The 125733-nt window shown below is 39.9% G+C and overlaps 3 protein-coding genes and 1 pseudogene across 3 annotated transcripts in view; 2 read left to right on the top strand and 2 right to left on the bottom strand.

Moving 5' to 3' along the window:
* The window catches only part of ZYG11A (zyg-11 family member A, cell cycle regulator), an 83918-nt gene extending 82066 nt beyond the window's left edge, over window positions 1-1852 (bottom strand). The window contains exon 1 of the mRNA XM_059374761.1: window positions 1763-1852. Within this exon, the coding sequence (XP_059230744.1) occupies window positions 1763-1852 (90 nt within the window). The remainder of the gene's footprint in view (window positions 1-1762) is intronic.
* Window positions 1853-15065: 13213 nt separating this feature from the next.
* On the bottom strand, window positions 15066-105617 carry ZYG11B (zyg-11 family member B, cell cycle regulator). Its single transcript, XM_059374760.1, has 14 exons — window positions 105378-105617; window positions 79238-79403; window positions 71053-71807; window positions 60317-60457; window positions 57798-57974; window positions 56400-56464; window positions 52444-52543; window positions 52133-52183; window positions 49588-49749; window positions 49434-49481; window positions 44347-44544; window positions 44169-44221; window positions 42713-42810; window positions 15066-19986 (listed from the first exon to the last, which is right to left on the bottom strand). Exons 1-14 carry the CDS (start codon window positions 105378-105380, stop codon window positions 19796-19798), a joined length of 2208 nt encoding a protein of 735 aa, XP_059230743.1. The 5' UTR covers window positions 105381-105617; the 3' UTR covers window positions 15066-19795.
* On the top strand, window positions 76020-76641 carry LOC132001765 (dnaJ homolog subfamily A member 1-like; annotated as a pseudogene).
* On the top strand, window positions 76752-77413 carry LOC132001764 (dnaJ homolog subfamily A member 1-like). The gene has a single exon (XM_059376616.1). The coding sequence runs from the start codon at window positions 76754-76756 to the stop codon at window positions 77300-77302; it is 549 nt and encodes a 182-aa protein (XP_059232599.1). The 5' UTR covers window positions 76752-76753; the 3' UTR covers window positions 77303-77413.
* Window positions 105618-125733: the final 20116 nt, after the last annotated feature.

The following is a 125733-nucleotide window of genomic DNA, read 5'->3' as shown; positions in this document are numbered from 1 at the left end:
GGGGCTCCTGGGTGGCTCAGTGGGTTAAACCTCTGCCTTCAGCTCAGGTTATGATCTCGGGTCCTGGAATCGAGCCACGCATCGGGCTCTCTGCTCAGCAGGGAGCCTGCTTCCCCCCTCCCCTCTCTCTGCCTCTCTGCCTGCTTGTGATCTCTCCCTCTGTCAAATAAGTAAATAAAATAAAAAACAAACAAACAAACAAAAAACTACAACGTGTAAAGGCAACATACACAAACGGAGAAATAGATATCATAAGCAAAAATGTATTCGTGCATTGTATTAATTTTTAAATTAATTAAAAATAAAATATTATAAAGCGAACGTATACAGTACACTATGTAACCAGACAGAAAATGGGTTGATCACTTTTCTAAGGAAATCTGTTTTAATCCCAGTCAGCGGCAACAAAAAATGTGCTTAAGATACTGTTAACGCATACTTAAAAACCCAGTTTTCCATCAGCTATAAACAAATTTACAAATCATACAACAGCATTTAAAAGTGAGTCCAGGGGCGCCTGGGTGGCTCAGTCGTTAAGCGTCTGCCTCAACTTGGGTCAAGATCCGGGAGTCCTGGGATCCCAGCCCCACACTGGGCTCCCTGCTCGGCGGGAAGCCTGGTTCTCCCTCTCCCACTCCCCCTGCTTGTGTTCCCTCTCTCGCTGTGTCTCTCTCTGTCAAATACATAAATAAAATCTTTTAAAAAGTAATTAGTTAATTAATTAATTAATTAATTTTAAAAAGTGAGTCCAAAGGAGTACAGGAGCACAGACCAGATCTTTGCAGGGCACAAAAGCCTTCCGACAAGGCGTTGTATGCAAAATACCATCTCAGTGAATACTTCCTTCCCTCCGAATTTTAGGTTCACTAGAGCCTTCACCAGATTTTGAATTCTAAGTGGGTGGCCCTTGAGGCCTTGTAGAATGTGGAATCTGACTTCAGAACACCTCACGTCAGGTTCAGGTTTTTGAGTAAATAAACTAACTTTCAGAGTTCTCAACTTCCCTACACACCAGTAAAACGGAGACTATCGATGCTTACAAAAGACGGGAGATAACCAAACTACTCGGTAAGCAGCAAACACACTCTTTTGGTCTGCATTTTGACAAGTTTGGTTTAATAGGAATTCTGCTGGGGTGGGGGGAGAACACATGAAATGAAGGCATTTCAGTCTTGGGGTTTCACTGCCCCCCTCGCCGGGCTCAGGAGGGACGTCCAGTTCGAGTTGCCAGTTCCAAGACCTGGTGTAGTAGGGACTGCTGGGTCACACCCTCTGTGGGGCACCACGTCCACAACGCACGTGGCAGTACGGTCGAGATTTGGGGCATTTGGCTCCATTTTGACAGTAATGAGCGCCACCGTCTACTGTCGGCCAAGCCTAGTGCCATGACCGGAGCTTCCGTCCAAACTCATCCTACCTTGCAAAATACCGGTTACCGTAAACACCGGCATGAGTCGGAAGCTCGAGGAGAGGACTCCCTCCTTCCCAAAGTGACCCAGGGGGCGGCACTTGCCCCGCCCGCGCCTCCGGGCTGCGGCGCGAGGTCAGTGCGCTCCGCCCTGAGGCTGAGACGCCCCGGGGAGAAAACTCCCTTCCAGCAAGCACTTCCCCAGCGACGACCGGAGCCCAGCCGAGGCTCAACCCTTTCGGCTCTACCCCCGCGTCGGCCGAACAAACAAGCAAGTGCCTCCGCACAGCCCCCGACGACTCCCTGACGAGCGTGGCGTCCCGCCGAGGTCCGCGTCCGCGCCCTCGTGCTCACCTGCACCACGCAGCAACCCAGCGCATCCTTCTGAGCGTCAGGCGGGACGAGAGTCCGGGGGGAGAGGCCCGGGTGCAAGAAGTGAACCATGGCGACCCCCGTCGGTGGGACGTCAGGAGAGAGCGGGTGTCGAGCCGGGACCCGGATCCCGCGAGAGGACGAGGCGTCTCCAATCGGGAGGCCGCTTGTGCAGCGCCGGCTCCCAGGCAGCGCACGCAGCCCTCACGCCGCTCCGTCCCCGCCGCAAAAGTTTTGAAACGCCCGGCGAGGCGGCGCGCACGCGCCCGCCGCAGCCTCGTCCCCTCCCGCGGAGGCCGGACCGCCGCAGACCCCGCCCCCAGGATGGGCTCTCCCCTCTCCTATACGCCCCCACCAACCCCCCGCCCCCCGCCACAATCGACCACTACCCCACCCTATCAGGGCCCAACCGTCTCCTTTGGGGCACCGCTTCGCCTCCGAAAGCAGCCTTATTCTTCTGTGCAACTCACCCCATTCCTACTCACCCCTCAGAGACCAAATTCCCTCAAACCCACACCTTAAAGATTGATACCGCATTCCCGTCACCCCTCTAAATCCTGCCCAGCGACCACTTCAGTGAAGTTGGGAAAGAGGTTATATTTTTATTTTTGCTTTAGTAATCTCTACACCCATGGTGGAGCTTGAACTCATGACCCAAGATCAAGAGTCGCATGCAGGGGCGCCTGGGTGGCTCAGTGGGTTAAGCCGCTGCCTTCGGCTCAGGTCATGATCCCAGGGTCCTGGGATCGAGTCCCGCATCGGGCTCTCTGCTCAACAGGGAGCCTGCTTCCTCTCCTCTCTCTCTGCCTACTTGTGATCTCTCTCTGTCAAATAAATAAATAAAAACTTTATAAAAAAAAAAAAAAAAAAAAAAAAAAAAGAGTCGCATGCAGTACCCACTGAGCCAGCCAAGCTCCTGTAGAATATATGTTATACATTAAAAACATATATATTTTGGGGCGCCTGGGTGGCTCAGTGGGTTAAAGCCTCTGCCTTCAGCTCAGGTCATGATCCCAGGGTTCTGGGATCGAGCCCCGCATCGAGCCCCGCATCGGGCTCTCTGCTCAGAGGGGTGCCTGCTTCCTCCTCTCTCTCTGCCTGCCTCTCTGCCTACTTGTGATCTCTGTCTGTCAAATAAATAAATAAAATCTTTAAAAAAATAAAATAAATAAAAACATATATATTTTAAAGACCTTTCTCCTAAAACTCCGGCACAGGCACCTCTATTATATCTACCTTCTCTGTTTCAACTCCTACTGACATTGGATGATCAAATACCAAAACCACTTCTGACCTTTTAAGTCCACAAAATGAACTAGTCCACTTCCGTCTAACCTACAAGGTCCAAGAAAGCAACCCTCAAAGAGCAGTGAATTAGTACACTTCAGCTAATTTAGAATAAAATATGTCTTGAAAACGGTACTTCTAAAAGCGTATAAGTCTTGAATTTGAATCTTGGAATGTTTGCTCAGTCCTACCTACAAAGTTGTAAACCTGGGGCAAGATTCTTTATTTCTTTAAAACTCAACATCCCCATCAGTAAAATAGGGTAAGAAAGAATGTGTTAGCACACAGAATTGATGTAAAGATTAAACAAGATAATGTACATTAAAAACAAAATGCTTGACACATAGCAAGTCTTTGATAAGTGGATTCAAAAGTTAAAGTAATTTTTCAAGTACAAATACTTTGCAAAATGCTTTCCTTTCACATTTATTCTTTTTTTTTTTTTTTAAAGATTTTTTATTTATTTACTTGAGAGAGAGACAGTGAGAGAGAGCATGAATTAGGAGAAGGTCAGAGAGAGAAGCAGACTCCCCATGGAGCTGGGAGTCCGATGCGGGACTCCAGGATCATGACCTGAGCTGAAGGCAGTCGTCCAACCAACTGAGCCACCCAGGCGTCCCGATTCTTTTTTTTTTTTTTAAGATTTTATTTATTTATTTGACAGACAGAGATCACAAGTAGGCAGAGAGGCAGGCAGAGAGAGAGGGGAGGAAGCAGGCTCCCTGCAGAGCAGAGAGCCGGATGCGGGGCTCCATCCCAGGACCCTGGAATCATGACCTGAGCAGAAGGCAGAAGCTTTAACCCACTGAGCCACCCAGGCGCCCCTCACATTTATTTTTTTATTTAATCCTCATGGAGGGGGGGAGTCCTTTTCAGTAGGTATCTCCATTTTACCCACAGAGAAACTGAGCACCTGAGAGGTTGAATAGACAAGTTAAATTGTTGCATCTGATGAGTGGAAAACCTGATGATCAAAATCTAGTTTTCTAACTCCCAGTCCAGCCAGTGTTTTGTTTTTTTTTTCCAGTGGACTATTTCATAACTTCTCCACTATCCTCAAACTTCCAAAACTTCCTCTCCCAATGATATTCTCAGCTGCCTGTTTTACTGAAAAAAAGAAAATCAATTAAAAAAAAAAAAAAACATCCCAAGCTCCCACCATCACCACCACATCTACCCACCTATCTGTACTATCACCTATTTTGTTCTTACCTAAACCCAACTCTGGCACTTGGACTTGTCCGCTAGATTTAATTCTGTCTTGCTTACTCGAAGATATCATCCCACAATGTCCTTTCTCCTGCATTATCATTTTTCCCCTCTCTTGGATTGTTGCCACTAGTGTACAAACAAGCTGAGGGGTACTTAGGGCTCAGTCAGTGCAGCGTGGGACTCTTGATCTTGGTTGTAAGTTCCAGCCCCACGCTGGGTGGAGAGATTGCTTAAAAATAAAATCCTTGAAGGGGCACCTGGGTAGCTCAGTGGGTTGGGGCCTCTGCCTTCCACTGGGGTCATGGTCCCTGGATCCTGGAATCTAGCCCCACATCGCATCAGGCTCTCTGCTCAGCGGGGAGCCTGCTTGCCTTTCTCTCTCGGCCTGCCTCTCTGCCTACTTGTGATCTCTGTCAAATAAATAAATAAAATCTTAAAAAAAAAATAAGTAAAATCCTTTAAAAAATAAAAAATTGGGGGCTCCTGGGTGACTCAGTCATTAAGCGTTAAGCGTCTGCCTTCAACTCAGGTCATGATCCCAGAGTTCTGGGATGAAGAGGGCATTGGACTCCCTGCTCAGTGTAGAGTGTACTTCTTCTCCCTCTCCTCCTTCTTCCCCACACCCCAACTGTGCGCTCCTCTCTCTCTCTCTCAAGTGTATAAATAAATAAATATCTTTCAAAAATAAATAATAAGTCAATCTAATACTTTTCCCATAATGAAAAACAAAAATACTACTTTTGACCTAATTTCTCCATTCAGGTTGTTAAAATAAAAAACAAATGGATATCAGCTTGGAAATTCCTTGAACAAAAAAAAGAAAAGAAAAAAGTTTAATTTAGCTTATTTTCCAAAGCTAACTTAACTGGGTCATGTCTTGCTTAAGCCTCTGAAAATTATATGCAAAACTTAAACTTGGGGTGCCTGTGTGGGCCCTTCCCACTGCTCATGCTCTCTCAAATAAATAAATAAAATCTTTTTAAAATTAAAAAAAAAAAAGAATAAAAGAGGAGTTAAAAATTATTTCCAAGATTTTATAAGCAACTGAAATGAAGAAGTAGGTCTATACTGAAATAGGAAGGACTGACAAGAGAAGCTAGTTAGGGAAGGATATCACTTCTTTACTTTTGGACACAGTGAGGCTGCTTACATAACCAGGTGGATATGTTGAATGGACAGCTGGATATGAGCCTGAAGTCTAAAAGTGAACCATAGGGTAGACATCTTAAAATAGGGATACATCGGCATACAGATTGCTTTTAAAACTATAAAACTAGATAAAATCCCCATGAGAGTGGAGTACACAAGTACTAAGTCCTGGCATACCCAAGGATGGAGACTCTGGGAGCACCTGGGTGGCTCAGTGTGTTAAGCCTCTGCCTTTGGCTCAGGTCATGATCCCAGGGTCCTGGGATCAAGCCCGGATAGGGCTCCCTGCTCAGCAGGAAACCTGCTTCTCCCTCTTCCACTTCCCCTGCTTCTGTTCCCTCTCTCGCTGTCTCTCTCTCTGTCAAATAAATAAGTAAAATCTTAAAAGGAAAAAAAAAAGGAGAATTCTGGAATCAAGAGGATGAGAAGGAGCAATCAATGAGGTAGGCGGAAGAGAAGAAAGAAGAGAGAGGTAGGGATGGGGGAGGAAGAAGAGATGTGTTCTGGAAGCCAAATAAAAGTATTTTGGAGAAGACATCACTTGAGTCAAATGCTGCTGAATAGTCAAGACAAAGAATGAAAAGTGACCACTGAATTTAGCAACCTGAAAGTTGACAAGAACTGTTTAATGGAGTGGCCATGGTGAAAGAAAATGGTAGGAGACCAAGAATATAGATCATACTATGGGGAAGCTTTGCTGTAAAGCATAGAAGAGATATGGGGGTAATACCTTGTCAAAAGTTCAGAAATATTTGAAGTTAAACCAATGAATCACCAAAGTAGTGATTAGTAAGAGTTTATTGTGCACACCAAAACTCTGTAAAACAAGAGCTCTCAAAACCAAAATAGGGATTATGATTCAGGGGTATAAAGCAGCTTATATAGTGAGAAAGCAATGACTGTTTATTCTTCACAGTGATTGATTATAATACTAGAGTTTTTTTAATGAAAAGGAATAAGTCAGTGGTTACCACATAGGAACTTTGGGAAACAGTTTAAGTTTTGTTTGTTTGTTTTTTAAAGAACTTATTTATTTGTTTGACAGAGAGACAGAGCATGCTCATGGGAGCACACAAGCAGGGGGAGTAGCAGAGGGAGAAGGAGAAGCAGACTTCCCACTGAGCAGGGAGCCTGATGTGGGGCTCGATCCTAGGACTCTGGGATCATGACCTGAGCCGAAGGCAGACGCTTAACGGACTGAGCCACCCAAGTACCCCCTCTTTTTTTTTTTTAAGCATGCACTACACCCAACATGGGGCTTGAACTCATGACCCCAAGATTGAGAGTCCCATCTTCTCCCAAATGAGCCAGCCAGGTGTCACCTCCTCTTTTATTCTTATATCCCTTATCCTCTCTGTTAAGAAATTCTGTTGGTTCAAGGGGCGCCTGGGTGGTTCAGTGGGTTAAGCGTCTGCTTTAGGCTCAGGTCATGATCTCAGGGTCCTGGGATCAAGTCCCACATTGGGCTTTCTGCTCAGCAGGGAGCCTGCTCCCCAACCCCCCCCCCACCTGCCTCATTGCCTACTTGTGATCTCTCTCTGTATCAAATAAATAAATAAAATCTTTTAAAAAAATAAAAGAAATTCTGATGGTTATATCTTCAAAATATATCTAGAGACTGTCTATGTCTTAACTCTTCCCTGGATCAAGTGCCTGTCATTGCCCACTTGAATTTTTACAATATCCTCCTATCTGGTTTCCCAGCTTCCACCCTTACTCCATTGAACTCTATTCTCAACATAGCAGCAAAAGTGATTATTTATTTATTTTTTTATGAAGGAGAGAGAAAGAGCAGGTATGTACATGGGTACACGAGGGTGGGGCAGGGGCAGAGGGAAAGAACAGAATTTTGAGCAGACTCTGCGTTGAGCTCAGAGCGTGACCGGGGCTCAGTCTCAAGATCCTGAGATCATGACCTGTGTTGAAACCAAGAATCAGATTCTTTTTTTTTTTTTTTTAATATGTTATTTATTTATTTGACAGAGAAAGAGAGCGATCACAAGTAGGCAGAGAGGCAGGCAGAGAGAGAGAGCAGGAAGCAGGCTCCCCTCTGAGCAGAGAGCTTGATGTGGGGCTCGATCCCAGGACCCTGAGATCATGACCTGAGCCTAAGGCAGAGGCTTAAACCTCTGAGCCACCCAGGCACCCCCAAGAATCAGATTTTTAACCCAGTGAGCCACCCAGACACCCCTAGAGTGATCATATTAAATGGTCATGTCACCCTTCTGCACAAAACTCTCTGGTAACTTTCTATATCAGGAAAAATTTAAAAAATTATGAAGGGCGGTGTTCTGTAAGATTCTACAGAGTCTGTTCTCTTCAAGTCCTTCTCTCCCTTTACCTTCTGCAATTCTCCCCTGTGCTTATTCCACCCCAGCACTGTTGGACTCCTGCTATTCTCATGGATGGCTCTCTTATCTTCTGTAACTTTTGGCTCAAATACTGAGCCTTATCAATAAGGACTTCCCTGGCTGTGATACATTAAATAGCAGTCCTCACAAGCATCACCACACCATCCTCAAACGGCTTGTTCCTTTTGCTCTGCTTTCATGCTTAACAATATTTGTCATGGGGGCGCCTGGGTGGCTCAGTGGGTTAAGCCGCTGCCTTCGGCTCAGGTCATGATCTCAGGGTCCTGGGATCGAGTCCCGCATCGGGCTCTCTGCTCAGTAGGGAGCCTGCTTCCTTCTCTCTCTCTCTGCCTGCCTCTCAGTGTACTTGTAATTTCTCTCTGTCAAATAAATAAATAAAATCTTTTAAAAAAAAAACAATATTTGTCATGATATTTATTTTATTTCTTTTAATTTTCTGACTGCTCCTCTCTAAGAAAAAAAAAAAGTAAGCTAGTGAGGACAAAGACTTTGTTTTGTTGTATCCCTGGGCCTAGAACAGTGCCTAACTTTTTAGAAGGTGGTCAGTATGGGGTGCCTGGGTGGCTCAGTGGGTTAAAGCCTCTGCCTTTGGCTTAGGTCATGATCCCAGGGTCCTGTGATCAAGCCCCACATCATGCGCTCTGCTCTGCAGGGAACCTGTTTCCTCCTCTTCTCTCTCTCTGCCTGCTTCTCTGCCTGCTTGTGATCTCTGTCAAATAAATAAATAAAAACTAACTAACTAAATAAATAAATAATAAATAGAAGGTGGTCAGTAGTATTTGTTGAAAAAAATACAAGGCTCCCTGGAAAAAATGAATTGTAGCGCTAGAGGAAAGTTTTATTCTGAAATCACAAACAAGGTTGCATCTATTTAGGGAGGGATGAATTTTGTGATAACCTGTTCCCCTATCCCTTTTTCTCCTAATCTCCTCGGTGCCCTTCTGCACCTATTTGTCAGTTGTCAGCTTTTCAATTCAGTTTAACCATTTTTGAAGATTCAGTCCATGGTACTAATTGATCTGTTGCCAGACTCATCCCTTCTAATTCTTCACCCACTTTTAGTGAGTACTCTACCCAAAACACAAATCTGATCACCCTTCTTCCCAGTTTAAAACACTTCCATGTTCCCATTGTTGTCAGAATGAAACCCTAACTTCTTAGGATGGTTTTCAGTGGCCCTTCATGATCTGGCTCTAGGTTACCACTCTAGTTTAAACCACGAGTACTCTCATTATAACCTTTCCTTTGGCCATAGTGTACTGAAATTGTTTCAATTCCAGAAATGTACTTTTGCACACTCGTTGTTGTCCACTCTACCACTCCCTACTAATTCCTACAGATCCTTTAGATCTCACTTAGATGTCACCTTCTCTAGAAAGTCTTACTGATATATCCCACCAGCTCTGAAGAAAAGGTAGGGGAGGTATAGTGCAGATGCAGACAAATGAAGTGTAAAGAAATTAAACTTCTGAAATGAAATTAGAAAACCCTAGTTAAGATCTCTTTAAATTATGGTAGAATTTCTTTAAGAATTTTATAAAATCTCTGGGGTGCCTGGGTGGCTCAGTCATTAAGTGCCTCAGGTCATGATGTCATGGTCCTGGGATCAAGCCCTGCATTGGACTCCCTGCTCGGTGGGAGGCCTGCTTCTCCCTCTCCCAGTCCCCCTGCTTGTGTTCTCTCTCTCACTGTCTCTCTATCAAATAAATAAATAAAATCTAACAACAACAACAAACAAAAACCACAAAAGAATGTTCTAAAATCTCTTAAGTTTTGCTGTCCTCAAGTATAGGGGTAAGATCACAAGCTTTGATATCAATAAAGCTTGAATCAAATTCCACTTCACCTCTCCTTTGGGCAGTTACTTAACCTATGAGCTTCAGTTAGTTTCCTTTTCTGGAAAATAAATTAATAATAACACCAAACTCGCAGAATTTCAAAAACTATTAGACTATCTACCCCATGTGTTATTTTTGGTTTCTCAAAGAAAAAGGATGCTTTCTAAGGGAAAGTGTCATGTGATGTTCTGTAACTTTGAGCAAGTCTTTGTTTCTTTCTGGGCATCAAAGAAAGACAAAAATGAGCTATTAACATTTGTGGTTTACCCATATCTATGTCTGTAAGCTTTGGTTTATTTCTCCCATTATAGTGATCAGCAATAAAACTTTTATTATGGAAAAAGCATGCCTAGGAAATGAAGGAACTAGAATCACAGAGGGGTACAAAGTGTCAGCAACCCTAAACAGGAAAGGTTTAAATTGGGTTTGAGATTGTCCTTAAAGGTTAAATTGGATTTTCCCTCTTTATAGCACAGTGATTAAGAGCATAGATTTTTTTTTTTTTTTTAAAGATTTTATTTATTTATTTGAGAGAGAGACAGTGAGAGAGAACATGAGCGAGGAGAAGGTCAGAGGGAGAAGCAGACTCCCCATGGAGCTGGGAGCCCGATGTGGGACTCGATCCCGGGACTCCAGGATCATGACCTGAGCCGAAGGCAGTCGTCTAACCAACTGAGCCACCCAGGCGCCCCAAGAGCATAGATTTCAGAGCCTGACAGACCTGAGTCTTACTGTGATTCTTATGCCTAATAGCTTGTGATCTTGGCAAAATTATTTAATACCTCACGATTTCTGCATCCATAAAATGGAATGATTATCATCTTGACAAGGTTGTTGCAAGGCTTAGCTGAGAATATAGACATAAAAAGGCTTAGCATAGTGCTTGCCTTGATATACTTTCTGGTTATATTGGAATTTCAAGTCAACCATTGGAATCTATCAAGTAACTAGTAGTATTTGAAATTATAGATCCCCTACAATTGCACTTGCCACATAGTGCTAATTGATTGCCCCAAATCCTAGACTATTGTTGGTTTATACTCATAGGTCTTTAAAGGGGAAAAGTCTTTAAAACCATTGCTAATAGCCACAAACAATGTGATTTTATTTCATGAACCGTTTCAGAGGGCTTTTGATTATAATTATACCTTTGCCTTCACATTGAAAAACATCAGTACTACTAATACTTTACAAAGTAGCCAACGTTCTACCAATAGTGGGGACACTAGTATCAAAACAGTATTTAGGGTTTTTTTAATATTTTAATTTTTTAAATAAATATATAATGTATTATTAGCCCCAGGAGTACAGGTCTGTGAATTGCCAGGTTTACACACTTCACAGCACTCACCATAGCACATACCCTCCCTAATGTCCCTAACCCCATCACCCCCTCCCTACTCCCCTCCCCTCACCCCCCCTCAGTTTGTTTAGTGAGATTAAGAGTCTTATGGTTTCTGGCGCCTGGGTGGTTCAGTGGGTTAAGCCGCTGCCTTCGGCTCGGGTCCTGATCTCCGGGTCCTGGGATCGAGTTCCGCGTTGGGCTCTCTGCTCAGCAGGGAGCCTGCTTCCTCCTCTCTCTCTCTCTGCCTGCCTCTCTGCCTACTTGTGATGTCTCTCTGTCAAATAAATAAATAAGCTTAAAAAAAAAAAAGAGTCTTATGGTTTGTCTCCAAAACTGTATCTAGGTTTAATCTACAAGTTCCTCTATGTTTGACCTCTTTAGGCTTCCTTTCATCTGTAAGATTGGGGATAATTACCTTCTCTTGCAAAATCTTAGAGGGTTAAACGCAGCACTTGGCTCATTATTATAATATCCGCAGTTTTGAAGTTTTTTTTTTTTTAATTTATGTGAGAGAGAGCATGAGCAAGGAGAAAGTCAGAGGGAGAAGCAGACTCCCTGTGGAGCTGGGAGCCCGATGCGGGACTCGATCCAAGGACTCCGGGATCATGACCTGAGCCAAAGGCAGTCGTCCAACCAACTGAGCCACCCAGGGGGTCCCTGAAGTGTTTTGTTTAAGGCTGAACTGATGAGACAGAGAATTAGGTAGAAAATACGTTTGGTAACTCCTTAATACCCATATTCAAATATGACAATCACAATGCATATGTAACTGAAAATGGTTCCTTTTATAATGTATATTACTGGGAAGTGACAGGAGATCTAATTTTTTTGTTTGTTTGTTTGCTTTAAGTGATTTCTGTGCCCAACGTGTGGGCTCAAACTTTATTTATTTATTTATTTATTAAGATTTTATTTATTTATTTGACAGAGAGAGGTCACAAGTAGGCAGAGAGGCAGGCAGAGAGAGAGGAAGGGAAGCAGGCCCCCTGCTGAGCAGAGAGCCAGATGCGGGACTCCATCCCAGGACCCTGAGATCATGACCTGAGCGGAAGGCAGCGGCTTAACCCACTGAGCCACCCAGGTGCTCTCAAACTTTTGATCAAGAGTTGCTTGCTCCACTCTTGGGGCACCTGGGTGGCTCAGTCTGTTGAGCGTCTGCCTTCGGCGCTGGTCATGATTTCAGGGTCCTGGGATGGAGCCCCACATTGGGCTCTCTGCTCAGCAGGGAGCCTGCTTCTCTCTGCGTCTCTGCTACTTATGATTCTGTCTCTCTCTGTCAAATAAATAAATAAAATATTTAAAAAGAAAAAAGTTGCTTGCTCCACTCTCTGAGCCAGCCAGGCACCTGCACAAAGGTTTTTTTTTTTTATTTTTGGGTCTTACATTCACATCCCAGTCTAGGAAGGATACTCAGGAGAGATGGTCTTTGACTGAGATGACTCAGTCTTTGACTGAGATGACTGACAAGATGATTTTAAACAGGTGTCCTGCTGAATGCATGGGAGTAAGCCATTTTATTTGCAGCATCTGGCTACTAGTGTCATTTTTCCAAACCTGTTGCAAAGGCTTAGAGCTCCCTGTGGGTAGTCCTACCCTACGATTTACTCTTTCATAGGCAGGAGCCTGTGTAAAGGCTGAATTCTGAGATTGCATTAGAATCTAAAATTATGATTAATGTGAATGCTCAGTTTCTAGCATTCATCCCCTCCTCCCAATTCCAGGAGTTATGCAGTTAGTCAGATCAGTTCACTGGACTCCTGAAATGCAGAAATGCAGATTAAGAATAGAGAATAGGAGATGGAAGGGTAATGGGGAGGAAAGAAGAATTTAGTCAAGAGAGATTGGGTTAATCTACATAATAAAAACTGTGCCAATGGGTGAGGGAGGGGGAAGAGTGAAGGACTTTTAAATGTTTCCTTTTTGGAATGTTGGCTCTATAGGGCTCATCCACTTATCTGGTTAAGTATTAGCCAGAAGTATTTTTCCGCAGTATGAATGGCCCATAGTAATGCCATATCGCTATTGAGTGAATTATTGGACAGATAACAAGTTAAAACTAGTAATTATTAGGGCGCTTTGGTGGCTCAGTGGGTTAAGTCTCTGTCTTCGGCTCAGGTCATGATCTCAGGGTTTTGGGATTGAGTCCCACATTGGGCTCTCTGCTCAGTGGGGAACCTGCTTCTCCCCCCCACCCCACACCTGCTGCTCTGCCTACTTATGATCTCTCTGTGTCAAATAAATAAAATATTTAAAATATCCTAATTATTATAAAAATTGTAGTAAAACTTAAAAACAAACAAACCCTGTCACCCTAACACAGCTAACCTTATGTTTGTGTATTAGTGAAGCAATACTATTTGTAGTGGCCATTCATTAACAATTCTATAGCAGGGGCGCCTGGGTGGCTCAGTGGGTTAAACCTCTGCCTTCAGCTCGGGTCATGATCTCAGGGTACTGGGATGAGCCACATTGGGCTCTCTGCTCAGCGGGGAGCCTGCTTCCCCCTCTCTCTGCCTGCCTCTCTGCCTACTTGTGATCTGTCAAATAAATAAATAAAATCTTAAAACAAAACAAACAAAAAAACAATTCTATAGCATTTAAACACTAATGCTTAGAACACCTCCTCAGGGACAATCTCTATTTCTCTCACCATTTGGTGCACATTATTTTCTGTACCATTCATTTGATGCTTAATCACATAATGCTAAGAAATCTCATACTATTATGTAACAATATGGTAGGGAAGAGAGGCCCACTGGATTGGAAGTTGGAAATAAGAACTATAAGGCAGAGGTGCCTGGGTGGCTCAGTGGGTTAAAGCCTCTGCCTTGGGCTTAGGTCATGATCCCAGGGTCCTGGGATCTAGCCCCACATAGGGCTTTCTGCTCAGCAGGGGGCCTGCTTCCTCTTCTCTCTGCCTCTCTGCCTACTTGTGATCTCGGTCTGTCAAACAAATAAATAAAAATCTAAAACAACAACAAAAAAACTATAGGGCAGAGTCTGTCACTGACTTGCTGTGTGACCAGCAAGCTCATTTTATCTAAGACTACATTTCCTCAACTACAAAATGAGTTTCTGAAACTAAAATAACTAAGGATTCTTCCTGGCTATAGGGTTCTTATACTTTGTTTTTGGTAATCTCCCTCATTAAATGTACTTAATATACATAAAATCAGTTAATTATCTCAATAGTTGTGTGAATGGATGTCAAACCAGATATTATGCTCTCTAGGAAGTCTTTTTTTTTTTTTTTTAAGATTTTATTTATTCATTTGAAAGGCAGAGATTACAAGTAGGCAGAGAGGCAGGCAGAGAGAGAGAGGAGGAAGCAGGCTCCCCGCTGAGCAGAGAGCCCGATGCGGGGCTCGATGCGGGGCTCGATCTCAGGACTCTGAGACCATGACCTGAGCCGAAGGCAGAGGCTTTAACCCACTGAGCCACCCAGGCGCCCCGTCTCTAGGAAGTCTTGTTGGGCTGTGTAATTGGTCCCCACTTTGGATTAAGTGGAATCTCCATGCCTCTATAATGAGCACTTTGGACTGGTCTGTGATACAATGTTAAGTAATATTTATTTATTTATTTATTTATTTATTTTAAAGATTTTACTTATTTGTCAGAGAGAGAGAGGGGGAGAGAGAGCAAGCACAGGCAGACAGAATGGCAGACAGAGGCAGAGGGAGAAGCAGGCTCCCTGCCGAGCAAGGAGCCTGATGTGGGACTCGATCCCAGGATGCTGAGCTGAAGGCAGCTGCTTAACCAACTGAGCCACACAGGCGTCCCAATAATATTTATATGTTTAATATTTCTTCTCCACAAAACTATAAGTTCCCTGAGCGACTTATATAAATTCCAAAACTTTAATAGTATCTACCGTATGTATTTAATGAAATGAATAGAGTTCCAATACTAGAAACTTCTGCAGTACAACCACTGGTAAGCAACTATTACAAGTCAATAACCAAAGAATCTAAATCTTTTTTTTTTTAATTTATTTTCATTTATTTATTTTTTTCAGGAATCTAAATCTTGTATTAGATTTAAAGGAAATGTCTAGGAATAAAGTAGACAAGACACACTTTACATAAAATTTATAACATTTATTTAGGCAAAAAAAAAAAAAAATTCCCCAACAAAACTCTGTACACACACATTAATACCTAAGTGATGTCCTGATTTAAAATATAGCATGATTCATGTATAGAACACTCCCACTCATCTGGCCACAGTGAGAACAGTGCCTTCAGTTCAGATAACTGAGAGCCCTTAAAATGAACACATTACACTTCCCAATGAATTTTTCATATCCTTTGAAAGGAGTTCAACTCTTCCATCAGAATTCAAACAAAAGATAGCTTTTCTCTCACAAGTCCATGGGAATTTGACAGTGGGAAATCTACAAAAGTCAAGGATTTTAAAATTTTATTCTTACAGATTATCTGAGTATAAATCTTGACATTAACATCATCCCATTTTTAAAGAAAAAAATGCTCCCAAGAATTTCTTGCTTTTATGAAAGTATGTCTCAGCTTTCATTAGCTAAGTAGCTTCTTGCTTCTAAGCTGATTAAAATAATCTTAAAAGAACCCATTTGAACAGTTTTCTCAAAATTAAGTTCAAAATTAAGCACATACTATTAATGAACTAGATTTATGACTTCACAGAATAATTTTGATCAATGTGGATTTTCTAAGTATTCTTAATAGCCATTCTATCTTGCTCTAAAGTTTGGTTGTGCCATCCAAACAAACTTAAATTCATCCAGAGAAATGAGAAGTAGCACTGTTTTTCCCATAATTTACCCCCAAAAACTGGTGATGGGAGAAATAGGCAGAGAAAGCTCTTTCTCAGGCTACCAATCAGTTAACATACAATGTCTTAGATTAAGATCTGAAAACTAATGAATGCATAATTAGGAGTGTACCGTGTCATGCAAAGTCTATGAGATACTTAAAAAAAGCAATTACTCATTAAAAGCACATTCAGCAAATTCCTATTATACTGTTATTCTCATCACTGGATGAAGGCTGGATTTGCATTATTTCTAAAATAGTGTATGAGTTGACACTAAAAATGAAAAATGTGTCAATACAAAGCAAATGGTAAAGATTAAACATCCAACATCCACACAGTCACTTGAAACTGCTACAATGGATTTGAGAGGGAAACTAAGTTTTGCAAACTGCTCTGTAAGCTGTCCTGGTATACACTACTCTGAAGCCCTACCCATATAAGGTTCCTAAACAAGTTACATACAGATAAAAAAGTGCCCACATCAGCTGGTATTATGATACTGCCTTTTACTTAGACTTTTAATAATACTGTTTATTCTGTAATAAAAGTTGCACAATGACCAAATAGTGTAAACACACCAGTAGAGGGCAGAAGAGGGGTAGGTTTTGACACACACGAAACTAAGTTTGTTTTCCCTGCTACTCATGACCTCTTTTCAACCTTGGGGCCGGTGGCTGCACGCTGTTCTATGGGCAGTGATGCACTTTGAAAACACTAAGCCAAAACCATCGTTCATTAATCTAATCTATCATATCATAATTTAGCACATAAAATATGTTTTCATAAAAATGTGCTCCAAAGGGGTGCCTGGGTGGCTCAGTCGTTAAGTGTCTGCCTTCAGCTCAGGTCATGATCCCAGGGTCCTGGGATGGAGTCCCGCATCAGGCTGCCTACTCACTGAGGCACCTGCTTCTCCCTCTCCCACTCTCCGCGCTTGTGTTTCCTCTCTCTCTCTGTCAAATAAATAAATAAAATCTTAAAAAAAAAAAAAAAATGTGCTCCAAAGAGCTAGAAGATGGTCCAATGCTCTCTTGACACATAGCATAATTAAACATACAGCTAAATGAAAGTGACAAGGGGGAAAAAGGGCCAACTTAAAAGGTTTCAGTAGTAAGAACAACTTTCTAGGCTGGAGAGACTGATGTTTATAAACATGAATCTTTGATTCTTTGGAAGTCTGCAAACAAAAGAAATCATGAAATTAAATCCCTGTAGCACCCTTTTATTGTGATTCACTTCCACTTTGGGTAATTAAGTTGACTATTGCTATCAACTGGCATTTCTGTCCAGGGCTAAAGAGCAGCAATATTTAAGGTCAATTCCTGGAACTGTGGGTCTGACAATTTAAAAAAGCCTCAACTAAGACCAGTAGCCACTGAGTCCTTGGCCAGAGGGTAAATTAACCCCTTATTATTACTTGACTTATGTTTTTTTTTCAACTGCCAACAGGAAAAATGGTTTTTTAGAATTTAAAGATCACAAGCAAAACATACTTGATGGAAAGAACGAGATACCTTATTTTTGCTTTAATTTCAAACCATTTTTGTTTTACTCAGTGATACCAACATGAATCATTATACTCTAAAAAGTCTAATTCCATTTTCTTTGGTAGATCTAAACCTTGCTGCTGCTTGTGGACTGATGGTGCGACATTTTATAATATCTGAGTACACCAGTGATTTCAGTAATGAGTGGTTCAACCCTAGTCTAAGTTGAAACAGCACCTCTAAGCCACTGAAGAGGTAACCCTTGAAGGCACCAAGTACTGTTAACATTCCAGTATACACATGTAAAAGGGAGGCCTAACAGATTCTAACTGTAGACACAGGCCAGATATGCCTCATAATTTCAATATATACAACTATTACATTTTAGCCAGATTCAAGACCTTAGAAACAATTCTGTGCCTTAGATACACAATTTTAAGAACAATCCCAACCACAAAGGCACTGCAATTTTTATATATGGGACGTGACCAATTATTTTGCTTTTAAGTCTAAGAAATATCTGACCATTACCAATGCTCAAAGTAGTAAGTTTAGAATTAACTTTAAGTATTTTTGAGTCTTCATCTATAAAGTTATTCTGAATAATGGAGTTGTTGTTTTCTGTACATTTTTAGCTATTTCTGAAAACAATTTATAAAGATAAAAACCTAAGATTAGCATATAAGGAACATGCACTTTTGTCTTGAACAAGATGTAAGAGAAACTTGAAGCCAAACTTCTCAAACAGGCTTTCCCTTAACTATCCAAGCTAAGAGACCTGGAGATAGTAGTCAACATAGCCAGCAACTTCCAAGCTAGTATAGGCCATCCTATTTTCTACATTTTGCCTTAGACATTAAAATCTGGGAAAAAGGGGGAAAGTTAAAAGAATTTTCCACTTCCTCTGAAATAGACAATCTGTGAAAGTTTATCTTGAGCCTATAAAAATTCCTTAAACCAATTAAGTCAGAAGTAACCCAGAATATGATATGGTTTTTAATACCTAAATACCTATTTTCTTTCAGTTTAAGTTTTCATCCCTGCAAAGGAGTACGAAATAATTCAAGTATGACTTTTGTGACAGTGGTTTGAAATACATATGTCAAAAATGTTATCACCATACTACTAAGCCAGCTCCTTTCTAAATAAAAATGCATCTATATAATCACCATAATTTAAATATACCACTTAAATCTCTACTAAAAACATTCTGGCCATCTATGAAGAAAACACAGTTATCTCAAATTGTCATTAACCTTATTCACAAACTAAAACTGAAAACAGAAATTAAGTTTTGTGGAGACTTCCTACCTCCCAGCTTTCATTATTGACATAATGATAACTGATTCTTTACTATGCTGTAACAGGTATCATAAAGGAAAGGCAATTGTCTAAAAAATAACCCATCAAAAAATATTTCCTTTTTATGCACCGCAACTAGAATCATTACACTTAATAATAGCCTAGTGCTTCTCATTCATTTTTGGCAGTGAGATGTGGACATCTTTCTCCAACATGAGAACATTAAGATACATGTATTTTGAAAGAAAAGAAAATTTAACTTCTTGTGACAAAATTTACTGTTGTTAACTGTCCTTTAACTGAGCCGGTAATACCATGTGTCGTCTCTATTTCACTGAACAAAATGACTTTGAAATAGAGGGAAAAGAACGGTCAGTTTTAACAAGAGACAATTTTATAAAAATTCACATTTCACAACAGTATGACATATAGAGATCCAGACAGTTCTTCTTTAACACAGAATGCTGTAATATTTTACATTATGATGCCTGGGCAAGTATTTCTACAGAGTACCCAGCAGTCTGTGTAGGAAGCAGCAGCCCATGCTCCCAGGAATAAATATGCTCACTGCCTCAGGAGAGGGTTCCAGAAGGATAGCTTGTTCTAGTTTAAAAACTATACTGTAAGGGCAGACCTTTCTCCAGTTCCTAATCTCGTTTCTCTCTTACTAGTTTTCTAATTTATTTTTTTTTTTGCCAACCACCCAGGCTCCAGTCAGTGAGTAGCTTTCCAAGAGGACTCGACTTTCTGTTCTTTCACACTAAGAAGGACATCTTATAAAAGGTACACATACAGAGAATAAAGGCATTTTATACAGAAGCAGTATAAAACTTATAACTGAAGCAGTGCTGGAAATCAGGTTAACAGCTCATCCGAAGCTGCAAATTGATTGGAAGAGACTTTAAGATCAGAAAAGTCTGGCCTAAGGGTTCGTGCAAACTTGATCATAAAACCGTAGAATTTCAAGCACAGGTAACTTCAAACACAGAAAGATGTGGAAAATTTCCTAAAAGGCAATGATGAAGGAAGAGACCCTTCATGCCTCAGAAGTTAAAAATCACAAGACAAATTAGAGACTGTTCACATGGGCAGTACTGTACACCATCAAACCCAAACTGATCTTATGACTCTTGTCATAGAAACCCCTAAAACAGCACAGAGGATAAGATATTCCAAATGAACCTATCATGAAAAGGATTCCTGTGATTCAGTTATCCAACTACCTATGGCTATCAATTTAGTCTAGCCTGGGGCTGCTTTTTACAGGGAGGTGGTCTGCCATGGCGCACAATGTGTTTTTCTAAGCTGTCCAGAATGGCCACAGCGATCTGTTGAACATGGGGATCAGTCTGTTCATGTTCTTTGATGTTGTATAAATGCTGCAATCCTCCTTCCTCAATCAGCATGCTGCAATACCTTGAGGCTGAAAAAGAAAGAGCTTTTCTTACAACACTTAAAAATTATCCCACACACAAAAAAGTTCTTTTTTCACTTAAATCTTAACTGTTTTGTTATAGACCACTAACATATGCTATAGCTTGATAAATACCTCTGTAGTGATGTTATGTCTACACTGCAAGTCCCCACACAATGATTCTCTCATATATATATATAATATATAGATATATCTATATAGAATGGTCTCATATATAGATTATATATATTTCTTAAGAAAATCTTATAAAATCTTTATTTTATTTATTTTTATTTTTATTTTTTTTTTTTTTAAAGATTTTATTTATTTATCAGAAAGAGAGAGGGGGAGAGAGCAAGCACAGGCAGACAGAATGGCAAGCAGAGGCAGAGGGAGAAGCAGGCTCCCCGCTGAGCAAGGAGCCTGATGTGGGACTCGATCCCAGGACACTGGGATCATGACCTGAGCTAAAGGCAGCTGCTTAACCAACTGAGCCACCCAGGCGTCCCAAAATCTTTATTTTTTTAAAAGATTTTATTTATTTATTGGACAGACAAAGATCACAACTAAGCAAAGAGGCATGCAGAGAGAAAGGGAGGGAAGCAGGCTCCCTGATGAGCAGAGAGCCCAATGCAGGGCTTGATCCCAGGACCCTGAGCCGAAGGCAGAGGCTTTAATCCACTGAGTCACCCAGGCACCCCAGATCGTATAAAATCTTAAAAACATTTTTTATCAAATAATAAAACCTTTTTTTTTTTTTTTGTAAAGATTTTATTTATTTATTTGACAGAGAGAGATCACAAGTAGGCAGAGAGGCAGGCAGAGAGAGAGGAGGAAGCAGGCTCCCTGCTGAGCAGAGAGCCCGGCGCGAGACTCGATCCCAGGACCCTGAGATCATGACCCGAGCCGAACGCAGCGGCTTAACCCACTGAGCCACCCAGGCGCCCCAATAAAATCTTTTTTTAAAAAAAGATTTTATTTATTTGACAGACAGAGATCACAAGTAGGCAGGAAACAGGCAGAGAGAGAGGAGGAAGCTGGCTCCCTGCTGAGCAGCGAGCCAGATGAAGGGCTTGATCCCAGGACCCTGGGATCATGACCTGAACAGAAGGCAAAGGCTTTAACCCACTGAGCCACCCAGGCGCCCCTCAAATAATAAAATCTTAAAAAACATTTTTTAGGGGTGCCTGGGTAGCTCAATCATTGGGCATCTGCTTTTGGCTCAGGTCATGACTTCCAGGGTCCTGGGACCAAGTGTTAGATCAGGCTCCCTGCTAGGCCAGGAGCCTGGTTCTCCCTCTCTTGCTCCCCCTGCTTGTGTTCCCTCTCTCTGTCAAATAAACAAATAAAATCTTTAAAAAAAAGTTTTTTTAGTTTTAGTCATATTTATTAAAGTATAATTTATACACAAAAAATATACCCAAATTTAATTTATAATTTGATGGGTTTTGGCAAATGTATACACTTGTGTAACCACCATAATTAGAATATGAAATATTTTTTAAAAAAGTCTCCTTGTGCACCACTGTAGTCATTCTCCTCTGTATCCTAACCCAGGCAAACACTCTTCTAATTTCTTTTTTTTTTTTTTTAAGATTTTATTTATATGACAGAGAGAGATATAGGGAGAGAGGGAATATAATCGGGGGAGTGGGAGAAGGAGAAGCAGGCTGCCTTTGACCAGGGAGCCCGATGCAGGGCTCGATCCCAGAATCCTGGGACCATGGCCTGAGCCAAAGGCAGACACTTAATGACTGAGCCAAGAGCTGCCCCACTTTTCTAATTTCATGATATAGACTACCTCTGGCTGCTCTAAAACTTCATGTAAATAAAATCATACAGTAGGTATTCTTTTGAGTCTGTCTACTTTTGCTGAATATGATGTTTCTGAGAGGGCATCCATATTGTTACACACATATGTATGTAGCAGTTTTAGGGTTTTTTAAAAAGTATTTCTAAGGGCACCTGGGTGGCTCAGTAGGTTAAGCCTCTGCCTCCGGCTCGGGTCATGATCTCAGGGTCCTGTGATGGAGCCCAGTGTTGGGCTCTCTGCTTAACCCTCTCTCTCTGCCTCCCTCTCTGCCTACTTGTGATCTCTGTCTGTTAAATAAATAAATGAAATCTTTAAGAAAAAAAAATAGTATTTTTAAAAATTTCAGTATTAAGTACAAGTATTTTAAGTTAGCATTCCATTGCATTGAATATACTACATATTTTTAATGTTATTGTATTAATGGGCATCTGTTGGATTTTTTTCTCCCAGTGTTTTGTTACAATGACTAAAAATACTATAATCATTCCGGCAAAAGTTTTGAGGAAATACTTAGAAAGCTGGACAAATGCTAAATGTATGCTTAACTTTGTAAGAAATCACCAAACTGTTTCCAGAACTGGTTGTATAATTTTTCAGTCCCATCAGTAATGAATGAGAAAGCTGTTTCACATCCTTGCCAACACTTGTCATCATCCAAATTTTTGTTTATAGGCAGCCTTCTTAGTAGGTGTGAAGTAGTGTCTCATTGTGGTTTTAATTTCTATTTCTCCATGACTAATGATGTTGAGCTTCTTTTCATTTGCTTTTTGGCCATTCATATGCAGTCTTTGTAGAAAGACTATTTAGATCCTTTGCCTACCTTTAAACTGGGTTCTTTTTATTGAGCTGTAAGAGCTCTTTATTTATATGTTCTGAAAACATGCCCCTCATCAGATATATAATTTGCAAATCTACCCAACCATTCTGTAACTTGTCTTTTCACTTTCTTGGTGGTATCCTTTGAAGCACAGAAGTTTTAAAATGTTTTATTAAACCCAATTAAATTAGTCACTTATGCTTTTGGTGTCCTAGGAAGCTATTGCTTAATCTAAGGTTATGGTGATTTATGTCTATGTTCCCTCCTAAAAATTTTATATGCTTATATATAGGTAGATGTGGTTCTTACATTTAGGTCTAGGCCTCATTTGGAGTTAATTTTATTTTGAGGTTTTTTTTTTTTTTTTTAAAGATTTTATTTATTTATTTGACAGAGAGAGATCACAAGTAGGCAGAGAGGCAGGCAGAGAGAGAGAGAGGAGGAAGCAGGCTCCCTGCCGAGCAGAGAGCCCGATGCGGGACTTGATCCCAGGACCCTGAGATCATGACCTGAGCCGAAGGCAGCGGCTTAACCCACTGAGCCACCCAGGCGCCTCTTGAGTTATTTTTATATATGGTATGTGGTAAGCAATCAAGTTCTCTCACATGTGCCTATTCAGTTTTCCCAGCATCATTTGTTGAAAAAACGATTCCTTCCCCATTGAATTGTCTTGGCATCCTTGTGAAAAATCAATTGACCATAAATACATGGATTTATTTCTGGACTTTCAATTCTAGTGCACTGATAAGTTTATCCTAATGCTGTTCAATACCTTTTATGGGTTATTTGCCTTCCATTAATCTTCTTTGGTAAAGGGTCTGTTCAACTCTTTTGCCCATTTTCTTTTTACTTGTTTTGTTTTCTTATTATTAAGTTTTGAGAGTTCTTTTTTTATTTTTTTAAGATTTTATTTATTTATTTGACAGACAGAGATCACAAGCAGGCAGAGAGGCAGAGAGAGAGGGAGGAGGAAGGAGGCTCCCTGCTGAGCAGAGAGCCAGACTCGGGGCCCAATCCCAGGACCCTGGGACCACGACCTGAGCTGAAGGCAGAGGCTTTAACCCACTGAGCCACCTGGGCGCCCCTGTTTTTTAAAAGATTTTATTTATTTGAGAGAGAGAGAGAGAAAGAGAGAGCACACAAGTGGGGGTAGTGGCAGGCAGAGGGAGAAGGAGAAGCAAGCTTCCCGCAGAGCAAAGAGCCCAATGTGGGGCTCAATCCCAGGACCCTGAGCCCAAGTCAGATCCTGACCCCAGGAGCATGACCTGAGCCGAAGTCAGATGCTTAACTGACTGAGCCACCAGGCACCCCTAAGTTTTGAGAGTAATTTTTCTTTCTTTTTTTCTTTAAGGATTTTTTTTTTAAAAGATTTTATTTATTTATTTGACAGGCAGAGATCACAAGTAGGCAGAGAGGCAGGCAGAGAGAGAGGAGGAAGCAGGCTCCCTGCTGAGCAGAGAGCCCGATGCGGGACTCAATCCCAGGACCCTGAGATCATGACCTGAGCTGAAGGCAGCAGCACCCAGGTGCCCTAAGGATTTTTTTTTTTTTTGACAGAGAGAGAGAGAGCACAAGTAGGCAAAGAGGCAGGCAGGGAGAGAGGGGGAAGCAAGCTCCCTGCTGAGCAGAGAGCCCAATGCGGGGCTCCATCCCAGGACCCTGAGATCATGACCTGAGCCGAGGGCAGAGGCTTAACCCACTGAGCCACCCAGGCATCCTTAAGGATATTTATTTATTTATTTCTTTGACAGAGAGAGGGAGAGAGAGCACAAGCAGGGGGAGTGGAAGAGGAAGAAGCAAGCTCCCCATCTGCTTTGGATCCCAGGGCCCTGGGATCATAGCCTGAGCTGAAGGCAGATGCTTCACTGACTGGACTACTCAGGCTCCCTGAAAGTTCTTGGTTTCTTTTTGAGATTTTACTTATTTATTTTGTTTTATTTTATTTATTTATTTATTTTTAAAGATTTTATTTATTTGACAGAAATCACAAGTAGGCAGAGAGGCAAGCAGAGAGCCCGATACGGGACTCGATCTCAGAACCCTGAGATCATGACCTGAGCTGAAGGCAGAGGCTTAACCCACTGAGCCACCCAGGTGCCCCCAAGAGTTGGTCTTTGGACTGAGCCACCAGGCACCTTGTACTTTTTTTTTGCATATAGAGATACAAATGTTGTGGCACCATTTGTTCAAAGATTATCATTTCTTTATTGCATTTGTTTTGAACTTATGTCAAAAATTAATCAGCCATGGGGCGCAAGGGTGGCTCAGTGGGTTAAAGCCTCTGCCTTCGGCTCAGGTCATGGTGCCAGGGTCCTGGGATCAAGCCCGGCATCGTGCTCTCTGCTCAGTGGGAAGCCTTCTTCCCCCTCTCTCTGCCTGCCTCTCTGTGTACTTGTGATCTCTGTCAAATAAATAAACAAAATCTTTTTTTTTTTTTAAGATTTATTTATTTATTTGACAGAGAGAGAGAGATATCACAAATAGGCAGAGAGACAGACAGAGAGAGAGAGATGAGGAGAAGCAGGCTCCCTGCTGAGCAGAGAGCCCAATGCGGGACTCGATCCCAGGCCCCTGGGATCATGACCTGAGCGGAAGGCAGAGGCTTAACCCACTGAGCCACCCAGGCGCCCCAATAAACAAAATCTTTAAAAAAAAAATTAATCAGCCATATATGTACAGGTCTATTTTTGTATTTTCTATCCTGGTCTATTGAACCACATTTGTCTATTTCTATGCCTGGATTTGTAACTGAAGTCTAAAGTGACAGTAGTCTTGAGGGACTGGCCCTTAACCTAGGGGATCTCCAGGTAAATAATGTCAGAATTGAATTCAATTTGTAGAACACTCAATCAGTGTCTGCTAAGAACTGGTGTGTGAAAAAACAGATTAGAATTGGTGTTGGAAGTGGAATTTGTTATAATGGTCCCTGCTCATAAAAACATGTAGTTTTGGGGTGGCTCAGTGGGTTAAGCCTCTGCCTTTGGCTCAGGTCAAGGATCTCAGGGTCCTGGGATTGAGCCCCGCATGGGGCTCTCTGCTCAGTGGGGAGCCTTCTCTCACCCCAGGTCTGCCTCTCTATCTACTTGTGATCTCTCTCTCTCCCTGTCAAATAAATAAAAATCTTTGAGAAAACAAAAAAGCGTGTGTAGTTTGGGAAGAGAAAAGATGAAAGATGGGATGAAAACCCTCTGATTCCCGGGTGGCCAGGTATTCACTACGGTATGGAGTAGTAGCTGTGTTGTAATAGGTTACTAAAGGTAACAGTTGCAAAGGGAATTTAGAAATGGATCTAAACCTGACCAGCACTTGCTTGTGGCAGTGGTTAAGCCAAATTATCAAGATAAAGGTTGACAAAAGGGCCAGGGTTCCTTGGCATGACCCACCAGTGGGAACGCAAGTCTTTTAGATAATAAAGCCAGGTATATTGTTACAAAACCTACAGGTGAAGCCCTATAATTAGATTGAGAGAAAATAAAAATGTAAGGGTTGGCGGAATTATGAAAGTTGGAATGTTTAAACAGGTTTTATGTAAAGAAGTTGTGTTTCCTTTACCTGAATGTTTTATGGGAATGAGTCTGGCTGGGGCACACTTTACCTACCTAGGTATAAAATCAAAATTTGTGGATGAAGTCCTAATGGAGGTTACGGTTAAGAACAGAGGCATTAAAAAAGGGGGGGGGGTAAAACATTGATGGAATTAAACTAAAAGTCTGTAGGAGAACTGGAATGATTAAATAGGCTTTATGTAAAGTTGTTGCATTTCTTTTACCTGATTGTATTATAAGGATGGACAGTTTATTTGAATAGGGAATGTTTCTCCTACCTAACGCTGTAAGACAGAAAGCACCCAAATCTACCCTCAGGCAATGTTAATTAGACATGTTACATGGGTACCAGAAGATTAAGAAAAGCCCATACACAGTGTAGAATACAAGGTGAAGTGCTGGTGGGGACAATTTCTCTGTGCCCTACATGAAGGACAGACTGGGGGTTCTAGCAAAAGCCTTTAAGTGCCTCCCAGAGATGACTATTGGGACCCTGGACTAGAGAACTTCCATTTGAGGGGCAATTACTACTGTTCTATTTGATATTATCTGAAACTACCCTTATGACTGAAAAACAAAAAATGATCTTAAGACCTGAAATATGGCTGGTGTTCTGGGCAATGTCAGAGAAACACTCTAATGGGGATGGCAGTGCTGGGAGAGTTCTACAGTAATATGGAAATGGTTTATATAGGATCATGCTACTTAGGGGGAAGGCAGTGAGGATATGATCATGAGCAGGGAGCCTCTTTCTCCCCAGGACCAACTTTGAAAGTGCACAAAGAGTTGCTAGATTCTTTTTTTTTCTTTTAAACTGATTTTTTTTTTTTTTTTAGATTTTATTTATTTATTTGACAGAGATCACAAGTAGGCAGAGAGGCAGGTAGAGAGAGAGAAAGGGAAGCAGGCTCCCTGCCTCCCGATGTGGGGCTCGATCCCAGGACCCTGGGACCATGACCTGAGCTGAAGGCAGAGGCTTTAACCCACTGAGCCACCCAGGCGCCCGAGAGCTGCTAGATTCTATCATCATTTGGATAGTGCCCTATAGACAGCTTTCTCCTAATCAACAAAGAGCTACTCAGCTTGTGGACAGTAGTTTCAAGGTGAACAGACAATAATATCCTGCTTGAAAGGCCAGCACTGACTGAAAAAGGTAAAAACAAATCAGCTCTGTGGGCTGAACTGCATGGTGCTTTCCCAACAGTGATTAAAAAACTGAAAAAAGTGGGGGGTGCTTGGGTGGCTCGGTCAGTTAAGTGGCTGCCTTCAACTCAGGTCATGGTCCCAGGATCTTGGAATCGAGCCCCGCATCAGGCTCCCTGCTCAGCAGAGAGCCTGCTTCTCCCTCTCCTTGCTGCTCTGCCTACTTGTGCTATTTCTCTGTCAAACAAATAAATAAAATATTTTTTAAAAAGAAATAAAATAAAAAATTGAAAAATGATAAAAAGCCTGTTTGGGTTTTAACTGACTCAAGGGCAGTGGCCAATAGCCTGGCCATATGGTTGGGCACAAGGGCAACAGACACAGGACCATTAAAGGGATGCTCATATGGGACATGGCTATATGGAAATCACTGTGGGAATCTAAGAAGTATATTAAAATAGGACATTTCTATGCCCATCAGAAGAACTCTCTTCCAGGTTCAGAAGATAATTGAGATAGACAAGCAGATATTCCTGTGAACTTGTTCGGGGTGGCCATGTGGGTCCATGAAGTAAGTAGGTATGGTGGTACGACAGCAATGCAGTTATGGGCTGAATCTAGAAATATTCCCCTTGCAATCTTGAGGTACACATTGCCAGTGAGAACTGTTCTATCTGGGGCGCCTGGGTGGCTCAGTGGGTTAAGCCGCTGCCTTCGGCTCAGGTCATGATCTCCGGGTCCTGGGATCGAGTCCCACATTGGGCTCTCTGCTCAGTAAGGAGCCTGCTTCCTCCTCTCTCTCTCTCTGCCTACTTGTGATTTCTCTCTGTCAAATAAATAAATAAAATCTTTAAAAAAAAAAAAAAAAAAAAAAAAGAACTGTTCTATCTGCCAGCAAAATAGAGCCTGCAGTTGGCTACGTGGTAAAGCGGGGAGAAGGCCCTGATCATAGCTGGCAAGTCAGAACAATGCTCATAGCCCTGGGGAGGCAGGGAGCTATAAATGGATCTTGACAGAAACTGACGTTGACCCTGGACGGGGCTTTGCTCAGTCAGTGATAGACGTTAACACTTAGAATGCTATAGAGGAACCAAAACACAAGATATTTCTCCAATATGGACAGCCAACTGCCATTCTTCAGATCAAGGAACATACTTTACAGTGTATAATGCTGATGGAGTTAGGACACACTGCCCCAAAATACATGCTCTAGGTATATTGACTACCTTAAGCTAAAATAGTTTGAGAAAACAGCAGAAGCAGGACGGTCAGTCTGACTTCCCCCCCATCATCCTTCTTCCCTGAAACAGATCATAAAACTCCCATGTGAGAAGTACCCTCCCTAGGTGCCTGAGTGGTGCATTTGGTTGAGTGCATTTGGTTTCAGCTCAAGTTGTGATCTCAGGGTTGTGGGATTGAGCCCCAAGTTGTGCACTGCATGGAGTTTGCTTGTGATTCTTTCTCCCTCTCCCTCTGCCCCCTGCTTGTGCTCTCTAGCTTTCTCTAAAATAAATAAATAAATAAATCTTAAAACAAGAAAAAGAAAAAGTATCCTTTCTGTACTAGGAAGAAGGAAGATATTCTTATCTTCAGAGACTATGAATCTGGGAGCTGGGGAATCTGTATAAACCTTGTTTAACTAACCCTTCTTCTTTTTTTTTTTTTAAAGATTTTATTTATTTATTTGACAGAGAGAGAGATCACAAGTAGGCAGAGAGGAAGGCAGAGAGAGAGAGAGAGAGAGAAGCAGGCTCCCCGCTGAGCAAAGAGCCCGATGGGGGGCTCGATCCCAGGACACTGAGATCATGACCTGAGCTGAAGGCAGCGGCTTAATCCACTGAGCCACCCAGACGCCCCTAACTAACCCTTCTTCTAGTCACTCTTCACCATTCACTACCACTAGCCCAAACATCTATGTCCTGTCAATTTTTCAAAAATTTCTTTCTTTATCTAAAAGGTATAAAATCTTCCTGTTCTGGTCACTTAAGGGCTTCATTCTTTTTTGAAGATTCCCACATATAATTAAAGTTTTAATGAAGTTGGGGTGCCTGGGTAGCTCAGTCAGTTAAGCATCTGAGGTCGTGATCCGAGGGTCGTGAGATCAAGCCCTGTGTGGGACTCCCTCCTCAGTGGGGAATCTGCTTCTCCCTCTGCCCCTTCCCCTCATGTGCTCTCTGTCTCTTTCTCCCAAATAAATAAATAAAATCTAAAATAATAATAATAATAAAGTTTTAATAAACTGTGTATGCTAGGGGCACCTGGGTGGCTCAGTGGGTTAAGCTTCTGCCTTCAGCTCAGGTCATGGTCTCAGGGTCCTGCGGTTGAGCCCCACATTGGGCTCTCTGCTTAGCAGGGAGCCTGCTTTCCCCTCTCTCTCTGCCTACTTGTGATCTCAATCTCTCTGTTAAATAAATAAATAAAATATTAAAAAAAAATTATATTCTGGGGCACCTGGGTGGCTCAGTCAGTTGAGCACCCCACTCTTTTTTTTTTAAAAAAAGATTTTATTTATTTATTTGACAGACAGAGATCACAAGCAGGTAGAGAGGCAGGCAGAGAGAGAGAGAGGAGGAAGCAGGCTCCCTGCTGAGCAGAGAGCCTGATGCGGGACTCGATCCCAGGACCCTGAGATCATGACCCGAGCCGAAGGCAGAGGCTTAACCCTCTGAGCCACCCAGGCACCCCGAGCACCTCACTCTTGATTTCAGCTCAGGTCATGGTCTCAGGGATCTAGCCCCACCTGGGTGCTGCAGTCAGTGGGGAGTCTGCTTAAGCTTCTCTCTCTCCCTCTGCCCCTCCTCCTGACGCACTCTCTAAAATAAGTAATCTTAAAACATTTTTTAAATGTGTATGGTTTTCTTTGTAAATCTGTTTTTGTCAGTTTAATTTTCAGACCCATGTGATCCCTTGAGGTAGCCACCTGGGTCCACAGAATGCGTGGATCTGGGGTACTGCAGCATTGCAGAGACAGGCTGAATCTAGAGAGATTCTTTTTGTAACTCTGAGGCACAAATTGCCAGAGAGTTGAGTAAACTTTTTCCTCCCTTCCAAGGTCCAGCAATTGGCAGAGAGACAGATCTTCCTCAGGGTAACAGTTTCAGTTTCAAAGGATTAGATTGGGCAATTCATATATTGGTTATTTTAAAAAGTAGGGTAGAGGTGAGATACAGGCCTGAGGCGCTGGATTTCATGCCCCCCCGCCTTTTTAAAGAGTTTATGTATTTATTTGACAGACAGAGATCATAAGTAGGCAGAGAGGCAGGCAGAGAGAGAGAGGGGGAAGCAGACTCCCTGCTGAGCAGAGAGCCCAATGCGGGGCTCAATCCCAGGACCCCAAGACCATGACCCGAGCCAAAGACAGAGGCTCTAAACCGCTGAGCCACCTAGGCACCCCGGATTTCATGTCTTTGTGAGAGTATGTTCATGTCCAAAATGAGTGGGGCTAAAGGAGTATCCCCAGGAGATATTCTTCTGTTTTTCTCATAGAGCTAGAGAAGAGGCAGTAGGAAAGGATGCTGTGATGACTATGTAATTCTTGCCAAGGGAGGATACTGTTAAAATGACTATATACATTTCTCCTTCTCCTTCTTCCCATACTACTTAAACTTTAAAAAAATTCCCAACCTGACACAGTGGTCACAGGACCAGGGCTGCAATTCCAAATGGTGAAAGCAGGAATGATTTTTTTTTTTTTAAGATTTTATTTATTTGAGGGGTGCCTGGGCGGCTCAGTGGGTTAAAGCCTCTGCCTTCGGGTCAGGTCATGGTCCCAGGGTCCTGGGATCGAGCCACGCATCGGCCTCTCTGCTCCGTTGAGAGCCTGCTTCCTCCTCTCTCTCTCTGTCTGCCTCTCCGCCTACTTGTGATCTCTGTCTGTTAAATAAATAAAATCTTAAAAAAAATTAAAAAGATTTTATTTATTTGAGAGAGAGAGAGAGAGTGAGAGAGCATGAGAGGGGAGGTCGGAGGTAGAAGCAGACTCCCCATGGAGTTGGGAGCCCGATATGGGACTCTATCCCAAGACTCCGGGATCATGACCTGAGCTGAAGGCAGTCGCTTAACCAACTGAGCCACCCAGGCACCCAGCAGGGATAATTCTTAAGCAAGAAATTGTAACTATGTTGTAAAGAGAATTCCCCAGGGCGTAATGGGGATGGGCTGTGCCTTCATTCCACATGATAGAACTGGGATTAAGTGAATGCAGTTATATTGCCTGGAGGTAAAACAGCCCACAAGTTCTGTGACTTACCTACCCTTACCTCTCTGAATGAGAGCTGACTGAGTGGGAGGGTTACTGCCTGCAAGCTAGACCAACACAGAAGTCAGAACTTACAATCTTCTGAAGGTGGAAAAGTTTGGGTATAAATGAAAAGAAAGAGAAATAGTAGCTAAGGACTGAAATGAACAAATGGGTCATGTCATGAGAGAAATCCAATACAACACTACACTTTGAAAGCAGCTCAGAGCCAACAGATAACTCTTGGCTAAATTTTACCAGCTTCCTGATAACAAATATATGCTTTCACCTTAAGATCACTTCTGCCTTTGGAGTATCTAATATCTAATGGAAGCATGCAAAGCTCAATGGCCTTGCCCTGGCAGAAATTTTCATATGATGTATTAATGACTGAATGGGACTCTCATAATGTACTAGTATCTGTTAACTGTTATGATCCTTTTGTTGTAAAGAATCTGTAAAGAATCAGACTGGGGGGGCGCCTGGGTGGCTCAGTGGGTTAAGCCGCTGCCTTCGGCTCAGGTCATGATCTCAGGGTCCTGGGATCGAGTCCTGCATTGGGCTCTCTGCTCAGCGGGGAGCCTGCTTCCCTCTATCTCCCTCTCTGCCTGCCTCTCCATCTGCTTGTGATCTCTCTCTGTCAAATAAATAAATAAAATCTTAAAAAAAAAAAAAAAGAATCAGACTGGGGTGGCCTGTGGTAGAATAAGAAATATATTCGGTCTTTGTCTCAGGTTCATGGCAGAGCTCCTCAAACCGTTGGAATTTCCCAATAGGAGTATCTTGTCATTACTAGGAGTCCCTTTTGACTACATGCTAATAAGGTGACAGAGTGGAGTCCCTAGCCAGCTTCAGAATGGAGCTGGTCACCAGAAAGACCAAATGATTAGAAGGTTGGACCTTTCAGCCCCACTCTTGGATCCTAGTAAAGGTAAGTGGGGAGGGCACAGGTTAAGCTCTATAAAAACTTTTTAAAGATTTTATTTATTTATTTGACACAGAGAGAGATCACAAATAGCCCAAGAGGCAGGCAGAGAGAGAGGGGTAAGGAGGCTCCCTGCTGAGCAGAGAGCCTGATGTGGGGCTTGATCCCAGGACCCTAAGATCATGACCTGAGCCAAAGGCAAGGCACAGGCTTAACCCCCTGTGTCACCCAGGCACCCCCTATAAAAACTCTTGAACAAGAAGATATGATGAACTTTCATGTTGGTGAATACATCCACATGCCTGGAGGATGGTATACCCCAGTTCTCTAGGGACAGAAGCTCCTGTACTCAGGACACATCTGGAACCCACCCTATGTACCTCTTAATCTGGCTATCCATCTATATCCTTTATAATATCCTTTACGATAAACTGTTAAGTAAATGTTTCTCTGCATTGTGAACTGCTCTAGCAAATTAATCAAACAGAGGAGGGGGTTGTGCAAACCTCCAATTTGGTCCTGGTGTCTGAAGTGGGGATAGCAGCCCTGTGGGACTGTGAGATCTGATGCCATCTCCAGGTAAATATTGTCAGAAATGAATTAAATATGTAAGTCACCTTTTCAGACTTGCTGATAATTAGAGAACTGCTTGGTAAGGTGTGGAAAACACACATCTTAGAGCCACAAAACACTGTCTTGGTTACTGTAGTTTACAGTATACCTTGAAGTCAGGCAGTGTAAGTCCTCCAATTTTGTTCATTTTCCTAAGTTTTTGTTTTGTTTTGCTTTGCGAGAGCAAGTAAGTGAGCAGGGGAAGGGTGGGGAGAAAGAGAATCTTTTTTTTTTTTTTTTTTAAACAGATAAAGGAGGCTAAATTTTATTTCCAGTTTGCAAGAAAAAGAAGTTGCATACATAACCTGCAGTACAAAGGATTTGGCTTCAACATAATGAAGGTCTCTTCCTCTCTCTTTTTCTTTCTTTCTTGACATACAGGAATAATACTGGTTTAACGAGATGAGAAAATATTTTCATGAGAGAGAGAATCTTTTTTTTTAAAGATTGTATTTATTTATTTGACAGAGAGAGAGTAGTCAGAGAGGCAGGAGGAGAGAGATGGGGAAGCAGGCTCCCTTCTGAGCAGAGAGCCCGATATGGGCTCCATCCCAGGACCTGAGCCGAAGGCAGAGGCTTTAACCCACTGAGCCAACCAGGCAACCCTCTTTCTTCTTCTTTTTTTTTTTTTTAAATAAAGATTTTATTTTTTTATTTGACAGAGAGAGAGATCACAAGTAGGCAAAGAGGCAGGGGTAGGGGGGAGCAGGCTCCCTGCTGAGCAAAGAGCCTGATGTTGGGCTCCATCCCAGGACCCTGAGATCATGGCTTGAGCTGAAGGCAGAGGCTTAACCCATGAGCTTCCCAGGTGCCCCACTTCTGGGTCTATTTCAATCGTCCATTTTTTTCCCTCATTATGGGTAATTTTTTCCCCTACTTCTCCCCTCATCTAGTTGTAAAGGCCTATTTAGCCAGAGCGGCCCCACCCTGGTTGAACAGCAATTTTGTGGTTATGCAGTAAAGCTTAAATTGACCCTGCCCGCCCAGGGGAACTTACTTAAAAGCAAGTCCGGGAAGCCAGTCCCAGGTAACAAAGCCCAAATACAAGGGTGGGTCAGGTCAGGTGGAGATAACGCCCAAATGCAGGGATGAGTCGGGTCAGGGAGAGACATCCAATCAGTGAAGCGCACACACTGTATCCCTAGCTACCAAGAGTGTGGGCCCTGCCTTTTGGGTGCCAATTCTGACTAAGGTGATAGGCTAGTTCAAATAGCTACTATGGGGTGAACTGTAATTCAATTGGCCACCCGTGTGTGATCTAGCATGACTGTGCAGCTTTCTCTGTGTGTTACAATCTCATTCGCCACCTGTGTGTGGCCAGGCCCAACCACATGGCCTTTCCTCTATTAAAGTTGGTCTGTGAGGCAGGGAGGGGTCACCCTCTCTGTAAGGGGCAGCCCCGACGGGTCTGTTTGACTGTCGGTTTGATTCTTTTTTTTTTTTTTTTTAAAAGATTTTATTTATTTATTTGACAGAGATCACAAGTAGGCAGAGAGGCAGGCAGAGAGAGTGAGAGGGAAGCAGGCTGCCTGCTGAGCAGAGAGCCCGATGCGGGACTCAATCCCAGGACCCTGAGATCATGACCTGAGCCGAAGGCAGCGGCTTAACCCACTGAGCCACCCAGGTGCTCCGTCAGTTTGATTCTTGATGCTTGGCGCGAAATAAAGCTTTGCTTGACCTTCACTTTGTATCAGTCTTGCTCCTTTGACCATGGACCCATTACTGGGGGACCTAACACTAGCAACTTTTAAAAAAAGATTCTTTATTTGAGAGAGAGAGACAGAGAGAGTATGTGTGCACATGAGCAGGGGAAGGGCAGAGGAAGAGGGAGAGAAAATCTCAGATCTATGTCCCGCTGAGCATGGAGCCTAACATGGGACTTGACACCCAAGCACCCCCTCATCTAGCTCTTTTTATCAGATACCAAATATGTTGTTGAGTGTCTACAGATTTTGTTGTCTTTTTAAAAAAGAGTACTTAGTTTTTCTCTAGCAGAAAGTTAGTTCCCCACAACTAAATGATCAACTAAATTTCGACAAAGCAGGAAAGAATACCCAAGGGAAAAAAGACAGTCTCTTCAACAAATGGTGTTGAGGGAACAGAAGCAAGCTGAGGACAAAGCAAAACTGACACCCCACTACCCTCCACCCCTATGGGATATATGTGACATTCCTCATGCACTCAGGGCAGCCCTAAAGCTAAGGAAAGGAAAAACAAAGTTAACTAATAGAGATCACCTCCTAAGTCTCCCTCAGTTTACAAATGTCTTAGCAATTTACAAGAACAAAGCATTTCTATCAATGGTCTCACTTCCAGAAGGAAATTCAATATAATTAAATGTCCTTATAATCTGCAGCCCATTGAGAGATACTTGAAGCAGACAAAGTGTAATGTTCCTCAAGGAAGCTCCCAACTATTTTACTGTTAATGACTTACTAGAGGGGTAAACAACCTTAACCTGACAATGGCAAGTCCTCCAGTATCCTATGAGTCTTCTTTAACATATGAAAGTTCTTTCTTGAAACCTCTTTTCCTTACCTCCCCCAACCCCATAGTATATAATCAGCCACTCCTCAGAACCCTGGGGCAGCAGCTCTTTCTGCCCACAGGTCCAGTCCCATGCTTTAATAAACCACCATTCTGCACCAAAGACAGCTCTAGCTTCTTTCTTGGTCACTGGCTCTGGACCTCATGCCACCAAACCTCACCTATATTCTAAAACCACATCAATGTTGGGAAAACTGGACTATTCCTTATACCATACAGAAAAATAAATTCAAAATGGATGAAAGACCTAACTGTGAAGCAGGAAACTATCAGAATCCTAGAGAAGAATACAAGCAACAACCTCTTTGACCTTGGCTGTAGCAACTTCTTACTGGATGTCACTGGAGGCAAGGGCAACAAAAGCAAAAATGAACTGGTGGGACTTAATCAAGGTAAAAGTTTCTGCAAAGTGAAGGAAAAAATCAAGAAAACTAAAAGGCAGCCTATGGACTGGGAAAAGATACTTGCAAATGGCATATCTGATAAAGAGTTAGTATCCAGGGGTGCCTGGGTGACTAGGTCATTTAGAGTCTACCTCTGGCTTGGGTCATGATCTCAGGGTCCTGGGATGGAGCCCTGCTCCGGGCTCCCTGCTCTGGGAGAAGCCTGCTTCTCCCTCTCCTACTCACCCTGCTTGTGTTCCCTCTCTCGTGGTGTCTCTGTCTGTCCAGTAAATCAATAAAAATTTTTTAAAAGATTTTTATTGATTTATTTGACAGAGAGTGAGAGAGGGAACACAAGCAGAGGAAATGGGAGAGGGAGAAGCAGGCTTCCCGCCAAGCAGGGAGCCCGATGGAGGGCTCCATCCCAGGACCCTGGGATCATGACCCGAGCCAAAGGCAGGCGCTTAATGACTGAGCCACCCAGGTGCCCCAATAAGTAAAATCTTAAAAAAAAAAGAAAAAAGAAAAAAGAGTTAGTATCCAAAATCTATAAAGAACTTATCAAACTCAATACCCAAAAAACAAATAATCCAGTTAAGAAATAGGCAGAAGACATGAATAGGCATTAGGGAAATACAAATCAAAACCACGATGAGGTACCACCTCACATCCATCAGAATGGCTAAAATTAAAAACACAGGAATTAAGAGATGTTGGCGAAAATATAGAGAAAGAGGAGCCCTCTTATGCTTTTGATGGGAACGTAAATTGGTGCAGCTACTCTTGAAAACAGTATTGAGGTTCCTCAGAAAGTTAAAAATAGAACTACCCTATGACCAGAAATTGCACTATACTAGGTATTTACCCAAAGGATACAAAAATACATTTTAAGTGGGTTTACATATATCCGGACACGTTTGTAGCAGCATTATTAACAGTAGCCAAACTATGGAAAGAGCCCAGGTGTCCACTGACTAATGAATGGATAAAGAAGATGTGATATATACATACAATGGACTATCACTCAGCCATCAAAAGAATGAAATCTTGCCATTTGCTATGATGGGGATGGAGCTAGAATGTGTTACGCTAGGCAAACTAAGTCAGAGAAATACAAGTACTACCGGATTTCACTCATAAGTGGAATTTAGGAAACAAAACAGATGAATGCATGAAAGGGGGGAAAAAAAGGAAGAGAGAAAAGCACCCCATAAGAGATTCTTAAGGATAGAGAACAGGGGCTCCTGGATGGCTCAGTGGGTTAAGCCGCTGCCTTTGGCTCAGGTCATGATCTCAGGGTCCTGGGATCGAGTCCCGCATCGGGCTCTCTGCTCAGCAGGGAGCCTGCTTCCCTCTCTCTCTCTGCCTGCCTCTCCATCTACTTGTGATTTCTGTCGAATAAATACATAAAATCTTAAAAAAAAAAAAAAAAAGATAGAGAACATATTGAGGGTTGATGGAGGGAGGTTAAGTGGGGGTAGGTTGGGTTAAATGGGTAATGGGTATTAAGGAGGGTACTTGTGATGAGCATTGGGTTTATACATGAGTGATGAATCACTAAATTCTACTCCTAAAACCAGTATTACACTATATGTTAACAAACAAGAATTTAAATAAAAAATTGGGGAAAAATAAGTTAATTTATATTCAGAGCAAATAACTTAACCATTTCAAGACTTGTTTTTAAGCTTTGTTAGGATTGCCCTAGAGAAGTCTTTATTTTAGGGCTCATTTAATCTTTTCTAGCACCTGTACTGAATGCCCCAGGTATTAAGTTCTTTCTACTGTTTGGAACTCTAGTATTTCCAAACCCTGTGTGAGGTCCAAGTGTTATTCAGTTAATAGATCCTTGGTATTCTTTCTCAAGCCCAAAGGAGTCTCACCCTAGGCATTTACCACTCACTAATTAGCAAAAGACTCAAGATATCCGTAGAAAGATTTCTGAAGTCCCTTCTAGATGTAGCAGTCACCTCTGCATTATTCTGCCTCATAAATCCCATAAATTTTGTCTCATATCTCAATCTCTTTTTTTTAAAGATTTCACTATTTGACAGAGAGAGAGAGAAAGCACAAGTTGGGTGGGGGGCAGCAGAGGGAGAGGGAAGAGTAGGCTCCCCCTGAGTAAAGAACCTGATGTAAGGCTCCATCCAGGACTCTAGGATCATGACCTAAACCGAAGGCAGCCACTTAACCAACTGAGGCCCCCGGGTATCCCTCCAATACCTCAATTTTACCAAACTCTTGAATTTTGTCTCCTCAGTTCAATAAAATTGCTGTGCTGTACTTGGTTCTCTCTCAGGGATGGGGATCTTTGCTGCCTTCTGCCTAATGTCTATAAAGATTTGTTTCAAATCTTCCCCACCCTGCATTTTCTATTATTAATGGCTAGAGGGCTAGTCTGGTATAAGTTATTATGTCATGGCCCCCAGAGTATGTTTCTGCTTATATAATTTTCTATCACGTCTTCACTTACAATAACATGCAAATATACTTTTTTTTTTTGGGTATTTCAACATTATTTAATGTTTGTCTATTGCTGGACCTCTAGGTTAGAGTTATTTGCTATTATAAATAATGGTATGATTAATATCTCGCTCAAACAAGTGTTTGTAATTTTAAAATTAAAAAGTAGGGGCACCTGGGTGGCTCAATGGGGTAAGATAAGCCTCTGCCTTTGGCTCAGGTCACGGTCTCGGGGTCCTGGGATCGAGCCCCGCGTTGGGCTGTCTGCTCAGGGGGGAGCCTGCTTCCCCCTCTCTCTGCCTGCCTCTCTGCCTACTTGTGATTTCTCTGTCAAATAAATAAATAAAATCTTAAAAAAATTAAAAGGTACTTAAACATTCATCAATAGGAAAGTGACTATATAAATTACTGCTAAGTTCATTTATTATTAAGTATAGAGGCATATGTTAAGGGTTAAGCTATGACCCCCCAAAAGATAGGTTAAAGTCCTAATCCTCAGTACTTCAGAATGTGATCTTATTTGGGAACAAAGTTGTTCGTAATGTAGTTAAGATGAACTTACTAGGGTGGACCTTAATCCAGTATGACTGGTATTCTCTGATGAAAAGGAGAGATGTGGACACAGAAATGGATACACACAGAAAATAATGTGAAGACACATAAGGAGAAGATGATCATCTGACAGGAGTGATGCATGTATAAGCCAATGACTGCCACGGATTGGCAGCACATACCTGTAGCAAGAAGCAAGGCCAGTTCTCCCCTAGAACTGTCAAAGAAAAGACAGCCCCAATGACACCTTAATTTTAGACTTCTAGTCTCCAGAATTGAAAGAAAAACATTCCTGGGGCACCTGGGTGGCTCAGTGGGTTAAGCTTCTGCCTTCAGCTCAGGTCATGATCTCAGGCTCCTGGGATCAAGCCCCGCACCGGGCTCTCTGCTCAGCAGGGAACCTGCTTCCCCTCCCTCTCTGACTGCCTCTCTGCCTACTTGTGATCTCTCTGTCTGTCAAATAAATAAATAAAATCTTAAAAAAAAAAAAAAAAAGAAAGAAAAACATTCCTGTTTTTTTTTAAAAAAAGATTTTATTTATTTTATTTGAGAGAGAGCAAGAAAGAGCACACACAAGAAGAGGGAGTGGGAGAAGGAGAAGCAGACTCCCTGTTGAGCAGGGAGCCTGATGTGGGGCTCGATCCCAAGACCCTGCCTGGGATCAGGACCTGAGCCGAGGGCAGACAGTTAACCAACTGAACCACCCAGGCGCCCCAAACCTTCCTGTTGTTTTAAGACACCCACATATGGAACTTTGTTATTAGTCCTAGGAAACTAACATGTCATATGATAAAGGTTATGCGATTATTAAAAATCATGTTGTTAAACTTTCTAAAATATGGGAAAATGCTCATTATAATATGTGAAATAGATAACATTATTATTCCCATTTAACAAACATGGAAACTGAGATCCTAGGCTTAATAAATTGCTCAAGCTGGCATACACAGTAAGTGCTATAACATAATTTGAATCTAGGTAGATTCCTGTGTGCCCTTAACTTCCAAGCCATACTATCTCTTAATTATTAAAAGCTGTAAGCAGCATTAGAACTTTTAATGCAAACTGAGAAGCAAATTCCATTTAAATAAAGTAAGCCTGGGAAGCAAGAATGCAGAAATCTGAATTACCCAAGTTGGAGATAAAATACTTTAACATTCCCCAATTATAGTGCATTTTATTTATTGTCTTTTTTTTTTTTTTTAAGTCATCTTTATACCCATTATGGGGCTCTCAATCCCCAGATCAAGAGTCTCATGCTCTACTGATTGAGCCAGCCGGGTGTCCCTCCAGTCCATTTTATTTCATTTTTTATTTTATTCTAGATTTTATTTTTAAGTAATCTCTATACCCAGTGTGGGGCTTGACCTTACAACCCCAAGATTAAGAGTTGCGTGTTCTACTGACTAAGACAGCCAGGCATCCCCCCTACAGTGGATTTTACAATAAAATTTTCAGGGTGGTTACTCCACAGAATAAACCTAAATGAACACCTACACCTAAAAGTAATCATTAAAAAAGAAAAAAACACATATGAATATATACTATTCCTTGTTATGTTTTGTTTTCTCTTACAAAACTGTGAAAAGCCCATTCCTTGAGTAATGAAGAAAGAAACCTAGAGATTAGAAGCTAGATATAACATGGGGGTAGGCTGTTAAGAAACTAGGGAGTTCTCAGAACCTGTAGGGATAATAAAAGGAGGAAATTTTTAGATCAGAGTTAGATTGTTTGTTTGTTTTTTTAATTTTTTAAATTTTTTAAAAAAGATTTTTAGTTATTTATTTGTCAGACAGAGATAACAAGCAGGCAGAGAGGCAGGCAGAGGGAGAGGGGGAAGCAGGCTCCCTGCTGAGCAGAGAGCCCGATGCGATGCGAGGCTCGATCCCAGGACCCTGGGATCATGAACTGAGCTGAAGGCAGAGGCTTTAACCACCTGAGCCACCCAGGCGAGAGGCAGATTATGTTTATGAATAAACTGGGAATTTGGTAGGAAAGGTCAGAAAAGCTTCCAGGTAGAAGTTTAGTTGGATACAAAGCAGTTTTGTCTGTCACATCCCATTCCCTAAACCCTCCTCCTCTGTCTATCCAACATAAGAGTTTTTACTAAGTCACCTTTTTGCAGTATGCACTGAATTTTCATCAAAGAATAAGAAAGTATCTAATAAAATGTTATTGCTATTTCCTACAAGACGCTCATGTTTCTTATATGAGGCCATTTATAATATCACCCCTATTGAGATCCTATAAAAGAAATTTAATTTATAGTTAATTGCTCGGAAAAGCTTTAGATTCCCATGAGGATATGGAATAGTTTTTCCTCCTTACACAGAAAGAGAATCCTGTAGCTGATTTGCAGCCCAGTCACAAAAAGAACCTGAATCATTATGGATGGTCTACATATTTACATTCTATTATTTTTCCTATAGTTTTTAATTTCTTTTCAAAATTATTTTTCCTTGATCCTGATTTTTTTTTTTTAAGATTTTATTTATTTATTTGACAGAGAGAAATCACAAGTAGTCGGAGAGGCAGGCAGAGAGAGAGAGAGGGAAGCAGGCTCCCTGCTGAGCAGAGAGCCCGATGCGGGACTCGATCCCAGGACCCTGAGATCATGACCTGAGCCGAAGGCAGCGGCTTAACCCACTGAGCCACCCAGGCACCCCTTGATCCTGATTTTTAACTTCAAATATTTTATACCCAAAGTGTTTCTACTATTAAAGTGTTTCTTATGTAATGTTTCAATTCATTTATGGAATGAGTTTTTATTAATAAATAAATAATGAAGAGTTATTATCACAACCCTCAAAAAAGTGTAATACAAAATCTGATCTAAATTCTTGCTTCTCCAGAGACCATGGGTGGTGAGAGCAATATCTTACTAAACAATGGCATTTTGTGAGGATAAGGAGTGGAAATTGGAATGAACCATAAACACTGCTTGCCTTAAAGCTTTTGCTTTTGCATATGGACTCACTGTAGGCGCCTAATCTTCATACTCCATGAGGTCAGAACAGTGCCTCATCTACCACTGTCATTTAGTATCTAGTATTATGAAGCTAATTCTGAAAGAATATATTTAGTTTATAACCTAAGATATTCTCTCTCTCTGTTTATTTATTTATTTATTTATTTATTTGGCAGTCAGAGACCACAAGTAGGCAGAGAGGCAGAGAGAAAAAGGGGGAAGCAGGCTCCCTGCTGAACAGAGAGCCTGATGTAGAGCTCGATTCTAGGACCCTGGGATCATGACCTGAGCTGAAGGCGGACACTTAACTGACTGAGCCATCCAGGCACCCCTCTTTTTTTTTTAAATGATTTTATTTATTGAGAGAGAAAGAGTATAAGCAGGGGGAGGGGCAAAGAGAGGGAGAAGCAGACTCCCTGCTAAGCAGGGACCCCAGTGCAGGACTCGGGCCCTGAGGGAAAGGCAGACACTTAACAGACTGAGCCACCCAACGTCCCTCTCTCTCTCTCTGTTTAAAGACAATGTGGGGCTTGAACTCACGATCCTGACATCAAGAGTCATATGCTTTACCAACTGAGCCAGCCAGGTACCTCTAAAGATTCTCTTATACTGTATCTTTTAAAATCTGTGTTCTTAAAAAAATTCAACTCAATTTACCATGTAGAAATGGTATTCCTGTCTAAAGAGAATTTCACTGAAAAAAGAAAAACATGGGTTTTTTTATACATACGATTCTTGCTGCAGACATGTTGCATGGCCCAAACTGCCCACAGCTGGACTCCTGGTGTGGTAAAACAGCCAAGTAATGGGAAAAATGGATTAAAGGACCTAAAATTTCAAAAGAAAAAAGTTACATACTATACTTAGTATCATTTTCTCCCCCCATACTTAGTGTCATTTTCTAAAGCAATAATTCCTGAGCTTCCATTCTAAAAATTTCATCTACTATTTTCAAACTAATATAAGTGAACTATAATATATTTTTTCTTTGTGTTAGCCATTTGAGAAAGGATAGTATTCAGATAAGTTTTGGTATAAAAGATGGAAGGTGATCAGAATAAGGTACTAACGGAGAGAAATGTTTTTTTCAAAAGTACTCTTTTGGTCTTGAAAATAAACATTTGGAGAATAGCAGACTTTGATTTGGAAACTTAGAAAAGGAGGAGTCAGTTGATAACTAACTCGTAGAATATCATGAGGGTCTAGAATTAGCCTTTCTGTTTCTCAAGGTCTTCTGCCCCAACACAGGCAGAACATTAAGTTGGGGGAATCAAAAATGTTGCCAGTACCAGCATTTATGAAGTAGAGAATAAAAGTAAGATGCAATAGTATTACTTATGTAGCAATATGGAGTATATCTGGTAATCAGTAACTTAACTATCAAGACACCTAATTGTCATAAACAGTTAGGCATCCAGTATGCAATTTAAGAAATTATTACAGTTTCACAAACTAACCTGGTGCTACTTCTTTTAATGTGTCATCTTGTCTTGGACCTCTCTGCATTAATACATTATTTCTTCTTCCTAAAATCTTCTGCCCATACTTAGTTTTCTCTCAAAACTCAGCTCATACTCTATTTCCTCTGGAAGCATTTTACCACTTCCCAGTGCATTTAAGTACTCTCATCTTTAATTTCATAGAACCCTATCCATATAACTAGCTTAAGAGTGAACTATATTTGATTCACATTTTGTTTTTCCTCAGTAGACTCTAAGGTTCTTTTTTTTCCTTTCTTTTTCTATGATTTATTTATTTTTGAGACAGAGAGAGCACGAATAGGAGGAGCAGGGGGAGAGGGAGAGAATCTCAAGCAGACTCCATGCTGGCTCTGCGCAGCTCAGACTCACAACCCTGAGCTAAACCCAACCCAACCAACTGTGCCACTCGGGCACCCCAGCTGTAAGGTTCTTGTATGTGGGCAGAATGTCTTACTCATCTTTGAATTTCAAGCACACAGAAGCACACAGAAAAAGTCCTTGGCACTTGTCTTCAATAAATGTGGAATGAAGGAAGCACTACTGAATGACATGTAGCAGAAAAAAGTAAAAACACTTTGATCTTTTAAAAAACCAGTAAAAAGATAGATGCCTGAGGGAAAATACATTATACACCTAGTAGGAATGATCTCTAAGCAAGCAAAATGACTAGGTTACTAGCTTAATACTAATTATCTTGCTAATTACCTGTATGCCACCATCTCACACTCTGGAGTTGGCCATTTCAAAATAGCTGAATGCTGCAAGACACACAAGAAAGAGCACAATATTTATTTAGCACTGCATTACTGTAATATGAGCCTCTGAAAGTTTAACTACTATGAATGTTGTTTGTATGCTTCTAAAAAATACCAAACGACCCTACCAGATCATCCAGAAGAGAATTCCTCTGGCTACGGCTCAATGTCCAAGCTTGTTCACCTCTAGATATTAAATGGGCAATGATTCCAGCTGCGAAGTAACTGACTTCCACTTCAACACTATGTAAGAGGCTACTGATGTGGTCTATAAAATCCTTCCACATTAATTCAGAATGCAATTCTTGTACTTCAGCTATATTATTCTGGAAAAAAAGAGGATATAAAAATTAAAGTATTATGAACAATAAATGGCTAACTGGCCCTTTGCATTCCAAGAAGGAACTCACTGGGCTTAATAACAGTCTTCATCTTTTGTACATATGCCAATACATGTTTAAATCATTACACTTTCTGTCCCTTTTTTATTTTTTTATTTTTATTTTTTTTTAAAAGATTTTATTTATTTATTCGACAGAGAGAGATCACAAGTAGGCAGAGAGGCAGGCAGAGAGAGAGAGAGGAGGAAGCAGGCTCCCTGCTGAGCAGAGAGCCCGACGTGGGACTCGATCCCAGGACCCTGAGATCATGACCTGAGCCGAAGGCAGCGGCTAAACCACTGAGCCACCCAGGCGCCCCAAGCTTAACTTTAAAATGTGTACAGTCTATTTTTCACCAGCATGAATAATTAATCATCACTCCTCTCTAATCTCACACATTCAAATAAGAAAAGACATTTCAGGTGGCTCAGTTGTTAAGTGTTTGCTTTCAGGTCAAGTCATGATCCTGGGGTCCTGGGATTAGGCCCTGAGTCAGTCAGGGACCCTGCTTCTTCCTCTCCCTCTGCCCCTCACCATTGCTCATGCTTTCTCTGTCTCAATGAATAAACAAAAATTTTTAAAAAGTAAAGGCATTTTACTTTTTTTTTTTTGGCATTTTACTTTTGTTTTTCATATTCTTCCCTATTTGCATTTTTTACATAGCATTTTTATAGTGACAAAAGTAAGAAAAGAAAGAAAAAAAAGAAAGAAACAAAGACCCTCTGAGGACACACTTTGAACTTAAAGCCCCAGAGAAGATGATAAATCACAGTGCTAAATTACAATGGACAATGAAAACAATCCATAATAAGAATAACAGCAGTAGATAGCTCTGAACCTCATACTGTGAGACAGTAACTGATAAAAAAAGTAAAACAAACAAACAAATGCCAACCCCCCAACAAAGACACCACTACTAAAACAAAAAACAAAGGAAAGAGCAAAACAGAACATCAAAAGAACGATGGCCATTCTTGGGACACCTGTCTGCCTCAACAGTAGAGCATGCAACTCTTGATGTTGGGGTTGTAAGTTCAAATTCCATGTTGGGGGTAGAGATTACTTAAAACAAAAATAAAGTTCTTAAAAAAAAAAAAAAAGAATTATGGCCATTCTTTCCTGCCATAAAGAAGTTATTAGAAAACCAGACAAACTAGAGAACTGTTTTTTGATAGTGGACAACAGGTATACAAGAATGTCTATACCTGAGAGAAAGTATTCAAATGGGGCAGTTTCCAGGATTGCTGTGCAGGTATGGGGAGCCTAAAGAGAATCCAGCAGTTTTTGCTGAATTGAGGAGACAGAGATCGGTGATCAAGATGGCCAAGGAAGCAAAAATGTGCAGAACAGAGTACTAGAAAAAATAAAGCTCCAGAGAGGAAGAGAGAAAGATACCTGCAGAAGAATCCCCTTAAATGCTTGGCTGAGTATGATGCAAAGTGAAGCTCCATGAGGCTAGGAAAAGAACTACCAGAAAGCAATACATGAACACATCCCCATATCACAGAGGCTTAGGACAAGTACACGTTCCCACCAGGCAGAGTGAAGACATCACATAATAGAGTATTGCATAGGAGTGGAGCTAAATTATGTATCAGTCCTTGGATAAAGTCTAATCTGAAGCCACTATAACAAAGCAAATAAATAAGCTTTGAAAGGAACAACTTGATCTGTGAGTAGCTCAACTATAAAAACAAAATCTAAAACTCTTTAAAGAAAAACAATAATATCCAGCAAAAATCAATGTAAATTCCACAATGACTGGCATCTCGCCAAAAATTATCTGGCATACAAAGACTCATGAAAATATGATCTAAAACCAAGAGAAAAACTCTGTTACTAAAATGGACTCAGAAATGACAGGGATAATAGAACTAGCATACAAAGACTTAAAATAGCTACTATGAATGTTATAAATATGACTCAGGATGAAAGGAAAACATAAACCTGAAGAGAGAAAATGAAGCTATACAAAGATTTAAATGTAACTTCTAGAAATAAAAAGTATTTATATATACATATACACACACACATATATATCTCTGAAATGAACAATATACCAGGTGAAATTAGCAGCAGATGAGATGTTGGAGGGAAAAAACCCCTTGTGAACTAAAAAACAGAGCTAGAGGAAACATCTAAGCAAAAGCAGATAAAGAAAAAACAACAACAAATTTTGGGAGAAAAGCCAATAGATTACTTTGTGACCTATGAGATAATAGTAAGCAATCTCACATACTTATAACTGGAATCCCAGAAAGAGAGAGGAGAGAAGGTACCAAAAAAAAAAAAAAGTGTGTGCGTATATATGCGTGTGTGTGTGTATTTAAAGATACAAGGTAAAGATATAAAGGCCAAAATTTTTCCAAATTTGATGAAAATTATAAACCCAAAAATCGAACAGAAAAAATATCCATTTTAACTCAATAATCAGCAGAAATTTAAATTTTTTTTAAGAAATGTAACTTTTGAAAGTAAAAGCAAGATTCTTTTTCATACAAACAAAACCTGAGTGAAAATTCATTGCTACCATACCTACACTAAAAGATATGTAAAGAGTAGTATAAATAAAAGACACATTTCTCATTTTTAATTCTATTTGATGGAAGATTGATGAGGACACATACTTCTGGACAAAATGAAGTAAAAAGGTGTCAGAGTTACTCTCCTATCTGAAATAACTGAAACTGTTTAAGGGCAGGAAATGATAAAAAAAAAAATTTTTTTTTAAAGGTTTTATTTATTTATTTGACAGACAGAGAGAGATCACAAGTAGTCAGAGAAGCACACAGAGAGAGAGGGGGAAGCAGGCTCCCTGCTGAGCAGAGAGCCCCATGCAGGGTTCGATCCCAGGACGCTGAGATCATGACTTGAGCTGAAGGCAGAGGCTTAACCTACTGAGATACCCAGGCACCCAAAGAAAGTAATTTTATAATGAGAAGGGGTCAAATGGAAGGCATAACAATTTTAACAGCTTATGAACCTAATAACAGAGCTCCAAAATACATGAAGCAAAAATTGATATAACTGTGAGAAGAAATAGATAAATCAACAATTATAGTTGAAGATTTCAAAACTCCTATCAGCTGGAACAAGCAGTCAGAAAATCAGTAAGAATACTTGAACAATAACAACCAATTAGACTGACTGACATTTATAGGACATTATACCAAGAACAGCAAAATACATATTCTTCTCAAGTGTACATGAAACATTTACCAAAATAGAACATATTGTGGGCCATACACAGGTCTCAATAAATTCCAAAGGACTTAAATCAAGGTATGTTCTCTGCCCACAAAAAAATTGCTAGAAAAGCATTTTAAAGCTCTACAAGCTTTCTAAGTATTTAAAATAAGTTCTACTTTTCTTCTTATGGTGATGTGAACCAACTTCTGTATCTAATAATCCTATGAACCCTGAATAGAACAATCAAAAACTATGATCTGCTTAATACTTCCCTATTTCTGGGCTTTTGGGTCCTTTTACATTTTCTACTTCATAAAAAACTAAAACTATAGTAAACAGATAGGTCTTCTTTAAATGTCACCTTTCCCAATAATCCATATCTCATTTATTATCTCATACTCATGCATCTGTAAAACAAACACTAATCTATAACTTTTTTAACTCACTCATCTATGCCTCCTATTATCTAATTTCTTAAGAGCAGAGGTCTGCTCTAAAATAGCTTTCACCATATAGGCACTTCTCCTGTTGCAGTGATTAAACATAATAAACATTTGCTCCTTCAACATTGCCTCAAAATCTTAGGGGGCTCACTTTAATCTATATCTAATAAATTTAGGGAATGTCTAATTTGTTAAGCAGTCTTTTAAGTACTGATTATTAATTACCAAACATAGCATGTAAGGACACTTACAGGTTAGTGACATTTCAAAAAAGATTTATTTATTTATTTAGATGGTGTGTGAGTGGGATAAGGGCCAGAAGGAAAGGGAGAGAGAGAATCCCAAGCAGACTCCTTGCCAAGTGTAGAGCCAGACACGGAGCTTGATCCCAAAACCCTGAGATCATGACCTGAGCCAAAATCAAGAATCTGATGCCTAACCACCTGAGGTATTCAGGTGCCCCAGTTAGTGATATTTTTTCATGAGACTTTTTTTCTGATTATAAAAGTAAAATTGCTCACAGTGAAGCGCTATACTAGACCAAATCATATATAATAAAGTATGTAACTTATATTTTTCCTTTTAATGTAAAAATCCTTTTATTTTTAAAGATTTTATTTATTTATTTGACAGAGAAAGACAGAGTGAAAAAGGGAACACAAGCAGGGAGAGTGGAGAGGGAGAAGCTCTTCCTGCTCAGCAGGAAGCCCTATGCAGGGCTCAACCTGAGCCCAAGGCAGACGTGTAACAACTGAACCACCCAGGTGCCCCTAATGTGGTGAAAATCTAGTATGTATATGTTGTTTATAGCCTGCTTTTCTCATTTTATTATATTGTATATATTTTCTAATGTCATTAGGTGTTTACAAATAGAGAAAAATTCCCCCCCCCCTTTTTTGAGATTTATTTATTTGAGAGAGAGAGTGTGCCAGGGCAGGATGGTAGAGAACACAAGGGGCAAAGGGAGAGGGAGAAAAGAAACCTAAGCAGACTCTGTGCTGAGCATGGAAATCCACGTGAGGTTCAATCTTGCAACCCTGAGATCATAACCTGAGTGGAAACCAAGAAATCAAGAGTCAGTCACTTAACCAGCCGTGCCACCCACACACCCTGAGAAGCATTTTTCAATGTACTACCTCAGAAGGAAAATAACTGATTACAGCTTGGAATTTAGCAGGAAATGTTTATATGTTTTTATCTTACCAAAAGTCCTAGGACTTTCTGTTGAATGGATGACTCAGTTGGGAAAGACTGTAAAAAGAAAGAGAAACCTATAACTACCTAAATAACCAAATATAATAAATGAATACTTAAAATCAATCAATGTCAAAACTATAGGCTAAATTCCCATTCTAACCTCTAGAACCCGCATGAAGAGTTCTAACCCTTGGTTTTCAATAAAATGTCTGCAAGTGGTTGGAGATTCATCTGTGAGGTTCCAAAGTGCACTCAAAGTAAACTTCAAAGTAGTGTCCACTGAATTTTGATTGGTTTTCTGCTTCACTATTTGAAGAAGTTGCTGAAAGAAATAGAATGAATTTCTCATCACAAACTGTTATTATAATTAGTCGTGGTAATCACAAGTCATGAAGATTGGTCTCATGGCTTAAAACATTTCCTATAAAAGTTTTTAAAAGTACAACAAACATCTTCTTTGGTCAGGCTTTTTCCTTCAACAAAAAAAAGTATAGGATCTTCAAAAATACTTTATTATTCTGATGATACCTATAATCTAGTACCCTGTAAATAAAATAAAAAGCAAACCATTTAGAGCTGAGGAAAACTATCTTACCCAATTAGTCACAACATATATTCATTTAGATCCTGGACAAAAAAAGTAGAGGTGGAGAAAGGGAAAGGAATCTACATTTATTAAGTATCAGCAAATTATATCCTATATTATAGTACTGTTACGTTCATTTTTCAGCAGAGGAAATGTAGACTGAGAAATATTAAGTAATTTGATCATAGTCAACTTAGTAAGAGAAAATAAGAATTGGAAGACCTAATTCTATTGAATTCCAAGTCTTCCTTAAGGAAAAAAAAAGAACAAATTACATACAATAGTAAGAGAATCAAAGTCTATATTGGAATTGAATAAGATAATAGCTTTGAAATTCCATTTGTAAATTATTTCTGTCATAGCCATAACCCAAGAAATTTAAGTCTGAAAGATAAATATTTTGAAACCTAGATAAGGCATCCATAATTCCATTTTTTGATTATAGTTTTGGGGGTAAAGTTACACGCAGATCAGGAAAAAAATTTTTTAGAAATAAAAACACCTCAGGGGAATTAATAATCATTAAGTGGCTAAGAACGTGGCACTAAAATCTGCATCTGTGTAACCTTGTTTGGCAATTTATTCCTTTGTTTCCTCATCTGTAAACTGTGGGTGATAATCAAGAGATTAAATAAAGGCTAGCGATAATCACTACTACTACTACTACTGCTACTAATTCCTGCTAAACTAAGTTTCATTTTCCCCTAAAGCATATAAGTGAATTACTTCCTTAAAATCTTTGAATATATCTCCAACCAAAACTACTGAAACACATGTATAACAATGAAAAGCCATATTTAAAACTAAAGTGTCATCCCTGAAAATAGTAAAAAATAAATAAAATCAGCATCCCTTCTTATCTAACATGTATTTATTTTGTGCAAAGCACTTAGCATATATTACTTCAAATAAATTTTTTTTTTTTCAAAGTAAGCTCCATGCCCAATGTGGGGCTTGAACTCATGACCTGAGATCAAGCGTTGCATGCTCTACCAACTGAGCCAGCCAGGTGCTTCCCCTTCAATTAATCTTATTTTCCTTTTCATTTAATCTTCATAGTAACTGTACAAAGTAGCTCATAACCTCTAAGTAAATTTATGTGATGGCCCAAGCTAGTTAACTGCCAGAACTGGGAATAAACCCAGATGTGTTAGTTCCAGAATTCCTACTCTATTATACCATCACAGCTTTCTCCTTTCTTTATATTACTCTTTTCATTCCTATTGCTATTATTATATGTATTAGACTGTATTACAACCACATCCACATAGCTATTTTCTCTAGTACTTCTTATGGACAGAAATTATAGATATAATTCAATGTGAATCCCTAACATCTAGCAAGGAGCTAGCTACATATATTTATCAAAGGAATGACTTTCTCATTACATACATAATACGTAAATCACAGAAAAAGGGAGTCTTTTGGGGTACCTGGCTGGCTCAGTCGGTGGCAAGTGTGACTTTTGATCTCAGGGTTGTGGGTTGTGGGTTCGAGCCCCATGCTGGGTGTAGAGATTACTTAAAAATAAAATCTTAAAAAGAAAAAAAAAGGAGAGTCTTTCATTTGACTTTTCCATCTACCATTATTGTTTAAACACCTCAAGCCAGGATTGTAGCAAGAAAAGGAAAAAGAGTAGACTTTTCCTCCAGTCCTCCCTAGGACACTGTTTATATTTACTCTCTTTAAAGATTTTTAACTTTTTGCTGTTCATTGTATCATCTCCTTAACTGAGAAATCAAAATCATTTGTCTGTTATTTAAATTATCTTTTCCCCCAAAGCATCTAGCACAATTTCATGCCTACAACGGTCTCTACATTTTCTTCATAAATAACAAAATAACAGAATTTTAGGTCTAGATACTATCTTAAGGTTTATTTAGGCTCCAATGATTCACAAAATTTGTCTAAGTTCACAAACTGAGTTTACAGTTAGATCCTAGGTCATCTGACTCCTAGTTCAGGGCTCTTTCCATATCTGTTGAGGAATAAAGCTGCTTCTATAAAAATAAATGAATATATCCTGGTAGAAGTAACAAAAATAATGTTTTGAAATACACAACACTGCCTGAAAATGAAGACTATCTAGTGGTTTGCACAGAGGAGATAATAGACTTACCCTGACAATGAAGAGCTCAGCACCAAGCTGCGCAGTTTGTTCTGTTGAAAGCTGCAAACAAGCAGAAGACAAAGTAATTAAGTCCCAAAACTCACTAGTGTGAGTTTAATATAACTCACGGCAACAGGCTCCAAAGGTCAGACTAAAATCTCTGATCAACATGGAATTCTGCAATACTGAATGTAGCCTGAAAAAACAGGCTCGCAAAGAGGCTTACTAACTTTTCTGGCACATAGGTTTTGGAGAAAATAGTAACTGCAACGGGAGACAGCTTCCTACAGAAAACTGTTCAATTATGGGAGTTCAGATACCTTGGCAGCCAGGATGGAAATGATAGCAACAGCCATTCTTTGCATGTTTTGATCCTCATGGTTGCACAGCCACTGCATGACAAGCTTGGCTGCTTCAAACCTGAAAACACACAAAGGGTTTTCCATGAATGAATCTTGGAGATGGAGGCAGTTTCAGAGTTCTAGCTGGGAAATGATGCTACAATTTAGGTAGGTGAGAAAGAATGGGAAAATTCCTCTTAACTGATAACAGAATAATTATACTTGAGTGTTTTGGAAATGGTGCCTAGCTGTTAATTCTTTTTTTTTTTTTTTTTAATTTTTTTCTAGCTGTTAATTCTAACAACACTTTGTAAAGAAACAAGAGTTTGGGAAATATGACCAAAACCATCTGATATTTATCTTCTAGAATTATAACATATATCTAACCTATAGTAATTTCTACACTGTACTATTTTCTGGGTCCTTACAGCATCTAGCACAACAGAAATATTCATTTATTCATTCACAAACATTTACTGAGCCCCTGGTTTGTGCCAGATACTGTTCCTGGTGCTGGAGACAGAGTAGTAAACAAAATAGAAAAATATTTCTACTCTCATAGTGCTTACACTGTAGTGTGGAAGATAGATGATAAATAGGTAAGTAAAATATGTGACATGTGCTGTAGAGGAAAAAAAATTAAGCAGGTAAAGAGAGGATATGAAATGTTGAATTTAGGTAAGGCTATTAGGAAAGGCCTCACTGAAAACTTTTGAGGAAGTAAGAAAGCTGGCTGTGTGGTTATCTAGGGGAAAAGCATCCTAGGCAGAGGGAAGGAGACACGACGACCTTGCATTGGGAATATGCCTGGAGGTTTTGAGAAATACCATGGAAGCCAGTGAGAGCTAGAGCAGTGAGAACAAGAGTAGTACTGAGACAAGAGGTCAGAGGTAACAGGAGTGCCATATCATAAGGTCTTTGTAAAGAATTAGCTTTTACTCCAGAGTGAGACAGGAAGCCACAGAAAGATTCTAAGGAGAGATATGACATGAACTGACTTATGTTTTTAAATAGGATTATTCTATTAGCTGACTTTAAAATAAACTTCAACAGGCAAATAAAGAAGCAAAGAGCAGTTCAGAGGCTACCATAATAATTTTGGAGAGAAATCACTTTTAGTCTAGTCCAAGAGATAGAAATGAAAGTGATGAGAAATGGCTGAATTCATGATATATTTGGAAAATAGCTGGATTTGTCAAAGGACTTGAATGTGGGGTGTGACATAAGGAGAGAAATCAGGATGACACTAAGGAATATACCTATAATTTCTCCTTTCAAGACCTGGCTCAAATGTCACTTGTGCTGAGAAGTTTTCCTTGACACGTTTATCACTGCTTTATCACTGCTCCTTAGCATCTGTTTGTAATTCTATCAGAGTTGTAACAAACAACCATTTGTTTATAACTCTGTCAGAGTGATTATCTGCAGCTTCACATGAATCCTCCATTGGCCCATTATTAGTTCCTTGAGGTAAAGGACTGTAAACTATTCAGCCCTTTATACCAAGAACCCAATACAGAGCTTCACACATGGATGTTTAATAATGTTGTCTGAATTATATAGATAAAATTACTCCTCTGCGAATTCCTTCAAATTTACTATTACCTCCTTTCTATTCCCAAGGCCATCTTGGATTCTTTTACAGTAGATTTCTAATGGGCCATTATACCTCCACTGTTTTCCCTTCAATTTGTGCCTTAATATTGGTAATACATAAATCTGTCAGAGAACTTAGGTATGATGTAATTCCTGTACTCACAATATTTCTGGACTCTAACAATGGGCCCGAACTTTCAAATCTTTTTTCCTGCCTACCCAATGCTTATTGCAAAATGGACTGCTCATTAGTCCTTCAACATGCCCAGAATTATGATTAAGATAGCCTTATAGTTAAGAGCACAGATTCTGATGCTTCTTGTATTTTGGGGTTTAAATTCTAGTTCTGCCTAATGTTACTGATAATAATAAAATATATTATTTTATCACATGAAGCAATGCAGGAAAGTTGTTAAGAAAATCACACATTCTGGAGTCAGCCCGGTTTCAAATATTACTTCTACCACTTACTAACTTTGGGAACCTGGGGCAATTTCCTTAATCTTTCTGAACTTCAATTTTCTCATCTGTAAAATAATAAGATCTATTCAATAGGATTGTTGTGAGGATTAAATAAGATTACACATAAAACTTAAGACTTAGTACAGAACTTAGCACACACCAAGCTTTTGATAAAGGTTATTTTTTCTAATATTATTACTAACTTCCTCTGTACCTGTATTTGTGCAGTTCCCATGACATAAAACAATCAATCCAACCATCTCTCATCTTCAAAGCAATATAGCATGGATGTAAAAAGTAGAGGTTCTGGAGTCATTCTGGATTTAAATCTAAATTCTGCTACTTGCTATCTTATCACCTTGAGAAAATTACTAAACCTCTCTGTCGCTCTGTTTCTTCATCTATAAAATGAAAATTATAAGAATAACAATTTCACAGGACTTTTTTATGGGCTGAATAAGCATATGTAAAACACTCAGCACAGTGCTTGGCAACAGAAGTGATTTATACAGGTTAGTCATTATCTTTTTATCTCAAATGCCATCAATTATCTTTATTATCTCAAATGCCATCACTAACATGAAATCTTTAATGATCACCAATCAGATGAAATCTTTCCCTCCTCGTTGGGGGGCCCAATGCATTCTGTCATCTTCTTCTATGAAAAATTCTGTCTTCTGTCATACTCATTTTTCATTCATTCATCCATCAAACATCCACTTAAGCACTAGAGACAAAGAGATTAACCAATCACAGTCTCTGACCATAAAGAAGCTCAAATCTAGCAGTGTATTGGCTAGATGAGAGGTAAGTAAACGATAGCCTACATATAGTGATTTTATAGCCGTGGGTCCAGCTGGTTATTTTATTGGAACATAGTAAAACCATTTGTTTATGTATCATCTTCAACTGCTTTAGGAAGTACAATGGCAGAGTTAAGTAGCTGCAACAGAGACCCTATGGCTAATGAGCCCAAAATATTATTGGCTAGCCCTTTAAAAGAGGTTTCTCAACCCCAGGGTTAGTTGACAATTTTCTTTAGGAAAGTGATTATGTTTTTAAGAAAAAAAAAAGGAAAGTGACTATGTCTTTCCTACATATGACTTCATGTAATCAGTACAGATGCTCAGTATTTATAAAATAAAAATTAGTAACCTACATGAGATATATGTAGTTATAGGTTTGTCCAAACGATTTGAAATAGTAAATGGAACATCTCATTCCTCAGCTGTGCCAGTACTTTATACAAATAAATCACAGTAAAATTGCTGCTTGAGAAATATACTTCTCATTAAATCATAAGTATATTTTCTTTTTCAATACCATCTTTAAAAATTGTATTTAAAATAGATGACAAAAAATCCTTTTTAGCTCTCAAATCTCATCTTAGAAAACAAGGGAAAACACTTTTTAAGTTACTTGAATCCAGCTATATAACCTCCCTTAACCTCTATTTAAAAAGTTTCTTCTTTAATTCAGTATCAAATAATAATAAGAGGTATGATACAGAGAAAAGATCATGACCTAAAACTAGAAGACTTGAGTCTTTCTAGCCTTGCAGTTACTAGACACAAAATCATGGGCAAGACACTGAGTCCATATGCCTCAGTTTCTTCAGCCTAAAATATTGTATGAATATTCTAAAAACCATAATATAAATTTTTAAGCAAAGGACTATGAAAACAGAGGCCAATCTGCTAACAGGAATGTCAAAGTACCAAATCAGAGAAAGTAGAGTTAGCATTCTATAGGATAATGCAGAATCCCATTCACTTATTAACTATACACGAAGGATATGCCAACTGGCAAGAAATGGCCCAAGACAGAGTTCTAAAATTCCGTTTTGGCCCATTTTAAGTTCTAGGGCTAACACTTGCCTGTTGAATGGAACATCTTGAAGGATCCGGTCACTGCAAAGTGAAAGGAGGCAATTCTTCTGTAACTAAAGAACCAAAGGGAGAAAGAAATTCCTGAATAAAATATTGCTTTCTTATTTTTTAACTAGGTGTAGCCTCTATAAAAAAAGGAAGATCACTGATGAAACACCAATGATTTCTTACAACTTTTGTTCTGCCTCCCTGCTTTTCAAAGACTGACTTCCAAAGAACCCATGTGAGTTTACTTGTGCATATTCTTTGTCTTTCCCATGAGACGAGGTAGGATAATAAATAGAATTAATATCAGCTAATCCCCCTTCCTTCTGGTGGACTTTGGGTGGATTCTGCTTTGTCCTCTAACTACCTGGCTTCCAGAAGCCATAAAAACCAAAGCCTAGGGGTGCCTGGGTGGCCCAGTTGGTTAAGTGGCCAGCTCTTGATTTCAGCTCAGGTCAAAATCTCAGGGTCCAGGGACTGAGCCCCACAATGGGCTTGTCAGTGGGGAGTCTGCTTGAGGATTCTCTCCTTCTCCCTCTGTTCCTCCCCATGTTTGCACGCATGTGTGCTCATTCTCTAAAATAAATAAATAAATCTGGAAAAAAACAAAAACCAAAAAACCAGAGCTTAAAGCTTATCCAATTTGGTAACTGCCCTCAATGAGGCTTTACTGATCCAATCACCTATCTGGATTGCCATTTTTTTAAAGATTTTATTTATTTGAAAGAGAGAGAGAAAGCATAAGCAGGGGGAGGGACAGAGGGAGAAGAGGCTCCCGGCTGAGCAGGGAGCCCGATGCAGGGCTGATCCCTGGACTCCAGGATCATGACCTGAGCTGAAAGCACATAGATGCTCAACTGACTGAGCCATCCCGGCACCCCTGGATTGACATTTTTACTTGATTTTTGGATTATGAGTATTTTTTACTAAGTTGCCAACTAGCTGCTACATTTTAAGAATGAAAAATATAATTTTTATATTTTCAGTTTTCATCCTGACAATAGGATAGGTTATATACATACCATATGGCTCGAAGTAGAAAACCCATGTCTTACTCATTTCTGTATGCGAGTACTTGATAGTGCCTGGCCCAGAATAGATGTGTTATGGGATATTTGCTGAAATTATCCAAAGTCAGGATTGAGGTGGAAGATGAGTTTTTTATGGTTTGTACTATTTCCCTCAATATTTGGATTTAAATACTTTCAGGCAGGGAATCTACTCTTTAGTTTTCTACTTCTCTGCTTTCCTATACTCAGTCATACCATAAATTTATTACTTTGCAGGCTGCAAAGGCATTTGAATTTCCAGATCTGGTCTACTAAATTGAACTCTATGGAGGTAGGAGATGGGTGGGGAACACTAAAAGGACTATTTGAATAGGAATTCCCACACGCTTACCTGCTGGTGATTGGGAAAATGTTCCATGGCTTTGAGCAGCAAATGAGTCACATCAGCCAGGAGTCGAACAGGCATTCCTGCAGCAAGATCCTGCTTAGTTAAGTTAAACACACAGGCGCTTGCTGCAAGTTGTACTGGCAAATTCATAGGGTGGTTTCTCATCCCAGTAACCACAAGCTAGAAAAAAAATTAGTTCTCTTTATTCACGCTATTAATATAAGCCCTCTTAACATAGCAACATTACTTTGTTGATCTCTAACAATTTCTAAGCAGGCTTAAATTATCTTTTTTATCCTCATGTGCAAAGAGCCTAGGGCATAGCAATCACTTATCAACACATAGTTCTCACCTACCTGGTCCAGGAAGGTATCAAGTTGTTCATGTCCAGGAATTTTTCCGTAGGGCTAATGAATCTTTTCTATTCACGTAACTCATCCAGACCTAGTACAGTGACTCTTATATTCTAAGCACTAAATAAATTCTTACTGAGTTTAGAGTAAACCAGAGGCAAACTTTTCACTTTCAAATTCCGACATTCAGTTTCTTACGAACACTGCTAAAGTCATAGTACAATAAAATCCATTTGCTTCCCTCTGGCCTACGTAACTATTTCTCATCTTTTCCTCTCTCCTCAATCCCCAACAAATCCTCCCAATCCTCACTATCAGATAAAGAACCTTGCTTCCAATTATACGGAGAAAAAGGAAACATTCAGAAAAGAATTTCAGACTCTCACTACCACGTGTATCCCCCTTGCCAGTACATAAACATGCACATGCTGTTTTCCTATTACCATAAATGATCTTTTTGGGTTCTTCTCTGAAGGTAATCCCTCCACTTACATGTTACATCTTTTGCTTTTTGTCTACTCAAGGACTTTGCTTCAGCTGTTCTATTTCCTATATCAAGTTTTTATTCTGTACTGGATCATTCATTTCAGCATATAAAAAGCTGGTTTTTTTCTCCCATCTTAAAAAAGAAAAAAAAAAAAAAAAGTTCCTGGGGCGCCCAAGTGGCTCAGTGGGTTAAAGCCTCTGCTCTCAGCTCAGGTCATGATCCTGGAATCCTGGGATCAAGCCCCACATCGGGCTCTCTGCTTGGCAGGAAGCCTGCTTCCTCCTCCCTCCTCTGCCTGCCTCTCCACCTACTTGTGATCTCTGTCCGTCAAAAATAAATAAATAAATAAATAAATAAATAAAAATTAAAAAAATAGTTCCTCAGCCAACTACCATCTTTTTCCTTTGCTCTCCTTTAGAACTGAATCCCTTAAAAGAATTTTCTATATTCATTTCTCTCTGTACCATTCTCTGAATGAATGAATGAGTAAATATTTCAGATCAGGACTAGAGGTTCTTTGCTGCTCAGGTTCACAGTAACCAAAACCAAAACGGGTAATTCATATACCAAGTGCCAATATCCTCTGGTATATATGGAGGGGTGGCTGTGTTGGGGGTAACATCTCAGGGACTGAAATGTTATTGGTTCCTATCCAAGCGTACCCTATTCTGAAAATTTAAGATAATGGGGTGGTTAGGTCATTTCTCTCTGCTACTAACTTACTGTTACTTAACCTCATAGATCTGTAGTTACACAATCTGTAATACTGTTGTACCCACTAAATGAGGCATCAAATATAATACAGTCCTACACTCACTGATTTCAAATATGTATTAGGATTATCTTGGGGATTCTTTTTTTTTTTTTTAAGATTTTATTTATTTATTTGACAGAGAGAGATCACAAGTAGGCAGAGAGGCAGGCAGAGAGAGAGAGAGGAGGAAGCAGGCTCCCTGCTGAGCAGAGAGCCCGACGTGGGACTCGATCCCAGGACCCCGAGATCATGACCCGAGCCGAAGGCAGCGGCTTAACCCACTGAGCCACCCAGGCGCCCCTAAAATGCAGATTCTTGTACCTCATCCAGCCCTAATGAATCTAAATTTCCTAGAGTGGGCTTCACAAATATGCTTTTAAAAATAATATTCCAGACTTCTGGTGGACAAAGGACACAATCTGATAAACATGGCCCTAAACAATCAACAAAAATTAAGAATCTTCCTTTCTTGCCCTTCAAAAGCTGTCTTGATTAAAAGATTTTAATTGGGAAATATCATGAATTAATTATGAAAGCACAGGTGCTTAAAAGTGCATGGGAAGGTGCCTTATGGAATACCAATATTATATATCTTTAAAAAGTCTATACGGAAGCAATACAATGCAGTGTTGTGATTCCAGTCATATACTTTCATTTTCTACTGCAGATGGTGAAAAAAATATCACAGTGGTCACTGGTTTTAGGTAGTTAAATATGAAGTAGAAGGTATTTAACTTCAATAACACTATGCAACTATCTTCTCTGTCATTTATGGCTAACAACTGAAATCATATATCATCAAACCCATTACAAAAAAAAAAAAAAATCAAAGACTAAATGCAAATTTTCACCGATTTTCTTCACAAAGCCATCATCTGTATCCAGGAAGATAATTTTAAAGTTTTCATATCCAGTTTCTTATTCTTACCTTTAAAATTTCTGGCTTTGTTTTTTCCATCACATGAGTCAGGCTAAAAAGGTGAAATAGAGCTTCCCGGACAAAGAATGCCCGTTCGCTGTACCGCTTCAATGCTTCTGCAATCTGAGTTTCATTGGCTTCTCCAGACACCTTTGAACATAGCCATAAGATTAGCTTTTAGGATTTCTTCAACCCTCTAACTTTCTCTAGCCAAACATCATTTGTATAGATGGAATCTGGTATAGCCATGTAAGTCTTGAAACAAATGCGAATGATTACTTTCCAACCCACTCAGAAGAGTCATCTTATGAAGGTGTACATATGCTAAAGAGATATACGTTAGATAGGCTTAGACCCTATGATAAGCCTATGGGTAACATTCTCTATGCTGCACCTAAAGTAAATCTTAAGTAAATCTGTCTCTTAAGATAATTCCTTAATTTCCCTTAACTCATGTTAAAGTTACACTGGTCTTTTTCCCCTGATCCTTCAATCACCCAAGCTCTTTCCCAGCAAAAGGCCATTATATATATAACTTGCTTATTGAAATCTTTCTTTCTTCGACTAATTTCTACTCATCTTTCCCTATTCAAGTTAAATGACACTTCTTTAGAGAGCCCTTCCCTGACCCATCAATCTAAATCAGGTCCCCATGAAACATCTTCATAACCATTACCATAATCCCTCCATTCAACTGACCCATTCACCACTATATCCCAATAATTAGCATTATGTATGGTTCAGAATAAGTGCTCAATAAGTATTCATCAAATAACTGTGTTAATTATTTCCCCCAGATTTATCTAGCTCTTATTCAGCTCCAAGAGATTCTGTTCAAGGGCACCTGGTTGGCTCAGTTAATAGAGCATGAGCCTCGGGGCACCTAGGTCACTCAGTGGGTTAAAGCCTCTGTCTTCAGCTCAGGTAATGATCCCAGGGTCCTGGGTTGAGCCCCACATTGAGCCCCGCATTGGGCTCTCTGCTCAGTGGGAAGTCTACTTCTCCCATCTCTTTCTCTGCCTGCCTCTCAGCCCACTTGTGATCTCTGTCAAATAAATAAATAAATAAAATCTTTTAAAAAAGAAAAAAAAATAGAGCACAAGACTCTTGAGGTTGTGAGTTTAAGCCCCATATTGGGTGTAGTATTTAATTTTTTTTGAAGATTTTATTTATTTGAGAGAGAGAGAAAGAGAGTGTGTGCTCCTACACGAGCACAAGTTGGGAGGGGAGGGGCAGAGGGAGATGGAGAAAGAGACTTCCCTTTGAGCTGGAAGACTGATGTGAGGCTGGATCCTAGGACATTGGGTTATGACCTGAGCCAAAGGCAGCCGCTTAACCACCAAATGATCCACCCAGGCACCGCTGGGTGTAGTGTTTACTTAAAAATAAATAAATAAATAGATATAGATTCTGTTCAAAATTAGGTCTAAGGAATGCCCCATTTATATAGATTCATACATATATCTTAAACTGTGGCTCACACAGTATTGAGTAACCGAAAGTATATAATGGAAAGTGACTTTATATAAAAGTAATCCAACTGAAAAGTGAAAAATAAATGATGGTAATATCACCACTGATCCCCAATGAATTAATGGAACTAGTGTCAACAACCACTAACATCACAGAAAAAAACCAACCAAACAAACCCATATATTATATACTTCCTTACTGAAAGAGCACAATACCTAAGACTCCTGCCCAAGGGATCAAACTTGAGTCTGATTAAGCCTCCGAATCTAGCTACTAATTTGCAAAAAAATACAACAACACAGAAATAGGCACCATGAGTATATAATCAGGAATATCCAGGGGGCCCTGGCTGGCTCAGCTGGTAGAGCATGCCACTCTTGGTCTTGGGATTGTAAGTTCAAGCTCCACACTGGGTGTAGAGATGACTTTAATAATAATGATAATGAGGATGTTAATTAATATAATTATTATTATTAATTAAGAATATCCAGACTGAGACAAAGTCTACAAGTCCAAAAGGTTGGATCTTTTAATAGACAAATTGTAAGGAAAAGAAAGGAAGGGAGAAGGAATCTGTAAAATAAAGGTATTCAAAAGACATATAATTTGTTTTTTTAGTTCTTTTTAAGATTTTATTTATTTGTCAGGGTGGAGGTGGGGAGGGCGAGCCAGCGAGCACACACATAGGGAGAGCAGCAGGCAGAAGGAGAAGCAGGCTCCCTTCTGAGCAAGGAGCCCAATACAGAACCCAATCCCAGGACACTGGGATCATGACCTGAGCCAAAGGCAGACTCTTAACTGACCGAGCCACCCAGGTATCCCTCAAAGACATATAATTTTTAAAAATGAGCAAGATTAACTAAAAGCCTAGAGATAAACAGATCATAAAACTATTAAAAAATAAGGACATTATTATTATTATATTATTTTTTTGAAGATTTTATTTATTTATTTAACAGAGAAAGACACAGCGAGAGAGGGAACAGAGCCGGGGCAGTGGGAAAGGGAGAAGCAAGCTTTCCACCGAGCAGGGAGCCGGAGGTGGGACTCGATCCTAGGACCCTGGGATCATGACCCATGCCAAAGTCAGATGCCCAATGACTGAGCCACCCAGGTGCCCCGACATTATTATTATTAAAGATAGAATAGAGGTTAATTTTATGGAGAAGGAGAGAGCTATGATCAAGATGGGGCACAGAGAAACTTCAGGGTAGCTGAAAGTTCTATTTATTAACCTGAGTAATGGCTTCAAGCGTGTTCACTTTATTTGCATTTCCTTTTTTTTTTTGCAGGAGCGGGTGTGGGGGAGACTAAGGGAGAGGGAGAAAGTCTTAAGCAGGCTCCACACCTGGACAGAGCCCAACATAGGACTCGATCTCCCAACCCTGAGATCATAACCTGAGCAGAAATCAAGTCAGATGTTTAACCAACTGAGCCACCAAGGTGCCCCCCTTATTTGCACTTTTTCTTCCTTCCTTCCTTTCTTCCTTCCTTCTTTTCTTTCTCTCTCTCTTCCTTCCTTCCTTTATGGGGAGAGAGAGAGTGTGTGTGTGCAAGAACAAGCAGCAGAGACAGAAGAAGAAGCAGACTCCCTGCTGAGCAGGGAGCCTGATGCAGGGCTCCATCCCAGGACCCTGAGACCATGACCCAAGCCAAAGGCAGATGCCCAAATGACTGAGTCACCCAGGCACTTCTTAAGCTACACATTTGTTGTTTATGATCCTGGCATCTGTCTTATCTATAAGAAGGTTAAAAAAAAACAAAAAAACAAAAAAAACCCCCAACCTGTCCTTCAGAGTTATAATCTCTTTAAATTGGAAGACTCAGACTACAGTACACATCGTGCCAAATGGACACAAGAGCACATATTAAGTAAACATTTGTAAAACTGTAGAAACAACAATGGAAGTTTCTTTTTTTAAAAATAAATATGTATTTTTAACGAATCTGTGACCATTCTTGTGTTTCTCCTCACTCAAACAGCAAACCCACACCATTCCTGTAATAGCTGAAAGAGCTGAGTGGGGCAAAGGCACCTGGTAGTGCTAGCTGTACGACTGTCCAAGGACCAGTTCTGTCCATCTACTATGAAGACAACTCTATGCTCAGAGAAGCTAGCCCTGAAATGCTGTGCTCTCAAGCAGACACCCCACAACCTAGACTAGATGGCAGTCATTTTTATGTTCACACATCACACTAACTGGGTGCTGCCTGGTTGTCAGAAAAATAGTTGTCAGTTGGATTGTAAAGCTCCTTCTCTCCCTGAGGGCAGAACAATGGAAGTTTCTTTACAAATGCTTTTTAAACTATATGAAGTAGGGGCACCTGGGTGGCTTAGTCAGTTAAGGGTCTGACTTTTCATTTTGGCCAGGTCATGATCTCAGGGTCCTGAGATCGAGCCCCATGTGGGGCTCCTTGCTCAGGGCAGAGTCTGCTTGAGATTCCCCTTTCCTCCCCCTCTGCTCCTCCATCTGCTCTCACGCTCTCTAATAAAGGTAAATAAGCAAAATCTTAAAAAAAAAAAAAAAAAAAAAAGAACTGTGATATATACTACATGCATATTGGTCTTGATTATGTATTCATATATATAAGTGGTTATTGAATAATAAAAATTTCCCAGATGTTCAATTCTTTTTGAATTATCCTGAACTTTTTCTTAGATTTTTCTTAGATTTGTAAAGACACTGAAATACTACGTGAAATAAAAAAAGGTTGTAAGAGGGAATATGTTTAATGATTTTATCAGTAAGACTTCATTTACCTGTACTTGGTTGATTCAATTGCTTTATAGCATCTATATGAAATACAGCCTCAAGTTATCTTTGAATGTAACTTTAAAGAACTTTTGTTACTGGAATGTTAAATATTTTAAAGATTTATTTATTTATTTATTTGACAGAGAGAGAGATCACAAATAGGCAGAGACAGACAGAGAGAGAGAGATGAGGAGAAGCAGGCTCCCTGCTGAGCAGAGAGCCCAATGTGGGACTCGATCCCAGGCCCCTGGGATCATGACCTGAGCCGAAGGCAGCGGCTTAACCCACTGAGCCACCCAGGCGCCCCAGGAATGTTAAATATTTTAAACTAATTTCATTGCATGTATGTTTTATTCAGTGATCAATACTTATCTAGCCAGTGATAAACCCTCAAGTCAAGTAGTCTGACTCCTCAAACTATAAGCATCTTCAGTTCAACCAATTTCATATGCTAGATGCTAAAAAATCAAGTTATCTATATGTAACAATTTAAAACAGAGATGGGGCGCCTGGGTGGCCCAATCAGTTAAGAATCCAACTCATGGTTTTGGCTTAGGTCATGATCTCGGGGTCATGAGATCATGCCCTGTGTTAGGCTCCATGCTCAGGGTGGAGTCTGCTTAAGACTCTCTCTCCCAGGGGCCCCTGGGTGGTTCAGTGGGTAAAGCCTCTGCTTTGGCTCAGGTCATGATCCCAGAGTCCTGGGATCAAGCCCTCCATTGGGCCCTCTGCTTGGCAGGAAGCCTGCCTTGCCTCACCCCCCAACCCCCGTCTGCCTCTCTGCCTACTTGTGATTTCTGTCAAATAAATAAATAAAATCTTAAAAAAAAAAGACTCTCTCTCCCGGGCTCCTGAGTGGCTCAGTCGTTAAGTGTCTACCTTTGGTTCAGATCATGATACCAGGGTCCTGGGATCAAGCCCAGCATTGTGCTCCCTGCTTGGCGGGAAGTCTGCTTCTTCCTCTCCCACTGCTTGTGTTTCCTCTCTTGCTGTCTTTTTCTCTATCAAATAAATAAATAAAATCTTAAAAAAAAAAAAAAAAAAAAAAGACTCTGTCTCCCTCTCCTTCCGCCCCCCCTTTCTCTTTCTCTCAAATAAATAAAATCCGTAGAAAATTTAAAAAGATAAAATAGAGGGGCGCTTGGGTGGCTCACTCAGTTAAGTGCCTGCCTTCAGCTCAGGTCATGATCTCAGAGTCCTGGGATTGAACCCTGCATTGGGCTCCCTGCTCTGTGGGGAGCCTGCTTCTCCCTCACCTTCTGCCTGTGCTCTGCCTGCTTGTGCTCTCTCTCTCTCTCTCTCTCTGTGTCAAATAAATAAATAAATAAAATCTTTGAAAATGCCCATAACCACTAAATTAAGCCTTGTAAATATTTAATATACAGAGTAAAGCTAAAATTTATATTCTAAGGAAAACTTTTCTTACAGCACTCTAAAGCCTCTCTCACACTGAATTAAACCTATTTTTAAATTTATCTGTCTCCTCTCCACTAGACTAGAATTCCTTGATTTCAAGGGCACGAATTCAGGTGTCTTTAAAAAGTACTTAGTGAATGTTCTTTGAAATGGATCAACTCTTCTTCCTTTGAAAACTTTATATGGATCTTCACTGGGTATTGACTATTGCCGTTCAATATAGGAGTCTTAGTTCAAGGGAGAAGTACAGCATATAGATTTAAAGACCAAGAAATGGGGGCACCTGGGTGGCTCAGTGGGTTAAGCTGCTGCTTTCGGCTCAGGTCACGATCTCAGGGTCCTGGGATCGAGTCCCGAATCGGGCTCTCTGCTCAGCAGGGAGCCTGCTTCCCCCTCTCTCTCTCTGCCTGCCTCTCCGTCTACTTGTGATTTTTCTCTGTCAAATAAATAAATAAAATCTTTAAAAAAATAAAATAAAATAAAGACCAAGAAATGGAACTCTCCAATATTTAGAGACCTGGGAGATGAGAAAAAATGAATAAAGGAAATTAACCACAGTAGTAAGAAAAGTTTGAAAAAAAGACAAGAGTGATACCTAGGAAGCTAAGTAAAAATGAGAACTAATATTGGGTTTAGCACATTTCTAGTGATTCTTAGGAACTAGGAACCACAGCTTACTATATAACGCCAAAGTCCGGGAATGAAATGGCCAACAAATCCTAGATGCAGTAAAATGGATGGTTCAGAAAACTGATGGTGAGAGAAGAGCAAATTGGATGAGGAAACAATGACAGAAATTCTATAGTAAGAAAACCCTCTGTGTTGGGACTAGAAATTGAGGGGAAAGTAAAGAACTAAGATTCTCAAACAGAGACAATGAGATGTAGTGGAAAGGACACATGCTTTGGAATCAAAATAGTCCAAGATACAAAAGCAGACTCCAATATCAGCCAGCTGTCACCCTTAAAGACATTCCCTTTCACTAAGGACAATAATACCTCTCTTGCAGAGTCAAGAGATTAAACTAAGTAATACACATGAAAGTGCAAAAAACAAACTAGTTCTTATAACCACCCCTTCAGAGTACCATATAGTGCCTTATAAGGAATACTGGGGAGTCACAGGGTCTCTATTTCTTACATTCCTTAGTGTGGCCTAAAAAAACAAAGTATGTAATGCCAAAAAGTCAACCTCAACTAGTTTACTTTTTAAAGATTGATTGATTGATTGATTGATTGATTGATTTGGACCAGGGGTGGGAGATGGGCAGGGCAGAGGGAGAGCAAAGAGAAACCCAAGCAGACTGCACTGACCACAGAGCCTGACACCGAGGTTGGAGTCACGGGGTTGATCTCACAACCCTGAGATTACAACCTGAACCCAAACCAAGAGTCAGATGCTTAACTGACTGTGCCACCCAGGTGCCCCCTCAACTAATTTAAAGCATCACAACACTAAGACAATCATTTCAGACAAGTTTTTCAACAACTTGGCTGAACTAGATTTTTAAAAAGGAGATGTGGTAATCTCAGCTCTCTTCCCTTAACATGACTTATTACCAGATCTCAAATCAGTGAATAATTTTAAAAAAACATTAATTTTTCTATATAGGTGAACAAAGGGGAAAGTTCCAATGATCTCTTTTTGAGTCTGCATTTTGTTCTGAGTAATCTCTATACCTAACATGGGGCTTGACCTCATACCCCAAGATCGAGTCCCATGCTCCTCCAACTGAGCCAGTAAGGTGCCCCCCAACGATCTTTTTCTAAAAAAAATAAATAAGGGAGCCTGGGTGACTCAGTGGATTAAAGCCTCTGCCTTCAGCTCAGGTCATGGTCCTGGGATTGAGCCCTGCATGGGTCTCTCTGCTCAGCAGGGAGCCTGCTTCCGCCTCTCTCTTACTTGTGATCTCTGCCTGTCAAATGAATAAATAAAATCTTAAAAAAAAAAATTAAGGGGCGCCTGGGTGGCTCAGTGGGTTAAGCCGCTGCCTTCGGCTCAGGTCATGATCTCAGGGTCCTGGGATCGAGTCCCGCATCGGGCTCTCTGCTCAGCAGGGAGCCTGCTTCCTCCTCTCTCTCTCTGCCTGCCTCTCTGCCTACTTGTGATCTCCCTCTGTCAAATAAATAAATAAAATCTTTAAAAAAAAAAATTAAAATAAATAAATAAATAAATAAATAAATAAATAAATAAAATTACTTTAAAACAATGATTTTCAATATTGACTGAATACTGTAATCACCTAAGGAGCTTTAGAAAATACTGATTCCTGAGTCCTACCTCCCTGTGGCTCTAATTTAATTGTTCAAGCTCCACAAGTGATTTCTTTTAATTAAAAATTTTTTTCCAGGGGTGTGTGTCTGGCTCAGTTTGTACAGAATGTAATTTTTTTTTTTTTTTTGGTGGGGCAGGGAGAAAAAGAAGGGTAGGGGAAAGAGGGTTAGAGAGAGAATCCTGACCACACTCCACGCCCAGTGGAGAACCCCACATAAGGCTCGATCCTACAACCCAGAGATCATGACCTGAGCTGAAATCAAGAGTTGGAGGCTTAACCTACTGAGCCACCCAGGTGCCCTTAGAGCATGTGACTCTTGATTTAGGGGTGGTGAGTTTGAGCCCCAAGTTGGGTACAGAGATTACCTAAAATAAAATCTTTAAAGTAAGTAAGGAAATAAATCATTTCCCCCAGCTTTATCAAAGATATTACTGACATATACCATTGTGTAAGTTTAAGATATCCAACATGATGATATGATACATGTATATATTGGGAAATGATTACCATAAGGTTGATTAACATAAACATCATTTCACATAATTACATTCCAGGTGATTTTAACTGTAGTGCAGGGTAAGAATCACTACTTTAATGTTTATGTAGGAGAAAAATAGATAATGATACCAAATAAAGTAGGTGTTTCATATGGTCAAGATTTCAAAGTAATAACAGCTCCGTTTGTGAAATCAAACTTGTTTCACAGAGGCATTGTGAAATACAGATGTCCTACTAGCCTCAATTTCGTAAGTCAGGCTAATTCACTGGAGGGTTGTCTGTTGGTCTTAAGAAGAAACCAGCAAAAACTATACTGCTCTGGGATCATACCTATTACATCTTTGCCTTGAAAATATTAGCTTAACATATCAGGGACACATTCCTTTCATCCTTTAGGATGCTCACCTCTTCTGGGAAATTCTCCCTCAACTCCCAGACCACGGGGGATTTCGTCCCCTTTTAATTTTTAGAATCCTTTACTATTAGACCAATTTGTTTGGCAGTTAAGTAACATTAGAATAGTAATTTACATTTTTATATTTCCTTCATCAAAAAACCCTGTGCTAAAAATCTGTCTTGCTCCATAACAAATTGTTAAGTCAGTTCCTCACACTTCCTATTGCCCTGCACCTGGCTTATGTGACCTTTCCAAGTCTGACCCTGGTGTCTGCCTACTTTTCCAGCCTCATCTCATTGCTCTGTGAATTTCTACTTTTGAGGTCTAGCCACAGTGGCCTTTCTTTCAGTTCCTTGGATGTATCATGCTCCATTCTACCACATATATTCTGCATTAATTCTTCTCATTGCCTGGAATGTTCTCTACCAAGCTATTCACCCTTAAGATCTCCACTCATTCATTAATTCTTCAGAGAAGCCTTATATTAAGTCAAGTCTCTCTGTTAAACATTTTCATATATAATACTGCATTATCTTCTAGATTTTAGCACAGTATAAAGCATATATAGAGCATGTATATATAATATACATAAATACATACATATTTAAATGTATATGTGTGTACGTATATTTAAAGCACACATATTCTGTTGGCACATGGCATTTGATTACTTGATTCCCTCACTAAATTACAAGCTCCATGAGGGCAAAATCATGCCTTTTTGCCTTCACCATCAAATCCCCATGCCCTGTACGGTGACCAGTACACACAGGCACTTGGTAAAATATTGAATGAATAAAAAAGAATAATTCAAAATCATTTTCTACATCCTATTTTTTAAGGCCTAAATTTACAAATACCTAAGAACTGAGATGTTTATATTTACAACTAAACTTTCCTTCTCCTTTTTTGAGTCTGTCATGATTACTCAAAAAAGGTACCTTGCCTTTTGGGTCACAATATCCACTTTCAGGCCATCCCTGACTCTGCTCCAGGTAGGATCAAAGGATGCTTCTGCTTAAGTAGTGTAGGTAGTAGGGGGAAAAAATGGGGCTCTGGAATTAGAGATAAAAATCCAAATGTTGGTTCTTACTAACTGTAAATCATATAATTTCTGAGTCTATGGTTCTCATCTATAAAATGGGGCTAATACCTATCAATGTAAGGCATCTAGAGGATACAGTGTACATTAGGAAAATATTAGCTTAAACTTGCCACAATTCTATCCTTCAAGGTATGACTCAGCTACCATCTTTTCCATCAAGCCCCCAATTCTCCAGCTGGAAGAAATTTCTTCTACTCTTACAGCGATTACACTGATCTTTGGCTTTATAGTTATTTATGACTGTATCATCACCAAGACTAAATTCCTTAGAAGCAGATCCTATATCTTTTTTATCTCTGAATCCCAAGTACCAAGCAGATGAATTTAAATCATTAGGCATGAAAAACCTTAAGAAAAGCAAAATTACACCATTTCTATGGTAAAGATCTCCTTGGAGAACTTAACTTCCCAATGAATATCAATTTAAGAAGGAGTAGTGACTAATTAGAAATGGTATGTTACAGTGGTTCAAAATATCTAAATATTATCATCATAAGAACTATTACTTATCCAAGGCCTACTACACGACTAGCACTTTACATATATAATTACTAACCTTTGGAAGAATTTAGTTAGATAGAATATCTGTTTTGTAAATAAAGAAATGGAAACCCAAAAAGTTACATCATCTCTTGGTCTGGGTCATGAAGCAAGCAGGCTAGGATTTTAACTGGGACTCTCTGACTTGAAAGCAAGGCCTTTCCACTATACAATGCCATCTTTCACAGACATGTTCCATATATTGTTAGACATTCATCTTAATGGAACCTTATGCAGCTAAGACATTGGTCAGCCTGACAGAATAATACATTTTAAAAGTCTAACCTTTAAATGTCCTTCACCGGTGAGGAATTCAGAGTAACCTGCATCAGTGGCCAGCAAACCTACAAACTGCATGCTGGGCCGTTGTTGTATAAAGGCTTCAACAGCTTTATCTGTCACATGCTTTCTCCCAGAAACATCCAGGGAGACAAGGTTGGGTAGGATGTCTTTTTGTTCTAGTAGGCGAAGAGCTATGTCTGATGTAAACTGTTTATCATCTGAAATGTCAAGATGATTCAGATGTTTTAGTTCCCGCACAACATCCAGTATCTGGGTAGTTGTCATTTTTAAACACTTCAAGTGGTGCATGGTTAGAGACTTGAGTCGGTCTTTGCAGGCCAGCAAAGCTGTGATGTCTGTGATTGAGGTGTTAGAAATATCCAGGCTCTCTAATCTTGGCAATGAGGCAACTTCAGCGAGGTCTTCATTGTAAAAGAGAACATTGGTGATGCTTAACGCTCGAAGGCCAGAAAGCCGGCTGAAGCACCGCTCGTAAGGATCTTCGAGGGAAAGAGTTAACGAGTTCAGCACTAGGCACTGGAGATTTTGCTGGATCCATTTGTTACTGCCAAGCCCACTGATTATGTCTGTAATCGTGATGTCTGCATTCACACCTGTAGCATCAAGTTCCACTAACTTGTGATGGCAGAAGGCTTTCCGGAAAGCAACAGCAGAGATCTTGGCTTTGCGAATGCAAGCACGCTTTAAGCGCATCTGATTGCCCCTGAAAATACCTACAGTTCCATCATTCAGTAGACCTGGGAAAAAAAAAAGTTAACACCTCAATTTCAAAAAATAATTAAAGAATAGCTAAAATTTCCAGCATACTTACATTTCCAAAGCACACCCATGTAACAATATTTCATTTAATATACATAACAATTCCATGGGGTAAGAATATTATGATTACAACTTAGAGATGAATACACTAGGGTGAGAAAAGTGGCTTTCCAAGGTCACAGAGCTAGCAAGTGACTGTGGTAGATCTTATAGATATTCACTAACATCTGGTTCATGCCTTCCCGGACATGTAGACAGCTACATTTCCCATCCTACCCTTGGAATTAGATGGGGCTATGTGCCTAGTTTTGACCAACGGCCTATAGGCTGAAGCACCTGAGAGCCAGTACACAATTTCCCATGCTATCTTTTCCCGCTATGACAAATGAGGAGTCTTCAAGTTCTAGACAGAATAGATTTCTGAAAGTGGAGCCTCCATCAGCTTGGATCCAAGAGTGACCATGGAGAACAACCCTCCACGGATTTGCAGCATTTATGTACCATGGGTGAGGTAAAACAAACTTTATGTTAAGCTACTGAATCTGGGGAATTAATTGTTACCAATTAATGTTACCATTACTAGTCTATCCTTCAATTTCACTATAATACATTATTATACACACAAACATACATACATAATATATATATGATCTTTGAATGAATAAAAAGGTGTAATATATGTGTGTGTGTATGTGTATATATATATATACACACATATATTTAGCACATGCATATCTGCAAATTATTCAGATCACTGGCTAGATCTGAAATCTTATTAAAAGGATCTAGAGGTTAGGGGCACCTGGGTGGCTCAGCCCTTAAGAGTCTGCCTTTGGCTCAGGTCATGATCCCGGGGTCCTGGGACAGAGCCCCGCATCCAGCTCCTTGCTCAGCAGGAAGCCTGCTTCTCCCTCTCGCACTCCCCCTGCTTATATTTCCTCTCTCTCTGCCAAATAAATACAAAATAAAATCTTAAAAAAAAAAAAAAAAAGGACCTAGGTTATAGTCAACTTTCTGTCAGATTAAATTCAAATAAAGTGGATACAGGAACCTCTTAAAGTCCCTTAGAGATCTACCTGACTAGCAACTAACAGTGCCAGAAGTATATGATGTCTTGGAACCACATCAATCTCAACCATATCACCTATCAATTAAACAACATTTCCTGTGAAAGTAACAGGCATGCCAATAAAAGATAGCCTAAGAACAGTCCAGGGTGAGTGTACAGTTGGGACCAGGTAAATAAATAGCCTGGAGTCAAGGGAAGAACTCTAAGTGGCACTTCAGCAGACTCATACTAAACAGATTCATACAGCTTGGGCTAAAGATACAGCTAAGGGTCACCTCTGTATTAGAACTAAAGTATTTTTTAATTTTTCTAATTAATTATTTATTTATTTAAAAAACATTCTGTAGGCTTTCTTTTTTTTTTTTTTTTTTTAAAGATTTTATTTATTTATTTGTCAGAGAGAGAGAGAGTGAGAGCGAGCACAGGCAGACAGAGTGGAAGGCAAGGCAGAGGGAGAAGCAGGCTCCCCGCAGAGCAAGGAGCCCGATGTGGGACTCTATCCCAGGACGCTGGGATCATGACCTGAGCCGAAGGCAGCTGCTTAACCAACTGAGCCACCCAGGCGTCCCAGGCTTTCTTTTTTTTTTAAGATTTTATTTATTTATTTGACAGAGAGAGAGATCACAAGTAGGCAGAGAGGCAGGCAGAGAGAGAGGAGGAAGCAGGCTCCCCGCTGAGCAGAGAGCATGATTCGGGGCTCGATCCCAGGACCCTGGGAGGTTTAACCTACTGAGCCACCCAGGCGCCCCAGAACTAAAGGGCTTCTTTCAAGGACTGAAGTACAGAAGCCTAAATGCAAAGATTTTGCCCCAAAGCATTCTTTTCTTTCTTTCTGTTTTAGGCTATAAAGAGTTGAGGTGACCAGCAATGTAACCTCCAGGGAAGTGGGGTACTATTCAGGGAATATAAGCCCTCAGTCACCTAGGAAGTCTAGGTGACTATTCAAGGATGCAATCCATAATGTTTCAAAAGGTATTACTCTCCACCCCACCCCAAAAGGCATTATTCTTTTCAATTTAATCCCAAAACAGATATGGTTGACCATGTCAAGGTATAAAAATTTAGATTAGGTCATAATATAACACAGAAGCATTAGATGGCAAATATTCTGATTCCTGGCTCTTAAACACACATTTCCTAGAAAACTTTTAGCACCATGACACAGAATAAGCAACGATTATGACAAAGGAATCAAAGATCCCAGTAAGTAAAATCTTTAACATCAGGCTTATTTTAATAAAAACTGCTACCAATATCATTTTTCTTTTGAATTGGGCATATAGAAAAATCTGAATGTAAATAAGTTAAGATTTTCTAAAATCATTATGCTATTAGAAAAAATATTATAAATTCTAAAAGTATTCATAGAACTTTTTTCCATTTTTTATGAAAATGTTCAGATACAGAAAAACTGATGAAACTTTTAAAAATTGTGACAAAATTGGCATTATGTTCTTTTGCGTATTGTCAGTAGTATCCACTCTTTTTTTTTCAATTTTTAATATTTTAATTATTACCTATCTTAATCTACATCTGACAAATTCATAAGTTGAATTTCAAGCTTGTTGTATAATATACAACACAGCCTGGAAATACTGTAAGGTTTTTTTTCCACAGATTGCTTCTTCAATTTTTATTTTTACTACTGAAATATAGTTGACATACAATATTATGTTAGTTTTAGGTTAGTACTATCTACTCTTGTTTCTTTTGCAAAGAGATTAATTCAGAACACTTTCTGGTGAATGAGGCCAGAAATAACATTGAGGTAACACAAATGAGGACATTAAGTTATTTCTCTGATCTGAAGGCAGCTTCATATATATATATGTGTGTGTGTGTGTTTGTGTGTGTGTGTATATATATATATATATATATATACATATACCTTCTCTCATATGAAGGCAGCTTGAAAAGAAGAGGTAGAAAACACATTCTGATGATACTACTCTGGGGGTAATTATTTAGTTACACTTATTTGAAAACTGCTTCCATTATTTTACCCATATAAAGCATTTGCCACAGAGCTAGTATACAATAACAAGTATTCAATAAATGTTAGCTGCTAATATTAGCTATCAGTAGTTATATTTCAAAAAGTTTCTGGCAAATTAAGACTCTACTTAACATTTATTCCTTTGATTTACAAGATTAGTTATATGTATATATATTTAAATTGAATATGTTAAGCATAGTCATTAAATTGAGACCAAAAAGAAAGAAAGCACTGACATAATCTTTTAAATTGTTGTGCAGCGTTGTAAGGAACCTTTAACTTTACCATATATAGTATCTACTGGTATCATCCCAGTTCCTTTGGCAGGCTGAATTCAAAGAGACTACAGACTTGAGCAACTCAGTTCAAACATCTTCTTTCTAAAATTATTCTAAAATGCCTCAATTATACCATTATTTCTCCCACCCCTCCTTGGAATACATTATCTGGATTCATACTTGATATATATAAAGCCAAAGCAAAGTGTACAGTATTCTCTGGCATATAGAACAGGAATATCTCTAATGTAGTTGTAGGAAGATTGTGCAGCAGTGAAAACAGCACAGATTTGGAATCAGACTTCGATCTGAACTAGGACTCTACCATTTACTAGCATTATGACCTCTAACAAGTTACTTTTCTGAATCAGTTTCCTTATCTGTATATAAATGGGATTATAAAAGTTATCTTTTTTTTTAAGATTTTATTTATTTATTTGACAGACAGAGATCACAAGTAGGCAGAGAAGCAGGCAGAGAGATCCCCGCTGAGCAGAGAGCCCAATGTAGGGCTCTATCCCAGGACCCTGGGACCATGACCTGAGCCAAAGGCAGAGGCTTTAACCCACTGAGCCACCCAGGCGCCCAAAGTTATCTTTTTTTAATAGTGGTTATTTTATAAGGTTTTAGAGAAAATTCAAGGAAAACAAAATTCCTAGCACGAAACAGGTAATAGGTAAATGATAGTAATTATTATTGCCACATTGTTATTCTATTTTATAGTTTTGGACAAATTATATTTTCTCCTTGAAAAGAGTTTATAAACCGAAATTAAAAATGGCATTATCTATTTCAACTTAAAACTTAATCAGAAATAGGCGGAACTTTCCAGAACGTTCGGTGAGACGTGGAGGAGCGGCGGCTACCTGAGCTGCGCCCAGCAACGCGCTCCTTCCCGCTCCCCCACATCGGCCTCGGCCCTCTCACCGGCTGTAGAAAATGGTGAAAGAAACCACTTATGATGTTTTGGGGGTCAAACCCAATGCCACCCAAGAAGAACTGAAAAAGGCCTATAGGAAACTGGCTTTGAAGTACCACCCTGATAAGAATCCAAATGAAGGAGAGAAGTTTAAACAGATTTCTCAAGCTTATGAAGTACTCTCTGATGCAAAGAAAAGGGAATTATATGACAAAGGAGGTGAACAGGCAATTAAAGAAGGTGGAGCTGGTGGTGGTTTTGGCTCCCCCATGGACATCTTTGATATGTTTTTTGGAGGAGGAGGAAGAATGCAGAGAGAAAGGAGAGGTAAAAATGTTCTGCATCAGCTCTCAGTAACCTTAGAAGATTTATATAATGGTGCAACAAGATAACTAGCTCTGCAAAAGAATGCGATATGCGATAAATGTGAAGGCCGAGGTGGTAAGAAAGGAGCAGTTGAGTGTTGTCCCAATTGCCGAGGTACTGGAATGCAAATAAGAATTCATCAGATAGTACCTGGAATGGTTCAGCAAATTCAATCTGTGTGCATGGAGTGCCAGGGTCATGGGGAACGGATCAGTCCTAAAGATAGATGTAAAAGCTGCAATGGAAGGAAGATAGTTTGAGAGAAGAAGATTCTAGAAGTTCATATTGACAAAGGCATGAAAGATGGCCAGAAGATAACATTCCATGGTGAGAGAGACCAAGAACCAGGACTGGAACCAGGAGATATTATCATTGTTTTAGATCAGAGGGACCATGCTGTTTTTACTCAACGAGGAGAAGACCTTTTCATGTGTATGGACATACAGCTGGTTGAAGCACTGTGTGGTTTTCAAAAGCCTATATCTACTCTTGACAACCAAACCACTGTCATCACCTCTCATCCAGGTCAAATTGTCAAGCGTGGAGATATCAAGTGTGTGCTAAATGAAGGCATGCCAATTTATTGTAGGCCATATGAAAAGGGTCGCCTCATCATCCAACTGAAGGTAAATTTTCCTGAGAATGGCTTTCTGTCTCCTGATAAACTCTCTTTGCTGGAAAAACTCCTACCTGAGAGAAAGGAAGTAGAAGAGACTGATGAAATGGACCAGGTAGAACTGGTGGACTTTGATCCAAATCAGGAAAGACGGCGCCATTACAATGGGGAAGCATATGAGAATGATGAACATCATCCCAGGGGTGGTGTTCAGTGTCAGACCTCTTAATGGGGCCAGTGAATAACACTGCTGGCATTTTATGTGCAGTAGTGAATGAGTGAAGGACTATAATCATAGCTCACTACTTGCTATTGTTTTTGTTTTAATATTCAACTATAGTAGTGACAAGTTAAATGAAGAATAAACTCAAATATAAAAGCTCCAACTTTGCCCTGTATGTAGGATGACTTCAGTGTGGAAGATAAGTTTAATATTTGTAAAAACTGCTTTCAAAAAAAATCTCCCCTAGCATTTGTTAGGCCATACCTTGTAATTAATTTCAGTTCTATGTATATGAAACAGCTCAGACTGAAATGCTGGGTGTATGTATTGACTTCAGTGTATGACCCTTAATTGTTAAGCTATGAAGTTAAAACTTGTATTTAATTGGCAATCAGACAAAGAATTTGTAGAGAAGTGTTGGTCTATAGTTATGTTAAGTGGGATTCATTGTGATGCCTCTGCATCTATTGCCTCAACTGTTACTTGAAGATGGCATGCTATGTAATTTGGCCTGTGGTATCAGTGATAGAAAGGATACCTCTTTAAAGAAGGGGTTTGTCATATGCTGCTGCTTGAGGGCTTGCACTTGTAGAATTGCATTCCCTTCTGGGCCATCTTTTTCTTCCCCTTTTTTAAAATATATATATACACATATATGTATCAGCCCTGGTTATACTTTTTTGCCTTCTCTTTGGACCATGATAAGCTTCAGAGTAGTGGCTTCGGGAGCAGGGTAACTTACAGTGAAGAGACATTTATGTGGAGAAGTTTGCATGTATGAGATAGGAAGGTTTTTTTTTTTTTTTTTTTTTAAGGTATGTTATAGGCTTACTTTAAATAACTCTCCAAAGTAACTGTAATTTAATGTTGGTAGTATAGCAAATTATGATGAATAGCTTTAATTGTATGTTTAAAAAGTCATGTTCACAAGCTTAAATCTGGTTATCAGAATTAAGCAATTGGAATGTATGAATGTCTCCTTAATATACTGATTACAAAGCAAAAAAAAAAAAAAAAAAAACTTAATCAGAAATAACAAAAATCCTCTACATAAACAGAATACCACAGATAAGACTCTCCCAACTTATTTTCAAAATTCGTTTTTGAAAACAGAAGTACTAAATTAGCTATGCTTTCCCAATTCAAAGGTCAAAAGCAGAAACTCATTTTTCTGTAAGTGTTTATTTTTCCCACTGCCAAATGAAGACGTAAGGTACTTTACACCAGCAAACTTCTAAAGGGATATTTTGAAAGATAAGTTATTTTGGGGGCACCTGGGTTGCTCAGTGGGTTAAAGCCTCTGCCTTCGGCTCAGGTCATGATCTCAGGGTCCTGGGACCGAGCCCCACATCGGGCTCTCTGCTCAGCGGGGAGACTGCTCCCCACCCCGCCCCCCACCTGCCTCTCTGCCTACTTGTGATTTCTGTCAAATAAATAAATAAAATTTTTTTATTTTTATTTTTTTTTAAAGATTTTATTTATTTGACAGAGAGAGCAAGCGGGGGCAGGGGTCAGGGAGGAGTAGGCTCCCTGCTGAGCAGAGAGCCGGATGTGGGGCTTGATCCCAGGACTGTGAGATCATGACATGAGCCGAAGGCAGAGGCTTAACCCACTGAGCCACCCAGGCGCTCCACAAATAAAATCTTTTTTAAAAAAAAGTTATTTTGCCATGGGAAAAGCAGAAAAAGAACTAGAAAGAAAGAAAAAAAGAAAGAAAGGAAAAGAAAAGAAAGAGGAAGCAATTTTCCTAGATTAGAAAAGAAAAATGCTTATTCCAAATTACATAGTAAGTGGCAGGAAAGGAAAAAATAAATAAATTCCTTTTCCTGGAATCAGACTCATCTGGCCTTTTCTAAGAAAATAATTAAATGCCACAGCAGCACTCAAAATCCAATGCCAATTAACAGCACATAATTCTTATTTCCTCTGTGTATTTTTTACCATGAAAAGCCATAGTCTGAAGCAGTCGATCAGCCACCTCCTGTGGGAATACTCCAGGTTCCTGCAGACACAATGTTCCATCTTGTCTTGCTGAACAGAACTTCTCAAGATGAGTAGTCAGGAAATTCAAGCAGATATCAAGTAAGGAATAGGGAGATGCCTCCTCCTTGGAGCCCAGGAAAAAACATAAAGGGAAGACAAAAGTCAACAAATTAGTTTCCAGAAAAATAGAAAACAAAACTTTCATGAACTCATTCAAGAAGTATTTTTACTCAGTGTCTACCATACGTTAGATACTGTGTTAGGTGCTGGGACTACAATAGGTAACCCATGTTCTCAAGAGGCAGAAGAGAAACGTTTAAACAAATATTTACATAAAATATATTACATATTATATTAGAAGACATATCGAGTAGTACGTAAGTACAAGCCGGGTGTCCTAATCAGACAAGGATGGTCAGGGAAGACCTCAAGGTATAGCAGATTAATCTTCCTAAATTACTATCCATGACCATCCTCTGGTCAACTCTTCCACAAATTTCCAAGGGCCTGAAGACAAAAAATAAAATTCTTAGATTGTTAGACTGATGCCTGAGTCCTTCTAAAATCTAGACCAAATTTACTCTCAAACTTGATATCCCACAAAATCCCCATCCCAATCTGATAATTCAAATATGATTAATTTATTTGGGTAAAAGAATTTGCTATAGGTGTTAACATCCTCAAAATAGAAAAAAGTTAACCCTGTTATTCCAGTCTGAGGAATAAAGAACTAATCAAATAAGCACAAAGATTTAAGTGTAAGGGTTTTTGTTTTTTTAAATATTTTATTTATTTATTTGACAGAGAGAGATCTCAAGTAGGCAGAGAGGCAGGCAGAGAGAGAGAGGAGGAAGCAGGCTCCTTACTGAGCAGAGAGCCCAATGTGGGACTCGATCCCAGGACCCGGAGATCATGACCTGAGCCGAAGGCAGCGGCTTAACCCACTGAGCCACCCAGGCGCCCCAAGTGTAAGGGTTTTAACTATAGAAATAAACACTGTAAATGTCCCCAGTAGTACAATATAATTAAAATATAATTATAGTAGCTATCATCCATTAGAAGCTTTTATGACTGCTGAGTATCATACATGAATTATCCATTATTTCACTTATTCCTTCATCCCATTTTATTTTTATTTTTTTTAGTAATTTTTTAAAAGATTTTATTTATTTATTTAACAGAGAGAGGGAGAAATCACAAATAGGCAGAGAGGCAGGCAGAGGGGGAAAGCGAAGTAGGCTCCCCACCGAGCAGAGAGCCCGACGTGGGGCTCAATCCCAGGACCCTAAGATCATGACCTGAGCAGACGGCAGAGGGTTAACCCACTGAGCCACCCAGGCACCCCCCTTCATCCCATTTTTAAAAGTAGTCAAACAGGGACGCCTGGGTGGCTCAGTTGGTTAGGCAGCTGCCTTCGGCTCAGGTCATGATCCCAGCGTCCTGGGATCGAGTCCCACATCGGGCTCCTTGCTCCACAGGGAGCCTGCTTCTCCCTCTGCCTCTGCCTTCCACTCTGCCTGTGCTCGCTCTCACTCTCTCTCTCTCTGACAAATAAGTAAAAAAAAAAATCTTAAAAAAATAAATAAATAAAAGTAGTCAAACATTATCTTCATTTCTAAAGTTTTGTGGGGTTTTTGTTTTTTTGTTTTTGTTTTTTAATCTGATTAGAGAGAGAGCACAAGCAGGGGAACTGGGAGGAGAAGCAGACTCACTGCCAAGCTGGGAGCCCGATGTGGGGCCTTGATCACAGGACTCTCGGGCCATGCCTTTCTCTCAGACCATGACCTGAGCCAAAGGCAGACGCCCAACCAATTGAGCCACCTAGGCATTCCCATCTTTAAAGTTTTAATTGAAAACTGGCTTAGAGGCGCCTGGGTGGCTCAGTGGGTTAAGCCGCTGCCTTCGGCTCAGGTCATGATCTCAGGGTCCTGGGATCGAGTCCCGCATCGGGCTCTCTGCTCAGCAGGGAGCCTGCTTCCTCCTCTCTCTCTCTCTGCCTGCCTCTCTGCCTGCTTGTGATCTCTCTCTGTCGAATAAATAAATAAAATCTTTAAAAAAAAAAAAAAAAGAAAACTGGCTTAGAAAAGTAACATCTTTCTCAGCATTCTGCATAGTCAGTGATAAAGTATAGTGTCAAATTAAAAACTGACTCAGGAGCACAACTCTTAGCCACATTATACTATACATGTGACATTTTAATGGGAGCTATTAAACATTACATTTCAAAAATATAGGGGCACCTGGGTGGCTCAGTAGATTAAGCTTCTGCCTTCAGTTCAGGTCATGGTCCCAGGGTTCTCAGGATTGAGCCCCACGTCATACTCCCTGCTCAGTGGGGAGCCTGCTTCTCTCTCTCTCCCTCTGCCCCTCTGCTCCTGCTCTCTTTCTCACTCCCGGTCGTTCGCTCTCTTTCTCACTCCCGGTCGTTCACTCTCTCTCTCAAATAAATAAATAAAATCTTAAAAAAAAATGCCAAGGAATTGACAACAATGAAAAATTACTAGAACATTAAAAAGAAAAAAAGTTCAGCAAGGCTGTAGGATATAAGTTCTACTTTATTTACAATGCATCATATCAATTATATCTATATGATTATACTGAACAATCTGAAAGTGAAAATAAGAAAACAATTCCATTTATAATAACATCAAAGAGAGTAACATATTTAGAAATAAATTTTAGGAAAAAAGTATAAAATAAAAAATTAAAGCCAACTCAAATAGAAAAACATCAATATTCATAGATCAGAAGATTTAATATTGTTAATTGTTCTATAGTTTCAATACAATCCTTATCAAAGTCCAACTTACTTTTTCACAGAAATTAACAAGCTCATCCTAAAATTCATATGGAAATACAATGGACCTAGAATAACTGAAATAATACTGAGAAAAAAAAACAATCTGGAGGACTCACACTTGTCAATTTTAAAACTCACTACAAAGCTATAGTAACCAAAACACTGTGGTACTGGCATAAGAATATATATATATAAATGAAACAGAACTGTGAATCCAAAAGTAAACTGTAATATTTATGATCAATTTTTTTTTCCTATGGTCAATATTTTTGACAAGGATACCTGCACAATTCAATGGGCAAAAGAATAGGTTTTTAAACAAATGGTGCTGGACATGCAAAAGGATGAAGACAGTGTTCTACCTCATGTCATATACAAAAATTAACTAAAGATGGATCAAGACCATAAATGTAAGAGCTAAAATTATAAAGCTCTTGGAAGAAAACACAGGTATAAATTTTGGTTTTGTGTTAGTAAACAGTTTCTTAGATATAGCACCAAAAGAACAAACAACTAAAGAAAAGTAGAACATAAGTTGAACCTCATCAAAATAAGAAAATTTGGGAGGCACCTGGCTGGCTCAGTTGGTTAAGCATCCACCTTCAGCTTAGGCCACGATCCCATGATCCTGGGATGGAGCCCCACATTGGTCTCCCTGCTCGGTGGGGAGTCTGCTTTTCCCTCTGTCCCTCCCCCAGCTCATGCAAGCACATGCTCTCTTTCTCACTCTCAAATAAAATCTTAAAAAAAGAGAAATTTTGTCCTTCAAAGATCATCATCAAGACAATGAAAAGAAAGACCACAAAATGGGAGAAACTATTTGCAAATCATATATCTAAGAAGAGATTTGAATCTAGAATATAAAAGTAACTAGATGGGAGGATGGGGTAACTTGGTGAGGGGAATTAATGAGGGCACATAATGTCGTGAGCTCTGGATGTATATGCAACTGGTAAGTTATTGAACACTACATCTGAAACTAATGATGTACTATAAGTTGGCTAATTTAATTTAAATTAAAAAGGAAAAAAACTTGAATTTTAAAACAAAAAAATATATATATAGGTAACTCTTATGACTCAACAATAAAAAGCCAACTCAATTAAAGACAGGCAAAGGTGGGGTGCCCGGGTAGCTCAGTGAGTTAAAGCCTCTGCCTTTGGCTCAGGTCATGATCGCAGCCCCGAATCGGGCTCTCTGCTCAGCAGGGAGCCTGCTTCCCTTCCTCTCTCTATGTCTCTCTCTCTGCCTGCTTGTGATCTCTGTCTGTCAAATTAAAAAATAAAATCTTTAAAAAAAAAAAAAAACAGGCAAAGGTCTGAATAGACATTTCTCCAAAGAAATACAAATGACCAAAAATCAAATGAAAAAGAAAAAAAAAAAAAGGAAAAAAACATCAAATGAAAATATGCTCGAGGCTCCTGGGTGGCTCAGTGGGTTAAAGCCTCTGCCTTCTGCTCAGGTCATGATCCCATGGTCCTGGAATCGAGGCCCACATTGAGCCCCACATCAGGCTTCCTGCTCAGCAGGGAGCCTGCTTACCCCCCCTCCCGCTCTCTCTGCCTTCCTCTCTGCCTAACTTGTGATCTGTCTGTCAAATAAATAAATAAAGTCTTAAAAAAAAAAAAAAGAAGAAAGAAGAAAAAATGCTCAAAATCATTAATGACCAGGGAAACGCAAATCAAAATCATAATGAAATAACACCTCACATCCATTAGGGTGGTTAAAGCAGGGAGTCACTAAGTGTTGGTGAAGATGTACAGAAACTGCAACTCTCATACATTGCTGGTAGGAATATTAAATGATGCAGACACTTTGGGGAAAAGTCTACCAATTACCATATAACCTAGTAATTTGACCCCTGGATATTTACCCAAGAGAAATGGAAAACTTGTACATGAAATGTTTATAGAAGCATTATTCATAATAGTTAAAAGGTAGAAACACCACAAATATCCACCAACTGATGAATGGATAAATAAAATATGGCTTATCTACATAATGGAATACTATTTATTTAGCAAAAAAAGGAATCCTGATATGCCACACAGCATGGATGGACCCTGAAAATAGTATGCTAAGTGGGGCACCTAGCAGGCTCATAGAGAAGAGCATGCAACTCTTGGACATGAGTTGAAGCTCCATGTTGGATATAGAGATTACTTAAAATAAATAAACAACTTTTTAAAGATTTTATTTATTTATTTTGAGAGAGAGAGAGAGAAAGGGAGAGTGCATGCATGAGACTGAGAGAGCACAAGCAGGGGGTACAGCAGAGGGAGAGGGAGAAGCAAGCTTCTAGCTGAGCAGGGAGCCTGATGTAGGGCTCCATCCCAGGACCCTGGGAATGACCAGAGCCGAAGGCAGATGCTTAGCTGATTGAGCCAGCTAGGTGCCCCAATAAATATATATAACTTAAAAAAATAGTATGCTAAGTGAAAAAAGGCAGTGACAAAAGATCATATATTGTATGATTCCATTTATATAAAATATCCAAAATAGGCAAATCTATAGAGACAGAAAGTAGAATACTGGATGCCAGGGTTGAGAGGAGGAGGAGTTGGAAGGAAAATGGGAAGTAAATGCTAATGGTTACAGGGCTTCTTTTTGGGGTGATGAAAATGTTCTAAAATTCATTGTGGTTACAGTTAGACAACTCTATGAATATATTAAAAAACCACTGAATTGGGACACATTTTAAATGAGTGAACTACACGGCATATGAATTATGTCTTAATTAAGTTGTCATAAAAAATATTTATAGGGGCGCCTGATGGGCTCAGTTGGTAGAGCATGTGACTCTTTATCTCAGGGTCGTAAGTTCAGGCCCAATGTTGGGCATGGAGCTTATGTAAAAAAAGTAATTGATAAAACTGTAAATAAATATAAGACTAGAAATAAATAAATCAAAATATTAAAGTTAACTTTTGGTCATATGCTATCAGTTTCTTCTCCGAAAAAAAAAAAATCAAACTTTCTATGCAGCACAGATTTCTATAATCAAAAAACATTATTAAAATATTTACATATTATTTTACAGTTTACAAAGCGCTTTCACATTCACATATTTGACATTATAATAACTGAGTAAAGTGGGTAACAAACACATTATTTTATAAATAAGGAAATAGCCTTCATAAAAGTTAAATGGCTGGCCCAGTGTGACATAGACTACTTGGAAGCCCAACCCTATTATTTGTTCTCTTTTTCTACATTAATAAAGTCTTTTATTATCTGAACACACAACCACCTGTAATAAAGACTACATATCCCAGGTTCCTCTGCAGCTAGATGTAGCAAGGACACATTAGAAAAATTTCAAAGGAAATAATTAATCAAATTCAACTTCTGCCACACAGAACTTTGCTTATTCTCTCTTATTTCCTGAGTTGTAACAATGAATTCTTCCTGCTTTTTCTATTCTTTATTGTACCATCATCCTAAATATTAAAAATTCATTAGTCAGATGAAATAAGCTACACTTTCACCTCATTTGGTAAATTTCAAAATAATCTATTTATTTTGCAGAAGAGAAAATGGATGTAGTTGTATAATTGCCAGAGGGAAGATATATAAACCTTTTTATTTTTAAAGATTTTATTTATTTATTTGACAGACAGAGATCACAAGTAGGCAGAGAGGCAGGCAGAGAGAGAGAGGAAGGGAAGCAGGCTCCCTGCTGAGCAGATGAACAGAGAGCCCAATGCGGGACTCGATCCCAGGACCCTGAGATCATGAACTGAGCCGAAGGCAGAGGCTTAACCCACTGAGCCACCCAGGCACCCCTAAACCTTTTTTTTTTTAATTTTATTTATTTATTTGACAGAGAGAGATCACAAGTAGGCAGAGAGAGAGAGGGAAGCAGGCTTCCTGCTGAGCAGAGAGTCCGATGCAGGACTTGATCCCAGGACCCTGAGATCATGACCTGAGCCGAAGGCAGCGGCTTAACCCACACTGAGCCACCCAGGCACCCAATATATAAACCTTTCTGAGAACATACTTTTAGCAAGACACTTAGCAGAACAAACCCAGGAAGTAATGAACACTTAGAATATTTAAGTAATCATTCTTTTTTTATTTTTAAGAGATTTTTTTTTTTTAATTTATTTGACAGAGAGAGCACACACAAGCGGGGAGTGGCAGGGAGAGGAGAAGCAAGCTCCTTGGAGAACAGGAGACAGATGCAGGGCTCTATCCCAGGACCCTGGGATCATGACCTGAGCCAAAGGCAGGCACTTCACTGAGCAACCCAGATGCCCCAATATACTACCTTTTCAAATTTACATACCAGTTTGTTTTGTTTTGTTTTGTTTTGTTGACAGACAGATCACAAGCAGGCAGAGAGGCAGGCAGAGAGAGAGAGAGAGAGAGGAGGCAGGCTCCCCGCTGAGCAGAGAGCCCGATGTGAGGCTCGATCCCAGAACCCTGGGATCATGACCCGAGCCGAAGGCAGAGAGGCTTTAACCACTGAGCCACCCAGGCGCCCCTACATACCAGTTTTGAATATAATATCTCAGCTGATACTCAAAGTGGGCCTGTGATGTGAACAAGGATAATCACCCCCATTTAAAGATGAAGAACAGAGAGGTTATGTATCAAGCCAGTGACAGAACTAGAACTGTAATTAGGTTATCTAAGATCTACTCCAAAACCTAAACTGCCATGATTCCCCAAATCCTAGTAATTAAAGCTAACACAGAAGTATTGAAAGATCAGTGTTCCTACCTTATTTTTAAACAAACAGCAGCACAGGAAGACTAAAAAAGAAACGATAAAGCAGAAGCTAGAACTCAGTGTCTAAACAATTCATCTCTTGGAAATTCCTACTCAGATTTTCCCCCTTAACAACTAGGTACACCACTGCCAGAGGAACACAGCTCCTACTAAAATAGCAGGAGAGAGAGGAAAGAGGTCAAATCTGACTTCATTTGAATCACAAAGTAATCTACACAGTTCTAAAGATAAAAGAATTTCTAGGATGAACAAACAGGAAAGTTCTTTTTAATTAACTGAAATGGATTCTCAATCTGACCTAACCCGGGTCTTTAATCCGCAGCTCCTATTGGTACACTAAAGTATTACTGAATGCAACCTACTGTTTATTTAACACGGTTCCTTAAGCAACGTAACAGGCACTTTGACAACTCTGAGCCTTTTTTTTAGATTAGTACTTTTACGTGGGAACATCTCACATGTCCTTCAAATTCAGTCAAATATCCCTAGTTCGGGGATGCCTTTGTTAATTTCCAAGGCAGAATTTTACTCTCAGCACCTGACAAATTAAACTGCACATAACAACAGCTTTTAGGTACTGAATGACAGCTATGTGGTACTAGGCACTAATCTAGCTTCTTCACATATGCTTGCAATCTTCAAAAGTTTGTTTTGAACAAGGGAGATAAACAGGCTCAGAGGGGCGCCTGGTGGCTCAGTCAGTTAAGCATCTGCCTTCAGTTCAGGTGATCCCAGGGTCCTGGGATGGAGCCCTGCATTGTCAGGATCCCTGCTCAGTGGGGAGCCTGCTTCTGCTTCTCCCTCTTTGCTGCTCCCACTGCTTGTGCTCTCTCGATTTACCAAATAAATAAAATCTTTAAAACAAAACAAAAAAACTGAGGTTCAGAAAAATTAATTTAGGGGCACCTGGGTGGCTCAGTGGGTTGGGCCTCTGCCTTTCACTCAGGTCATGATCTCAGGGTCCTGGGACCAAGCCCCACATCAGGCTCTCTGCTCGGCGGGGAGCCTTCTCCCCCGCCCCCTCTGTCTGCCTCTCTTCCTACTTGTGATCTCTCTTTCTCTCTGTCAAATATATTAATAAAATCTATTTTAAAAATTTAATTTACACGTCAAAGACAAACAGCCAGCAGATGGCAGAAAAGAATAAAAATTAAAAGTTATTTTTCATGAAACACTAAGCCTCAGGTTCTGGTTCAGACTTCTGTAGATACAAGAGTTCTCTTAATTTCTACATCCTATGAATCAAGCACCATTACAATCTGCATTTTAAAAATGGGGAAACTGAAGTTTAGGTTAAATATCTTCCTTATATTTACACAGCCAACATGTTGCTAAACTGGGACTCCCAAAACAAGAATGAGACCACCATAGTCTATATTTTTAAGCTCTTAACCACTATGCAAATTCTAATCATAATTATTGAGTTCATACTACTTGTTAATATATGCTGTATGCTATAAACTATGTTAAGCACTTTACATACATAATTTCATTTACTTTTCATAAAAAATCCTTAAGTTAAATTCTTTCAGTATCCCCATTCTACAAAGATGAGGATACTGAAGTTTTGAGAGGTTTATTTATCTATGATGATACAGCTAAGAAGTGGCAGAGCCAGAATTAGACTCCAGGCAATCTGACTGTAGAGTTCAGTTTGTGCTTTAATAAATCATTACATAGGCAGGGACCCTGGGTGGCTCAGTGGGGGTTAAAGCCTCTGCCTTCCCAGGGTCCTGGGATGGAGCCCCACTTCGGGGCTCTCTGCTCAGCAGGGAACCTGCTTTCCCCCTCTCTCTCTGCCTGCCTCTCTGCATACTGTGATCTCTGTCTGTCAAATAATAAATAAAATCTTTAAAAAAAATCATTACATAAGCTGCCATTTATATTTGATTCCAAATCTAGGTTTCTTTTACAATCCCATATTAATCAGTTTTTATGACTGTATGTCTCCCCAACAAGACCATGATGTTTTTCAAGTTCAAGGAACCTATTAACGGCTTCTTCATATCCACAGCACGCAGCATAGTCCCTGACATTTGCTGATTTAAAAAAAAAAAAAGAAAAGAAAAGAAAAAGGAGTTCAAATTAGAAGACTAGTAAAGGGACTTGCCCTGTGTCACAATATTTCTAAGAAGTGGGGCCAAGGGGTGCCCGGGTGGTTCACTTAGTTAAGCACCTGCCCTTCAGCTCATGGCATGATCTTGGGGTCCTGGCACTGAGCCCTGTGGCAGGGTCACTGCTCAGCAGGGAGTCTGCTTCTCCCTCCCCCCTCTTCCTGCTTATGTTCTCTCTCTCTCTCTCAAATAAATAAATAAAATCTTTAAAAAAACAAAACAAAACTGGGGCTAAGACCCCACCAAGATCTGTTAATGATAATGAAGTCCATACCTTTTCCACTATACCATACTATCTCTCAGAACAATTATAACTTTGGCACTGATATAAATTCCAAAAAACAATTTGAGGGCCATGGCTCAGACATGAGGTGATAATGCTGTGGATTAGGGAACAGGCAATGAAAATGGAAAAAAAATCAAAAGTGAAAAATAATTTGAGGGAAGAATTAACAACATCAAGTAAGCATTTCTGAACCTCCAGTATTTAGCACGATGCTTGGCACTCTACTAAACAGGCAACTGTTATTTGAAGGATTGACCAACATTCATATAGCATACTTTTGACATATTATTATCTCATTTAGAACTCACAACAGTCTTGTGGAGCTGGTATAGTAGACACTATTTTGTATAGGAGAATACCAGAGCTCAGAAAGAATAACAAACCCAAATTCATCCAGTTAGAATGTGGCAGAATCGAGCCAAGGTATCAAGGTATTTAATATCAAACATCTCACCATTTTTTTCATTTCATGTAGCACCCTCTGGTGAGAGAGGAAGGGAGGTGGAGGAAGGGAAGCTGGGATATTAAAAAAAAATAATAACTCCAAGATTTAATGTAGGAGTTAACCAGGGTAACCAGGGAGGAAAAAAAAAGGTGGGGGGGGGGGGGGGCAAGAGAGAAGCATGATAAACCACAGGAGATAAAATGCTAAAAGTTTGGGCAATTTTGGTGAGTGCTATGTGAGAATTCCTTGTATTATTTTTGCAACATTTTTAAGTCTGAAATTGTCAAAAAGTTAGAAAATAAAAATAAAAAACAAAATAGTGGATATGGAATACTTCCATAACCTCACTGACAAAACTAGTAAGAAGACTAGGCAAAGCATTCTTTCTTCAGGGGAATTTGTTGTAGTCATGGAGAGTCTGTTCTGCTCAGGCAAGGACAGAAAAGGAACTAAGGCTCCAGTGAAAGAACTGAGCTGAATATGCAGATTTAAATAGCATCCCCTAGTAGTGACAGCTGAATTGTAAGAATAGATAAATTCTCAGAGGGAGTGATCAGGAGAGATAACTAAGCCCTGTAATTAACTACCACAAGTACAGCAAGTGGAGAATAACTTGGTCCCTGAACAATCCCTGAAAAAAATACCCTACAGCAAATAGCTAAAACAATAATTCCAGTACAAAACAAGAGTGCAGTTCTTTTTATTTATTTTTTTAGTTAATGTGGTGGTTTTTTTTTTTTAAGATTTTATTTATTTATTTGACAGACAGAAATCACAAGTAGATGGAGAGGCAGGCAGAGAGAGAGAGGGAAGCAGGCTCCCTGCTGAGCAGAGAGCCCGATGCGGGACTCGATCCCAGCACCCTGAGATCATGACCTGAGCCGAAGGCAGCGGCTTAACCCACTGAGCCACCCAGGCGCCCCATAATGTGGTGTTTTCTAGAACAGGATATAATCCTGACATAGTGATTTATTCAAATAAAATTTGCCCAGATTGGTCCTCTCAAATACTGCTAGTAAGAGTGTAAACTGGGACAATTTGTCTGGAAATGAAAAAGATTCAATATTCATAAAAACACCCACATTCAAAAAATAAAATATAGGGGCGCCTGGGTGGCTCAGTGGGTTAAAGCCTCTGCCTTCAGCTCAGGTCATGATCCCGGGGTCCTGGGATCGAGCCCCACATCGGGCTCTCTGCTCAGCGGGGAGCCTGCTTCCTCCTCTCTCTCTCTGCCTGCCTCTCTGCCTACTTGTGATCTCTGTCTGTCAAATAAATAAATAAAATCTTTAAAAAATAAATAAATAAAATAAAAATAAAATATAAAAAACAAAACAAAACAAAAACCACCAACACTCTTGGTCCAGTACTTCATTAGGTAGAATTTACCTAAAAATAGTAAATAATCAGAGATAATAACAAAGGATTTTACATAAAGGGACTTATCACAGTTTTTCTGACCAAAAAAAAAAAAAAAAAACCCAAACAACAACAACAAAAAACCCACACATTCAAATGGCTAAAATAGAAAGAAATGGTAAGCAAATCATAGTATGTCAATTCTATATAATACTACACAGCAATATGTATGTTTCTGAATAACTTTTAATGACATGGCAAAATGCTAGGAGTAGAATATTACTAAGCTAAATAAAAACTATACGAAGCAGGATTTCAATTAAACATCTACACAGCCATAGGAAATTATATTGCCTGAAAAACATTTCAGAAGCTTAAAAAGTTACCTCTAAATTAAATATGTTTTTTTTTTAATTTTATTTATTTATTTGACAGAGAGAGAGAGAGATCACAAGTAGGTAGAGAGGCAGAGAGACAGGCAGAGAGAGGGGGAAGCAGGCTCACTGCCGAGCAGAAAGCCCGATGCAGGGCTCGATCCCAGGACCCTGAGACCATGACCCGAGCCTAAGGCAGAGGCTTAACCCTCTGAGCCACCCAGGCGCCCCTAAATTAAATATGTTGTAGTGTATCTATACAGAAGAACAAGGGAGAGATGAAATAAAAAAGGACAGAGGATACCTCAAGGGTAGGGGGTTATGGCATAGAGAAACACACGGGGTAAAACTGCAGTGGTCAAGTTCTATTTTTTAAGTTGGGATGCCAGGTTTTTAGCTATTTGTTTATTATGTTTCATGACTTACACAAATGTTTCATATGGCTTTCTGAACATATCAAATTATTAAAAATGGAAAAAGACTAAAATAAAAATTAGTGAAAATGAAGAAAAGCTGTTTCTGTGCCTTTTTTTTTTTTTTTAAGATTTTATTTATTTATTTGAGGTGGGGCAGGGGAGCAAGCACAAGCAGTGGGGGTGGCAAGCAGAGGGAGAAGCAGGCTCCCAGCTGAGCAAGGAGCCTGATGTGGGGCTTGATCCCAGAACCCTGGGATCATGACCAGAGCCCAAGGCAGCCACTTAAGAGACTGCCTCTGTTTTTGCTTTCCAAATATTGTAAGATAACCAAGAAACTGTCATTTTATCAAAGATATTTTTCAATACGTGTATTCAAACTAAAAGACATTTTTATTAGACTCAGTAACATTTTAATTTTGAATGAAAACATTTATGTATATATACACATATAAATATGTAACTTCTCATCACTGCTCTTATACCTTTTTCTTACACAGTCTTACATTCCCCAGAGGTTTAAATATCTGGTAATGATGGACTGGGTTGCAAAGGAGTCTTGGGAGAATTTGCAGAGGAAAAGCAGAGGAGCAGCTATGATATAAAAGGGAAACAGAGAAGAAATAAAATGAGATTTTTGAGAAGCATATCTGTGAACTCCGTTCTACTTTACATGTTCTAAAATTTGCAAATAAAGACTTAAAGAGTTATTCTGAAATGACTTTTTGGCTCCAAGGGATTGTGCTGCATGGATTATGACATTGCTAGATACATAGACTAGATACATAGGAAACAACCTAAACAGTTATACATAAGCAATTAAAGAATGTATCCTACTATTATGCATATAATTTATACACCTATCTTCTCCTCTGCACCTGCCTTTAGATATCATAGAGCAGGGCACTCCTTGAAGGAACAAAACAGAGGAAAAGGATGACTAGAATGAAAGGAAATCAGAAAAGGTTTTTTTTTTTTTTTTTTTTTTTTTAAGATTTTATTTATTTATTTGACAGAGAGAAATCACAAGTAGGCAGAGAGGCAGGCAGAGAGAGAGAGAGAGAGGAGGAAGCAGGCTCTCCGCTGAGCAGAGAGCCCAATGCGGGACTCGATCCCGGGACCCTGAGATCATGACCTGAGCCGAAGGCAGCGGCTTAACCCACTGAGCCACCCAGGTGCCCCTCAGAAAAGGTTTTGACATGCATTACCTAGGGGAGGCACAAAAGGCTCCCAGATGTTGGGGGAAAAAAAAATAGGAATTTTCATCAATATACATCTGTCTGGCATTTCAATTTATAAAGCTTTTTCAAAACAATCATGACGACTCTGTGAGTTATGAAGAATAGAAATTATTTCTGTTAGGAACCTGAGGTTTACCAAAGTAATGTTCACCAGTGGTAGCCATGTTCCCTTTATATATGCTTTTCCTTCTTTCTAGAATGCCCTTCTGCACCTTTCCATCTATCAAGTTCCTATTCATACTACAAGAGCCAGTATCTATGTCCACATCTCCATAATGTCCCTCATATACCAAAACATAGGCAGATATAATCACACTACTTTGTATATAGCTCTATTACAGTCACCTACTTTTGCTTACATGGCTGTCTCCCCCTTTAGACTGTGATTCAAGAAAAACAGTTCTCAAATTTTTTTTTTCCTGTGGCCCAATTAGTGGGGCAGAAAAACTTCACAGCCTACCCACTTTGGTTCCCAAATTCCAGATGGAAAGAGTGTTAACAATGAAGTATCATTATAAGGAAATTTTATAAATACCTGGTTTAACAATAAGAAAATGAATGTTTCCTATTTGATTAACAATACATTGTCAAAGTCTAAATTTGGAAATTTTTATGTCAAAAATGTTATTAATGCAAATACACATCAACACACACGAGATTAACCAAATAAAACACAACAAATGACACCAATAATGAAGTTAAATTGACAATTCATAATTAAGATTCAAACCTAGCAACCATACAAAAACTACCAACTCAAGAACACTGCTGACGCACTGATTACAAAGCTCTCTTCCAAGAAATTACAGGAATTCCAAAAAGCTCCATTTGTACATATGCAGTAGGAGCTTTGTAACACTTGCAAGTGTCAGATTTCTTCATAAAAGACTAGAGTCTTTCAGTAAACTCCTAATCCACTAACTTTAACTTTATGACTACTAAACTGCAGTAATACTTACTAAGTAAGTAGTCCTCCAGTATGGGGCCTTTAGTACATAAAAATTAATGTCTGAGGAACTACATCATTTATAAGCCCCTAGGAGTCAGGAAAGGATTTTTAGAACAGTTCATCATCTATCAGAGGAACTCAATGTCTCACATATTAAAACAACTAGAGTTAAGACCTGAGCCTTGGGGCCCCTGGGTGGCTCCGTGGGTTAAAGCCTCTGCCTTTGGCTCGGGTCATGATCCCAGGGTCCTGGGATTGAGCCCCGGAGAGCCTGTTTCCTCCTCCTCTCTCTCTCTCTCTCTCTGCCTGCCTCTCTGCCTACTTGTGATCTCTGTCAAATAAATAAATAAAATCTAAAAAAAAAAAAAAAAAAAGACCTGAGCCTTATCCATTTTTGTGTCCCCTCCTCTGGTACAGAGCAAATGATCAGTGTCTACTGAGTATGTGAATAAATGAACTACCTATAAGCAGATTCCCTACTTTTTAAACACTGCTTTTTATAAGAACATGGTACAGTGAGGGGTAGGAGATAATGGAGAGAGGGCAAAAAAAAGAACAGCTCCTCAAAACAGCTTTTTCCACTTGACTACTTCCTAATAGCCAGAAAATGTCTGAGATATTAGCTCTCTTTCCCTCTCTTCAGAAAAGACACACTGGTATAAGCAGTACATCTTTTTGAACTGCTTTCCTTTCTTCAGAACCCAGTTCCACACCTTCCACACAACAGGATCCCTTCCTTCACAAAAAAGATCCCTCCTTATCTATCACGCATTAAAATCCTAGCTCCAGAATTCCTTCTAACTACAATGTCTCTGTAAAAGCCATTTCATTTTTGTGCCTCAGCTTCCTTATACATAAAATGATATTTGTAATAGTTTTCCTTTCACTTCATAAGGTTATTGTATCAAATAAACGATAAGAATATGCTCTGTTTGCTCTAAGACACTGTTACAAGGGACATCCATAAAGTGTATTCTTCCTGGTAATTAACTGAAAGAGAAACCTCATTACAGAGAGATTCTGGAGGCCACAGGGTCTGTCTTTGAGGAATCTCATATGGACTCATTAGCTCTTTCTAAACCTTCTCGTGGCTTTCTTTTAATCATCCTTAATCTTTTTTTTTTTTTGCTTTCTTATATGCTCTTTCCTTAAAGTATTTAGTCATCTATACAACACTCAAGCTAGAAGCATTCTCAGTCACTCCCCCATGACTTAGTTATCTATTTTATAGGTTGGATTGTTTTATAGTTTTAAAAGCTTCATCGGTTACTGCCAGGGTCATGGTAAAGCAGCATTTCAATTATCTAAGCAGTAGCCCATCCATTTCTACCAAGTAGGGAGGTGGGGGACACTAGGAATTGTCTATATATCACAACTGTAGTCTACTATTGGAAGGGACTAGGGCTTCCACTGCTGCTGGCATGACCAAAAAAAAAAAGGAGATCAGGCATCTTTTACACTTGGAACTGAAGCCCCCAAAAATGTACCTAATAAATTACTTCTTGAATGAACTAGTAAATTACTAGATTATAACTTGTCTGAAAATTGATTTCATTTCTTCTATTGACACTACTTCAGGAAAAATCTGGTATAAAAATATTAAAATTGCCTTAATTCCTCAAGATAGACCTTGTAGGTTTCAGGATCACTGAATATTGAGGTCTTCTGGTTAATTATTAGGAAAAAATACACTTTATGGATGACGCTGGTAACAGTGTCTTACAATAAACAAAGCAACATCACATCCTTTATTTCATTTGATAAAATAATCTTGTGAAAGGAGAAATATTACAAATTTCATTTTACAGATAAGGAACTAAGTTACAAAAATGAAGTGCCTTTTCCAGAGGCACTGTGGTTAGTAGGAAGAATACTGGACCTAGATTTGAATTCTAGGTGGTGTTACACTACAAATTACCTAGCTTCTCTGACCCTCAGTTCTGTCCTTGGTAGAATGGGGATAATATTGGCACTTACCTCATGATGCTATTGTTAGGATGAAGTGAGAAAGTGTTTAAAACCTGTAGCACAATGCCTGATAATTATTCAGTAAATATTCCCTTCCTACTAGCAATGATCTCACACTAGTAATATAAATTTAACAGACACATAGGACAGCAGGTTTATGACTGTAAATTCTCAGAAGAGTCCATATCAAAACAAATAAGCTTCTTTGTCTCCCTATACCATCGGGCAGACATTTTTTAGTCTACCTTTTCAGAAAGGGTGTAGACATTTTAGGATCCTGGCTTTTTATAGATGTCTCAGTTCTAACTCGTGTGAATCAGGCTCAAAATCTCATTTCCTACCTGAAATGCTCCAGAACCTGACAAATTCTCCAAGAGAAGAGAAATGGCTCTGATAGTGCTCCTCTTCTTCTTCTTCTTCTTCTTTTTTTTTTTTTTGTATAGCTGGATGATTTTTTTTCCTTAAGATTGGGCCAGAAACCAGTGACTACAAAGATTACAAAGTTGATCATTTTATGTTTGAAAACAGTTCATTGACATCTCTCTGAAGGATTGTATAATATTGCTCTGAAAAGTGATGATTTGGGAGTCAGCCTGCCTAGTTTAAAGTGCCAGCTCTCCTACTTACAAAATGATGTAATCTTGGGCAAAGTACCTATCTCTCTGCACCTCAGTTTTATGGTCTGTAAAATGCAGACAATGACAGTATTTACATCATAGGGTCATTATCAGAATTAAATACATTCTAAGCACAAGATACATAGAACACTGACTGATATATTAACTGCTCAGTAAATACTACCCATTATTATAGAATATAAACTGTATAGAACAAAACTGTATTTTGTTCACTGCTATATTCCCAGAGCCTAAAATAATGCCTTCTACACAGTGGGCACTAAATGTTTATTGCCTGAACAAATGAAGAATCAGGCACAAATCTATTGTTAGGTGTATTTAAAATACTTTTGCCCCTAGATAAAAAGACTATGTGTCCATAGGGAAATATCAAGTCATATGTCTAACCCTGAAATTAAAGCATGGGAATGAAAGGCAGACAAGTGTCATGAGTTCACAGGTATAAGAAACTTCAGATACTGGACAATCTTTGACCACTCATTTTAGTAGTACTCCATGGGAAACCTCTTCTTAGTTTATTAGTTTTGGATTTGGGGGGTTTTTGGTGTTTTGTTTTGCTTTTTGTATTTTCTACTACTGATTCAACCAAGTCAGACTTCTAGCAATAAACATCTAAGATAACCATAGATATGCTATAAACCCTTCATCTTCTCCTTCCCCAAATACAATCATTTTACAAATGAGGAAGAAGGTGAAGAAGGTATACCAAGCGCACAGATATATTGTGTTCAAGGGTACAGATATATCAAACCATTTGAAATGGATTATGGGGATTTATTTTTCTTTTTTTAAAATCATCAACTATTCCTTAAAATTCCCTATATGCCAGACAAAAACATAGATAAGGTGAGCTTGCGTGTATCACTTCAAGGCCTGGTCAGTGTGGCCAATAGCTATATGCTAAAGGGCAAGAAGTTAGAATTCTATCTAAAAAAAGATAAAGGCCTGGAAAGGTAAATAAATCCCCTTCCTTTCCACCTTAGCTCATGTAATAAAAAATCTAAGAAACAAAACAAAAATTCAGGTCAGTAATCACTAAGCATATGAGCAGATATAGGATTCATGAACTCAAGGAGATATTTCAGCATTATTTTTCTCTTAACTACTAGCATGAGTTTTGAAATACAATATGGTAAACAGAGAAGCCAGGTTAATAATGGAAAGAACACTGGGCCTGCAGTCAGTGCTGGCTCTGCCACTTACTAACTGTGTGATCTTAGGAAAATAAATTAACTTCTCAGTTTTCTTATTTGTAAAACTGATGCTAAACTTCTATCTTGACTACTTCACAAAATGGTGATGAAAAATAAATGGGATGTGTACACAAAAAATGACTTTAAAATATTAAAGTACTATGCAAATATTAACAAAACCAAAATTTTTTGGTATGAAAAGTTGGGTAATATACTCACGGAGGTAAGAGCTCAAGTGCCCTGATCCCACAGTGCTAGAGCTAATAGAATGTATCTACTATAATAATTTAGTTTTGACTTGCTAGAATCTTAAGAGGTGAAAGGGATCACAGAGAAGACTTAATATAACTTTTTCATTTTAGAGATGCTTAAATGGAGGCATAGAGAGGTGAACTGATTGGCCAAAAGGTTACAAGTTCTATGAAAAGAAAAAAAACTGATATTATATAACCAAGAACATTCAAACTTTAAAAATGTCCTTAGAAAAGGAGAATATGACATTGCATAGGCATTAAAATGCTGGAGAGCTAAGAAAAATGTTCGTACAAGGGAGAACTATATAGGAAAAAAGAAAAAAACAGATGATCTTTATACAGAGCCAACAAAATGTTTAAATATTTAACCACCCCTCTAGATTTACGAATAAATTATTCTCTTTACTACCTGTGTTTAAATATTCTATTCTCTGGAAGGACATCTGCACAAATTATAGACAAATAATTTTGAAGTGTTTATACAATGACATTGCTTAGCAATTCATCTGGAAATCATTTGGCTTCCTCCCCCAATTGTTCCTGCTGAACTTTTCTAGACAGAAACATACATATATCCCAGGTCTAAAGTATCACTTGGGCTAGTAAGAGAAAAATTATCTGATCCAACATTTCTTGCCCACCAAACCTCCTTTTCCCCTCAGGGGACCTGCAGAGAGTATTCATCTTTCTTTCCATCTTTCATGATTCACATCTCAGTCAACATTACCTGATCAGATTCTCTACAAAGTGCACACACTCTTCTACTGAACAAATATTTACCTACTTACTATGTCTTAGGCATTATGCTAAGTGTTTAAAAAATAAAGTTGAAAAAACTGTCCTTGTTCTCAGAGAACTCACAATCTGGAGAGCCATCCATCTTCCTTAACTAAGAAAACCAAGTACAGGAGAGGCATATAGAAAGGAGTAATCCAAGGCTGCCTGAAGGTTAACTGAAGGCTCTGCAAAGGAGATAGGCCTTAAAGGGACACTGAAGGTTTAATAGTCAAAAAGTTAAGAAGGGAGAGAGCATTCTAGATAGAAGGAACAGTAGAAGCAAAACTTAGAGGCACAAAAAACTAATAATGTGTGCTCAGTATTACTGAACATAAAATGCAAAGACTTCTCGCATAAACTGATTAGATTATTAGATTAAAAGACTAGATAAGGGTCCTAGTATACTGTGCAAAACACCTTCATTTAGCAACTATTTGCTGAGCCCGTACTATGTGCTAGACACTGCCAAGTACATAGGATACAGACCTTTGTAGATCCATTGCTGTCTACATACATGGCTGCCACCTGAGTTGTGCAGTACAACCTGTGTGGCCCTAGCAACCCTGTAAGACCACTATAAACTAACTGGACCCAAACTGCAGGCTCCTTAAGTATGGTAGAGTCCACTAATTCACACACACGCCCAAGTATGCTCTATATACAATAAAATTTTGAAACATACACTATTTTCAATGCCGTTAAAATTGAGAGTGCAGTATCATTTTAAAAGTTAAAAATAGAACTACTCTGTGATCCAGCTAACACACTACTGGGTATTTATCCAAAGAACACAAAAACATTAATTCAAAGGGATACATGCACCCCCTACATTTACAGTATCATTATTTACAATAGTCAAGACATGGCAGCAGCCCAAGTGTCCATCAATTGATGAACTGATAAAGAAGATGTGATATAGATACATGTGTGCGTGCGTACAGATGTGCCCGTGAGCGCGCGCACACGCACACGCACACACACACACACACACACACACACACACACACACACTGGAATACTATTCAGCCATAAAAAAAAGAATGAAATCTTGCCATTTACAATGATGTGGATGGAAGTACAGAACATAATGCTAAATAAAATAATTTGGACAGAGAAAGAGGAGTATCAAATTTCACTCGTGGAATTTAAGAAACAAAACAAAAAAGCAAAGTAAAAAAAAACAGAGTGTCAAAGCAAGAAACAGACTTTTAATTGCAGAGAACATTCTGATGGCTACCAGAGGGGATGGGGTAGGAGTTAAACAGGTGATGTATCACACTTGGCGTGATGAGTGTCAGGTGATACACGGGAACTGCTGCATCACTCCACTGTACACCTAAAACTAGCCTAACACTGTATGTTAACTAACTGGAATTAAAATAAAAAGTTAAAAACAAAACAAAACAAAACCCACTGGGTGGCTCAGTGGGTTAAGCCTCTGCCTTAGGCTCAGGTCATGATCTCAGGGTCCTGGGATCGAGCCCTGCATTGGGCTCTCTGCTCAGCAGGGAGCCTGCTTCCCCACCCGCCCCATTTCTCTGCCTACTTGTGAGCTCTGTCAAATAAATTAAATATTAAAAAAATAAAGAGGAAATGCGGTGATAATTATATCCAATATGACTTTTCATTTATTGGAAATGAACTACATATACTTTCAATATTTTATTTGTGGACATAGGCTTGCAAGTAGCAGCATGAAACCATTCCTTTTGTCATTTAGAAATAAAAAAGAACAATTATAAAAACCTTCTGATTCTTTTAAGTACAAAAATGCAAGAGTTCCAAATTTAAAGTTAAAAAGTCAGTTCTTATTTATTTTGATGCCATAAACATAATTTCAATCTACATTGTAACATATACTCATTTGAAAATATGACAAATAATGCTTTCTCTTACATTAATGTGTCATTTGTTAAACAGGAAAAGGCTAAAACTTCTTTTAATATATTTTGTTCAATATATTAGTGAACTATGTAAGTAATTTAAAAACTAAGTACATTTTACTTAAAATTATTCCTTATACCACACAAAATCTATTAAAAAAAAAAAGTTGGGAAGCGCTGACTCTTTTTACAGGACCTAATATATGATCTTTGGGAGACCTACTATTTGTAAATAAAGGACTTTGGTATAGTAAATATACTTTATATTTATAAAGTATATAGTAAATATACTTTAATATTTTCATAAATCCCTAACAGCAACATATATGAGAACTAAAGCCCAGTGAGCAAAACTGCAAAGCTGTTAGTGATTCTGTGCTTCCACAACTCCATAGTAATGCCTCTATGGAAAATACACTTTGCCAAAAAGTAGTGTACTCTGGCACCACTCTAACTTTGTATTTTATTTCCTTTTATTCTTCCTCCTCTAGTTTAAATCACCACTACCATAATAAGCCTAGGGTGAACGTTCACACACACTTATTTTCAGCTAGAGTACTGCAATAGCTCTTCACATACCAAAACAGGTTTCATACTGATTTAGATAACCTTCAAAATCTCTTAATTATGATATTCCTTCACACAAGAAGGTAGTCTGGGTCTTTCCAATGAGGCCAAACTCATAAGCCTATAACTCAAGGTCCTCCATGATCTGACCCTAGGCTCACCTAGTCTCATCTTTTCCTGTACCCTCGATCCTAGAGCACATCATGCCTGCTTTGGTCCCAGTTTTTATGCTCAAGCTGGTCCCTTTGCCTAGAATGGTCTTCCTTCCCAAACTCTTAACCAATAAAACTCCACTTGCTACAACCTCCAATTCAGATGTCCCTTTTTCAACAATGCCTCCCTGACTTTCTGATCATCCCCAAAGTCATTTAACAAATATTTATTGAGCATTTATAATGCACCAGGTATTATGTAAGTGTTAAAAGATAAAATGGTGAGCCAAACAAACATGGTCTCTACTTCACAGAGCTAGTATTTTTTCTCATTGGGTTGCTATGAGCATTAAAATATATAAAGCACTTAAAACAGCTCTGAAAATACACAACCATCTTCAATAAATATTAGCCTAACCATACTATCTAAAATAGTTGCCACACACTCATATACCTTTGACCCTTAAACAGGACAGGTCTGAAATGTGTGGGTCCACTTATACACAGATTTTTTACAGTAAAGTACTGTAAATGTATTTTCTCTTCCTTATGTTTTTTTAGTAACATTTTTTCTCTATCTTATAAGAATACAGTTTATAATACATACAACATACAAAGTAAGCATTAACTGACTATTTGTTATTGGTAAGGCTTCCAGTCGACAGTAGGCTATCAGTAGTTAAGTTTTTGAGGATGTAAAAGTTATACTGGGACAGGGGTTGATGCTCCTAACCCTGGCAATGTTCAAGGGTTAACTATACAATGTCACTTTATATTCTACCCTGATTTCTTTCTTTTTAGCACATGTGGCTGCTTCTCGTTATAATTATAATTGATATATATTCTATGAAAGAGGGATACATAATAGACAGGGTGTAACTTAGGGGTTTTTTTGAGGGGTATGCAAGGCAGATGAGGTTTCCCTGAGTTCCTTGAGAACTAACTCCAGGATACAGAGAGTTAAGCAGGCTAAAGACAGGTACCACCACAGATCATTCACTGTGCCATTCTATTATCTGGTTTTCCACAATCCAACTCCTATAATTTAATCTTTCAGTTTTCTTCCTAAAAGTAAAATCCTGAGAAGCCAGCTGTGACTATCCCATACAATGATCCCACAACTTTTCCTTTCTTAGCACACTTTGCATTTTTTTAAATTATTTTTTAAGATTTTATTTATTTATTTGACAGAGAGGGACACAGTGAGAGAGGGAACACAAGCAGGGGGAGGGAGAAGCAGGCTTCCTGCTGAGCAGGGAGCCCAATGTGGAGCTTGATCCTAGGACCTGGGGATCATAACCTGAGCTAAAGGCTAAACAACTGAACCATGCACAGGCCCATGTACACTTTGCATTTAAAATTACTCTTTTTGCTTAATGTTTAGATTGTCCACAAATACAATATATAAAAAGGCAAGGATCATATCTATTATTATTTGTAATATCCCCAGTGCCAACAGTCAATGGCACTCAAAAAATAAAATAAAATAAAATAAAAAGTTAGAACTACATCTTAAAGCTGTGGTTCTCATAGTGTTCGTCACAGAACAGGAACATCAAAATAACATGAGTACTTGTTAGAAACACAAAAATGCAAACTATGAGGCCTTACTCTAACCCAATCAAACTCAGGAAGTGGTGGCACAAACCTCCAGCTGATTCTGACTTATGGTAAAGTCTGAGAATCCTTGTTTTAGATATCTTAAGTATTCAAAACACAACATAACAATGAAAATTTTGAAAACTAAAATACAAAGCTTTATAATAATGTTTAACTCTATTTACTGAGTGCCTACTACATATATTGCAGATGGAAGTAGAAAACAAGTAGCCTCTACGTAATTCTCAACTCATAATAAGCTAATACTTTGCATTCTCTTCACTTCTCCCAGACATACACTCTTACTCTGCAGGTATGTGTTTTAACAAGTGAAGAAAATCAAGTTAGCTGCAGGCAAAGTCGAAGTTATAGTCATACGTAATGTATCTTTCTAGTCACATTTCCTACTATACATTCTCTTTTCCTCATCTCTCCATGCTAAATAAAGGTAATCTGTTACCTACAATACACCTCAATTACTTTCTACTCATATTCACAACAAAGCAGTCTTTGCCTTTCCAAAATGATCTATATAAATCATATTCATCTTTCTGGCACAGCTCAAATGACACCTTTGGATCCTAAATACCCGGAAAGAGTTTAAATTTTCTCCCTCTCTACTCATACATTTATTCTCAGAGGGATAGCCAATGCTTCCAAAAACCTAGAAATTTGGTGTCTTAGGCAGAACAGCTTACTTTATTCTAAAGAAATCATCACATCTTACTAAATTTACTTTTTGTACCAAAAATAAAATTCTCCAACTCACTCTTCCATGTAGTTCCCTAATTGTCTCAAATTTCAGTTTAAGATCATATGAGAATACAAAATGAATCATTCAAGCATGTACATGGCCTGGGCACTGGGAATAAGAGGAATAAGTAGGCACAATTGCTGCCTAGAAAAACCCCACATTTCAGGAGGAGAAGCAGGTTACCACACAAAGGCAGTGTGATAGACTGTGTATGTGAAGAGTTGTTGTGGAGGCAGACACAGAAGAACCACCTAACAATGCAGTCAGTTAGACAAAGTTCACAGATTAAAAGATTCTACAACAAACCTCTTTCCTAAAAAAATGAATGGGGTAAAAATAAAAACTGACTAACCTCCTAGAACATGATTACCAGGACTTGGTTTTAACCAGAATATCTTTCTCCTCCCAGAGACCAAAATTTAGATTTTTGATATGATCAGCAATGTGTTTATTAAATACACTGCAAACCATGTGTAACCCCACTCTTTGAAAAACCAACTGAAGCTTCAACTTATTTTGAAACAAGAAGGAGAAAATTTGCAAATATAAGGGTCTCTCAACTAAAGGCAGGGAGAGCAAAACAAACGATGGTATTGGTAGGTATTAAAGAAGACTGGCACAATCTGACCGCCAACCTGATTTTCAGTCATCAGATGCCCTGGTCTCTGTCTCCAAACAAAAACAAACCGTTTGTTCTAAGTAATGGTTAAGCCTGCAAGTACAGATTTTTAAAAAATTTCCCTAGCTGTATGTACCTCCACATTAAAAGGCGCTCAAAATAAAAATACGTTTCAAAGCACGTTTAATTATTTGTCAAAGGCTAGATATCTCAAAAGGTCATAGGACGGATGCTGGCCGTCACCCCATGCTTCAGTCCAAAACACACTATCACCCAGGTTTTGCAATAACACTAGGCAATACGGAGTCCAGGCTTTCACCAATACTTCCCATCTCCCTTCCCGTCTACAAAAAAGATAAAGAAGAAAGCTTACAAATCCCTATCTGCCCGCCCCACTGTTCCTGGGAAGCAATCGCCCTCAAATTGTTCCTGCATAGACCCCTGAAGCCTTAGAAGGAAATGGGGACAGCTGTGAGAGCGGGGGAGAAAGGACATCCGATTAAGGGGGAGAGGAAATGTGGCTCGTAGAGGACGAAGGGGAGAAAGGATACGGAGAGGAGGGGGCAGTGGAGATAAAATAATGAAAGGGTGTAAGAAGCGAGAGCAAAGAGCAGGACGAAAATTGGGAAGAAGAGAGGTACAGAGATCCCAAATGAGATAAGAGCAGCAAAATGGCAGAGGAGAAAAGGAAGGTCGGGTTAAAGGACGAGGAGGGGGCGGCAAAGGGGAACGCGAAAGAAGCTGTCACTGGGGGTGATTAAAAAAAAGGGTGTCACCGAGGAGAGAGCTGGGGGGGATGTCACCCCAGCAGGTGGACGGGGAACAGGGGAAAGGAGAAGCGGGGCGCCGAGGGGGACAGTAACAAGCGGATGAGGTAAAGGCAGAGGGCAGAGGGGGCACCAGAGCTAGGGAGGGGCAGGCCGCGGGGGCTAGGGCGGCGTGCGGCGTGCGGCTGCCGCTCGGGCAGGCCTCGTTCCCTCACCATGGCTGCGCCGGCCTGGTCCTCGGACGTGCAGCCTCTGTCCTGGGTTCGGCGGCGGGCCGGGCCTGAGCCCGCCCCCAGGCTGAGCCGGCGCGGGGGCTCCAGGAGGCTCCGGGAAGCGGCGGCTCCGGGCTTGGCCCAGGCCTCGGCCTCCTTCTCTCAGAAGCTGGACGTGCAGCCGCCGCAGCCGCAGCCGCAGCCCGACCCGGAGCGCAGACTCCACCCCGTGAGACCCGCCCCCACCGGCGAGCGCGTTTGGTCCCGCCCCCTCCTCACTGCGCAGACTCCAGGAGTAGCCTCCCGGCGCCTGGCCTTTAAAGGAGCCACACCCCCTCAAATCGTAGCTTAACCTCTAAAAATAAGAGCTTCAGGTATTACGTCATAGCAGGAGATTGGAGCCTTTACTCCTTTCAGTAATCTATAGACACTTGCTTTTCCTGTCCATTGTCATTCGTTACCATTGTCATAATTCTTGGTGATTTCCGTTCTCTTAGATAATTCTTTCAATGCCTTCATATCTCGGGTTCCTCTCCACTAGGTATCACCTTTGCCTCAGCTTCTCATTTCCATACTCTTTCTTTTTTTCTTTTTCTTTTTTTTTTTTTTAGATTTTATTTATTCTTCAGAGAGAGTGGGAGAGAGAGCGAGCACAGGCAGACAGAATGGTAAGCAGAGGCTGAGGGGGAAGCAGGCTCCCTGCTGAGCAAGGAGCCTGATGTGGGACTCGATCCCAGGACTCTGGGATCATGACCTGAGCCGAAGGCAGCTGTTTAACCAACTGAGCCACCCAGGTGTCCCTCCATACTCTTTCTTTAGATCTCATTACCAATAATTGTAACCCCTGTATAATCTCAATTTTAATCATCCCACTCTCTCCCATCACTACACACTTCATTTCTAGGTCTCTTCCTCTAATACCCAAATCCAAAACTTCACCTTCTGCAAGACTCAAAATCCACTGATCCTACTAGCTTTGCACTATTCCTTACATGGCCCTTATATCCTCACTTCGCCCTTGAACGTCCTTGAGTTTACATTCTGTCATCCATCATGAAAATCATTACTAGCTATTAGCCTTCATTTCTCCAATCCTGCTCTCCTTTCCTTGTGCTCATCTGATGAAACTCTAATCCTAAACCTGCAGCAAAACCGAGGAGAGTGGAGAAAAATCCAGAATCATACTGACTTGGCTCTCTTTAAATCTGATAACCTACTATTCTCAAATAGGCCCTTAATGCTTATCTACATTGCTCCCTGTCCCACCGTACTAGATGACTGTTTCATATCTTTTTTCAAACCTTCCTCCCTCATCCTCACTTAACTGATGATTTTGCTACTAATTCACTGAGAAAATGAAGCCGAGAAAGAGAGAGAGATTGAGAGAGAACATCCACAGCCACCATGATTTCCAGCCTATCTCTAACTGCTCTTCCTGTAATTCTGTTGCTATATTCTGCCTTCCTTTCCTTAGTAGGCATGAACACTTGACTTTTAACTGAGATCAAACTCTTCTTAGCACTTCTCAAACTACCTGTGCTAAAAGACTTTTTTCCCTCTGATCTCAAACCTAATTTTTGTAAAATGCAATAAAAACTAATTACTAAAACAAGTTAAATTTTAAAACAGACATACTAAATGCAAGCCCAGATCATTTTTTTACCATCTTCACCATTTTTTTTTTAAAGATTTTATTTATTTATCAGGGTGGGGGGAGAGCGAGCGAGTACAGGCAGACAGAATGGCAGGCAGAGGCAAAGGGAGAAGCAGGCTCCTTGCCGAGCAAGGAGCCCGATGTGGGACTCAATCCCAGGACGCTGGGATCATGACCTGAGCCGAAGGCAGCTGCTTAACCAACTGAGCCAACCAGGCATCCCCATCTTCACCATTTTTTTTTTTTTAAAGATTTTATTTACTTATTCGACAGACAGAGATCACAAGTAGGCAGAGAGGCAGGCAGAGAGAGAGATAAAGGGAAGCAGGCTCCCTGTGGAGCAGAGAGCCCGATTCAGGGCTCGATCCCAGGACGCTGAGATCATGACCTGAGCTGCAGGCAGCGGCTTAACCCACTGAGCCACCCAGGTGCCCCCATCTTCACCATTTTTAAAAGTACAGTTCAAGGGCATTAATCACATTGTTGTGCTGCCACCAACCACCAACCAGCTCCTGCACTATTTTCATTTTGCAAAACTGAAACTCTGTACCCATTAAACAATCACCTTATTCTTTCCTCCTCCAACCCCAACAGCCATCACTCTACTTCCCATATCTATGAATTTGACAACTCTATGCCAGACTTTTTGTTATTAAATTCCACAGATAGGGGTGCCTGGGTGGCTCAGTCATTAAGCGTCTGGGATTGAGCCCAAGGTCACTCCTGTTCCACAGGAAGCCTGCTTCTCTCTTTCCCACTTCCCCTGCTTGTGTTTCCTCTCTCACTGTCTCTCTTTGTCAAATAAATAAATAAAATATTTAAAATAAATAAATAAATTCACAGACAAAATTTTTCTAGGGCCACCTGGGTGGCTCATTCAGTTAAGTGTCCAACTCTTCGTTTTGGCTCAGGTATTGATATCAGGGTCATGAGATCAAGCTCCACGTTGGGCTCCATGGTCAGCAAGGAGTTTTCTTGAGATTCTCTCTCTCCCTCATCTCCTGCCTCTCCCCGAACTCACACTCTCTATTTCTCTCTAAAATAAATAAAACCTTTTTTTAAAAAAGCTTCTAAATATTTACTCTCAATTTCTACCATAAATTGGTAACAAGCTTTTCAGAGACCATCCGTAGACCACAAATCACACTTTCAGTAGCACAGTGTTAAGCCCCACATGGTTTCATTTCCTCAAAAACATCTATCCAGCAATTCTTCTTATCTTCTGCATCATTATTCTGTTTTTCTCTCCTAATGACATACCAACATAGACTTATTTCTTTCATCTCAGAAAAAAACAAAAAAATGGAAATACCTCTCTTGACTCAGCTCGACTCTGCAGCTCTCAGCCTCTCTCTCCAGCCTGCCTCATTTCTTTGCTCTTCTTTACAGCAAAACATCTCATAAAGGTGGCCTGTACTGTGCTCCTTGATGTCTTGACTTCCTTTCCCCTGTAGTTTGTGGACCCATCCTCTTACTATTCTACCAAAATGCTCTTATCAAGGCCACCAGTGACATAATTTAAAAACATCAGTTTTCGCTCTTACTTGACCTACTACCATGAGTACTAGACACAGCTGATCATTTCTTCCTCTTTGGCTCTCATGGCATTAGACTCCCCTGGATCTTCTTCTATCTCATTGGCTGCTCTGGCTTCTCCACATTTCTCTGACCTCTAAACACTTCCACAGCCAGTGGGGCCCCTGGGTGGCTCAGTCAGTTGGGCATCTGCCTTTGGCTCAAGACATGATCCCAGGGTCCTGGGACTGAGTCCCACATGGGGCTCCCTGCTCATCGGGGAGCCTGCTTCTCCCTCTGCCCCACTGCTCCCCCTGCCTATTCATACTCTCTCTCTGTGTGTCTGTGTCTCTGGCAACAAATAAATAAGATCTTAAAAAAAAACAAAAAACAGTATTTTTGGTGTTAAAATAACTGCATAGCCATCTAGAAAAAATTAACTTGGATCTACACCTCACACTATTTATCAAGATAAATTTCAGATATATCAAAGATTTAAATGTAAAAAAAATGAAACTAAAAAATACTTGATGGAACCAGGGGGAAATTTTTAAAATCTTGAAATGAGGAAGGTCTTTTAAAATACATATTTTTTTAAAAGTGGTTGCTATAAGAGATTGACAAAATTAACAATGTAGAAATAAAAAATGTTTATAGGGCAAAACCACCTGAAAAAGAGTAAAATGACAAATGACTATAATCATGCTTGCATTTCATTTCATAGGAAATTGATAATTTTCATATTTATATACAGCATGACATCATGAAGAACAAAAATACAAAGGGAGATGGGTAGGGGACGGGCTAGATGGGTGACAGGTATGAAAGAGGGTACTCGGGGCACCTGGGTGGCTCAGTTCGTTAGGCGTCTGCATTTGACCTGGGGTCATGGTCTCAGGGTCCTGGGATCGAGCCCCACTTTGGGCTTCCTGTTCAACAAGGAGCCTGCTTCTCCCTTTCTCTGCCTGCCACTCTGCCTACTTGTGCTCTTTCTCCCCCTGTCAAATAAATAAATTAAATCTTTAAAAAAGTAAAAAGTTGGGGTGGCTGGGTGGCTCAGTCGGTTGAGTGTCTGCCTTCGGCTCTGGTCATGATCTCAGAGTCCTGGGATCGAGCCCCACATCGGGCTCTCTGCACGGCAGGGAGCCTGCTTCCCCATCCCTCTCTCTGCGTCTCTGCTACTTGTGATCTCCATCTCTCTCTCTCTCATCCTCTGTCAAATAAATAAATAAATAAATAAAATATTTAAAAAAAAAAAAAAAGGTAAAAAGTTAGGGTGCCTGGGTGGCTCAGTTGGTTAAGCATCTCCCTTCCGCTCATGTCCAGAGTCCTGGGATTGAGCCCCATGCCAGACTATGCTCACTGGGGAGTCCGCTTGTGTCTCTGCAACTCCCCCCTGTTCATGCTCTTTCCCTCTCTCACTCACTCTCTCAAATAAATAAGTAAAACCTTTAAAAGAAAAAAATAAAAATAAAAAATAAAAAAGCTAAAAAATAATAAAAAATAAAGAGGGCACTTGTGATGACATTGGACATTGTATGTAAATGATAAACCCCTGAACTTTATTCCAGAAACCAATATTGCACTAAATGTTATATAACAAAATTTAAAAAAGAATCCAAGGGGAAAAATATGGAAAAGACATAAATTGATAGTTCATAGAAAAAGAGATAGAATGGCTCTTAAATGCTTACTCTTACTTATAATAAGAGAAATGCAAATTAGAAGTTGTTTGAAATGATATTTTTCATCTATCAGATTGGTCAATATCTACAACACTGATAAGATGCTCTGGTGGCAGGAGCGATTTGACATGAACTCTTCTATTTTGTTTGTGGGCATATAAACTGGAAGAGCTATGGAAGACAATTTGAAGGTGGTATTTATCAATTTTTTATTTTTTATTTTTTTCAAAGATTTGTTTACTTGGGAGAGAAAGAGCAAGAGAACATGTGCTGGAGTGGAGGGAGGGGCAGCTGGAGAGAATCTTCAAGCAGATTCCCTACTGAGCCCTTGGGTCCTCCATCCCAGGACCCTGAGATGCTGATCTAAGCTGAAACCAAGAGTTGGATGCTCAACCAACAGTGACACCTAGGTGTCCCTCTCACATTTTTAAAAGCACGTTCCCTTTGACTCAGAAATTCCACTTCTAACAAGCTCTGTTTATAATAACAAACGATTGGAAAAACATAATTGTTTATTATGATTAAATAGCAGTGTATTCCTATAATACATACTCTGCTTCCACAAAAAAAGAACAAGCAAGTTCTTTATGTAGTGATATCAAATGATTTTCAAGATCTATTAAGTGAAAAAGCAAGGTCTTAATGTATATTGCTTATTGTCATTACTGTAAGAAGTTATGGTATTAATACATACACATCACTGTTTATATACACAGAAAATATCCCTGGAAGAATTTAAAAGAAGCTAATATTATCAACTGTCCACTTGCTCCTGGAAAGGACAACTGGATGGCAGGATACAGGTAGGAAGGAGAGTTTTCATAATATAACCTTTTATATCTTTTGGTTTTTTAATCATGAGGGTATATTATCTATTCTACAAGTAAGTAAGATTTTGAAGATAATAATTTGGAAGAACTTATTCGTTTTACAAGTAAAATAATTTTTTACAATGAGGAATAACTTTATTGCCGTTCCCAATTTTAGAAGATTCCAACAGTCTTTTATTCTTGTTGAGTTAATGAGAACTAGATTAGTAGTTACTCATCATACGTTTGATGAATCAACCTCCTTTGGAAAACAGTTAAATGAACAAATATCATTTTCTACAACAAGCATCCTAACAAATGTAGTTTTCTATTGCAATTTATGATCTCAAGGTCATAAATTGAGATTCTTTGAAACTATTAAAATAAACCTTTTGAGTTTGAGGAGTTCTTTACAGATCTTGGATATTAGCCCTTTGTCTGTAGCATCATTTGCAAATATCTTCTCCCATTCTGTGGGTTCTCAACACACACAAAACAGATAATCATGTCAAAAAATGGGCAGAAGACATGAACAGACACTGCTCGGAAGAAGACATACAAATGGCTAAAAGACACATGAAAAAAATTTCATCATCATTAGCCATCAGGGAGATTCAAATCAAAACCACATTGAGATGCCACCTTACACCAGTTAGAATGGCCAAAATTAACAAGACAGTAAACAACAAGTGTTGGAGAGGATGTGGAGAAAGGGGAACCCTCTTACACTGTTGGTGGGAATGCAAGTTGGTGCAGCCACTTTGGAAAACAGTGTGGAGATTCCTTAACAAATTAAAAAGAGAACTACCTTGTGACCCTGCAATTGCACTACTAGGTATTTACCCCAAAGATACAGATGTAGTGAAAAGAAGGGTCATCTGCACCCCAATGTTCATAGCAGCAATGGCCACAGTTGCCCAACTGTGGAAAGAAGCAAGATGCCCTTCAACAGACAAATGGATAAAGAAGATATGGTCCATATATACAATGGAATATTATGCCTCCATCAGAAAGGATGAATACCCAACTTTTGTACCAACATGGGTGGGACTGGAGGAGACTATGCTGAAGTGAAATAAGTCAAGCAGAGAGACTCAATTATCATATGGTTTCACTTACTTGTGGAGCATAAGGGATAACATGGAAGACATTGGGAGATGGAGGGGAGAAGTGAGTGGCGGGAAATCAGAGGCAGAGACAAATCATGAGAGACTGTGGACTCTGAGAAACAAACTGAGGGTTTTGGAGAGTGGTTTGGGGGGGGGGTGAGCCTGGTGGTGGGTATTATGGAGGGCACGTATTGCATGGAGCACTGAGTGTGGGGCATAATCAATGAATTTCGAAACACTGAAAAAAATTAAATTAAAAAATAAATAAATCCTTTGATACTATTGTGAAGCTCTGCTCCTTTTTGATAAGCATAGAAACTCTACTTTGTGAGGAAAGATTAAGTATAGCTTTAAATTAAATTCAAAGACAAATGGTATATAATTGTACACTATTCTTTCTTCTTTTTTTAAATATTTTATTTATTTATTTGACAGACAGAGAAAGAGATCACAAGTAGGCAGAGAGGCAGGCAGAGAGAGAGGGAGGAAGCAGGCTCCCTGCTGAGCAGAGAGCCCCAAGTGGGGCTCTATCCCAGGACCCTGAGATCATGACTTGAGCCAAAGGCAGAGGATTAACCCACTAAGCCACCCAGGTGCCCCCTATTCTTTCCTCTTATCTGTGTAACCAGAAGTTAATGGTTAATGCAGTGTTTTCCCTTCTCAAAAACACGTGTACCCTTTCAAAATTCCTGTTGTGAGCTTGTGGCCTTTTTTTTTTTTTTTTTTTAAAGATTTTATTTTTACTTGAGACAGAGAGAAAGAGAGAGACAGGGAGACAGAGCACAAGCAGAGGGAGTGGCAGGCAGAGAGAGAAGCAGGCTCTTCATCTTGAACAAGGAGCTCAATGCAGTACTCCTTCCCAGGATCCTGAGATCATGACCTGATTCAAAGTCAGATGCTTAACCCACTGAGCCACCCAGGCATCCCAACTTGGTTTTACTCTAAGTATTGCCAAAGCTGAATCTAAGGTCTTGTGATTATTTATTTATCCAGAAAGTCAACTGTTTACAGAATAAGGAAGATTCCTTCATATTCTTGAATGATAGCTATTATTATTATTATTATTATTATTATTACAAAGAGAATATCAATTGTTCCATTTTGCTTCAGAAGGTAGAGCTAGCAGCAAAGGGAATGGGAAGCTATAGAAAGGTAGATTTCAGTTCAACAATGGGAAGAACATTCCAAGAGCAAGAACTGTCCCACATGGAATGGGCTACGTGTGAGGTAATAAGCTCCTAGTCACTAAAGATGTGAAAAAAGGGGCCGATTGACAGAATGTTAGGGATGGATAGACAGGAGTGCCGTGATTAATTTAAAAATAGACTTGATGCTTGCTCAGATTCCTTCTAATTCTAAAAGTGATTCGAGAAAGTTAAATGGGAAAAGGCAAAAGCAAAGGATTTGGAATTTCAACACAACTCCCTGATTTCAGAGGCAGGATATCCTGTTATTTTTAATATTCAGTGCCCTCAATCTTTAAGGGAGGGGACCATTCTAAAGGCCTTCTGTCTTTTGTGTTACTCTAATGAAAAAGACTCCCAGTTGAAAATAAACAAGTTTCTCCTTACCAATTTAATAAGGAGGAAAACAAACCCAGAGTATGAAGAAATTTCAACAGGTTACTCCTGAGTATGAGGTGCCAAACTGCATTCCAACCACTCAGAACCCAAGATTCAGGGCAGAAGTTCCCAATAAGCATCTACCCTGGGTTGGGCATCTGTGTAGAGTTAAGCAGTATCAAGGGGGTGTTTTCAGGGCTGAATGTAACAATCCAGATACTAACTCTATCAGTCCCTCACAAAATCGTAGAAGACAGTTTTTTAAAAAGCAAGCTTATCAGTCAGCCTCACATTTAATCCTCAGAACAATCCCCTGGAGCTGAAAGAAAGGGTTATTATCTCATTTGCTAGATGGGAAAACACAGGCTCAGAGATGGGAAACCCCACAAGTCAGCCATGAAAGAGCTACGTCTGAGCCAGGAGCCCGTTCCACAATCTCACAGTGTTGGAGAGGACTGGAATTTCTCTCTAGGATCAAAAGGATCAGGGGAACAGGAGGTCTTTCTAATGAGGAATTAATTTGTTACTATAATGTTTCTGAAACTTTAGTGTCTATTACAGTCATCTAGAGCACTTATTAAAGCAGATGGCTAGGTCCCTCCCCAGAGTTTTTTATCCATAATGTCTGGGTTGGGGCTCAAGAGTTTGCCTTACTAGCACAATCCCGGGAGATGCTGACGAGGGAGACACTGAGAGGGCCACTTTTACTCTAGAGCCACTTTTACTCTATCCTTCCTTTCTACTGTCTTCTGTCCAATGCCAGAAGGCAAATGAGGAGGATCGGAGCAGAAAAACAGAAGAATTTTACACTTCTCTTGGCTGCAGATAAGACAAATGTGTTATCTCAGGATGAGACTGAGGATCCCTGGGCCAGGAGTCAGAGGGGCTGAGGGCTCACCCCTGGCTATGACATTGGAGAGGTAGGATTTAATGACTCTAAGACCACTTGGATGGGGCGCCTGGATGGCTCAGTTGGGTAAGCATCCAACTCTTGGTTTCGGCTCAGGTCATGATCTCACAGTTGTGGGATCAGGCCCAGTACTGGGCTCCGTACTTAGTGTAGAGTCAGCTTCAGAGTCTCTCTCCCTCTCCCTCACTCTCTCCCTCTCTCTCAAATGTATAAATAAATTAAAAAGACCGCTTGGCCCCCTGAGATGGTGAGGCCTTGGGCAAATCTTCCTTCTCTCTTGGGAGTGGGTTGATCATCTGCAAAATGCCCTCAGGGGATGAATGGCAGGAGGGGTAACCTCCAAGGTCTCTGCCAGTTCTAACATTCTAACATTATTTGACAGACAGAGATCACAAGTAGGCAGAGAGGCAGGCAGAGAGAGAGAGAAGGGGAAGTAGACTTGCCGCCGACAGTCTGATGCAGGGCTCGACCCCAGGACCCCAGGATCAAGCCGAAGGCAGAGACTTTAACCCATTGAGTCACCCAGGCGGCCCAACCAAACTATTCTCTATTCCTAGAGGTTTCACTCTGTGTTGGGGAATGAAGGAAGGAAAAGGAAAGGAAAACACTAGAGAGGTCATTCATAGATTAAGTGAATAATAGGCATAGTTCTCAAACTAACGCTCTTTCTCACAATAAACGTGTTTTGTGCCTTTGTGCAACTCTCTGAAACATATTTTACAAGCTTTAGGATTTAACCTTATCTTTTTACATTAAAAGTCAGGGAAATACAGGGGCGCCTGGGTAGCTCAGTTGGTTAAGCATCAGACTCTTGGTTTCTGCTCAGGTCCTGATTTCAGGGTTGTGAGATTGTGAGATCAAACCCCAATTCGGGCTCCATGTTCAGTGTGGAGTCTGCTTAAGAATCTATCTCCCAGGTGCCTGGGTGACTCAGTCATTTGGGCATCTGCCTTCAGCTCGAGTCGTGATCCAGGGGTTCTAGAATCGAGTCCTACATTGGGCTCCTGGCTTAGTCAGGTGTCTGCTTCTCCCTCTGCCCTTCCCTCCTGCTCGCGATCTCTCTCTCACTCTCTCTCTCAAATAAATAAATAAAATCTTAAAAAAATAAAAAAAAGAATCTTTCTCCCTCTCCTTCTGTGCCTCCCCACACATGCTCTTTTTCTCAAATAAATAAATAAAACTTAAAAAAATGTGAGGAAGGAGTGTCTGGGTGGCTCAGTTGGTTAAATGTCTGCCTTTGGCTCAGGTCATGATCCCAGGGTCCTGGGATAGAGTCCTACCTCGGGCTCCTTGCTCAGTGGGGAGGCCTGCTTCTCCCTCTCCTGCTTCTCCTGCTTGGGCTCTCTCTTTCTGTGTCAAATAAATGAATGAAATCTTAAAAAAAATAAAAATAAAGACTGAGAAGTTTGTTTCCTTTCTGTACAAGACCCTCTGTTCATTGTTAATTTTTAATTAAGACAGAACAAGAAGATATTTAATTGATTTTTTAACCCACATTTCTCTTCTCTGGAGACATAATTTCTGATTTCATAGTCCAGAGTTCTCACCAGCTCCCCTGTGAGGTCTCAGAACCACCATATGAAGAGGATTTCCCATGTACATTCTGATTTCTCAGAGTTTCTGTAACCTGTATTAAATATCAGCTACTGTCTGTCCACCCTGGAGGCAAAGGCACCTAGAGAAATCAAGCTAGGGACGTTTTAGATTTACAGCAAAATTGAATGGGATGTACAGAGATTTCTAAAATACTCCCTACCTCCACACATGCATAGCTTCCCCCATTATCAAAATCCCACACCTGAGGGGCGCCTGGGTGGCTCAGTGGGTTGGGCCGCTGCCTTCGGCTCGGGTCGTGGTCTCGGAGTCCTGGGATCGAGTCCCGCATCGGGCTCTCTGCTCGGCGGAGAGCCTGCTTCTCTCTCTCTCTCTCTGCCTGCCTCTCCATCTGCTTGTGATTTCTCTCTGTCAAATAAATAAATAAAATCTTTAAAAAAAAAAAAAAATCCCACACCTGAGGTACCAGAGTGGGGCATGTGTCACAACCAATGAACTTACATTTATATATCATTATCGCCTAAAGTCCATAGTTTGTGTTAGAGTTCTCTCTTGATGTTATTCATTCTGTGGGTTTAGAGAAATGTATAATGACATGTATGCACCATTATGTTATCACACGGAGCAGTTTCACTGCCCTAAAATTCCTCTGTGCTCCACCTCTTCATCACTCCCTCCCCTGAAACCCCTGACAAACAACTGATTGTTTTACTGTCTCCATGGTTTCAGCTTTTCCAGAATGTCATACAGTTGGAAGCATACAGTATGTGACCTTTTCAGGTTGGCTTCTTTCACTTGGTGGAAGTTTGTAAGCATTTAAAATTTCTCTTAATATATCTTTTATTTATCGTATCTTTTCATGGTTTGATAGATCGTTTCTTTTTAGTGCTGAGTAATATTCCATTGTCTGGATTTATCACAAAACCTGGAGGTTTTTTTTTTTTTTTTTTTTTTTTTAAGATTTTACTTATTTATTTTAGAGAAGAGACAAAGAGACAGAGTACGGGGGTTGGGGAAGAAGAAGAGAATCTCCAGCAGAGTCGGTGCTGAGCACAGAGCTCAGTGCAGGGCTCAATCCCAGAACCCTGAAATCATGACCTGAACCAAAACCAAGAGTCTGATGCTTAAGTGGCTGTGCCATCCAGGTGCCCCCAAAACCTGGAAATTTTAATTTTAAGCACCCTGAGTGATTCTGAGGTAAAGCTAATTGTCAACTTTATCCTCTGGTACCCTCTAAAAGAATTGTTTTTTAAGATTTATTTAATTTTTTAAAGATTATATTTATTTATTTGACAGAGAGAGAGCTCACAAGCAGGCAGAGAGGCAGGCAGAGAGAGAGGGGGAAGCAGGCTCCCTGCTGAGCAGAGAGCTCGATACAGGGCTTGATCCCAGGACCCTGAGACCATGACCTGAGCTGAAGACAGAGGCTTAACCCACTGAGCCACCCAGGCATCCCTAAGATTTATTTATTTTAGACAGACAGACAGATAGAAAGGATGGGAGGGAAGAGTAGAGGGAGAAGAGCATCTCAGGCTCCATCCCAGGACCCTGAGATCATGACCTGAGCCAAAACCAAAAGTCAGATGCTTAACTGACTGAACCCCCCAGGTGCTCCCCTCTAGTAGAACTGTGAGAAACAATAGTTCTCTTCACACATTTTAAATTTGACATCTAAATTTTTATTATCAGTTGCTTACTGATAATCAAATCAACACTCTTGATTTGCTCTTCTGGGACTCTCCCTCAGAAGCCCTGAATATTCAAAACAATGACTTTTTTTTAAGATTTTATTTATTTGACAGACAGAGATCACAAGCAGGCAGAGGGGCAGGTGGGGGGGGGGGGGGGGGGTAGCGGGGAAGCAGACTCCCTGCTGAGCAGAGAGCCAGATACGGTTCTCAATCCCAGGACCCTGGGATCATGATCTGAGCTGAAGGCAGAGGCTTAACCCACTGAGTTACCCAGGCACCCCCAAAATCAATGACTTTTTAAGGGTGACCTATGAGCCATCCTTCACACCTTCTTCTCCTTCACCCCTTCCAGGCAAGAAATCATCCAAGTTTCACCAAATTTGCCTCTTAGGGTATCATAAGTTGCTGCTCCAGACATTTTTTTTTCTCCAGGGCAATACCCGACAGTAATATTCAGGATAAGTGAGAAGTATGTCTTTCTTTTAAATGTGCGAGAAACATTATTGTGAAAGAGAAGAAATAAGAAAAAGCTCACTATCAGGCAGATTTATTTTAGGGAAGAGAGCACATGTCCTAGTTGGGGATGTAGGGATTGTTCATGCTTTTTACACCTCTGGAAAGTCTTCATGAACCTCCAGGGGTGTGGGTTCCCTCATTTGAAGGTTGCTGGTTAAAACATTTCAGTAGCCTTAGTGGTCATCTTCCACCCAACTTTTTTCTTCTTTTGGATATATAACACATATGCCATAAAACTCACCTTTATTATTATTTTTTAAAGATTTTATTTATTTATTTGACAGAGAGAGATGACAAGCAGGTGGAGAGGCAGGCAGAGAGAGAGGAGGAAGCAGGCTCCCTGCCAAGCAGAGAGCCCGATGTGGGACTTGATCCCAGGACCCCTGAGATCATGATCTGAGCCGAAGGCAGCGGTTTAACCCACTGAACCACCCAGGTGCCCAAAACTCACCCTTTAAAGTGTACAATTCAGGGGCCTGGCTGGCTCAGTCAGAAGAGCATGCAAACTCTTGATCTCGCGGTCATGGCTTTGAGCCTCACATTTAAATAAATTTAAATTAATAAGAAAAGTGCATATTTTGGTGGTTTTTTAGTAAATTCACAAAATTGTGGGACCATCACCACTAATTTCAGAGACCTGTACCCAACGGCAGTCATTACCCATTCCCTTCTTCCCCCAGGCCCTGAAAACCACTAATCTCTGTTCTATCTCTATGAACTTGGCTGTTCTAGGCATTTCATATATATGGTATCATATACTATATGGCCTTTTGTTTCTGGCTTCTTCCACTTAACGTTATATTTTCAAGGTTCATGTATGTTTTAGCATGTATCAAGACCTCATTCCTTTCCATGGCTGAATAATATTCCATGGTATGGATAAAGCATAATTTGCTTATCCATTCATTAGCTGATGGACACTTGAGTTATTTAAAAATTTTTTTGGCTATTATGACTAATGATGTTATGAACATGCATGTAAAAGGTTTTATGTAAATGTATGTCCTCATTTCTCTTGGGTATATACCTAAAAGTAGAATTGCTTGCTCATATGGTACCTCCATATATAACTTTGATGAATTGCCAAACTGTTTTCCAAAGCAGCTGTACCATTTTACATTCCCATCATCAGTGTTTGAGAGTTCCACTTTTGTCACATTCTCACCAACACTCGTTATTGTCCAGCTTTTTTATTATAGGCATCCTCATGGGGTGAAATAGTATCCCACTGTGATATGAATTTACATTTCCCTAATGACTAATGAGGTTGAGCATCTTTTCATCAGTTAAAAGCTGTCTTTAGTCTCTTTTTTTCCTAAAGATTTTATTTATTTATTTAAGAGAGAGAGAATGAGAGAGAGAGTATGAGGGGGGAGAGGGTCAGAGGGAGAAGCAGACTCCCCACTGAGCAGAGAGCCTGTCACAAGACTCGATCCCGGGACTCCAGGATCATGACCTGAAATGAAGGCGGAAGTCCAACCAACTGAACCACCGAGGTGCCCCTGTCTTTGGTCTTTTTTTTTTTTTTTTTAAGATTTTATTTATTTATTTGACAGATGGAGATCACAGAGAAGCAGGCAGAGAGAGAGGAGGAAGGAGGCTCCCTGCGGAGCAGAGAGCCCAATGCGGGGCTCGATCCCAGGACCCTGGCACCATGACCGGAGCCAAAGGCAGAGGCTTAACACACTGAGCCACCCAGGCGTCCCTATTTGGAGCTTTTAAATGGCTCTGCATCTCCTACAGGATGAGGGACAAACCTCTTAATTTGACAATTGAGGCACTTTCTTACCTGGCCTCTGTCCATGTCTTGGGCAACAACACTTCTATTTGGTGTCTCCTAGCTCTGTTCTAGACATATTAAACTACTCAAAGTTCTTGGAATATATATGGTGCTATTTTTTCAAGCCCTTGTGCATTTTGCTCATAGCATTTCCTCTGCCAAGAAAGCCTTTCCTTGTTTCTTCAAATATGTCTTCCACTTACTCTTTTTTTAAAGATTCTATTTACTTATTTGACAGACAGAGATCACAAGTAGGCAGAGAGGCAGGCAGAGAGAGAGGAAGGGAAGCAGGCTTCCTGATGAGCAGAGAGCCCAATCTGGGGCTTGATCCCAGGGCCCTGGGACCATGACCTAATTTGAAGGCAGAGGCTTTAACCCACTAGGCAACCCAGGCACCCCTCCACTTGCTCTTTAATACTACTTTTATGTGTCTCTTCCTCTGGAAGGCCTTTCCTGATCAATTTCCCTATAACTTCCCTTATGAGTTTCCCTCTAAAGCAGTACTATATCAGAGTTGTCTCTTTTGCTTGTATCCTCAATGGACTGTGAGCTCTTTGAGAGTGTTGACTGGGTTCAATTTATCTCTGGTTTCAGGGCCCAGAACATGGCATGATTGGAGGAGTTAATTTCATGGGATCCACATGTCCCTCAAATACCCTCTGGCTGAAGTGTTAAGAACTTGTTCCAGTTCCAGTTCCTCAGGAGAAGGCAAAGCCAGCTTACCTTTAGGGCATCTTAAAATAGCCCAGACTACTCAGACCCAAAACCTTCTTCCAGTTGCAGGAGTATGAACCAGTTGAAAGATAAGTAATTTTTTTTTAAGATTTTATTTATTTACTTGACAGAGAGAGAGAGTGAGAGAACAACAGGCAGAATGACAGGCAGAGGAAGAAGGAAAATCAAGCTCCGCACTGAGCAGAAAGCCCAGATGTGGGGCTCCAACCCAGGACCCTGGGATCATGACCTGAGATGAAGGCAGATGCCTAACCGACTGAGCCACCCACGTGCCCCTGCAATGAATAAAATTAATTATGGATTAATATTAATCTAGTTGGGACCATCTCATCAACTACAGATACTAGATTACTTTTTTAATTGTCAATATTTATCACGCACTACTAGGAGCCAGACACCTTCACTCTCACACAATGACTTTAGTGAAGAGAAAACCCAGAATATAGAACTTGTTAAGAACGTAGACTCTGGAGCAAGCCAGTCTGCCTGGGTTTCACTCTTAGCTTCATAATTACTGGCTGTATGACCCTGGAAAAGTTAGCTGACATTTCTGTGTCTGTTCCTTATCTATAAATTTGACTGTACTTACCTGATAGAATTCTAGTGAGAATTAATTGAGTTTCTCTTTCTCTCCCCTTCTCTCTCTCTCTCTCTCTCTAATCCTGTCTTAGAACAGGAGTTGGCAGGATGTAAGTATCATGTATGTAGTAACTATTGCTATAAGATCCTCCTGACAATCCTGCAAGTTAGATACTATCAGCCTTATTTTACAGATGAGGAAACTGAAGTTTGGAGAGAGGTTATAGAATTAACTTGATTCCCAGGCCTGGTAACTGATCAAGATCTCATATTTTACATGCACATTTTCTTGTCTTTAACCCTTCTGTCACTCTCTCTCAGGGTAGTGGAGAAAGGAAGAAGTAGTGGCTAGTTTAGAACAATCACCCCAATCAGACTACTGGGACCTTGTCTCCAGAGTACCTTTCTGAAAAGGGTCATCAGCTCATGTCCTCCAAATCATGCATATGCCACGGACTGGGCCGAGGGGCAGTGCGTGTGTATGTGCGCGCGCGCGCGCGTGCACGTGTGCATGTATGTGCATACGCGTGTGAAATTCTACTTCTCTAGATATCCTTGCCTGTCATCTACTATTCAGTGTCCTGGCTCTTTCCTAGGAGGTCATATGCATATAAATAATTTATTCTTCAATAAATATTAAATGGGGCTTTGTAAACCCCTTCTTAAACCTGGAATTCTATGGATGGCAAATTCCTGACTAATGATAACCCTTTTACTATACATTTATTCTACTGGCTCATGTACCCAATAAATCACCTCTCCTTTGTGGCATGCCATAAGCTGAACACTGAGGACACAAAGAATAAGACTCAGTCCCTGCTATCGAGGTGCTCACATCTTGTGGGGGAAAAGATAGACTACAGCAAAATATGATCAGCACTCATCAAAGAAGCATGGTGCCTACCAGAGCACAAAGGAGGCATCCAGCCTAGTTGACCCGGGCTTTGAAAGGCAAATACAAATTCTCTAAGAGGGGAAGAAAAGGAACCACGTGTGTGAAGGCACTAGAGGATGGAACCACAATGACGTGTTTAGGCTCTACAAATAGTTTTGGACAAGCCACAAAGAGTGTATATATGGCAAGGGAAGAGACAAAGCTGGAGAGGCAGGCTGGGGCGGATTACTGCTGGACTTGTGTGCAAACGTTAAGGAGTTTATAATCCAGTTTTAACTTTACATGAATTTGGTTACAGCCTTCTTCCTGCACAACCGCTTTTTTTTCCCCTTTCCTGGCAGTTAGCATTCACTTACATTTAGAAGTCCACGATAATTTATCCATTCATTCGCTTATTTAATCATCAACATGTACTGAAGCCCTGCCAATTCTTATGTAGGGACAGGAGACGTCAGGATGAGCTTTTATAGGAGGCACTAAATCTCAGCCCAGGCTTGAGATGATCTACCGTGAAACCCTATCCCTTCCCTACTCTTGATTTTGGGCGTTCCTCAACATGCTGCGGTGAACCAGGTCTGGGACATATTGTGGGAACAGCTACAATCACAATAGTTGAATCAGTCAGTCTGGGAGGTGAGTAAGTGCCCACATGGAGCCTCATGAGTAAGATGGAGCAAGAAGAGAAGATCAAGTCCTCGTGTTCTGGGAATTCACAGCTTCCATATGCAAAAAGTTAGACCTGGAAGGCACATGACAAATCATTAGTTACAGGGAATAAATAAACTGAGCTCCAGAGCTCCCTGTCTAGTAAAACATGTAATGTAGAAACAGGCTATGATCATAGTTCTCCAGGAGGTGGAGGAGATAACTGGCTAACCACAGCCTGCTGTCAACCAGTAAAGGCTGGGAAGGTGTCCTAAGCAAGGATGGAGTTATCTCATGTCTGAGCTGGGGTTAGAGTCTGAGCTGGGGCTGGAGAAAAGTGGGAAGAGCCCCCCTACCACACAGAGAATACAGCCTGAGGACAGAGAAGAGAAGTAGGTGAGAATGAATGGTTTGCCTAGAATAGGTGGGGATGTATCAACTAGAGGGTAGGATGGGCCTGGATGACAGGACCTTAAATGCTGGCTGAGCTAGGCATTTGGTGGAGTCATTGGTTTCCAACATGGGGGTGACATGGTTAGACCTGCCTTTTAGAAAGAAAAGCCCCTTTAGTTGCTGGGCTCCAGGGGAATCATCTACAAAATGACGGCATTAAAGATGATCTTCAAAATCTTTTCAGGGCATATATCCTATGAGTCTTATTTAAAGCAGTGCTTCTCAGACTTATTGTGCATCTGAATGACCTGGGGATCTTGTTAAAACACAGATTCTGGTTTAGTAGGTCTGAGTGGGGCCAAGGAGTCTGCATTTCTACCAAGCCCTCCAAAGCTGCCAATGCTGTAGGTCACCCTTCCAGTAGGAAAGATTTAGAATAACTTCCAACTTATAAATTCAGTAAATTGTAGATTATATGATTAGACATTATTAATTATTAATAATAAATTAATAATTATATAACAAATTATAATAAAGGGATAGGGTTTAATAATAATAATTATTATTAATTCTTACATTGCTTTAAGATTTGCAAAGGGATATGCTTACATTATCTCCTTTTACTACTTTCAGTAAGTCTTCCTGAAGGGTAAGATAAGGAGACAACACATTTGGGGTTGTGTGAAGCATCCTTAAAACTTCTGTATTACACCACCAGAAAAAAAATGAAATATGGCCATTTGCAACGACGTGGATGGAACAAGGTATTATGCTGAGCTAAATAAGTCAATCAGAGAAAGACAGTTATATGATCTCACTCATATGTGGAATTTAAGGAGAGCATGATATGATGAGCAATGGGTGTTATACAAGACTGATGAAACACTGAACTAATATGCCGTACATTAACTAATTAAATTTAAATTTAAAAACAGAATTGATGAGGTTTGAAAAAAAAGAAAACTTCAGGGGCGCCTTGGTGGCTCAGTGGGTTAAAGCCTCTGCTTTGGCTCAGGTCATGATCCCAGGGTCCTGGGATCGAGCCCCGCATCGGGCTCTCTGCTCCATGGGGAGCCTGCTTCCTCCTCTCTCTCTCTGCTTGCCTCTCTGCCTACTTGTGATCTCTGTCTGTCAAGTAAATAAATAAAATCTTTAAAAAAAAAAAAAAAGAAAAGAAAACTTCAGTATTATAGTTGGTCTGTCTCCTACCAGTATCATGCTGGAGTCAGGACTGTGAGTCTCATTTTACAGATGAGGAGACTGAGGTTCTGAAAAGAAAATGGACTTAGCCATGGTCAAATACCATAGAAGTGGCAGAACAGGAGTGAGAATGGAAGCCTCCTGATCCCCATTCCAGGGCGTCCATTCATTCACTCAGCACAGATTTATTATACACTGTCTATAATTCAGATCCGTCACAACATGTGAATATGGCTGGAAGGAGTGAAATATATAAATGTAGGGGAGAAGGTTTATTGGAGTGCGTGGCTCATTGCTGAACTCTCAGCTCTAAGGATGGGTGACAAAGGAAAGCCATTCATTCAGGCAAGAGAGAGATCAGCATGGATCTCTGAGTTTTGTATGGGCGTTTTTCACATATTGACTAAGCCCTAATCTGCACCAGGCCTTATGTTAGCTTCTGATGATAGAGGCACAAATCGGATGAGTTTCAGAGAACTCACAGCTTCATCTAATATCGCATTTCACTATTTACAAGCCTTTCCCCCATCATTATTAATAGCTGCCATTTGCTGAGTGCTTAATATGTTCAGTGTTGTACTAAGCTTTATACACCATTATCACAATTACCTTAATCCTCAAAAGTCTCATTAGAATGTATACCCCATGAGGGAAGAAATTTTTGTTGGCTTTGTCTACTGATGTATCCCTAGAACCTGGAAGAGTCATTGTCACATAATGCCACTCAAAAAAATTGTGTTAAGTGAATGAATAAGCAGCCCATTTATGTAAAAACAACTAAATATTCCCATTTCACAGATGAGTAAACTAAGGAGCAGGTGGGCAAAATGCTTTGCTTAAGGCCTCCCAAATAGTAAAAGGCAAAACTAAGACACTTGTAGAAGAATTCAGAATTGTCTGACCCACACCCAGTGTTTTTACCCACTGTATACCAGTGGTTGTCAAACTGTGGAATGCGTCAGATGCACCTGCAGAGTTTGTTAAAACGTAGATTGCCACACCTCCAAGCTTCTGATTCAGTAGATCTGGGGTGGGGCCAGAGAATATTCATTTCTTTTCTTTCTTTTTTTTTTTTTTTTTTAGATTTTATTTACTTATTTGAGAAAGAGAGAAAGTGAGAGAGAGAG

The sequence above is a fragment of the Mustela nigripes genome, chromosome 14 (assembly GCF_022355385.1).
Source record: "Mustela nigripes isolate SB6536 chromosome 14, MUSNIG.SB6536, whole genome shotgun sequence".
Lineage (NCBI taxonomy): Eukaryota > Metazoa > Chordata > Mammalia > Carnivora > Mustelidae > Mustela > Mustela nigripes.
Note: the sequence above shows the minus strand (reverse complement) of the source record. Positions and strands in the feature narration are given on the sequence as shown.

Coding starts and splice junctions, on each gene's coding strand:
- LOC132001764 (XM_059376616.1), top strand. CDS start 76,754: ATGAAAGATGGCCAGAAGATAACATTCCATGGTGAGAGAGACCAAGAA.
- ZYG11B (XM_059374760.1), bottom strand. Junction 49,750..52,132: donor CTGAGCTCTTCATTGTCAGG/GTAAGTCTATTA, acceptor TATTTCTTTCAG/CAACTTCTTCAAATAGTGAA. Junction 44,222..44,346: donor ATTCTCTTCTGGATGATCTG/GTAGGGTCGTTT, acceptor TGTGTCTTGCAG/CATTCAGCTATTTTGAAATG.